The 144179-nt window shown below is 34.9% G+C and overlaps 6 protein-coding genes across 9 annotated transcripts in view; 3 read left to right on the top strand and 3 right to left on the bottom strand.

Annotated features, from left to right (window-relative positions):
- The window catches only part of LOC111390756 (polygalacturonase-like), a 1917-nt gene extending 723 nt beyond the window's left edge, over positions 1-1194 (bottom strand). The window contains exons 1-2 of the mRNA XM_023015861.1: positions 745-1194; positions 1-185 (exon numbers count right to left, since the gene is read on the bottom strand). The exon at positions 1-185 is cut by the window's left edge and continues 105 nt beyond it. Of these exons, the coding sequence (XP_022871629.1) occupies positions 1-185; positions 745-1194 (635 nt within the window). The remainder of the gene's footprint in view (positions 186-744) is intronic.
- A 2805-nt stretch (positions 1195-3999) lies between these two features.
- On the top strand, positions 4000-4719 carry LOC111390762. Its single transcript, XM_023015873.1, has one exon. It carries the CDS (start codon positions 4000-4002, stop codon positions 4717-4719), a length of 720 nt encoding a protein of 239 aa, XP_022871641.1.
- A 137-nt stretch (positions 4720-4856) lies between these two features.
- Positions 4857-6414, top strand: LOC111390761 (zinc finger MYM-type protein 1-like). Its single transcript, XM_023015872.1, has 4 exons — positions 4857-5560; positions 5602-5670; positions 5748-5809; positions 5867-6414. Exons 1-4 carry the CDS (start codon positions 4857-4859, stop codon positions 6412-6414), a joined length of 1383 nt encoding a protein of 460 aa, XP_022871640.1.
- A 50794-nt stretch (positions 6415-57208) lies between these two features.
- LOC111390772 (histone-lysine N-methyltransferase ASHH1-like) lies at positions 57209-75902 on the top strand. 3 transcript variants are annotated; one of them, XM_023015880.1, is made up of 12 exons: positions 57209-57349; positions 58437-58596; positions 60333-60410; positions 62810-62874; positions 64329-64485; positions 66073-66159; positions 66480-66564; positions 66645-66738; positions 66834-67032; positions 72220-72254; positions 74691-75057; positions 75356-75902. In XM_023015880.1, the coding sequence occupies exons 5-12, from the start codon at positions 64372-64374 to the stop codon at positions 75608-75610; spliced, it is 1236 nt and encodes a 411-aa protein (XP_022871648.1). In that variant the 5' UTR covers positions 57209-57349; positions 58437-58596; positions 60333-60410; positions 62810-62874; positions 64329-64371; the 3' UTR covers positions 75611-75902. The 3 variants fall into 3 exon arrangements, with proteins under 3 accessions (XP_022871648.1, XP_022871649.1, XP_022871650.1); XM_023015881.1 differs by lacking the exon at positions 60333-60410; XM_023015882.1 differs by lacking the exons at positions 60333-60410; positions 62810-62874.
- Positions 75903-96541: 20639 nt separating this feature from the next.
- LOC111390757 (60S ribosomal protein L38-like) lies at positions 96542-98622 on the bottom strand. The gene is made up of 3 exons (XM_023015862.1): positions 98523-98622; positions 97125-97308; positions 96542-96865 (listed from the first exon to the last, which is right to left on the bottom strand). Exons 1-3 carry the CDS (start codon positions 98523-98525, stop codon positions 96843-96845), a joined length of 210 nt encoding a protein of 69 aa, XP_022871630.1. The 5' UTR covers positions 98526-98622; the 3' UTR covers positions 96542-96842.
- A 10287-nt stretch (positions 98623-108909) lies between these two features.
- LOC111390760 (protein NLP9-like) lies at positions 108910-118085 on the bottom strand. 2 transcript variants are annotated; one of them, XM_023015871.1, is made up of 6 exons: positions 116312-118085; positions 114594-114635; positions 113731-114486; positions 111269-111392; positions 109249-110401; positions 108910-109014 (listed from the first exon to the last, which is right to left on the bottom strand). In XM_023015871.1, the coding sequence occupies exons 1-5, from the start codon at positions 117275-117277 to the stop codon at positions 109260-109262; spliced, it is 3030 nt and encodes a 1009-aa protein (XP_022871639.1). In that variant the 5' UTR covers positions 117278-118085; the 3' UTR covers positions 108910-109014; positions 109249-109259. The 2 variants fall into 2 exon arrangements, with proteins under 2 accessions (XP_022871639.1, XP_022871638.1); XM_023015870.1 differs by lacking the exon at positions 108910-109014 and having other exon boundaries at positions 109083-110401; positions 116312-118084.
- Between the last annotated feature and the right edge of the window lie 26094 nt (positions 118086-144179).

Genomic DNA, 144179 nt, shown 5'->3' with positions numbered 1-144179 from the left:
ATTGTGACTCCGGTCGACAATTGGACGTGAATGCCATCTGTGTTAGGGCTATTGCCTGGAGCCAAAACTTTTACTCCTTGAAGCTCTACGTTGTCACATCCGTTGATTACTATATGGAACATTTGACTATTTAGCAACGTTAATCCATTGACTGCGACATCTTTTGAGTTTGAAACCCCCAATGTCTGAATGTATACAGATTAAACAAAGAGAATTAAACCTATGATTAATTAGTAGTAGAAAAAAAAAATTAAAATAGAATGAGAAATTATGTCAATAGGACAAGGTAGAAAGCAAATATAACATTAGTAGCTTTGAATATAAATAAACGAAAAAGACACGAAAAATAAAGTTTTGAATAATGAATTTTTAGAGAAAGTGTTGTTAAAAAGGTTAGAAAAGTTTTGAGTTTACATACAAAATTTTTTATTATTGTGTGGATGTATGATTAAAAATAAGTATATAGAATAAAAAGTTTTGAAAAAAATGATTGTCAAACATGGACTAAGAGTAAAACTCATTTTGGGTTGTAACCTACCTATCAAAAAGCATTAAGTTGAAGAAATTAATATTGAACTAACTGTGACCCACCACTTGTTCACTAACGAGGCAGTTATCCCATTTACGATAAAACCGTCTAGCATGAGATATGACTATCAAGTTTCCCAACTTTTTTGTTTTTGTTATTTGAAAAACAAACTGAAGAAAGGAATACAATCGACTAAAGCCAGAGAGAGGATATACTGTTGCGCCACTATGGCAACTCTTGCCGGTACTCTTGCAAGCCCACAAGCCAGTGCCTTGTCCATCAAGAATGCCACCTTCAATTGAAACCCCATCTGCACCTTCAAATAAAAGCCAGTTACCTGCATTTCCGATCACATCATAGTCCGAAGGTGCCACGAGTGTACCGTCGATTTTAATAATTATAGCTTTGTTCTCGCATAGTCCTTTGAAGTGTGCATTCTTAACCAAGTACCTTCCCGGAGGCGCATAGACTGTGGCTGGACCAGGCGAGCCACAAGCTGCGGACCATGCTTTCAAGAAAGCCGTAGTCGAATCAGTTTTGCCATCACCCTTTGCTCCTAAATCTAAAACATTGTATGTAACTCGATTAATGGCTAAGGATCGATTGAACAAGGAGAACATAAGTGATACTATAAGAATTATAGTAATCGGATTTGCCATTGGCATTGTAATTTGAGAATTTGGAGTTAAATTGGATTTAATGAGGAGTTGATGCGGTTAGTGAGGAATTTATAGAGGAGATTGAATGCAAGGAGATGAGAGGCTTAACAAACAGAAAAAGAAAAAAGAATATCAGCCAATAGAATCAGGAGCAAGCAATCCCGCCGAAATTAGGATGGGAAGTTTGAACTTGCAACAGACAACTATCTTACTTTTCACTCCGCGGCAGACCCAGACTTTAGTGTTGTGGGATCAAAATTTTAAATATAATTTTTTTAAAAATAACATAAGATTAATAAAAATAAGTTAATATGTATTTTGATAGTTTGAAAATGTCATATACTTACATCATTATCAATATTATTAAATAAATTTTACTACTTGTATAGTTTTGTATTAAGCTAACAGTGAGTAAATTAAATTGAATATAGAAGGTAAATGAATTGAAATAAAATTCAAGTTTAATTTAGGAAGTAAATGAAATTCAAATGTAAAGCAAATGTAATTTTAAAGTAATTCGAGTTACATTTAATCCGTAACGACCCTAAAAATTTTTGTGTCTATTTCATTTAAGACTTTCGAATGAAAGGATATAAATTATATTGAAAAATTTATCGTGCAAAAACAATAAACGCTAATGAAATAATTAATTTTTTTAAAAGAAAAGACGAGTTAGACGTCTTTTTTAGAGACATACGTTTGATGCATATTTAACTATTTTCGATATCTGTTTTGACCATTCGATATGACAACGTTATAGTTTTTGAAATGAGATATTACATGACATAAATGATTTGTAGATTTGGATAGCACATGATTGCAGACGAATTTTTAAAGTTAGGATATTATCGAAATTCTAAAAATACTAATTTCAAACGGCTTACTTTGACACGTTGTGACTTTTTCTACAGTTGACCACTTTGCACGACATTAATAAGTGAAAAATTAGGTCATGAGCATTTCGAAATAGTATTAAAAATGCAATATTTTGATTTCATTTGACATCTCGTACTGAGTGCATCAACGTAGATTATAAAATGATAAAAAAAAGGTCAAAATTTTGTGGGGTCATTTGAACCCACATGACCCCCCATGTGGGTCCGTCCCTGCTTTTCAGTAGTATTAACAATAGTTCAAGTAAATGATAGGAATTTAAATTTAGAATTTAGATTTTGATCTGAGTCAAAATCAATAATTAATTTTAATTATATATTTTATGAGATTCATAATTTTCAATTATATATTTCATTGACTTTTATTAAAATCTACTAAATATCTGATTTTAATTCCCACAAAACACAAGCTTAATATAACAAGAAGTGTCCCAACCATGGTCGTTGGGTTCGGTCCTTTAGCCCCAACATCAGGGGCGGATGTAGCTTATGGCCAGTTAGGGCAGCCGCCCTAGCTAGCTTCACGGGAACCGCCACGTCGACCGTCGGAAAATCATTTTTTTCCTTCAAAATTTCATACGTTCAGTGGCTTGGGTGTTGCCTGTTGGGCTGTTGGCTGTTGGGCTTCATTTTTTTTTTTTAAATCCGGCCTAATTAAAGATGCCCAAATGACCTGCAGCTTGCTCCACTCCAATATACCCAGATTTTTACAATTACAATTACAATTTACAATCCGAAGCAGAGCCAGAGGCGCAGACGCAGTGACCAGATTGAAGATTCCCAAATTTTTCCCTGAATTGCCAACACCCACCATTACCATTTACTAATCTAGGGCTCTCCCCGTCTTAGCCGTCAACCGGTCCACCCAGGGGCGGATGTAGCTTATGGCCGCCCTAGCTGGCTTCACCGGAACCGCCATGCCGACCGTCGGAAAATTAGTTTTTTTTTCCCTTCAGAATTCCAGACGTTCAGTGGCTTGGGTATTGCCTGTTGGGCTGTTGGCTGTTGGGCTTCATTTTTTTTTAAATTCGGCCCAATTAAAGATGCCCAAATGACCTGTAGCCTGCTCCACTCCAATATACCCAGATTTTTACAATTACAATTTACAACCTGAAGCAGAGCCAGAGGCGCAGACGCAGTGACCAAATTGAAGATTCCCAGATTTTTCCCCAAATTGCCACCACCCACCATTACCATTTACCAATCTAGGGCTCTCCCCGTCTTAGCCGTCATCCAGTCCACCACTACCGCAGGCCACAGCAACCGACAGACGTTGCAGCGCCACTCGACAGAGCGCCACTGAGTCCAGACCGTCCAGTGAAGCAGGCAGCTTGCATAGCGGCACAGGTCGCACTCTTCTTCAAAAAATGCAAGATTCTTTTAGACTTTTAGTTATTTGATGAATTGATGTTCAGTGATTCTAATTCGTGATATTGTCATATTGATCTAATTTTCCAAAAATCTTGGATTTCATTTTGGCTGCAAGTCTGCAACTCTAGGCTCCAGCACTAAAATTTTTCACATTTTTATATATTTTGCAATGCTTGTGGAAATTTATTAAAGTGATTATGTGAACTTCAAAGTGAATCTGTGAATGAGTTGAATTTGCAATACATTTTAATATATTTTGCAATACTGATTATGTGAATTTCGAAGTGAATCTGTGAATGAGTTGAGAATGCTATTGTACTGCACTCTGCACTACTGCATGCATCGGCATCCATTGGTCAATTTGGACCAGATTTTAATTTATTTTCTTCTTTAATGCTATTGTATTGGATCCTATTGTATTGTCTATGGAGCAAATGAAAATGAAAATTGTTGAATTGTTGATCATCAGTGGAGGGGATTTTTTTGTTGAATTGTTGATTTTTTAATCAATTGTAATTGAAAATTAAATTGGGGCATTTTGCAGATTATGGAACGATTTTTTCAACCGAAACAAAAGTCTATACCTAGTTCTCCTAGTTCTAGTTGTGCTTCTAGTCCCGCCATTGCTTCTAGCCGAGCACTCGAGTTGTTAAATATCACAAAGAAGTCTCGGGCTCAATTCAATGTAGATAATCTTATATCTGATCCAAGAAAACGTCCCCCTATCGAGTCATATGATCCTAATATCAGAGATGATGTTAGGATGGCATATTTGCAAAATGGTCCTTGTCAACCACATGGACATGACTTTCCAAAAAGACAGATAGGAAATGATAATAGGTGTTTTCGAAGAGAATGGTTATCTGAATTTTATTGGTTGGAGTATAGTATAGAAAATGATGCGGCTTATTGTTTGCATTGCTACTTATTCAAACCAGATAGAGGGGGTCAAGGGGGTGGACATATATTCACTAAGACTGGCTTTAAGGATTGGAAGCACAAAAGTACATTGAAAGATCATGTCCGGCTCATTGATAGTGCTCATAATCAAGCTTTTGCAAAGTGTACCAATTTGATGAATCAAAAGCAAAGTATCTCCCATGTTATTTCTAGCCAAAGTAGTAGTCAACAAAAAAATTATAGGACAAGGTTGACTGCGGTGCTAGACTGTACTAGATTTCTTTTGATGCAAGGATTGTCATCTCGTGGTCATGATGAATCGAAAGAGTCTCTTAATAAAGAAAATCTGATTGAGCTACTAAATTGATATGCAACTCATTGTAAGAAAATTAATGAAGTACTATTTAGTAATGCTCCTAGAAATGACCAAATGACTTCACCAGCATCCATAAGGATTTGGTTAATTGTTGTGTTGTAGAGACGACAAGGTCTATGATCAATGAGATGGGCGATTCCTTGTTTTCAATTTTGGTTGATGAGTCTCGTGATAATTCTATAAAAGAACAAATAGCAGTAGTTTTGAGGTTTGTTGACAAAAGTGGACAAGTGAAGGAGCGTTTGTTGGGCATTTGCCACATCGCTGATACTTGTGCCCAATCACTCAAGGATGTCATTGATGCAATGTTTTCTACACATGGGTTGAGCATATCTAGTCTGAGAGGTCAAGGTTATGATGGAGCAAGCAATATGTCAGGTGAGTTTAATGGCTTAAAAGCTTTAATTTTAAGAGAGAACCCATATGCTATGTATATTCATTGCTTTGCTCACCAGCTTCAGTTGGCTGTTGTTTCTGTGGCACATAGGAATGTTATGCTTAGTGATTTATTTAACATGCTTGCTATTATTGTGAATTTGGTTGGTGCATCATGTAAATGTGTAGATGCTCTTCGAACAAGTTATCATATTGAAATTCTGGAGAGGCTTAATATTGAGGAACTTTCTGGTGGAACTGGTCAGTTTCAAGAAATGAGTTTGGCATGTCCAGGTGATACTAGATGGGGCTCACATCTAAAGACAATTACTCGCTTTATTAGTATGTTTAATGCAATCATAGATGTTCTTGAGAATATATCAGAAGATGGCATAAGTTTACAACAAAAATCAATGGCCATTAGACAGATGGACACTATGCAAGATTTTCAATTTGTGTTCAGTCTCCATTTTATGTTTGAAATTCTTGCAATTACAGACGATCTTTCACAAGCCTAACAGAAAAAGGAACAGGATATTCAGAATGCTATGAGATTATTGAAGTTGTGTAAGTACGCATTGCAGAACATGAGAGACAATGGTTGGGATACTTTATTGAGTAAGGTAATTCAGTTGTGTTGATAGACATATTTCAATGCCCAATATGAATGATATTGTAGTATCGAAAGGTCGACCTAGGCGTGCAAGTCAGCAGGTGACTTATTATCATTATTTTTATGTTGATTTGTTTTGTTATGTGATAGATTCAATCTTGCAAGAGTTGAATGATCGTTTTCCAGAAACAACTATTGAGCTTTTTACTTGCATTTTGTGTTTAAGTCCAAGAGATTCATTTGCAGCTTTTTATGTATGTAAATTGGTACGACTTGCTCAGTTATATCCTATGGATTTCAATAGTAAAGAGATTTTATTACTTAGACCTCAACTTGACAAGTTTCTTATGCTCGTGAGAATGGATGAAACTTTCTTCAACCTCAAAAGCATATCTTGTGTAGCTCAGAAGTTGGTTGAAACTAGAAGTTCTTGTTATTTTCCATTGGTTTATAGGCTGATCACATTAGTTTTGATATTACCTGTGGCAACTGCAAGTGTTGAAAGGGTGTTATCTGCTATGAATTTAATCAAGAATGATCTGCACAACAAAATGGGAGATGAATTGTTGAATGACAATTTGGTAGTTTACATGGAGAGAGATCTTTTTATGAAACTTGAGAATGAGACAATATTGCAACGTTTTCAAAATATGCGACCTCGTAGAATTCAATTGTCTAAGCTTGTAATTTCAGAGTAAGGTTGTATTGTATATTTTTTTTAGCATTTTGGGTTGTATTAAACTATATTTTCATATGTATCTATTTTCTAGATTTTAGTGCATTTACATATATATTGAATAATTTATAATATTATTTAATCTAATTTTAATAAACGATCGGCCGCCGACCGGACTGGGCTTTTACGATCGTCGATGGTCAATGGTCAAAGTCAACCTCCGCCCTAGCTGAATGTTGATGCTAGATTTGCCACTGCCCAACATGGTCCACGCGAGCTTAGGTCCATAGTGCACTAGTGGTACATATGGTCTATTATGGGCCCCACATGGATTTATTTCACGTCCTAGCTGTTCAAATTCAAGACGCTTAAGTTGACGAATATGCATGAGATAGCAGTGCATGCATGTTGCGTATTGATGAAGACACGGCAGCTTGAATGTTAAAAAAAAAAAAATCAATGAAAATGAAAATAAAGAAAAAAGCAAATCCATTTTTTTCCCCTTCTAATCCTTTGTTAAATGTTGTTTTGCGATGCACATGGGACCTGGCTCCAAGGTTTCCTTAATAACAAATATGAGAAAACAGCTTCACATTCCATCTATGGTTGTCGATTGATTAACTTAACGTGCATTTTCAATAGGGTAAATTTACTTGAGAAAAAAATGTTTCGTTGTCGTTATAGTATATTGCTCTTATACTAAATTTATTTTATTTACACAATTAAGCACCCTTGTTTCTATATATTGCAACCAATACATCCCATGAAAAAATTGACAATGAATTTATACATAAGATGAGGGGTTTAAATTATTTTAGTACATTTGAGTGTAACTGTGCAAGTGAAAAGGAAGAAAGAATTCTTTCCTTTAGACATATTGATGTCTTATCCACTCTATAAAATATATTTGTAGGTGTAAAAATACATGGATTTTTTTCAAAATTTTAAGTGTCATAGATATAGAGTTGGCCTTGATATTTTGGGAGCCTTATGTTAACTTCAAATATGGGGCACATATATTTTGAACCTTCTTTCAAAGAGTTTTAGTATAATTATGAAAAATCTAATATAGACAGTTAAGTCCCAAAGTTTGAATAGGAAAATACGAAATGTCAAATTTCAATATGTAATACAAAATATAAGTAAAATTTCTACAAACAAAATTACAATGCAATGTCATATGGGTTTATTCCTTTTTTTTTTTATCATTTTCTCACTGCAATTAATTTTAAACAAAATTGAATATACATTTGAGTTATTTATGTACAAAATTGGATAATGTTGAATGTGAGAGATAGTGTAACAAAATCTAATTTTATATTAATTCATAAGAAGTTAACATACAAATAAGAAGTATGAATACAGACGAAAAATTATTAAATTCTAAGTACTTTCAACAAAATCTAAAAAGGTTATTACCATGAGACTAAAGCAAAACAATAATAATAACAGCCTATGTACTCTGTGGTATATGTTTTGAAAATAAAGGAGAAAGAAGAAACATGTAAGGCTGTAGCACTGGCGATGAGACCATACCAATCTATCAAATTGAATCTTCAAAATTTTAATTCAAATGAAGATAATTTATTTCTGAATAATGTTATTTGTAATCGCTCACTATCGCATTTGGCCTACGTGACATACATATGGCGGTTAATGATTTGATGCATAAGACAAAAAAAAACTACCATATTAATGGATCAAATCACTGATCGCTACATATATGCAATGTACGGTGATTATGACAGTGAGCGACTGCAAATAATATTACTCTTTATTTCTTGTTGGGTTGCAAAAAATTATGATAGGTGAGTGGAATCTGAATAGACAAAAAGGTCTTTTGTTTGGTTAAGAAAAAAAAAGAAATGTTTGGAAAATAAAGTATCAAATTAGTCAGAAAGAGAGAGAGGGAAAGTAATATTTGTGATATATTTATGTGATAAATAAATGTACGTGATAAGTTTTATGTCATTTATATGTTTTTTTAAAAGATTTTCGTATTTTCAATTTTTATTAGTTTATTGTGTTTGCATGTGATGATTTTATTTTAAAGAATTTTATAAATATAATTTTCGTTTTTCGTCAACCAAACAATTAACCTTATATAATTTTGGGGCCTCACCAAAGCGGGTCCTTATGAGATTGTCTATCCTACCTATAGTCAGGGCCGACACTGTGATAGATATCTAGAAAAATGGACCTACTTTTTTTGTGTTGCAAAAGAAATTAGGACAAAATTTGTTAGAAAATGATAAACATTATTATCCACCCCCTTTTCCCAAGCTTTTTTCCTTCTAGTGGCATTTTCAGCATGTTCGGTGATGTGATTTGTTGTAGTTTAACTTTATAAGTTGACGAAGATTGTAATATGTTATTTGGTAGAGACAAAGTTGTGGTATGTTAAGTATTTTGAGCAACGAGACATAAACATCTAAACATATGCATTTGAAGACCAGTGTATTAACATTGAAAGGAGTTGTCGAGATGGTGTTTTTTATAGATTTTATTTTGAGCAATAAGATTATCTATTTGAATTTTCTTGTGAATTTTTGTGTTAATTTTGGCTTGATACCATTGAATAAGTTTTTAAAAATAGAATACACCATGTTATCGACAACAAAATTGGGAAGTCAGCGGTAGTCCGTAATTTTGACAACACGCTAGCCGTCGATGATTTCTAATGAAATGCATTTTCTGTCCGAAAAGTTTCCAACGGAGGGTTCAGCCTATGGATTTTCATACAGCCCAAATTTGTTGGTGTTTCCTTTTATCGACAGATTCTTCCTTAAACTAAAAGATTCCTCAATTTTTGAGTGATATTCATGTGCCATTTTTATTTAAAAAATGTAATTTAGCCACACTGATAGTATCACCTCAATCTATATGGTGTTAAGTAATAAACTAAGCCCATATTTGTCATCTTTTACTTTACATTCTTTTCCATTATTTTTCTATAGTGTTCATTTTTAACCACACATTATTCATTAAAATAATATTACATGAAATAAAAAATTTTCCTTATTTTTTAATCACACATTCTCCATCAATCATTATTCCATAATATATTTCTTTAAATTAATGGGGCTCAAACAAGGCCAAAATGAATGGTGAAATTAAATAATTCACTTATCATTTAATGCTACATTAGCGTCACATAGACCGTGATTATAATCTCAATCGAGCTAAATAGCATTATTCCATTTCCTAAGAAAATTTTGGTCTCAAAACTTGCTAGTAGCAACAATTTAATTGCTTAATTTTTATTGATTGTTGCTTCTTTAAGGACGAATTCTCGAAACAGACACTCATTAGAGACAATGTTAAACATTCTAGAATTAAATTAGTGTAGTGGATGAAACTGGATTCACACATACTATATATGTAATTTTGATACCGAATTTATGCATACTGTATATGCAACTTACCATATTTACAAGCAGCTCATTGTATTTGCGGCCTACTGTATTTGCAAGTAACTCACCGTATTTGCACCCTACCGTTTTTGTTGCTCACCGTATATGCACTTCACCGTATTTACACATTGGTTTTACCCATTTCATATCAATAGTGAGGTTAGATACTGTACATGTAACTAACAAAAACCGAAATTTCTTTTACCAAACTGAATGTTAGCAAAAAAAAAATTCAGATTTTTTTTTTCAATTTGATTTTATTTAAAGTATAAATAGAACGTCGAAATAATAAAACTGCAAATTATATGAAACACGAATAAATTACAGAAATATACGACAATGAAGATAAAATCGTAAGAAATAAATAAATAACGGATGAACTTTCAACTTAAGGTTTGTGCGAGCACAGTTTCCTTAAAACAGATTCGTCCCTTCACCTTAAGTGCTTGAGATTTAATCCAAACGTCTGTTTTCTAGGATATAACGGTAAATCAGTAGAATCTGTGCACTGTAGAAACTATTTTAGCGAATTGACTTAGTATTCGAACAATATCACAACCCAGACGTTTGACAGAAACTATATATGTGGACAGAACAATTCTGTGCAGTAGACGAAAAATGGTTTATACAGACAGAGAATTTTCGTGTATTTTCCTGTGAATGCAATGGGAAATGATTGCCAGATAAATAGGTTGTAATGGAGACATAAGTGGCCAGGAGTTACTTCATTAACTCGACAATGAATATTGGAGTTTCGGCTGTTTTAAAATTTTAAACAGTCAGTTGAAGAAAGCCAAAAAAAGCAAAACGTGGACACTCTAAATGGGTCAATTTTTGCTCTGTTCAGTCCGACATTCGTGTATGCAAGTCGTGCCCGCTCACAAGTTCAAGGCTCGATGTACTATTTCAGTCCTTGATTTGTACTCTCCTGCATGTGCACGTGGAGAGAGCCTCTATACTACACATGATTACATTCTTCCAAAATGTAACCATATATAAAGTGGTTCATACTTTCTTCATTTTCCTATGTGGAATATTCTATTTTCGCACATAAATCATCTTCCAATAGTCAAATTTGAGCTTCAATTTCTCATTCATCCATTCATTAATTTTGGCAAGTAAATATATGATTTTGATACTTTCACGGAGGAAAACACGAATCAACTTTGGTCTTCCAAATTAGACAAATGGGTCCCACTCAAATTTTATGCCAAAATCGGCCGCTAAACCCATTTTTTCCAATTATCACCCACATGAATGAAAATTGGGAGAGACACAAGATCGTAAAACACCAAACTTGGTGATACAGTTCAACGGTTGAAACCTGCATAGGATAGGTAGGTATTATACTTTGAACCTTTCCTTGTGAAAGTATATTTATTTTACTAGCTGACTAGTAGACACGTTGTCCTTGAACTATTCTGCCGTTTGTATAAAAGATAATATACTCCACACAGGATCCTTCCTAGCACAAATCAGTTCTCATTATTATGTTCGTTTTGGCCATGAATATACGCTTGGTTCTATGAGAGTTTCTATGATTTGAGCCCTACACAATTATCTTAGAAGCGGCTCCACTTCTCTCGACTTACGATGCATAAGAATCTTTAAAAGCATATTTCTTATCCTTCATCCTTACGGGCATCACTATTATATCGTAGGAATGGACAGGGGGTAGCAACCCTACAGTGATTTTATTAAGTCTTTACAATTAGGTTGTCTCTTTGAACTTAAATCTTGGGATCTCCAATCAATTAGGTTGGATTTCTTTTGTAATGACTCATCCATTCAAGGGCTTAAGTCCAATTCCTTTCGATGATTTCCTAACTAACTCTCTATTTAACCTTTGGTTAGCGAATTCCCAATGTTATCTTTTGATCTTACATAGTTAATAGTGATAACTCCAGCTGAAAGTAGTTGTCTTATGGTATTATGTCTACGACGTATATGTCTAGACTTATCATTGCACATGTTACTTTGCGCCCATCCAATTGCTGATTGACTGTCACAATATATGTAAATTACTAGGACAGGTTTCGACCATCTTGGAATATCCTCTAAGAAGTTGCACAACCATTCAGCCTCTTCACCACATTTATCTAGAGCTATAAACTCAGATTTCATCGTAGATCTGGCTATAACTTTTTGCCTAGAGGATTTCCAGGTTATGGCAGCACTTCCCAATGTGAACACAAATCCACTGATGCACTTTGAGTCTTTTATATCAGACATCAAATTAGCATCACTGTATCCTTCAATGATTGTTTGATATATGGTATAGTGTAGTCCATAGTCACGAGTATATCTTAAGTACCTTAGTATTCTTACTATTCCTTTCCAATGATCAACTCCTGGATTACTCATATATTTACTCAGTTTATTGACTGTGTATGCTATGTCTGGTCTTATACAATTCATCAAATACATTATACTTCCAATAACTATCGAGTATTCTACTTGATAGACACTTTCACCCTTATTTTTAGATAGATATTGACTTGTATCTATCGGCGTTCTAACCAAGCCAGTATCATTGTTATTGAACTTTTCTAAAATTTTGTCCATATAATTTGACTGATTTAGAACAAGTCTATCTGATATTCTTGAGATTTTGACCTCAAGTATAACATCAGCTAAACCCATATCTTTCATGTCAAGAATTTAACTTATTTTTATTGGATTTAATCATCTTATTGTCGTTACCAATAATAAACATGTCATTAACGTAAAGATATAAAATAACATAACCATCTTTAGTGTCTTTGACGTAAACACATTTATCACACTTATTGATTTTAAATTCACTCTCTATCATGACATTATCAAATTTTTCATGTCATTATTTTGGTGCTTGTTTCAAGCCATAGAGTGACTTCACCAGTTTACAGACTTTCTTTTTTTTGTCCTGGTGACGAAAACCTCTCGAGTTGTTCCATATAGATTTCTTCTTCTAAATCTCCTATTAATAAGGCAGTTTTAACATTTATTTGATGTACTCCAAGATTTCGCAAAGCAGCAACTGCAAGAATCACCCTAATAGTTGTTATTCTCATCAATGGAGAATATGTATCAAAATAATCAAGGCATTCTCTTTGTTTGTAACCTTTTATTTGTAATCTGGCCTTATACTTTTCGATAGTTCTATTTGCTTTCATTTTCTTTTTGAAAATCTATTGTAACTTAGTGGTTTGCTTCCTAGAGGAAGATCTACTAACTCTCATATATGATTTTGCAGTATCGAATCTATTTCACTTTTAATAGTATCTTTCCATTGAGGTCCTTCCGAGGAATTCACAGTTTTTTGATAACTTTGAGGTTCACTTTCTAGTAAATAAGTTAGAAAATCAGGATCATAAGATTTTTTTGTCCTTTTTCTTTCCTACATCTAACATCAATCTCATCTTCTAGTTCTTCGTCCGGACTATTTTCAGTCATAGTCTTATATGTTCGTTCAGAGGAGTTTCCTTCCTCTTTGGAGCTGTATGAAAATACATGTTCAAAGAACGAAGCATTTTTTTTATTCCAATATCATATCTTTGTGTGTCTGGGATTGTAGAATCATACACAAGAAATCGATAAGCACTACTATTATGTGCATAGTCAATGAAGTTGCAATCTATTATTTTTGGCCATATCCTTACCTTCTTTGGTGTTGGAACGGCCACCTTAGCAAGACACCTACACACTTGTAAGTATTTATAGGAAGACTTTCTTCATTTTTATAGTTCATAAGGGGAATTTTCCATTTTCTTTCAGGCACTTTATTTAAAATGTAACTTGCTGATAACACAGCTTCTCCTCACATGTTCTGAGGTAACCCAAAACTTACTAACATTGCATTCATCATTTCTTTTAAAGTATGATTTTTCAGTTCAGCAACACCTTTTTGTTGCGGTGAACAAGGTGCGGTGATTTCATGTATAATTTCTTGTTGAGCATAGAATTCAACAAATAGTGCTTCATACTCACCACCTCAATTGCTTCTTAACACCTTAGTTTTCTTATTAAGTTGAGTTTCAACTTCATTCTTATAGAGAATAAATTTCTTTATGGCTTCATCCTTACTTTTTAGCAAATACAAATAATAATATTTTGTGCTATCGTTGACAAAAGTAATGAAATACTTGTTGCCACCTCTTGTTTGTATAAATTTTACATCACATATGTCACTGTGAATTAAATCAATTGGTGTTCCGTTCAATTGATTTAAAAGATGATCTAGTCAATTTTGTCTCAACAAAAGTTTCACACTTATGTTTGGAGTCAATGTGAAATTCGGTTATGCAATTCAAGTTAACTAGGCTACGTAAAATATCATAGTTAATATATCGTAGTCTGCCATACCATTAGTTGGAAGCCTCAAGCAAATAAGTAGAAGAATTTGATTTATTCATTTTTGGCTTAACAACCATTACATTCAGTTTAAACATACCATCGGAAACATAACCTTTTTTCGACAAACATTCCACTTTTCGACAAAATAACTTTGACTCAATTACAATGCGAAAATCATGCTTATTCAAAAGTGACCCGGACACTAGGTTCATGCGAGTTTTCGGCATATATAGCACATTGTTAAGAGTTAGTTCCTTTGCCCAGGTCATTTTTAGAACCACCTTTCTTTGACTATTGATTTCAGAAGTTGCTGAATTTTCGATGAACAACTTCTCTCATTCTCAATTGCTTCGAGTGTAGCAAAAAACTATTTATCAAAGTACACTTGCCTCGTAGCACCGGTGTCAATCCACCACTTTTTTCAGTTTGAACCTACAATGTTCACTTCAAAAATTATGACTACAAGGTTTATTTCTAACACATCATCAACTATATTTGCTTCTTTCTTCTTCTTTGGTAATCTGTACTCCGAAGACTTGAGACTTACTTTGGCATAATTGAAGTATTTTCCTTGAAATTTCTTCTTAGAAATTCCACCTTTCGATCCCAGCTTAGTCCCTTTGCCACCGGATGACTAGACTTGTTTTTGTGGGTCTTACTGCTTTGACCATACTGCACAACATTAGCTTAAGTAGCACAGGATTGAACCACTTTTCGAAACTCTTGTTGTTTTCTTCAATTCGAAGTCCAATAATTAGTTCTTCGATATTCATTTCCTTTTATTTGTGTTTAAGATAATTCTTAACATCTTTCTACGCGGGAAGCAATTTTTCAATAATTGCAGCCACTTGAAAGGTTTCACTCAAAAGCATCCATTCGACATGAATCTCGTGAGGAATCAGTAGGAGTTCTTATACTTGACTGACAACTATTTTGGAGTCCACTATCTTATAATCTAAGAATCTGTCGACAATGAACTTTTTAGCTCTGGCATCCTCAATTTTATATTTTCGGTTCAAAGACTCCAACAACTTCTTAGCAGTTTTCATAGTACTATATACATTGTATTTTGGAGCACTCTCAGTCAAGAATCTCGCAAGACTCAAGGTGGTCAGATAAAATAGCATTTTCTACTGCCACCTATTGAAATTCAAGCCATTGAATTTCTCCAATTTTTCTCCATGATTAATTGGAATAGTAACGGTTTGGCCAGTTGTTGAAGCCACAGTTTTACTCACAAAATGACTTGGCAACTTAGCCACGGTCTGAGTCATAACAGAGCTTAGTTCTTGAGTCATAGTAGAGCCCACAACTTGATTTTCAGAGGGAACAATTTGGGTCACATCCATGTTGGTTGCTTCGACAGCCATTTCTAAAATTGAAACAAATATAAGTTTCCAATAAATCAAAATAAAAAACTTGTTTACAACCAATATGTATTAACGGTATGTTTTAAGTTTGTAGGATTAAATTAGTGTAGTTGATGAAATCGGATTCACACATACCGTGTACGTAATTTAGATACCGAATTTACGCATACCGTATATGTAGTTTACCGTATTTACATACAACTTACCGTATTGTAGCCTATCGTATTTGCTGCTCACCATATTTACACATTGGTTTTATCCATTTTATATCAACAGTGAGATTAGATACCGTACATGCAACTAACAAATACCGACATTGCATTTACCAAACTGAATGTTAGCAAAAAAAAAAAATTCATATTTTTATTTTTTTTCAATCTGATTTTATTTAAAACATAAATAGAACGACAAAATAATAAAACTACAAATTATATGAAACATACAAATAAATTGCACTAATATACGAACAATGAAGATAAAATCATAGGAAGTAAATAAATAACAGATGAACTTTCAACCCGAGATCTGAGTGAGTACAATTTTCTTAAAATATATTCGTCCCTCACCGTAAGTACTTGAGATTTAATCCGAGCGTCTGTTTTCCAAGATACAATGGTAAACCAGTAGAATCTAAGAATTGCAGAAACTACTCCGGCAAACTGACTTAGTATTCGAAAATATCACTACCCAAATGTTTGACAGAAATATATATACAGACAGAACAATTCTGTGCAATAGACAAAAAATGATTTATGCAGATAGAAAATTTTCGTGTATTTTCCTGGTGAATGCAATTGAAAGTGATTGACAAATAAATAGGTTGTAATGGGGACTTAAGTGGCCAGGAGTTACGTCATTAACTCGACAATGAATATTGGAGTTTCGAATGTTTTAAAATTTTAAATAGTCAGTTAAAGAAAGCCAAAAAATAGCAAAACGTGGGCACTTCAAAGGGGCCAATTTTTGCTCCGTTCGGTCCGACAGTCGTGTACGCAGGTCGTACCTGCTCACAAGTTCAAGGCTCGATGTACTATTTTAATCCTTAATTTGTACCCGCACGCGTACGTGGAGAGAGCTTCTATGCTACATATGATTACATCCTTCCAAAGTGTAACCATATATTAAGTGGTTCATACTTTCTTCATTTTCCTATGTGGGACATTCTGTTTTTTTACATAAACTATCTTTCAATAGTCAGCGTTGAGCTCCAATTTCTCATTCTTCCATTCATCAATTTTGGCAAATAAATATATGGTTTTGATGTTCTCACGGAAGAAAACACGGATCAACTTTAATCTTCCAAATTGGACTAACGGATCCCATTCAAATTTTATGCCAAAGTCAACTACTAAACCCATTTTTTCCAACAAACATGGACCATACTAACTTGACTTGTTCAAGCTAATAACAAGACAAATTGGTTCGTCAATGTCCCAAAACATTGATGATTGTATTTTTCCCTTTGTTCATACCTACTTGAAGAGTCTTGGTTCTGACTCGTGGCTTCAACTATTATGCCACCCAAATAAACGTGTTCATCATGTTTTCGAATCTTTGAATTTCTCTGTCAATGTGGCAAATAAAGTCAACTTTAGTGAATCATGACTATTCAATTTCCTCATTCTTTGAGTTTTGCTAAATTTCTCTTTGATGTTGTTCATTATGATGCATGGCCCCTCGTCCATAACTTTTAAAAAGACACAGATGAAAATAGAAAGTTCCTATAAATCTATGGTGGGTGGGTAAAAGTCCCAAACTCGAATCGATCGATTTGTTTTGATTCTTCTTAATTTAAATTAAGTAATCCATAAAAAATTTGGGAGACACCCATTAATAGTAATAGAACTCTGGGCAAAGTTTCCTCCCCTAGTATTAGAACTAAAAACTGAGGAATTTGGTTCCATTCTTGCTTCTGAACCCATAATCAAAGAGTTGAACCTATTAATTTATTTTTTTTGATAATTGAACCAATCAGTGAATGAATAAATGGTTGGTAAGTATTAGAAATACCATAAAAATAATTTATATATATTACTTTTAATTTATTTTCCGTATTTCATTTTTTTCACATAAATTTAATAGCTTGAAGCGACGAAACCAATGAGATAGAGGGGAAATTCGTTTATGTTTTACTATTATTATTCACTCTTTGGTCATTTGTGTGCGTTGGTGAATGCATTTTATTTCACAACATGTTGATTGAATTTTATACTTGGACTGTGTTTATCCATTTATAGAAAGATGAACATATCATTTATTAGATAAATAATGTTATTCGCAGTCACTCACTGCGATAATCGTCCTACGTAGCATACACATAACATGTGATTATTTGATACATAAATGTGGTAGTTTTTTATTGACTCATACATCAAATAACTATCTGTCTTACTATGCCACGTAGGGCATCTGTCGTACCAAGCAATTGCGAATAACATTACTCTTATTAAATTGTTGTGTTGTTTCAAATATTATGAGAATGAAGGTAGTTGTTGAAACTTTTAGGTCAATAAATTAACTTAATTGATAATGGATCCAAACTGAACCACAGTTAAAGCTGAAGTCGACGATCTCATTTACAAGATATCATAACTTTTTTGTTCAGTTCAATTTAGTTCTTTTTGAAATTGGAACAAATCGTTTCATGTCCACTTTTACATGAATCATTACAATAAAACTAGAACAAGCAGTTCTCACTATTTTTTATCATTAAAATTTTTTGTTAGGAGACAATTAGGCATAAAACCAAATTCAATTTGAATAGGGTATTTTCTTTGTAGATTTTAGAGAATCTTGCCTTCATACACATCACAGAATGGGAGATCCAAAAAGTCAACTACATATTATTGAGGTTGGCATAAGCGAGTATGTCCCTTAAATTCTAGCGGGATCCTTTACCTCAAATAATTTCCTCATCAACCCCCACTTCAAAAGCTGTTTATTTTGATAGATTGTAACTATGGTTTGACGTATATTGAAAAATAAGAGGGTGTTTGACACCCATTTTTATGAAAAAATAAATTTTAGAATAGTAAATTGATGAAAAATGTGCGGATGAAAAGTTTTTGATTCATATGTAATATTATTTTAATGAATAATGTGTGGTTGAAAAGAAAAGAAAGAAAAATACATTTTGAGAAAAATAGAAATCAAACAGGGCCTAATATTAACCACGCAAGAGATACTTGTGCAACCTCATAAAGATATTTTATGATTCTATTTACCTAAATAGAAGATCAAATCAATTTTAGCCCCTACTTGGTTCCAATTCTTTGAAAAAAAATTCATTCTTAAATAGTGTTTTGATATCATTTTAACCGCACGTTCTTCAATAAAATAATACCATACAAAAATTCAAAATTTTTTCTTATTTTTTAACCAGACATTTCTCATCAATACACTATTCAAAAATTCATTTTTATCAAAAGAATGGAGCTCAAACAAGGGCTTAGTATTCTTCTGCTTATTCTTTTTACCCCACAATCTTTTTTTTTTTTTTTTTTTTTATCAATTTTAGAATATGCTTTCTAGTTTTGCTAATTAATATTTTCCTATCAACACTTCATAAAATTGATGATGGACATGGTTTTTTGCCATTTTGTTCCTTACCATATAGCCTTGTATGTGTTTGGTGTTACCAACAATATTGTAGATTATATAAATTTATCAATAACAGTAAGAGCAGAACAAATAATTTAAAATTGCAAGAAGCAAGAAAAGAGTAAATGAACTTTCAATCGAGGCCTGTGTAAACATAGTTCATTAAAACAGATTCGACCTCTCACCCTACGTGCTTGAGATTTAGTTTGAGTGGCTGTTTCTCAAGATACAATGAAAAGTTAGTAGAGTCCGAGCACTGCAGATACTACTCCGACGAATTAACTTAGTATCCAAACAATATCACCAAAAACTGAAAAGAAAAAAATTATCTTGCCAGATAGAGAGCTGTAAAACTATGCAGCATGCAGATAATATATTGGTCCATAAGTATGCCAATAACTTGTATTAGAATGACCATAACTCTTGAATTTTCAACAGTTTTAGAAGTTAAAGGTCAGTTGGAGAAAAAAATTAGCAAAATGTAGGCCCTCTAAGAGGCCAATTTTGGTCCTTTCCATCGGACATTCGTGTGAGCAGGTCGTACTTGTATACAAGTTCCAGGTCCGAAATGCCTATTTTGGTCCATGATTTGCACCCCATGCAAGCACGTGGAGAGAGCATTTATATTACACATAATTAAACCTTTCCAAAATGCAATTCTATATAAGATGGTATTTGCATTCATTAATTTTTCTATGTGGGAAAACCTTAATTGATTTCCCTTTAACATATAAACTCCTTTCAATTGGTACACTTTGAGCTCCAATTTCTCAATTACCTGAACATCATTTTTGACTCGTAAATATATGATTTTGATGTTCTCATGGAGAAAAACACAAATCAATCTAGATCTTCCAAAATAAACAATTGTGTCCCACTCAAAATTTATGACAAAGTCAATTGTTCAACTTATTTTTTCCAACATTTGGCCCTGGTCAATTCGGAATGAATTAATTCTATTATTTACTTTACTTACAAAACTATCAATGCCAATATCTATAAATGAAAAAATTAGGTAAGAGGCCAACCTAAATCAGTCCCATTGATAAATAGAAAAAGTGACAGCAGGGGACTTGAACATTTAAGGAATGTGTCATTAATTTTTAAAAGCCTATTTGTCTCCCATTATGGGAGAAATTATAGAGTTTTGAATAGTATTTTTTTAAGAATGTGTTGTCAAAATTTAAAGAAATTTTATTGGTTTGTGTGTAGAATATTTTATTGTTTGAATGTGTGATGAAAAATATTAATGTAGCAAACAATTTAATTTATTAAAGGATGACAAATAGGGGTATCTGGTAGCACATCTTTAACCTTTTATAATATTTGTAGCAGTACAAGTCCTTTTGGACGGATTCAACTAAATTAGGCATTAAATCAACATGTGATTACACATTCGTCCTTTTTATGGACAACGTTGTTTGTTCTACGTTACCCAAATAGTTTTAAGGGAAAAATGTAGTAGTGGTCTCTAACTTTTGATATTTTTACAGACTTTACTCTAACTTTCACTTTGTATCACCCACAGTTCCAAACCTTTCAAAAACGTGCATCTGAGGTCCAAATGGTTAGTTGACAAAAAAAAATTAAAATTTAATTAATTTTGACCAAATTAAAAAAGTCAAAATGGTCATTTGTATTTTTCTCATATTAAATATGTTAGAAAAATTAAATCAAAAAATCAAATAAATATATAAACCCACCCCCCCCCCCCCCCAAAAAAAAAAAAAAAAAAACCTTCTTCTCGGGAGTAGTGGAATGCATTTTGAGGCATATGAGATAAAGAAAATTGTTGCCTATCTTAGATCAGAAAGCTCAATTTTCATTATTTACTTCTCTCAGAAAGCTCAATTTTCATTATTTACTTCTCTCTTTTGGCCGTAAGGGATGCTTTCATTTATTTGCAAAAAGAAATTTTATTCAATAAGTGATATTTACCTCCAATCTGCATGCTTGGAATCATTGATGAAGGCTCAGATGGAACAGATGCTGGCAATCTTGGCGGTAGAAAAGGACTCTCTACAACATCAGGATAATTGACCGGGCCCATGGGAAGATCGTTACATAGAGCACTCGACTTCTTTTGCTTGAAGTTCGAAAGAGATTTTCCATCATACTCCACAACTTGGTTCCAGTTATCATATGCTTTATTAACCAAGGTATCCACATATACCTACAGGTAAAGTTTTAAAGATTTCAACAAATAAAAATATAAACCCCCCCCCCCCCCCCCCCCCAAAAAATCAAAACAATATAACAACTCTTCTTCTCTAGCGAAACCTTATTAGAAATTGCCACCACAATACTCCCACTCACTACTACCTACTTACCATTGTCACCTTCCAGCCCACAGCACATTCGAAAATCAAACCAAGAAAACTCACCTCCACACTCGAAAATCATTCCAAGAAAAATCATTGCCCATGCCCACCATCGTCAATCTGAAACCAAAAATCAAATTTATCTCTTTTAAATCCAGAAATCAAATCCTACCCCACCCAAATCAAAACCAGAAATTAAATTAGCTAGCCACCAACAAGTCACCGCATTGATTTTTCACTAGAAATGTCTTTAGCAGATGCAAATAACCCACCACCGTCACCATAACCAACGCCACCAACCACCAGTTAACATAGGCACACAGTCTATTGTGTGTTATCACACCTGGCCAACCTACCTGGGACAATGGCCCACTCATGGCGATCCACATGGCAATCTTGCCGAGGTGGCACACAATGCCGAGGTGGGCTACATCCGAACTGCTTCGAGTTGAAGTCTATCTGCCGAGGCTCCTTTTTGTCCGAGGCCCATTGACCAAGGCCTACGAACCGAAGCCAGGCTTCTAGAACCTGTTGAGAGCAGCTGAGGCCCTTAAGTGGAAGTATCATGACAAATGGCCGAAGCCCCGAAACTGATGCGCGAGCCTCTGAACCACAAGGAAACATCCTCCATGGTCACTTCTCCCAAGAGATCGCCTGCACAGATCTTATTCGAATGATTGATGGAACGTTTGTCATAAGCATAAAGGTCAAGTCTTGTCACTAGCATGGAGGCCATGCACAAGCAATAAATGCGCCGCAAGCTAGCAAGTCAAGCCCCATACCTAGGAAAAGATGTTTGAACTAAAGAGATAAGGCCACGTGCCACTTCATCCAAGGGCTCCCATTTCATATGTACTACTATAAATACTTCCTTTGTGTAATATCAAAAGGCTAATGCAAGAATCAATACAAAGAACTACATTTACTCAACTCTCTCTCTCATTTTACTTGCAATGCACAAATCGAGTTTATACACATTTACATATACATTTATGAACACCGGTTGGTAATTATTGTACAATCGGATTACGAACAACCCGCCGGATTCCGAACGTCACCGTCCCGCGTCGTTGGGCTACTCCCACGTCCTTTGAACCGCTCGTTTGAGACCGTTCACGTGTCTTAGCATGTTGGACATTCGCCCACGCAAGCGCGGGTGGGACATGCATCTGTTGGTGCACTTTTTGGGGTCAACAGATTGGCGCCGTCTGTGGGAAACCATACCATAACTTCAAGCAACCTTGTGGTAAAAGTTTACTGAAAAACATTTGGGCAACCCCCCTTGAAAAAGGATTTGTTCTTGAAAAAGAACAGGAGCAACCCCTATCACTTGGACAAATCTAAGTTTGATAAAAGAAAAATGAGTTCTAACGAAAATACTCCCCCCAGGAGGGTAAGAGAAAGCACGAAGGTGCCTCCCTAGCCTGCTGCCCCAGCAGCTCGGTCGAGGCTCCACTACCACCAAAGGAGAGGTGGAATGCGTGCGATAGCACGACTGTCAAGAGAAATGGCTACCATGGCAACCAACATGAGGGATATTGCCAACCAAAATTTGGCCATGAGGGAGCTCATAGCCCAAATGCAAGGCCAGAGAGGCTTCCCCATTCCTCCATACGCCCCCCATAGGCACTATCAGCAAGAGGACGAGGTTCAGAGTCATAGGGCTGCCTCGCTAGACTATGGCCGAGGTGGAAGCCCGTTCGAGAGGGAAGTGGGAGTCGACATTTCCTCCAACTATGCTTCTGGCCGCCCACCGAGGCCCAAATGAGCCACGATGATTTTCCACCTCCATATGAGCAAGATCCAAGACATAGGAGAGATGACAGTGTTTTTGACAGAATCAGCCCCGCCGAACCAAGGCTCAGTCAACAGCAGGCTCAGCAGCCTCGGACGAGGCCACAGCCTCCACCTCTAATGCCCCAGCAGTCGGAGAGAAGGCATGAAAATGTCCCTCGTGCTACCCCACCTAGAAGTAGGCCACAAAGGAGGGGGGAAGAGGCTAGGAACCGGCCCGGACCCTCTCACCAACAACCAAGGTACGAGGCCGATGACTACGATGAGCAGCAGAGGTCCTGTGACTTGGACGATGATGATGAGAACCTGCCATTCTCAAGAGAACTAAGGAATGCCCAGGTCCCGAGCCACTACGTCATGCCAAAAATACCAAAGTATGACGGGAGAGGCGACCCGGAGAAGCACCTTAACGCTTACAAAACTCACATGAGCCTAGGGGGTGCCACCCCAGCCGTGAAGTGCAGGGATTTCCATTTAACCCTCGGTGGAGCGGCTGAAATCTGGTATAGCAGGTTGCCACCTGGGAGCATCCGAAGTTAGCCCGAGTTCAAGACAACATTCTTGAAGCGATTCGCAGTGAGCAAGGAAGGAGATGCCCCCATCCAGCGTCTCCAAGACATGAGACAGGCACATGGGGAGTCCCTAAAGAGCTTCCTATCACGTTTCACCGACGAGATAACTTACTGCGTACAAGTCACCGACAGAGAAGCACTATCTGCATTAAGGGGAGGCCTGAACATGAACACCCTATTCTGGAGGGATGTGCATTATCAAGACCCCACCACCTATGATGCCCTACTAGAGATGATGAGAAGGGAGATAATCAATGAAGAATTGATTGAGCATAGGAACAGGGCAAGTAGAGACCTCCCACCTCTTCAAAGGCAGCGAGGTAGGGGTCCGACCTCCCACCTCATGGACTACCAGATGAGCCAAACCGGAAATGAAAACTCTGGACAAACACTGGCCACCACAACTCTGAACGCGGTTCCTACCTTGGCATATGAGGATGTCAACCCAATTCCTGACCCAAATCAGATGGAGGCCCAGCAGGGACCCCGCAGAGGGAAAGGCCGAGGCCGAGGCTTTGCACCTAGAAATTAGTCCAATCTGAACCTCCCAGGATACTGTTTGCACCACAGGTCCTACGGGCATGACACCGCGGATTGCAGAGACTATGCACACCGCTCCCGGCAGGAACTCGCCAGAGACAGACATGATTCACCCCAGGCGAACAGGCCCCCGTCCAGGCACGACAATCGACGTGGGCGTGAGGAGGTCAAAGGGATGAATCCCCACAACGAAGGGAGCATGATGCAGAGAGGCCTAGGGAAGGGCGTAGGCACCGAAGAAATCGGCACGCTCAAGATGAGGCCCCTATCCAAGAGGTGGATACCATATTTGGAGGCCCTTATGTTGGTGGTGAAACACGAACGCCAAAAGAAATTATGCTCGGGAGGCTAAACACCCCCTTTTGACGAGTTACATTGTGGACAATAGCTCCCGAAGAAACCAAGTACCACCCATTGTCTTCACCCAGGAAGACGCCGAAGGAGTTTATTACCCCCATTGCGATGCGCTTGTGGTGAGGGCTGTCCTAGCCCGGAATGGGCTCAAACGAATGCTAGTCGACAACGGCAGCTCCGTCAACATCCGGTTTGGGTCCGCCTTTGACAAATGATATTGGACCACCAGTTGACGCCCACCACCACTCCATTGTACAGATTTACCGGAGATAGCATCACTCCGAAGTGAAAGATAACACTGGCAGTGGAGATGGGAGAGTCTCCTCAAACTACGATGAACCTCATGGAATTCCTCATAGTTGACAGCCGGTCGGCCTACCACGGAGTCTTGGGCAGACTAGCCCTAAAGGAATTAGGAGCAGTCACTTCCATCCACCACCTATGCATGAAATTCCTGATAGAAAACGGGGTGGCAACGATGAGAGGCTCGAGAGAGTGCTATCTAAGCTCCATTAAGAAGGTAGAGCCTCGGGACGTCCACATGATCATGGCTGATGTGGTCATGGCGAATGTCCCAGGTGACACTCCCACCGAACAAGAAGATGTTGATATGATTGACGCGCCGCTTAATCCTGAGGTGCTGATCATTGATGAGATTGACCCCCGCACAATAGAACATGAGCCTCAAGCATCCCCTATAGAGGAACTTGAGAGCTTCTCGGTCGACCCCCGAGACCCTTCCAAGGTGCTGAAGGTAGGCAAAGGCCTATCCAACATTTTGAGAGAAAAGATTAAGGACTTCCTAGGCAAGAACCTTGACATCTTTACTTGGAGGCATGAGGACATGGTGGGCATTGACCCCAAGGTCAGCTGCCACCACTTGAAAATTGATCCTAAGGTTGCCCCGCATAGACAAAAAAGGAGAGCCCTCAACCCTGAAAGGTATGAGGCCCTGAAGGAAGAGGTTCAGAAGCTCATCCAAAATGGCTTCATCAGGGAGGCCACCTATCTGAGGTGGGTTTCCAACCCAATCCTTGTTAAGAAACACAATGGCAAAGGATGATATGCATCGACTTTACCAACCTCAATAGAGCTTGCCCGAAAGACAGCTTTTCGCTTCCAAGGATTGACCAATTGGTAGACCCCACGGCCGGGCACGAGTTGTTGAGTGTTTCGCGAAATATTTCTTTCGATTTAAATTACCGCAAGTGTACGGGTCGTGACAAGTTATAAAATGGACTTTAGAAATCCGAGTATCGTCCCACAGAGAAAGAGTAGTTCAATTTTACTTATTTTAGCCTTAACCGAAACTAATTGAGTTAAAATGAATTTTGGAATCAAAAATTCTAATTTTGGAAGAAATCCCCAAATTGAAAAACCCTAATTTCAAATCAAACCCTAAATTAGGGAAATCCGCAAATTGAAAAACCCTAATTTCAAATCAAACCCTAATTACTTAAATTCACTTAACTAATGACTCAATTACGAAATGTTATGAAAAATAAATGAGATGTATTGTCAATTTATGAAAATCTATATAAAACGAATGCACTAGGATCACGAATCCCCAAATAATTACTGATTAAACCCTAATTTCACAATTTTGATAATTCAATAAGAATTTGATAAATCAATGTTCCTAAATCTATTCAATACTCTCTCTCGAGATGTATTGAACCTATTCTCATAAATCATCAGCCTATATCTCTATGACGGATGCAATTTTACAAGAACGCATATAATCTTTTTGTGACCAACTAAAGATTTACATAGGGCATAGGGGTATATTTCTATCCCCTATCGGACCCTATGATGAATTATATATGTCGAGTCTAATCTAATTTTCTCAAATTTAGAATTAAACCACCAAGTTCACACAAATCAAGTGCACATTAATTGTGAAAATAAATAAACCAATATAATCCATTCAAATATCCCATCAAACTAATAATTCAAAATCATGAAATAGCAAGTTTAATAATAATTACATGGTTCATCGATCACCTAGTTGTAAAAATCTAGCCTATCATGATAAAAATAACGAAATCTAACAAAGTATGAATAAAATACATCACCGGGTTATCAGAAATTGAAGAAATCTTGTAAATCTCGCATCAATTCTTTTTCTTGCCTTCAATTCCACTCCAAGATGAATGTTTTTGCCTCCCAAGTCGTTCGTGCGGCTTCTGGACGTCTTGTTGCTATTTAAACCCGTCCAAATTAGGTTACCAAAAGAGTTGCAATCATATAAGGAAATTGCAAAATTCGGGGAAAAATTATACCTATGCGACCGCATAGGTTTAAGAAAAACGCCATTTTTAATCCCTGGAGGTTAACTCGCGACCGCATAGGTTTTATACTATGCGACTGCATAGTAGAGCTAACTTCTAGTTTGAGTCATTTTGGTCCTCAAGTTTCATTCCTTCACTCCTTGACCTCCTCTCTTGTTCCTAGTTGCTCCAATGTTCCCTTATAACTTCCAATTGGTGCTTGGCTTGATCAATTGCTTGATGTGTTCATCGGGTCAACTTTTAGATAATTGCAATTTGGTCCCTGAATTTTCATTTTGCTCCAATTTGGTCCTTTTTCGGCTCTTTTCTCCTGAATTTCACTATTTCCATAGAATTTCCTACATTGCATGAATTTGACAAAGTTAAGTAACAATTCAATCATTTTACTTGTATTTAAGTCATGTTTGTGATATAAATAAGTATGCAAAAGCACACTTATCGTCGAGCTTCATGGATGCATACTCCGGCTACAACCAAATCCCCATGCATCCGGCCGATGAAGAGCACACCTCTTTCATCATGGACCGAGGTCTCTATTGCCATAGAATGATGCCCTTCGGGTTGAAAAATGTCGGAGCAACCTACCAAAGACTCGTGAACAAAATGTTTACGGACCTCATTGGCAACACAATGGAGGTCTATGTGGATGATATGCTGGTGAAGAGTTTAGAAGCAGAGGACCACATAGCGCACCTCAACAATACCTTCCAAATCCTTAGAAAGTACATGATGAGGCTCAACCCGCTTAAATGTGCCTTTGGGGTAGCTTCCGTCAAGTTCTTGGTGTACATGGTCAACCAACGAGGAATCGAGGCCAACTCCGAGAAGATTGAGGCTTTGTGCTAGATGAGGTCCCCCCCCAAAAGCCAAAGGAAGTGCAAAGCTTAACTGGACGAGTGGCAGCACTTAGTCGCTTTGTCTCCAAAGCGACTGACAAATGCCTCCCATTTTTCAAAGTGCTCAAGGCTGGGGAAAAATTCCAATGGACTGAGGAATGTGAAGAGGCCTTCCAAGGCACCTGGGACAGGGCCCCCTCCTCTCCAAGCCGAAGCTCGGTGATGTCTTGCAATTATATCTGGCCGTCTCCAATGAGGCCATCAGTTCGATTCTGATTCGAGAAGAAGGGTCCACCTAACTCCCCGTCCACTATACGAGTAAAGCGCTCCTATCGCCGGAAACTCGTTACCCCGATATGGAGAAGCTCGCTCTGGCCATAATCATGGCCTCCAGGAAATTGAGACCCTACTTCCCAGCTCATACCATCCATGTACTTACAAATTTTCTCCTGAGGTAGGTACTCCAAAAGCCCGATGCCTCAGGAAGACTATTGAAATGGGCAATGGAACTAAGTGAATTCGACCTTGTGTTCAAGGCTAGGGCAGCCATCAAGGGACAAGCCTTAGTTGACTTTGTGGCTGAATTCGCTAACATACCCGAGGTGGATGCAATTATGGAACCCATTGAGCCCCCTACATGGAGCCTCTTCGTCGATGGTTCAGTTGGGGAGCTCGGCTCAAGTGCCGGTGTTGTCATCATCAGCCTCGAGAGTCACAAGCTCACCTCGACGGTGAGGTTCGGATTCAAAGCCACCAATAATGTAGCGGAGTATGAGGCACTCCTTGTGGGCCTCAGACTGGCCAAGGAAATGCAAGTAAAGAGACTACTCATCAGTAGTGACTCCCAGGTAGTTGTTAGCCAGGTCAATGGTAACTTCTCAGCCAAAGACAAAATGATGGCCTCCTATCTGAAAACGGTGATAAACCTCATCCCGTCCTTTGAAAAGTTCGAGTTAATCCAGATTCCCCGCATCAAAAACACACATGCGGATGCACTCTCAAAGCTTGCTAGTAGCAAAGACTCAGAGCTACTCACAGTAGTGCCTATTGAGCACCTCCTCCTGCCTTCTACCGAGGCCCCTAATGTCATGTGGGTCGCGGGAACTACCACCTGGATGCAACCGATCATAGCATATTTGAAGGACCAGGTGCTGCCCACCAACAAGAATGAGGCTTATAAGCTAAGGAGGAGGTCGGCCCACTTCCTCTTCATTGATGACATTCTCTACAAGAGAAGCTTCTCCTCTCCACTTTTTACGATGCATCGGAGGAGAAGAGGCTACCTACATACTAAGAGAAATCCACGAGGGAGTGTGCGGCAACCACTCCGGAGGCCTATCTCTAGCACAAAAAATACTGAGACAAGGGTACTACTGGCCTACCCTAAAACGGGACGCCTTCGAATTCGTACGAAAATGCGATAAATGCCAACGATTCTCTCCCGTGCAAAGACAACCATCACAAGACTTGACTGCAGTCTCCAGCCCTTGGCCTTTCACAAAATTGGGCGTGGACCTCATAGGTCCCCTACCTAAGGGTAGAGGAGGTGCAAGTTTCGCAATAGTGGCCATTGATTACTTCACAAAGTGGGTCGAACCTGAACCACTGGCAAAAATCACAGAAGCTAACACTTCCAAGTTCCTATGGAAAAATATTATTTGCCGGTTCAAAATTTCCTACTCGATCGTCTCAGACAATGGCAGACAATTTGACTACAAAAGGGTCAGAGAACTATGTGAGGAGCTCGGCATAAAGAAGCACTTCTCCACACCTCACCACCCTCAAGCAAATGGCCAAGTTGAAGCTGTAAACAAGACCATCAAGCACGTCCTAAAAAGGAAGCTTGATGTATCCAAATGAGCTTGGGTTGATGAGCTGTCCCAAGTACTTTGGGCGATCCGAACCACCACCAGGACCCCAATCGAGGAGACCCCTTTTTTCATGGCATATGGGACTGAGGTGATGAGCCCCGTGGAGGTCGGACTTCCATCTCCACGACGCCTGCACTTCAGCGAAGTAACTATCGACGAGCTTCGAAGGCTCGACCTCGATTTCATTGAAGAGAGAAGAGAAGACTCCCGGCTGAAGCTCGACACATATCAAAGAAAAATGACAAGGTACTTCGACTCCAAAGTCAAGAAGAAGTCATTCTGAATCAACGACCTTGTACTCAGAAGGGTCTTCCTATCTTCAAAAGAACCTGGTTCCGGTTCCCTAGGCCCGAATTGGGAAGGCCCATACAAAATCAGAGAGGAAGTTTGACCTGACACCTACTGGATTGAAGACATGGACGGCGAGGTACAACCCCATCCATTGAACATTGAGCACCTCAGGATCTATTACCAACATGCTGGATGACATTCCCCAGCCTTTGTAATATTTCTATGGTTCAATAAAATTCATTGGTTAGATCAACGTGTCGTACTGCGTCGTCACCTCGGAGGAGAGGCTCGAGTCCCACATCTGGGCCACCTCGCTTGAACTCCGAGGCGCTAGCACATGCCTCTCTTTGGCCTTGCTGAACGCCGAGGGGAGAAGCCTCAACATGGCATCACCATCCACTATGTCTGGGATGCGTCGTTACCTCGGAGGAGAGGCTCGGGACCCACCTCTGGACCACCTCGCTTGAACTCCGAGGCACTAGCACATGCCTCCCTTCGGCCTTGCTGAACGCCAAGGGGAGAAGCCTCAACATGGCTGTACCATCCACCATGTCTGGAATGCGTCGTCACCTCGGAGGAGAGGCTCGGGACCCACCTCCGGGCTACCTCGCTTGAATTTCGAGGCGCTAGCACATGCCTCCCTTTGGCCTTGTTGAACGCCAAGGGGAGAAGCCTCAACATGGCTACACCATCCACCATGTCTAGGATAAGTCGTCACCTCAGAGGAGAGGCTCGGGACCCACCTCCGGGCCACCTCGCTTGAACTCCGAGGTGCTAGCACATGCCTCCCTTTGGTCTTGCTGAACGCCAAGGGGAGAAGCCTCAACATGGCTGCACCATCCACCATGTATGGGATGTGTCGTCACCTCGGAGGAGAGGCTCGGGACCCACCTCTAGGCCACCTCGCTTGAACTCCGAGGCGCTAGCACATGCCTCCCTTTGGCCTCACTGAACGCCAAGGGGAGAAGCCACCACTGCCACAGTCTGAGGCTCCAACAGTTCATCTCCTTAAGTTGTTCATTTGCTTAAGTCCGAGGCTCACACAATTCCTTAAGTTATGTTCACTTATTTCAGTCCGAGGCTCATACAGTTGACTGATTGAAGTCAAGGTACCAAGTTAAAGTTATTTTGCTCTTATCAACTTCCAGTTCATTTGTTTAACGAGGCACAAAAACTTGGATAAAGAACAACAATGAATGAAGAAAAACATTATATTAATATTCAAAAGGGATTACAAAAGAGGGCCTATGGCCATTACATTCAAAGTACTGAAAAGGAAAACCTAGTCTAAGCCTGGCTAGATGGCGGAGGCACCTCAGCACTTGGGGCTTCGATAACTTGGGCATCAGTAATTGCTTCCTCTGCCTCAGCACTTGGGGCTTCGGCATCAGCTTCCTCATCACCTTGCACCTCCTCAGCGGGGGTCTGAGAAACCTCATCCACACATTCAGACCTAAGTTGAGTCAGATCCAAGTTGGGATACAGCTCCTCCACCCGCTCCATCACCTCAGCATAGGCGAAATTCCTCCAGTATGCACTGAAACTCTTATATTCCTCAGTTGTATGGAAGTTGGTGATGTATTCCTTCACCGCCTCCTACCCTGCAGTTTGGGCCTCTTCCCTTGCATGAGAGGCGTCGTCCACGTACCACTTCATTTGGCCCTCCAGATACTTATAAGCCTCTTGAGCACCTATCACTGAGAGATTTGCCTTCTCCAGGGCCTCAGCAGTCACCTTTTGGTGCTCATTGGAGACCTCCACCTTCTTTGTTAAGGAGGCCACCTCGCACTGTGACTCGTATACTTCCTTTCTTAAGGCCTCGATCTGGGCCAGTGCAGACTCAAGCTTCGCCGATTCTTCAACTTTTTGGGCCTTCGCTTCCTCAGCCTCGGCCTTAGCAGCTTTCAGCTCCTCTGCAAGGGAGGCCATCTTCCCCTCCGAGGCCTGGGTCCTTGTTTGAAATTCACTAAAGGCCTTCCTGCATTCAAGCGCGAGGCCGAAAGTCCTGACGCTCTGGCTCACTAATGCCCTTGTCAGATCAGTGGCATCGCAAGCGGAGGCATGCAGCTGCCACCTCTCTATCCAGAACTTGTAGAAGCTCTCAGTGGCGCTTCGGATCTCTTCAGGGAGAGCCTCCACCAAGGCTGGGGCCAGTGCCTCCTCCCTCCCAGCTAAGAAGCTCGGAGACTTTCCCTTCTCACGGACCGGCTTTTGCTTCGCAGTCTTCTCCTCGATAGCCTCCGAAGCGTGCCTAGCAGCCTCTGCTCTAGCCTCCTCGGCCTCTGCCTCTCTAACCATCTCAATTTTGATGGCTTTCGAGGCGATTGCAAGCAACTTTGACTCACCAGTTTGCTTTGCCTCATGGGACACAGAGGTCCCGAATTTCCCAGTCGGGCTGGAGATATGCACCAGTTTCCTCTTTTTTGTCTCCTCAGGGACCTTCTCCTTCCCCCGAGGCTCCTTCAACTTCTCCTGCCTCTGAGGTGTTGCCTCCTTCGAGGCCCGCGGAGTACAGTCCTTGGACAGGCGTTCAACCCTGTCTCGAACTTCCTTCGCCCCACTGGAGCCCGACTTCAAAGGCCTCGCCTTCACAGTAGAAGTGGCCTTCAGAATGGAAGACATATCTGGAGCTGGGTACTCCCTCTCCTTGAATTTATCTGCACAATAGATTAGGTCAGCATCAGTATCAGAACAAAAGGATAAGAAAATTGTAACTGTGGGAGCTTCGTACCTCTGGATGCCCTCAGCTCAAAGTCCAAAAAATAACGACTCCTATCAATCAAGTGGTCGAAGTGGCGAAGCTTCAGAGGCCTCCTGTAGATGTCCTCTATTACCTCGAACTCCTCGCGGCTGAGCTCGAACCTCGTACTACTATCTGCAAAGGAAGTCCCAACAGTTAGACAAATTCAAACCTTGACTTTAGAAAACAAGTAGGGTCTGGGACACTCACGAGCGTCATAGACTAGGTTAGCACGGTACAAGTAAGGGCTTTGTCCCCTTCCACTGCTTGCCACTTACCTCGCACCCAGAACCAAGACTTCTTCCACCCCTTGATAGAGGAAGGAAGTCCCACCACAAAAGGTGCGTGAGCCCCCCAGGGCGTGAGGTAGTACCACCCCCTAGACTCCTTCTCAATCACCCGAGGCTGAAACAGGGTCATAAATACATGGAGAGGCATGTCCTCCCCAAGTGACACTTCCTTCCACAGGAAGTACGAGCCGACCAGCTGGCTCCACCCATTCGGCAGAACTTGGGTCGGCGACAACATGAAGTTCCAAAGCACCGCCCTAAAGAAGGGGTGCAGAGGTAGACGCATACCTGCCTTGAACAGGTATTCACTGACGGCCACGCAGTCGGGCCTCGGATAGCAGGCCCGCTCGTTCGGCTCGGGGACTAACATTTCTATGGAGTGGGGTACACTATACCTCTCCCTAAGTTCTCCCAACCTCTTCCACGTCATGTTCGAAGGTACCCTAGACGCCCCCCACTCCTGGGTATAATCTACAGGCTCCTTGGTCATGGTATACCTATCCACCTCGGACTCCCCCATCTGACCAACCCCATAGTCTAAAGACGCCACTGTCACTAGCTCCCTACCCGAAGTGGACTCCATTTTTTCAGTAAAAAGACAGTAAGATGGTATTTTCTGCAAAAAATACCTAAGGAAATTCGACACAAATGGAGATTGGCCGGAAATTGAAATTACAGTCAACCTCGACGTCGGAAAAATTTGAAGATTTAAGAGAATATCAGAGTACAAGTGTTCGAAAATCCTGAAAAATGGGATTTCCTCACCTTTTATAGAGGTCCAGGACGAACCCCGACCATTAGATCGAATCTCACTCAATCTGAGCCCTCAATTTCAGATCTAATACGAGGCGTTGAATTCAAAGGGTTTTTCAATCCTACGCCTCAGATTCATGCATGCCTCCTACGCACCTCTTCCAGCGCGTCTGCTTCTAGAAGCGCCAGCTGTACTCATAATTGCGTTTTTAATACGACGACAGCAGGCGCCTTGGAAGTCGTAATGGTTCAGCCATTTTTCCTCGAAAACAAGCACAAGACATCAAATCATTGGCTCAGCTATCAAGGCACAATCATTACCATTGGACCTCGGCTTCATCTCTACATTCAGCCATCAAGCCTCGTAGGTTCGGTTCCTCAACCACCTCGGCTTCCTCCATCATTCTACAACAAGCCTCGCAAGTTCGGTTCCTCAACCACCTCGGCTCCCTCCTCAACATTCAGCAACAAGCCTCACAGGTTCGGTTCCTCAACCACCTCGGCTTCCTCTTCATCATTCAGCAACAAGCCTCGTAGGTTCGGTTCCTCAACCACCTCGGCTTCCTCCTCAACATTCAACAACAAGTCTCGCAGGTTCGGTTCCTCAACCACCTCGGCTCCCTCTTCATCATTCAGCAACAAGCCTCGCAGGTTCGGTTCCTCAACCACTTCGACTTCATCTTCAAAAGTTCAACACCTCGCCTACTTCATCGCTCACCCACAGCAACACGTCTCTAACTCCAACCATGATATAAATATCTATACTTAGACTTGGGGGACTATTATTTGGGGTTCAAAAATTCTTTCAATTTTTACTCCATTAAAGTCCAGGCATTACATAAATGAATATACATGGACTTGGGGGACTATTGTTGCGTGTTGTCACACCTGGCCAACCTACCTGGGACAATGGCCCACTCATGGCGATCTACGTGGCATTCCTGTCGAGGTGGCACACAATGCCGAGGTGGGCTACATCCGAACTGCTTCGAGCCGAAGTCTATCTGCCGAGGCTCCCTTTTGCCCGAGGCATTGACCGAGGCCTACGAACCGAAGTCAGGCTACTGGAACCTATTGAGAGCAGCTGAGGCCTCAAGTGGAACTATCATGACAAATGGCCGAAGCCCCGAAGCTGATGCGCGAGCCTCTGAACCACAAGGAAACATCCTCCATGGTCACTTCTCCCAAGAGATCGCCTGCACAGATCTTATTCGAATGATTGATGGAACGTTTGTCATAAGCATAAAGGTCAAGTCTTGTCACTAGCATGTAGGCCCTGCACAAGTAATAAATGCGCCGCAAGCTAGCAAGTCAAGCCCCATACCTAGGAAAAGATGTTTGAACTAAAGAGATGAGGCCACGTGCCACTTCATCTAAGGGTTCCCATTTCATATGTACTACTATAAATACTTCTCTTGTGTAATATCAAAAGGCTAATGCAAGAATCAATACAAAGAACTACATTTACTCAACTCTCTCTCATTTTACTTGCGATACACAAATCGAGTTTATACACATTTACATATACATTTATGAACACCAGTTGGTAATTATTGTACAATCGGATTACGAACAACCCGTCGGATTCCGAACGTCACCGTCCCACTTCGTTGGGCTACTCCCACGCCCTTTGAACCACTCGTTTTAGACCGTCCACGTGTCTTAGCATGTTGGACATTCGCCCACGCAAGCGCGGGTGGGACCTTCATCTGTTGGCGCACTTTTTGGGGTCAACACAGTCAATGTAGTTGGTACACAAAACATCTACTCCAAATAACAAGAACCTAGATAAAAAAATAATCGCGTGGGTCAACACTGTCTCCATTATCTCCCTATACGAGTCAAACTCAGTTCTTGAACTCTACAGAAACTCAACTCCATTACTGCCTGGTATCAAATTTGAGGATTGAGATTTGGGTTTAGATGAAGATTTGATCCCTACTTCAGAATTACTTCTCAACTCGAGTTGGGTGTTTTGGGATTTTCCTTTTGATGTTGACAGGTGATGGAGCCGGGTGTGGGGATAAAGAGTCATACTGGTATGGAGGTGTCGATGTTGTGCAGGTGGTGGCAATGATATTGCCGACCATGGTGTGGGTGGGCTGGGAAAGAAGAAGGAAGAATGGTGATGGTGGTTTATATTTTGAAATATATTATAATTGTAATTTATTCTTATTTTGTTTTAATTAATTATTATAAGTGCTAAATGGAAACTAATAACAAAAGTACCATTTTACCCTTTTTAATTTGGTCAAAATTAATTAAATTTGGACTTTTTGGTCAACTAACGGTCACATAACCCATCTATTTGGACCTTAGATGCGTATTTTTAAAAGGTTTGAGATTGTGGGTAATATAAAGTGAAGGTTAGGGTTAAGTCTACAAAAAAGTGAAAGATTAAGGATCACTGCTGCAACTTTCTCTAGTTTTAATTACAAAAGAAAAGAAGCTGCCCTAACCACCCTGTTACGGCCAAACCTAACCCCATGGAGCCGTCGTTACCTTCTCCACGCTGCTAGATGCTTTCCTAAAATCACCCCACCAACCGTCATCTAAAAAGGTAAATAGATAGGAATAATGATGCAATTGAATATTGACTTTGAAATTGGATGAAAAATAATACTTCTTCATGTCGTAGTTAACCTTGATAGACTCCATTCGAAAGGACCTATGCTCCTAAAATATAAAAGTTTGAAAATAGTGCTACTAATGTTAGAAGGCTGATGATTTATTTTAACTTTTTTTTTCCCAAAGATTAAGGACCTTTTTCAAAATTTTCCCTCAACGATATGTGCATGAAAAAAAAAATTCACTGTAACGTGGACAAATCAAATTGCAATACTTTTTCTCGCAAAAATGCAACATTAACAGAAGAATTTTAACAAATTGTTTGACAGAAGAGTATGTGGCTTTTTGTGATTGAATGAAAAATGTGACCATGTTTTAAACAGTCCAATGATAGAACATTGCACAACATTGTCAACCGTTATTTCACTTTAACAAGATTGGTAAAACATTTGGCAGCTACAGACAGTCACATAATGTGTGGCCGTAAGGTTTCAGCAGGTTACACATTACGCTCCTCCAGGAGAAACCTAACATTTCCATACTTCCATTTCCCATTTTATAGTTAACTTCACCGTGTCGATCCTAGTCATAAGTCAAGTAAAATTTTGACACAAACACAGATCCAAAAATGGGATTAGAGGAAGTGAGCAACAGGCAAATCATACTGAATGATTACATTAAAGGTTTCCTAAAAGAATTGGCATGTCATTGAAAACCTCCCTTATCAGATTTAAGGTTCTTGTGGATTCTCCCAATGCAATTTTGGTGAAAAATCTCTATTTGTCTTGTGATCCTTACATGCGCAGTAGCATGCAGAAAACTGAAGGAAATTACACTGAGTCCTTTAATCCTGGTACTGTGAATCATTTTCACTACCCATTATCGTCTCCAATTCATTTTTTGCCTCTGTTATAATTCCATATCTTGTGTTGAAATTTTTTTATTAATGTTTATTCTAATTTTGTTGTCTATTGATATAAGTACGATGGATTTAATAGCCAGTTGACTGCTATTTGTACATTGTGGAAAGAATAAAGCTATTTGTACAATGATAATATTAATACAAAATTAATAGAAAATTTAAACCCCATCCCATTCTACTACTGTATAAGTAAGTGTTCTCCTCATTTCACATACCAAAAATTTGAGAGTTATATCCTATCTCTAAATTTCTCTCCTCTCTTTGTTCGAAGAGTATTGTTCTTAGTAGCTTAAATAATTTTTCTTCTAACTTAGTGATTGAATTGTGAGCATTCTCAGTTTCTCAAAAGCAATGACAAAGTGCTAGCCAATTGCTTTTAACCGTTGTATCCTATAAACTGATGCCATCAGTTCTCCTGCACCACAATAAAATGCGAATTTGTATTAAGGAAACTATACTATATCAACAATCAAATTTTCTCTTTTTTTATTATTACTTGTTTATTGCAATGTTTCTTGTCATTATTTTATAATTCCAACATTATTTTTAATTTCTTTTTGAATTTTTCCTAACAAAGTTTGGCATTAGGGTTGGGCAAATATTTTGAACCCAATCGATCGAACCGAACCCGACGATTCTTCTCAAGTTAAATACCCTGACGTTTATCTGAATTGAGAACCTGAGAATCGACGGGTATGGTTCGATTTAGAATCGAGAACCGAAGAATTGAATAAGAACCGAATCTTTCTAATTTTTTTTTATATTGATTAAATCAAATTATTTTAATTTTTTATAAACAAATTAACAAATTAGATGACTGATTGATACTTCATCTCTCAAGCCCTAGCCTAACTAGCTTGACCCAACCCAACCAATTTCTAAATCCAATTTTTTTGCCCAATTATTTTTTTCATTTCTAATTTTTTAATTTTTAGTCCAAGTGCCCTTTTTATTCTTCAATTTCTTAGCCTAACATCCAAGTGATCCAACCCACTAGTGACTAACCCTAAATAAATTAAACATATTATCACCTACACATAACACATTTGACATTCCAAAACCCAAATAGAAGTATAGAGCCGCCCACTCTGAGTCTGAAACTATAACCTCTAGGCTCTAACCGAAGCTGTGACCTTCTGGCTTCGACTGCAACCTCCGATAATTGATAATTTGAACAAGTTAGTGTGTAAGCTTCCCCATATGTGATTGGTAATCTTGTTGGATAACTTGTTATTTACATGTTATTAAATTGGACTACGTTAATTTGTAAAACTACGATTGAATGTGTCATTAGTTGTATTTATGTAATGTTGTTATAGATGTTAAAAATTTTAATGATAGTACCAAACCGAACCAAACCCGCATGGTTCCATAATTATTTTGGACCCGACAGTTTCATTTACTAAATACCTAAAAAATTTTGATTCGTTTCGGTTCTCTTTAAAGCTGAACTGAACTGACCCGACCCGACCTGCACCCAAGCCTATTTGGCGTTGTGCAATCATTGTTCTGAAAAAAAAATCCCTGGGTGACATTTGTACATTGTGATTGAATGAATGTGCCCAAGGGCCAAGATTTTAGGGACAAGATTTAAGTATGTTATTTATGTCTTCAAACAAGATGATAATGCAATAATATTAAAAATGACAATTGATCTCTCTGTTAAATCTATCAAATAAAACTATATAATCTCTGATGCTTGGACTCTCTGAAGTGGTTGAAGTATCTGTGTTGGATACGACACGTCATGGACATGGGCATGGAATATATATTATATTCTCCAATTTTCAATAGGGTTTTTGCTTCTTCTTTTTTTTTTTTTCCATTTTCCTTTTCTTTCTCATTTCCGTTCCCTATAAATTTAGCGCCACCTTCGCAAGGGTGGAAAAAGGCAATGGCACTACGTTTTCCTCCCTTCTTCTTCTTCTTTTTTCTTTCCCTTTTCTTCATTTTTTCCTTCTTTCCCTTTTTGTATCGGTGGTTTAGAGTTTTGTTGGTATAAAATGAAAATAAGTTCCATATAATGTTACTTACTGTTCCACTAAGTCCAAATTATAATCAAGTCCATCTCCAATATGTTAAAATATCCATCAAGTCCAATTTGTACTGCAAATTCCTTTTAGATGCTTATTTTATGATATCTCCAATATGTTAAAATATCAATTTCATTGTAACTTTGATCTCATTGGATCTATGAAAATAATCTTCTAATGCTAAAGATGGAACCTAAAAGACAAAACCCAAAAGATGACAACTAAAGAGAGAGAAGACTTAAATTTCAAAAATTCCAATAGGAAGGCAGTCCCAATATAGAATTCTTGAATGTTACTTTTGTGATATGTTCTCTTCATAACAAGTTTTGTTTTGTTTTGTTTTATGTTTTTTTTGTTTTTTTGGAAATATGAATCTTGGTATTTCCTTCATTTGTTCTTGGGATCCTTAACTTGAACTAGATATGCATTTCAGATATAAAGTTGAAAAAAATTGCTCTATGACTCTGCTGAGGATGACTACAAGCCCATCTGAACATGAACCAGCAGCTGATGAAGAAGATGAATCATATTTGGTATCGAGGGGTCTCAAATTAAATTGGAGGTTGATAGTAGTGTGGGATCAAGTTATATAGTTTCCATGGAAGGTATTAATAAGTACATTTTATACACTTATTTATGCCACATCACTAAATTTCTTTAAAGTAAAAAACAAACTGACCATTTATCCTTTTCCACCATATTTTGTATGATCTTGCTTAGCTTCTCAGAACTCCTCTCATGGGATTAAGTGCCTGACACTTTGAATTTCTGCTGCAAAATTTTACAGAAAATGTGTTATTTTGCTAGGCTTGATGGCTTAATATCTTTATATTTTATAAATGTTAAGCTGGTGGGGTAGTTAGAAGATACAAAACGCAAGATGATCAAGCAGAAGATTAGTTGTGTGGAGTGAAAAAAAAAAAAAAAAAAACTGGTTGAAAAAAAAAAAAAAAAAAAAAAGAGTTGCTTGCAGTGAGAAAATAATATACAAACACACGCATTGAGAAGGTAAAAATTGGACTCCATTTTGGAGTCAAAGATTGCGGCTACAAGTGGTTATCATTATATACACATACACATAGAAACAGGAGTAGCTAGAAAGGAGGAGAGGAGCAAACAATTGAAGAAGAAGAGAAAACGAGCTACCTGCTGGAAATAAAAGTGTGCTCCCTGTTGATATATACACACGCAAGAAGAGGCAAACAGGGGAAACACACGCACAAAAAGGCAGTTTCTGGGAAAGGAAAAAATAAAGGTAGCTTCTTAAAAAAAAAACCAAAGGTAGCAATTGAGACGTTGAATTGGACGGCTGCCTAAGAAAATAAAAAAAGATTTCTAGCTATACAAAATTTGGAAGTATTTATACATACAAACACATGCTTTGAGAGTTGCAAAAAGGAGACTGAATTAGTATATATAAAAACACACAAAATGGTAGTTTGCATGTGAAAAAGTTGAGGAAAAAGATACACGTAGAAGACGGGCAGAACTTGACAAAATGCGAGGAAGAAGATAGCAACTTTAATTGGGTGAATTAATCACGTTCCGTCAATTTTTTGTGATATCTTTTATCCTTTATTTGTTAAATTTTGATAATATGCGTGACTAGATTTTTTTATTGCTAGGATGTGATGAACCCTTACTATAAAGTTTTTTGTTTGTATAATTAAATTGACGTTAATTTGTTTAATTGCTTGGATGTTTATTATGGTTTAATTTGCTTTTAAATTATTTGGCTCATAATTGAATTGTTTGTGGGTTTTATTGTCATTGAGAGAGATAGAGGGTGTTTGAGCCCCATTTTTATGAAAAAATGAATTTTAAAATAGTAGATTGATAGGAAATGTATAGTTGAAAAATAAGGATTTTTTTTTTTTATTTACTTGTAATATATATTAATAAAGAATATGTGTTTGAAAAAAAAGAGAGAGAAAATATATTTTGAGAAAAATGGGAATCAAATGAAGCCATAATAAGATCATTAGCACAAAAGAATAAGTATTGTGAGGTTCGACAGAGGATAGAAATATATCTCTAAACTTCATATGATTTTTATAAGATGTTCTAACTCGTTTAATGCATTTATCATATTCGCATATTTCATCGAGAGATAGAAAGGTCACACTAGGGGAATAGATTTGATAAGTACCGAGAGAGGTTTTCAATTAAAGCAGGAAGATCGACCAATAAGCACGATTTCAAATTGTTAATTTAAATCGCTAAATTAAAAATGGATTAGCAAGGGGGATTCTACATTTTAACAATATTTTCTTGTGAATTTGATAAATTTTCTTTACATTGCTTTTAAGTTAGTCAATAGATTCAATAGTGTTTAGTTACAACTTGACTTTGCTAATCAACCAAGGGTAGTATTAGATTTAATTTGATCAAACACATAGTTCTCGTAGATACGACACTTTACACACCACTTTATTACTTGCTCATGATCCCGTCCACTTACGGGAAATCAAATGAACAGGTGTAATGGCAGCAAAATCAATGAAGACAGAAAAGGGCAAGAAAGCAAAAGCCTTTACAGAAACTACTGCAGTCAATGATATCTCGCATTTTGTGCAATGCTGCAAGTTTGAAATTTAAGACTGGAACGAGTTCAACTTCAATATAAAAAATCACAGCATAATCCTCAGGGAAGGGCAAAAGTCTCTGGTAGAAGACAAGTGCCGAACTATTTGCATCAAAGGAAGTACAGGCCGAATAACTAAAGGAAGATTTTCATAAATGTCACTAAATTGAAAATTCACAAAAAAAAAAATTTCATTTTCACTAAAAAAATTAAAAAATGTCACTTTTTTGGTGTGAAATTCCATATTACCCTTAGTAACATCCTTTTAGGAGCATTTAACGCTTTATTTGAATGTCATTAGTATTGTGATGTGATGATTTAATTTTTATATTATAAACATTAGAAATATGATTATTGTATTGGGTAATATGAATTTTGGTATTAAAAAAATAAAAAATAAAAGAATTTGAAAAGTTAAAATAAATACATATCTTCTTATCATTAACAAAGCCTAACTTCGTATTCATCTTCTTCATTCTTTGATCAAGAAGACATTACTATTGGATTCATCATCAATTTTGAGATCTTAGCTATTAGAAATTGTTTATATTTTCATTTTACAGTTTACTATTTCTAAACGTTAAAAACAATATGGTCATATTTATTTGAAATTTTTGAAAATCTTATTCATTGATTTGTTTGATTTTAAAATATTTTTGAAGGGTAAAGATACAAATATCCTTTATAAAATGTGAACAATTCCATATTTATTGAAATATTGAGTTATTCCTTATTTATTTTTGGGAAGATCTTGTGATGTTGTAGTTAAGAATTGATTATGATCATTAATGTTTTCAATAATTTCTTCCAAGGTACCAAATACAAGTTTTCAAGCTTTTCGACAATTCAACTGTCGAATAGTATTCTTGAAACTACTGGGATAGACATCTAAACTATCGAATTTGATATTTAGAAACTGTCGAGATAGACAATTTAACAGTTGAACTCGAAAATTGTTAAAACCCTTGATTTCGTCTTTTACTATTATATGGATTTAAATATTTGAAAGTTCCACTTTGATGGTGTAGTAGCTGAGAAAAATAAAATGAAATTATGCTAATATTTTGTGATGATCTAGCACCACGAGCTTAACCCATTTTAGAAACGACCTATGGAAGCTCAACCCATGTAAGATTACGAAAGTCCAAGTCATAAGTTAATTAAAAGCCCAGCAATTTAAGAGATTAAGTTTAAGTAAAATTGATTACAAAGATTTAATGAATAACTGAGTTGCCACAATGGTCATTTACATGGTATTTCATATAGGCAACCCAAGTTTGAATCACCATGTAGATGTTTTTTATAAAATTTTCATATGAATTATTTTTATCGCTTAGAGACTCTTCAAATTCTTAGTTAAAAGACAAATTTACTATAGTGATAATACAACTCCCCCACTTAATTTTTCATTAAAAAGAAAGGTTATAGAAGTGGAATGTCACTTTTTCATTACACTCCTCTTCAAATCCGAACTTCATCTCATTTTCTCTCAAAAAAAATATATTTCATACCAAGTTAAGCTTAAAGAATAACAAGGGCGAGAAGAAGGAAAGCTTTCTATACATTTTGTTCTTTTATCCAAGAAAAATCAAGGTAGATAGATGTGCAAGTGTTCATTTGTTTTCAAATCTGATTTTTCGATAAATGTTTAAATGAAATGGTACCTTTGGGTACGGTGCTTCGGCACGACAACAGTTTGAACGATCATTCTTCGGCTCTACGTGTTATGGTAATGTTATACTAATTTGATTTTGCCTGAAATCCATCTACGTGCGACGGTATGAATCTATAATTCGAAATTTCTAATTTGACAATGAATTGCACGGATGATATCTATTGAGTTTCAAACTCATGGGTTAATTCCCTTCCTACATGTCGAATGGATTTTCCTCGGGGCGTAGATGATGGTAAAGGATGATGCAACATGACATGGAGAAGCTGGTGATTTACATCTTTAGTTGATTTTGAAATGTTTACACCTTCTTTAAATTTGATTCCTATGAATATTGTGTGGATCAATTTTATGAACACTCATCATGAGTAATTTATGTTTGAAAATAGATATGTGTTATAGGAATAAATTTACAAATCACCGTATACAAAGAAAAGTTAGCGACTTAAAGTTTTGATATCTCTTCAGAAATTTCAGTTTGTGCCTTATCTTTAAAAAAATCATAACTCTTTCGTTACTTGGATTTTTATATGAAACTAATTGGATTGGATAGCCTAATAAGTTAGATACTGAATAAAATTAGAATCATATCAATCGAATATCGGTAAAAGGTTATATATCATATAAAGTAAACTGTCCTGGGTGCTGTCTCTGTTTTTCAACTTCTACCCTCGTTTTCAAAAATTCATAACTCACTCGTTACTTGAAATTTTTGGATGAAACCAATTGAATTTAATAGTCTCATGGATTAGCTACTGAATAAATTTAAAATCATGTGTTTTTGACGTCGGTGAAATTTCATATGCCATTTTAAGTGAACTGCACTGGTTTACCTTTCAACCGGGTCGCTGCTGAGTTTTGAAAAATATTTTAATACCCCATATGATGTCGACGGAAGCTAGTTTTTGAATATGTCATATTATAAGGAGTTTACTACCTTACATTAAAATTTGATGAAGTTTCAAGGTCGATAGCTATGAAAACAAATTTATTTTGACAATTACTATTTGAGACAAAAATCGGAGCAGCAACATTACTTTTTAAGTTTTGCCAAAATTTCACGTCAATAGTCGTTACATGCATGAAACCCATTCAAAAAAAAAAACATTTTTGAAATTGTTTTCTTTTAGAATTGGATTATTGTTAAAATAAAAAAAATCTTTAACTAAATTCTAAAAATAAATCTTATACCTTCTACTAAAAATATATTGAACTAACTTTACGGCTAAGGTACAATGGTTTGAGTGACGTTTCCCTCCATGCAGGTCGGGGCGTTACAGATGGTATTAAAATTTGTTTTCATGGATGACGAATGGAAGTAAAAAGAAAACAAAACCACTTCCATTTTAGTGCCGACAAGTATTACCGCAGCGGATGCTTACCAAAACACAGCATGATGAGCTCAATCATTAGCATGGTGTCTCAAACAATAATGCATTGAAACTCCAATTTTTAATATTGGGGCTGCACTATTAAATGAGAACTTAGACAACCCGTTATATGGTACAAAGGCTGCTAATATTGCTAATATTGACAAGCAAATGTCATCACATTCCAGTACTTTGGATAAATAACAATAGATTACAGCTTTGAATACATCTGATCTTGCATAAAAATAAATATTCTTTAGTTAGAAAGAGTTGTACTTGAAAATTCATGTACTTAATTTGCAAAATAAGTTCCAATTTCAAGTCAGCAGGTAAAGCATGAAAATGTTAACCATTGTAATAGTGGACGATAATTGTTAACCGTTGTATGTTTTGATTGAAAAGCAGTCCACAATCTTCACAATCCGTAAATTCAACAACGTGTACACATGTTTAGTTGATTTTCATCGTAACACACATCAAATGCTACTAGTTCTATAATTGCCGAGTACATTTTGAGAAAGTTGAATAATCCATATCGATCATATGACCCTACAGCTATTCCACGTGACAAAGAACGTGAGTTCAGCGTCAGAATCAATTACAACAAAGCACGTAGGGAGAAGATGGTTGTTTTACATATGCATACACTGGGGGATAGTTTATAGAAACTATCTTCATACTATCACATCCTAGGAGAGAGTAACTCGAGGACGATAACCCACATTGAAATTGATTTTTGTAATAGGTTTCATGAAAATGTTAACCATTGTAATAGCGGACGACAATTGTTAACCGTTGTATGTTTTGATTGAAAAGCAGTCTGCAATCTTCACAATCCGTAAATTCAACAACGTGTACACATGTTTAGTTGATTTTCATCGTAACATACATCAAATGCTACTAGTTCTGAAATTGTCGAACACATTTTGAGAAAGTTGGATAATCCATACCGATCATATGACCCTATCGCTATTCCACGTGACAAAGAACGTGAGTTCGGTGTCAAAATCAATTACAACAAAGTACGCAGGGAGAAGATGGTTGTTTTACATATGCATACACTGGGGGATAGTTTTTAGAAACTATCTTCATACCGATCATATGACCCACCGCTATTTCACGTGACGAAGAACGTGAGTTCAGTGTCAAAATCAATTACAACAAAGCACGTAGGGAGAAGATGGTTGTTTTACATATGCATACACTGGGGGATAGTTTTTAGAAACTATCTTCATACTATCACATCCTGGGAGAGAGTAACCCGGGGACGATAACCCACATTGAAATTGATTCTTGTAATAGGTTTCATTACTTCTTTCTACCTTTCAGTGCAAGCATTCGTGATTACATGTAGTACTTGAGGCTGGTTATTTGTGTTGACGGTAGTCACATGAAATATCCATACAAAGGTACACTTTTACTAGCAACTGCCCAAAATGCCAACAAACATATTTATCCCTTAGTATGGGGGATCGTGGATGCTGAAATAAATAAATCCTGGATGACATTTCTATCAACTTGAAAGATTTATAGGCAACTCAGACGAACTTGTATTGTTTCGGACAGGAAAAATAGTATTGAGAAAGCAATTACGCACTTATTTTCATTATCTCACCATGGTTGTTGTATCTGACATGTGAAAAAGAACTTAATACAGTTGTACAACAATGCAAGTTCAATATTCCTATTCAAACAAGCTACTAAAACTTATCGGGTCGAAGAGTTTGAAAGACTTATGAGACAGATTGGTAAGGTAAGCAAAAGATTATACGGGTACTTGGAGTGAGCAGATTTTTTATTTTGGTCAAGAGCACTTTTCATTGGCCAACGGTACAACATTATGACAAATAACAATGCAGAATCTTTGAACTCAATGTTAAGATAAGCCCATTCATTACCGTTTACGTGCTTGGCCGAACACATTTGAAGTACTATGCAGAGGTAGTTTTACGAATGTCAAACTAATGTGATCGCATGCAGTACAGTATTGTCATCGAGGATCGAGAATGATTACAAACAACATTCAAAGCTAGTACTAGACTTCAAGCTCATGTCATGATATACAACTTAACCTAATTGAAATATTCAATGACACAGACATGGTAGAATTTTTCGAAAACACGTGCACATGTCGTGAGTTCCAACTAAATTGTATGACATATGTTCATTCAACTTGTGCTATTTACTTGAGAGGGAAGTCATTGTACGATTTATGCTCTTCTTATTACACATCGAAATACTGGAGAGAGACCTATAAAGAAGCAATATATCCTGTTATGTTGAAGTGGACTGGCTTGCTCTGAACGAATTATAGGTACTCCTATTTTGCCATTCTTTATACGTCGTTCTCCAAGTAGATCACCAACACGGCGTAAGCGATCCAGATATGAATGTACCTCACGACTTAGGAAATGCACTCGTGGTATTGTTGGTCATTGTCGGACGACCTATTAGAAGCTCGATGTAATGCCAGCCACGTAAATGGGATTAACGTCCGAAAGTGGTTGAAGTTGTATGTCAAATGTTTCCTATATCGTCGTATATTCTGAAATTATATTATTATTTTACTTCTCTCAATGTTTACAAATGATATTGCTCCTTACGTTCACATAAAATTAGGGTTCCTTCTATCGACATGGTGCACAACATCTCGACAGTTAAACTGCCATCCTCGACAAATGGTTTCTGTCATTAAAAAATTTCAATTCTCTGAACAAATGATGTAAAGTGTCGTAGTATGATGTTCTCCAACACATTCTCTACTTGCACTATTATTTTCAACTGATATTATCATTATCATTCAATTATAATTTGCAGATAGAATAAGACATGTTTCAGTGAACAATCAAAATACGTATTCATAGACAAAATATTGCATAACAACCTGATAGTTCATCTGTCGTTCCTGAAAGATTATTCTTGTCGTTCTCGACAGTGGGTTCGAAGTACAGAAGATAACTACACATACGATGCATAAGGGACATGCTATTTCTGTATGTTTGGTAAATACATTACCAAATTTAGCCTTGAAAAAAAAAGAACTACACAACTTCTTACACGTCCATGGAAATTGCCGCCCACCTTGTTTGTTGTCGACGCTTGAACCTTCTTCTCCACTGTCTTCATCAAAATCATAGCTTATGACAATTATGTCAGCAGGTGGAACGTTCGTCAAAAACTCATCATCGTTGGACTCGTTTGTGTATGAAACATTGAACTTGAACACTTCATTAAGCACCCTACTCAATGACTTTAATGCTTCATTCGAAACTTCATCTGGGTTGGGAAAAGGAACAGCGAAAATGACTTTTCTACTATTTTGAGGGTTGACTTCCTCATCTTTCGACGAAATTACGATAAAAAATAATGGGGACGAACCAGATGTTGGCAGAGGCTTGATTAGGACGAATGGTTTGCTACTTTCCGTAGATAAACCTAATATTTTGATGTAACGCACTGGGTGAAACTCTTTATGTATGAGACTAGAATGAAGTGTCACAAAGCTTATGAAGTCAGAAAGTGTATCTCAAAATGAAGTTATGTCATCCTATTTATAATTATCACCAGGTCTAAGTGTACCTTTATCATCTGAACTTGTCCATAATTTACGGAAATTGTAAATTTTAACTCATGTGTACCATTTACACTTCAAAATTCCTGCATGTAGCTGTTGGTAATCAATTGTAATTAGTACCTTTGTATCTTAATTGCAACTTGGTCCTCAAGTTTTTTGACATTGATATAACTCATTATTAAAAGTTGGCCAATGAAATATGGAACTATTGTCTTCTTTTAATCCAACAATTGAATGAATATGAGAAACAAGAAACTTATAAACCAGTTAACTACAATGAACAGTGAGCCACACTAGTTACATGAAACTTCTAGTATGTGTTCAATCAGGCACCAAGTAAAGATATACAACTCATACACATGTGCAAATTGAAGTACCCAAGTGAAACAACTATGACTTGCAAAAATCATGCTACAACCATGGACTCCAAACATACGTAACAATGTTGATTTACTGTATTGCAACATTTGAACTAAGAAAAGATTGCCCAGCTTGAACAACATGGATAACATTACCAACATTTTTCCACAGACAAGATATAAAATATTTTCCTAGTCCAGTATAAGATGTTCATGATAGTCTTACACATTTCCCAAGTATCACGCCAACAAAAATTCATAGTGAATAATGAAAATATTATACAATAACGTTTTATGACAATAACATTACATGTCTAGCCCCCATTAATATCTGCCATTTAATGCAGTTTCCATTGCATCTTTGTAAATGTTATCTTTCATTGACAAAGGAAATGGAAGGCGTCCACCTACCACCTTTTTTATAAATGTAAGCAGCAACACACCTCATTTCTAGGAGCTCCTGTTTTTCAATCTGTTGAAGCAAATGTAAATGGCATAAATTAACCACCACAAAAAGGAACTAGAAAGCTAAGTGAAGAAACTCGAAACAATTCACCTTTTGTGCAAGGCCAATCTGGTCGATGTTATCATGGTAGTCAATTCATTCATGCAATTTGTCCTGATCGTTCTCATCTACATAGATCACAATAAGAGTTTCATTCGTAGTAGAAACATTGCTCTTATCAAGACGTGGTTGACCAGCCTAAATGGAATTTTCGAATCAAATTCATGACTCAATCATGACCAATTTCTATTTTACAAGGGAAATAAACCACCCAACACAATAATAGAAACCATTATCATCACCATAGCACACACAAAAACGGTCGATATAAAGGGCAACAATGTTCATAACATCATTAACGAGATTAGGGTACTATGCACTCATTGACATATAGCTCCACAATATCAACTTTAACAATAACATATTTGAATTGCATGTGATCCAAAGCTCATCACTAATGATTCATGATAGTGGCGGTAGTTTTATCAAGCAATTGACGAACACTATGGTCGTGATTCAACTTTATAACATATAACTACTCCAAACAAGAGCAGGCACTAAAAAATGAAGATGATTGACTAAACAACGTTCAAGAACAAACCAACAGGAAAACAACAGCAAGAATCAGGCATTTAGATGAGAATTCATTTTTCATATATATATATATATATAACCTAAATGATGTTCTAAATGTATAAATAGAAAGATTCAAGTGTCTTCACAAAATTACATCCCGAATTTTCAAGTGCAAAGAAATACTCCACAAGTTAGTATTAGTCGCATAATAATCTACATTTAGTAAATATATATCCATACACATGTTATAGAGACCTACAATGTGATACGAAATCATATATATGTGCGTACCCTAAAATAAACCATTCAAACAGTATTTATAGTAATCGTTTCACTCGACTGCAAAAAACTGTTTACACAATAGCACTGTCAGAAATTCACGTCCTCATACTAACTTAACAAACAATGACTCACTTATTTTTTTGTTTTGTTTATCCTTTCTTCGATGTATGTAGTCCTCGTAGATGCTACAGAAAATCGAAGGAGTGTCGATCATCGTCTCTTCATGTTAACGTCGTTGCCTTGTTCGGGTATGGTAGCTTCAACCGGTAATTTAATCATACCGCCTATACAAAGGTAGGGTAGGATGAAACACTTAGCTAAACCATGAAAATAACATAACGTAACATACAAAGTTATCGAATCATACACTTTTGTACGTAAAATGAATATGTTGAGTTTGGTTTCAGGAACTTACCTTTGGGGGGAACCATGTAATTAGACGTGAGAAGCGCACTCGTGTCTGTGACATTATCTGACATTGTTTTACCATCTGCATAATATCAGGAGAAGACTATTAACGGTAGCTTTGCACTTAATACACTTCTCATATACGGTTGTAATTTGGACATAGAATAACTTTTCCATTACAAAACTTATTGTCGACCTCCGTCGTGCCACAAGCGGATGGAATTTTATCATTTAGGCACAGTAGTTGGGGCTCAATGTCTCCTCCAGCTACTAAAAAACAAAATATTTAATATTTCTACTTTGTATAATGGAGAATGAAAGGCGACTACAATATGAAACGATATATTTGCTCATAATTAATGCATATACCATTCACATTCTGCAATTTGATACCTAATGGACCATCATGGTCATCCAGGAATGAGTTGATGCTTCCTCTATCTAGTTGAGAACAACAATTGCAATGATGTGTATTTAACATTTGCGTGGCACGGAATGAGATGACATGAATAGAAATTTGGAATTCCTCGTAATTAATGCATATAACGTCCTGGTTTCCATTAGAAAATACATCGTCATGATCATCTGGGCACAGGACGATGTCTCCTCTATGCTCGTCTACATCACAGTTGCAATATTACTAGAAATGTTAGGAATGGTAGCATGGGAATTACTCAAATGACATTACATTTATTAATCTGAACTTTGATACAAGTAATATACATACCTTGTGGTAAAATACTTGAATCTATGGGCTCGTGGCACAACTATAGATATGAACTTTCTCAATCTTGGAAGTCACATGTTGAATGATTTCAAGTTTTGTGGTCTAGAGTTGTATTTCAATGAGGATTCATTGATCCTACAACATTTACTCAACATCCGCTCTCGTCAAGCTTGCTCTAGAAGATTCATTTTGGAGTCCAGATGTGGACGGTGCATACACATCAAAAGTATGTGTCGGGGAACAAAGGGTGGAAAATGTACCCCTATGCTTTCCCCGGGTTTGCTCACCATCGGTCTCACCACTGTTATGGGAATGTATAGTACACAGTCTACAAATGAAAACAAGAGTTCAGTGTCAGTGGAAATGTATAGTACACAGTCCACAAATGAAAAGATTGACTACATTCAACTTGACAACATAATTGTATGTTTTTTAAGAATGCCTTGTACATACGATGCTGCAGTTATTTTATAGATGACCAGCTAAGAAGTCATGACATTCGTTGACCAAGTCTCTGAGCAAAATATTCAGCAATTTTCAAAATCGCCTAAAATGCCCATATTTGCCGCAACAAAAAATCATTGTCAGTTGACTTTTCATAGGTATGACAATATATTTGTATTGAAATAATGAAAATTTTGTCAAAATTAATTATTTGTAGCTGCATGGCAATGGGAAAGCAGTGAACTGTATAAGTTATATCCTTCTTTCACTTGGCCTCGCAAAATTTTCTTGCCCAACTATCTCGAAATCCCCTCAACATACATTTGTATCTCACTCTACCCTAAGGATAGGCAAAAAAATATGTCGAGGTCATTGACGATTGACAGTATGTTTGCATCGATGCCTACATAATTGTTCGGAGCATTGAATACTCATTCGACAATTAGTACAAGGCTAAGCTTGTATCGATTAGCTTGGGAAATCGACGACCGTAGAATCATATCTTGGAGTTGCGCACATGAAACCTTGTCGATCGATTTGAAGTACTTTTCCTTGAGTCTCTTTTTTCCAGAACTCCAGTAAACTGATTGCCTCCGGATACAGACCACATCTTAATCCCGTGACAATTCAAACCTAATCAAGTGCTCTTGCACGTCAAACCATCAGTGCATACGGATCTGAACAATAGTTGTTAGATTAGTTGGGTAGAGAATTATATTTCTAGAATGCCAACACGAACCCGAGGCATGAGTTGCAAAAATCTTCGCACTGTTGATCGTTGCTCCATCATCATTTTTATGTACTTCAAATTACTTCTTTGTAAAATGTAGGCTCATAACCTTACATTTTTTGGGACGAGGAATTTGAAATCCATCTGATCTGCAAGGTACAGTGAGAAAATAGAAAGGTTAGATCATAATACATCCATGTTAATGCCAAACACGTGTGACATTCAGATAAACCCAATATGGACATGTGAGCCAAAGTACAAAAGCAAATCAAAAAATCGTCAAATCATAATATTTCATACATGTTAATGCCAAACACACGTGTAATGTTTGGATGAACCCAAGCTCATTGTCTGGACAGATGATTACCAAACCAATCTCTCGCGCAATGGTAAATTGTCGAGAAAAACTGACATCAACTATCGGTATGGACAGTTTATATGTCGATGCGGACGGTCAATCTCGATAGATGACTGAATTCATCTGTTCATATTTAGCCATCTGTCAAGAATGACAAAGGTGAACTATCGAGAACGACAGTTCAACATGATGCCATCTGTCTACTGAAGTGAATTGTCGAGAAATCTATTTTCAACCTCCAAACCAGCAAAATGAAAAAGGGGTGCAAGATATGAGTTTGTAATTCTTGTTTCATGCCATTTGTAACTAGATTCGTTGCATGATTCAGTCACACCGCCTTTACATTCATATTGATTTTCAAAGACATGAAGGGTAAGTTATGACAAATATGATGAGTATTATACTTAATGATTCAAATATTATCGCTTAGTTAAATGACTCAGCGATAACTGTACACACAAATGCAAAGACATTTTAAAGAATGAAAATAGAATTATCCGACACTCAGACGTATCCGAACAACCCGTAATTATGTAGACGCACACATGCATACTACAAAATGTAGAATGGCCAAGCTTATTTGTGCGTAGTTGATCATAACAAGTAGATGTTCAGACCAGTTTAAACGTAAATTGGCCTAATGAAACAAACCCATTTAAAAATTGAAGAAAGTGTCATCCTCATCTGGTAGATCCAAATGGAAGGTTTGAAATAGAATGATTATCAATGTCTTCGGATGATGACTACAACCCTAAAATTCAAAGCACCGAGTCAATAATCGATCACATGAACATTATTCACGTCAAATAATGGTGAGAAATGCGAATAATAGATCCATCATCATTACTTATATGCAACTTGTACTAAACATGTAAACAATATTTGCACAAAGATGGAAGCAAATGACCCGTATCAGTAAATGTTGAATACATAAATAGGTACTATTCAAAAGCTAGTTACTTCTTATAAAATCATCTTTGCCCTCAGCTGCTCTATATTATCTGATTTTTTAGGGCTTTTCATTATGGGATAATGACACTGGGCACTGAACTTGACACTAAATTTTATTTTAACTAGAAAACTTTAAATTGTATGAACATTTTAAAGTGATTTCACTAGAGCAAATTTAAACCATTGGGTTAATTTCCCAAATTTTTTATGTATAGCTTCAACACTTAATTAAAAAGTATTAGTTAATTATTCTGACATCTGTCGAAAGAAAGCAAATAGAAGAATTATAACCATACATATGTCAAATACTTATGAACATTTTTGTCCAAATGCATAAGAGATGCAATGTAAAATATACGGGTATGATGATTGAATAATTGAAGGTTAAGTTGCAAGAGAAAGCGAGATTATTTCCAATTACAACTAATAAACATCATATTGTTTCAAAGTTTACAAAATATTATAAGATAATAGAGGCAACAAGAAGAAAAATATAAAAGCAAAGGCAACGTAAAGTTGTATATTTTAGGTCTGTTACAACTGTTCATCTACTGCGGAAGAAGTGCAACTTTACTTGGCCAGGGGCTTCTTGCATTTTACTGTGAGAGATTAGGGTAATCTGACTTCACTTGTTCTCTTCTCTAATTTTCAATTCTTTAAGGCTTGGAGAATTTTTCAAATACTGACAGTAAGTAACAAGAAAAAAAAGGGAAGAGTGTGTCATATTCAATTTAGATTTGTATGTCTTCGTGGACCTACAAATAAAGATTTCCCTTTATATTTTTAACATGATCAATACTTTTACTCACATTATTAACCTTCTTATGCCTTTTCGACAACGAGAAACCAACTTACAGATTATGCAATAGCAACAAACAATATATAAATAGTGGACAATTTTAGAATTCTGCCCTTCTAAAATCAGCAACAAACTGGCATTCTTTAGGAAAAGCTCACTCAAAGTAAAGCTAAAAAATGCTCATAAACTTTATACTCGATTACATCCTAAATTATGCCTACGAAAACTATTTACATTTAAATATACATATCCTTTACTAGGTCTCCCCACTTCGTTGGAAGTAGGTATGAAGTCTCCGTTCATCGTGCTATTGTCGTTATCCTAAGCCTAACCTCTGCTATCCATGTTACCTTTCTATTATTTTCGAAATTATCATTTGTCTTAACATTGTCTCCTATGTTTTTCTTTTGGATAGAAACTAGGTCAAAACAGTATTTAGAAAATTTTCATCTTTTTAAGAAAATGCAAAAAGAAAAGAAAACACCAAACCTTAAGATATTAATGATGGTCTTCGTCGACGATGGACTAATTGAAGATGGGCGTTGGACGATTCGAATGACAGAGAGAAGTGAGTGCTCGACTTTGGCAGATTCCAATGACATAAGGGAGTGAATTTAGGGCTAGTGAGTGTTTGGATGATAGATTGAGTTCGTAATTTGTCGTGGTCATTGTTGACGGTGAACGCTTTCACTGTGGTTGTCGATGACTAGGCGGTAGGCGATTCTAATGAGAGATGGGAGTGAAAGGTTACCGACCGTTTTCAATGGTAGATTATTCGATTTCTTTTTTTCTTCTTTTTATTTTCTTTCCAACTTCTTTTTTTTTTTTAATTCCAAAATTAAGTCATTTCATTCTTGACATTTACACAGTTTTTGTACAATTTTTCATCGAGTCATATCTCATTTAATGAAGAACATATAAAGTATTTAAATTATTTAGAGGGGTAAAAATGTCCGAAATTGACAATTGTGTAAAAACTTTTAAAAAGTGACGTTTTTGTATATACAAATCCAAAAACTTACTTCTAGTGTAATTTCCTCATAACCAAATATGAGGTACAAGCAATTAAGTTTGTTGTGTAACTTTATAGTGAAATGACGTCGCTTACTTAGTTTATTCTTTGTGTCTGTACCTTGGATATAGGATTCAATGAGGATAACAACCTGCCCTTTCTTCAGAATTTGTGTGAATTATGGTTCTCTCGTATATTTCAACATAACTAGTTGATTGTCTGCGCGGAGAGCATAGTAGCATTTTCGAGATTTGGTCTGTTCCTAATTATATTTAAGTTGTAGTTTTGCAAATCCCGATTAAGTCATTTTGTCACGAGCGTCTTCTCTCTGGTAGATATGTTTCAAGTAGATTCTCGACAGTCAACATAAAAATACAAATGAACCATGTCTTGTCTCTTACACTTTATATTTTCGACTTTGTATATTTTCTTCAATTAGCCCTATTCCTTCTAACACTTGTTGGTCATTGCTTGTACAATTTTGCAGGAGCTAAAAGTTAAAGTCAGTGCTGAACTCAGCTCTATGTACAATGAAATACATCCTCTAATTGAAAAACACGAGAGTAACACTCAGGATAATGTATCTATCACTGTCGCAGCTAATTGGATATAAACAACGTACACTGCTCCGTCATCTTCCCTCCAAAATTTGCTAAAAATGAAGTAAAACTTTGTTCAGGAAGAGGAGAAGATTGCTAGAATGAAACGAAATAATTGGCAAAATACAATTATCATTTCCTAGATATTATACATTAGGCCCATGTTTGGTCCTCATTCTTATCTCATTCTTTTTCTATATCTTATTTTTAACCACACAATCTTTCATAAAATAATATTACACACAAATCAAAAAAAATTTCATTTTTTTTTCAACTACACATTTTTTAAAAAACACTATTTCATCCTTTAAAATTAGCCAAGAATGGGAGCCAAACACCCGTTAGATTTTACAGACAAATTTTATCATATGACGTAGTGAATTCAAACATCAACTTTCAAGATTGATGAGACTTTATAAAAGAAAATTTGTTTTTAGATAAAGTGTAAATGTCGTATTCAACTGATTATAACTATTTTCTTGTAGATTTGATCGTGAGAAGTACAAATTCGACCTAATTTCGAAATGACATATTACTTCACCGATTAATTACATTCTACCATAAAAGTAATAACCTCAATTACAAAAAAAAATAATAATAATAATAAAAAATAAAAAAAATAAAAATGAAACCATGGAATGCAATGGAAGAATTACAACTTCATTTATTTCCAAGAAAATAGATTAAAAAAGAGAGAAATGAGATTTGGGATGGCATGGGCCCGGTTCCGTCCTGACGTAATATTCATACTGTAAGATTAAAATGCTTTTATTTTTTCATTCTTTTATTTATTTAATTTTTTATATTATGAAGATTAAGTTTCGTTTGATAGTAATTTTTATCCTAAAAATTAATTTTTCTATCGTTATTTTACTATTACAATCAATCACAAATAAAGTTCACTTCTTTCTCTAATTATTAAAAAATTAATTTTCAAAATCACGGTAAGAATCAAAATAAAATATAAAAAATGGAAACAATATATTGAAGAAAACTGACTCCATACCTGCTATCACAACCGTCTTCCTTGGCCACCCCACTACAGACCACCGTCTGCAAAATTCCCAGCACTGCCGCAAGCCCGCGAAAGTGATCTTCTTCAAATTCGAGAAGGTATAAATGTGTCCCTTGTTTATTTAAATTTGTTTATGCTCAATTTCAATTTCAATTTCCATTTTGCTCATGCATTAATATTGCTTTGATATTTCAAGTTTGGAGTACCGGATCAATTTCATCTTTCTTTTTTCTGAAATATATATATTTATTTATTTATTTATGTTGAAAAGTGCCTATTTGGAGCCAAATACACTGGTGGTCACTAAATCTAAATATGTAGAATTATTTCCATATTGATCATTATATTTGGTTTGTTTCAAGTTGATCATTGAAATTGAACTTTATTACAATTGATCAATTGGTTTAACGTAAAAGGTTTCTGAATAGATTGCACGTTAGCTTTTCTGTTACTCAAACTAACAAATATATACGAAATGACCAAATTGTAAAAATATTTAAGTTACACAAAAATGATGGAAATAAGGTGCAAGGATAAGGTACAAGAGATGGAAGAATACCCAACAGGAATTGTGTAGGCTTAGACATCCAAGCCCTAAAATTTGTATCATTTTGCATATATATCAATCCATAAAGCCCCTGTTTAAGTCTCATTTTTTTGAAAAAAATACATTTTTAAACAGTATTTTGACATCATTTTAACTACACATACTTCAATAAAATAATATTACACGCAAATCCCAAACTTTTCCTTATTTTTTAACCACACATTTTCTATCAATACACTATATAAAAATTCATTCTTATGAAAAGAATGGGGCTCAAACAAGGCAAAAAGGGAACAGAAGGCTCTGGAATTAGGCTTGAGTTTTTGAAACACAGGGAGCTGAGAGGCTTCTTGAAGATAGTTTTTGTTTGTTCAAAAAAGGAACAAATTGAATGAGCAGCTCTCATTTGATGACCCTATGACGAACAAATTGTACATTTATCTCAATGTGTTTAGCGCGATCGTGAAAGACTGGGAGAGTTTGTAATTGGTCCATGTGAGCTTAGATGTGCTGTTGGCTAAAACACTTTTTATGGGAGTGAGCAATGAAAGTGTGCTTTTAAGAACTCCAAGATGTTAAGTTGGAGTCTAGGAAAATATGATGACCACTAATTAATTGATTATCAACAAACATGACAGGTCAACATCCAAGAATCCAACCAAGTTTTGAAGGAGGAGAGAAGCAAAGGCCTTCCTTAGTTGTGCCTTCGAGATATCAAAGAGCACATTTCAAGCTCTCCAGTAGGTTTCTGATGTATTATGAAGGGTTTATCTCCGCTTCTTGACATGACAATATACGGTGAGATACTATAGTTTCACTGTTACTTCAATATAATGTAAAGTTGGACATTTGATCAATTATAAGAATTCTACGGAAGATTAAAGTAAGGAGCAGCAAGCCCCAAGACCTCCCACTCCCACCAATGTGACCTGTGTGCATTAGAAATCAGATGTCTTTGTTGGTACAAAGAGCCAAACATATCCTAGATTTTTCATGATTTATTTAAAGTGGGTAAGTTGCATGGAAAACAAGTCTTCGTTGTTGCTGACAAAGACAAAATACTACAGATTTATTATAAGAAATAAATGACTTGGTTGTGACAAACTTATATGCCTATCATTGTGCTTGTAATATGGACAAGTCTTTCATGTTCCAGGTATCCTTTGATTTTATCAATAATAATTACAACAAAAAAGAAGCTGCATTTTGAATATTTAATTTTGAAAACATTGGTTTCACCATCAAGTTGCTCAGAATCCTGGTTAATGGTGCCGATGACAGTGTAAATCTGGGTATAAGAAGGGTTTGAATATGAAGATATATAATTAGTTCCTTTTTTGATGAAAAAAATAAGGATTTGTTTGTAACAAGCGTTTTAAGTGGCAGAGAGAAGCTATTTCTGGTGTTTTCATTTCATTTATCACACGGAAATTGTTGAACAGTCTTTTGTGAGCTGAGCAGAAGAAGAGGATCTATTTGGCTGAACAAATAAGTAAAGCTAAGGCTTTGATGAGTTGGAGAGTGGGCTGAAAGAACAGGATGTCTCTCTTCTTTGCAGTAGATTATTAGTTTTACTTTGCTTGCCCCATCCTTACATTGAAATTTCATAGAAGGAATTTGATACTTCTACAGTAGAATCAGTTCCAGTTCTTAATTTTTTTGGTATCATACTCATACACAGGAGGAATTCGAAATTGGACAAATTGAACCTCAACTTCTTTGTTCATTCAGGCTTCATGCAGTTCTTATGCTTAATATCTCATCTGATAGCACTTGGAGCATACACACTGGACATTGTCCTGAGTAAATGTCAATGACTATGATTACTTCATCTTTGGTTTTTTACACTAATATATGCTTTACTAATTTTTTGATATAAGCATATTTGTTATTTTTTAGTAGTGCTTTTAAGCTGTGGTTCATATGGAATGTATGGATAAGTGAGTAATAAGTTTTGGATTTTACAAGTATGTGAATAAAATTGTAGGATGACGGTGTTTAGGATGCCCCAAACGTAAGATATAAGGAACTCGGAAGAATACATAACAGGGAGACATAGAATTGACCTCCAAAAAAGCGGTAAATGAGGAGGGACCACCTCCAATACAAAAGAGAAGTAGCAAAAGTAGAGTAGAGACCTCTAACACTAGACATATCATGTCTGTAAGCGTGTAATCATCGAGGAAGGTGAAGGGGTCAACTGCTTGATTTCCCTTATGAATCAAGTCTTGATCAAATGAAAGATGGTATCTGATGTGTCTGAGACTGCATTGGATAGACCATGGCCTACATCCGTGAGTGATGGAGTCTCTTTATCTGTGTTTCATGACTACCTTGTTTATAATGTGTGAATTATTTGTGTGAAAATATTGACACCATAATTAAGTTTTTATTTGTTGAAGTTAATCATTTATTTATTGGGTTATGTCCAAATTCTATCTATTTGTTCTTTTCATCTTGATGAATTTTTCAGTAGTTTCCTTTGCCAGTTTAAAAATGAAATTTTGTTTTGAGTGTTTTCTGTCTTTGGCAAGTACATGGAGACTTGTGTTATAGAATGGTAGATTCAACTTGCTGGATTCTCCCTTGCAAGTGCACCGTCCAATTAAAAGGTAAAATAACCAGTAAGATCTGGAAATTACTAAGCAGATGCTTTCTTCTGAGTTGGTTTTTTTTTTTACTATGGCATGCTTAGCTAGTCCTTTGTGAGATGTTAAATGTAGTCATTTCCTGCCACCTGGACCTCCTCTTTCATGTACCTTATCTAGCAAAATGGGGGATTGAACATCTGGAATTAATCCAGGTGTTTACTTGATGCGAGATCCAACATGTTCAAATGGTCTTTTGGCTTCTCTAAATGCAGCAAGATGCTTGATTTAATTTCATGTGGTCTTCTGAAAGTGTTCTTGCTAATGTTAGAGCATTATTTATTGATATAGTTGGAATATCTTGTTGGGAAAAGTGACTTTTCTAGATAAACTTGTCCCTACCTGAAAAAGAGAAAATTCTAATCTCTCTATTTCCTCGGCACATATAAATGGTATTCCTTTTTTCGTTGTGCATTTTTGTCCAGGATATGGGGTGCCTATTTTCTAACTTAAAGATTCCAAAAATATCAAGATGGATATCAACTGTTAGGGAATTTACAGCCCCGAACTCTATTAAATAAAGTAAATTCCTTTGAAGGAATGCCTTCTCCATTTTGAAGTTTTATTAGTTATTTTTCTTACCTCGATGATCTTTTTGATGAATAGATTTATTTCTCATGTGTATTATGGGGTGCAACCTAATTTTATGTGACATTGAATCTACCTGATATTAAAGAAGTATAAATTCCATAGCATACTAGCATAGTTACCCTAAAAGAACATATTTGACACTAAAACTTGACACATAATGTTCACTTATGACAAGCCGCTTCCTTTCCTTTTGTCTTCTTTCATTCTACCTTACAAATTTACCTGAACTTGTTTCAATGTTAAGAAGAGCTTCTTATCCCCATGTTTCCCTTCGGAGTTTGGTTCAGGATATATGGTGGAGATGTGTAATAATATATTATTAAAGATTACCAAGTTTAGATACCTATTTTAGGAAAAACAATTGAGGTTTATTTTCAAAGAATTTTTAATATTTATTTTATTTATTTAGTTATTTCTTACTTAAATTGGAGTACATAAAATCCAGGATAAAGGGGTTTATGGATTATAATAGAGATTTTTTTTTCATTGAGTACAATTACAAACTTTTCCCGATCTCAATCTTCCCTGATTCTCATCTCTCATCTCTCACTCCTCTCTTCCTTTCTCCCGTGTCTTCTTTCTCTCTATAATTGTGGTAGTTAATTTAATTGTCTCCGTCATCAATATATACATTGAATTATTAAGTAGAGGGGTAAATTAGTTACTATTTTCTTTAGGCTTTGCACACTAGAGGGAGAGAGATGGATAAGGAAAATTCAAAGAAGAAAGGGAAAGTAATCCATAAGTCTCCATCTTTCAAAATGTCACATCGAAGCCAGATCCGTCTCCAAAAGGCTCGTTCAGTTTCCATTTTGATGTTCATGATTTATAATTTTTATACTCGCTCGTCCACCTATTCGATGCATCTTAATTATGCAATTGGGGATTATTTTGGCAGTGTTACGATTTTAGTATTTTATCATAATTTTAGATTTGTCCATTTGATTAAGGTTTTGCTTATCTTAGTTTTTACATTTGAATTAGGTTTTGCTTATAGTATTTTCTCTTTGATTAAGGTTTTTCATATCATAGTTTTTAAATTAATATTTTTGATTAAAATTTTTACTATAGTATTTTGAGACTTCCTTTTATTGTATGATTTTGTTGCATTGTATAAGTAAGACCGTTCGGGACTTCTGAAAGAAGCGTGGTGCATATAGCATTAAAAAGTCTATTCAAGACGTGAAGAAAATAGAAGTAAACCACAATTGTTTTGATTCCTTTTACACCTATAATAGAATTTTAATGTTGTGTCAATGAGACTTATAAAGTGAATGTTCTCAATTATATGTCCAATTCTTGAAATTCTATGTGAATCAACAAGTCCAAATTCTTAGTATTTAAATTGAATAAAGTAAGCATTAGAAACCTAAATTTCTAGTATTCATGAGTGAATTAAGAGTGATTAGAAGGTTGTTGGTGAATTCCATGTTTTCACGCTTCATTACGTGAGGTATCTTGCATCACTATCTCATCGAGGACTAGGGAAATTTTGTATTTTCAAGATTTCATATTGTATTGTATGTTTTTTATTTTGTCAATAGGCATTGTCTATGTTTTAGTTAGTCCAGTATGTTCAGCATTAGCTATAATTCTAGGAGCTTTAAATATTGCCTCTGCTCACTAACTTGGTAGTCACCGTTTGCAGGATGAATGTTTTATCTAATTATTTTATAGCTTGTGGAGAGTATGTTTTATTTATGCTTTTGCTATTCTTACGATGCCTTGTAAGTTTATACTTCTCCAATGACATTATGTTTATCATTTTGAAGGTTCACCTACCAAAAGGAGTAGCGCCATTTATACAAATTTCTGAAAATGATTTTTTAGGCCTAAAGTAAGCAATCATCCTTTATTTTCCTTATTGAGGATCTCTTGTTGGTGAATAGGTTTTTATGATTAATTGGTAAGGAATGTTGTGTAGGTTTTCATGTGGAAAAAGAAGGTTGATATGGATATAATGTTGAATGGCATGTGATATTGTTTTCAAAGGAGTGAAGTCCATTTTTAAGACATCGTTTGGACTCCGAGAACTTTGAGAGTTTGATCACAATGGCAAGGAAAAATATGCAAATATAATTACACTTGAGAGGAAAAGGACCTGTGAAGAACATTTTAGAGTTCATATTTTATGATTTTATTCTGCAAAACAGCAGTTAGTAAACTAATGGGCATATTTCTCATAAAATGCAATACTTTTAGGTTTATACCTATTTTATTTTTGGAACTTGTGCTTATTGGATACCTAATTTGTAAAAAGCTTCAGGTGGATAAAATATTGTAGTACAAGAAGTAGAGAAGTTTTATTTGTTGGTACATGCAGGATAGAATCATTATAGTTATTCCTTATTTGTGTAAAAGTGGTGCAAACATGCACCATTTCGTCTGTTTTTGATGCTCACCCTGCTGCATGGTCCATCTTCCAACGGTGAAAAGTCAGACATCCATCTTGGTCTGCATTTGTATATTTAGTTCTTTACATGAATTAATCTACCAATATTCTCATGCTGTATGTCCTGTCGCTGTTGATTTCTTTTCAGATAATTATATACTGGAAACCATCTTACTCTTCTTAATTCAATACTCATTTCCTTCTTTGTGAACAATTGGTTTTGTTCCATTCAAAATGACATCTTGTGTTAGTAAAAGACTCTCATTTGCTTGCTTTTTCCCCTTGTTACTTCTCTCATTTTGCTCCTTTGTCATCAACAAACCAATTTATCCCTACTCTCTCTCTTTACTTGGGTATATTTTCATCTTTTCCTGACATGAAGCAGAAATTAATAATTTTCTGTTTTAAATTACTTGAAAGAATTCAAGAAATATGCTTTTCAACAAAAGAGTGAGATCATTATTCATTTACGTGATTATATGGACGTGCAGTTAGTTATTATTGTAATTATAAGAACAGGATTCCATTCAAAGTCATAGCTAAAAACTTCTCTTGAGTTCTGTTATTATAAGTATAGTTTGGAATAAATAAATTCAATATCATTTGAAGAAAAACATATGGAATGAACGTATCATTCTTTTACTCATAATTCTTGCTAGTATTATGATGTTGAGGTGTATAGAAAGGTGAGTGTATTCTCAAAAGAACGATCTGTGCGATCTGATTTTTCCTCTTGAGTTGATTTTTTTGAGCAATACCCTCTTAGATGTCTGCTCCTATTCTTTTTAGCTCTTACTAGAAAGTTGTGTTGTTGAAGAAATTTCTATAACTATAATGATTATTCATGGACTAGCTTTTGTAAGCTCTAGATGATGGATGATTTTTTCATTGTATTCTAGACGACATAAACTGAAAGAAGATGATATTGCCATTTGCGAGTGCATGTATGATGGAATCAATCCTGAAAGTGCATGTGGAGAAACGTGTTTAAATGTACTAACCAGCATAGAGTGCACAGCTGGGTACTGCCCTTGCGGGGAACATTGCAGGAATCAGGTGAACATAAACTATACAGATACTGTGTTTGTTTGTGGTATTCAATAATTGGTTCGGAATATTGTTGAAAGTTTAGAGCTAAACTTAACACCATAAGGATTAGAGAATATCATTAATGTAACACAATGGAAATTTGGTTATTTGTACAGCCTAAGCCCCTGTTCAATGCCCATTAAAAAGAGTTTTTTTTTGGGGAAAATGAGTTTTGGAGTAGTGAGTTTTTTGGAGAATGTGTAGTTAAAAGGTAGGAAAAAACTTTGGGTTTACGTGCAAAATATTTTATTGTGAGAATGTGTGGTTGAAAATGAGTTTAAACAAAATAAATAAATAAATAAATAAGGGAAGAAGAGTTTGTGGAGAATGGTAGACAAACAAGGGCTAAGTTTTAAACTAAACTACAGATTCAACATCTAAGAATTCTGCATCTTATTGATGAGAATAATACTACTCTACAATTCGGTGTCTCAGAGCAGGCATAATGTTTGGCTGAAGTAATTAGCTCTACTTTATAAGATGTGTTTCTTCATTATCTTATGTACATTTTGAAAAGGTTGAGATGGGTAGAAGATGAGGAGACCAAGGAGAGGAGTATCAGTTGTATTTTTGTCATGTTTTGTGGCTCTTAGGGCTAGGTAATCAAAATGGGCTATTACCTTTTTAAAGCACGTGATCACTTGATGTCCATACTGAAGTCACATTCAACATAGGTGATTTAAGCCATGTGATCATTAGTCCATATAACATTGATGTTTTATGTTATTTGGTCATTTAACCTGGATCTGAAACCTCAAGCACACATTAAAACACGCCGAGGGTCAATTAACATAGATATCTATGCTACCCGGTCATTTTGCATTACAGAAGTTTCCATGGACTCTTCATCTACAGGAGTTATTATGGTTTTTCTCTCTCTAGTTTTTATGCTTTCCATCTGTACTCTTGAGTTATAATGGCTTTCTCTCTACGTTTGACATTTTCAATTGTCATTATGATGTGGATAGTTTGCAGATATTTTGATCTTTTTAAATGTTGCTTTTTTCATTGCCTCATCTACTTTCCGTTCTCCGATGTCTTGCTGTTTTTCTCTTCTTTCCTTTATCATCATCGATAGAGCTCTTCAATTGCTTCAGTATCTTTACAGCTTACTCTAGTATATGTTTTGCCACATGTCTATACTCCATCCTCTTCCTTTTGTGCGGTAGAGCAGCTACCTTATACCCCAGATGCCAGTAATAGTTTGGATCTGTCTTCTTATGGTTTGATTTTGCGATCCCAGGCTCTGTCACAGCATGTACATTGTATAAAAGAACCTTGGTTTTGATTATATTCTTATTTCTTCCTCCTCTACTTGGTAATTTTCATGCACAATCGTTTACTTGAACATTAACTTCTAAGTGTGTAAAACTGTTCGTTGAATTTTTTGGATGACCTTTCAATGACACCCTATTGTTTGTTGCTTCTTTGGGCTAAATATATAATTTGGGGATCATAACATATAGAAATTACACATATACGTTAAATCATTTTTTCAATCTTTATGCAATAATCTGGAGGATTTCATTTTGATTTGTCATATTCTATTCACAGAAATTTCAGAAATGTGAATATGCAAGAACTAAGTTGTTTAAAACTGAAGGGCATGGTTGGGGGCTTCTAGCTGATGAGATTATAAAGGTAACCCATTTGAATCCCTCTCATTTTTATGCTTGTTTTGTTTGATATTTTCTGGTTTAAGGATGGAATAAACATTTTTTTTGCTTCTAGCAATTTCTTTGTCGTATTTATCTATGTATAGTGGAAAACCATGTGTGTTTCTATTGAATATTATCTATGGTATACAATAACATGAGCCAATATAGTTGGTTGTACTATAGTTTAGAAAAAACTCCATAATTTATCTAATCTTTGAAGTTCTCAATTTTGTTAGACATCTAATAAAGCTTCATAGACAAATTAACTTCATGTTAACTGAGCAGTTGTTTCTGTATGTTAAGGCTGGACAGTTCATCATTGAGTATTGTGGAGAAATAATCTCATTAGAAGAAGCTAAGCAAAGGTCCCAAAATTATGAAGCTCAAGGTTGAGTATCACTTTTTAATATTTGTTTCAATTTATCATTGCTGAGAATCACTTATACCTCCATGGATTATGTAATGCAGGTATTAAAGATGCATACATAATTTCTCAAAGTGCAAGTTGTTTAATTGACGCTACGAAGAAAGGAAGCCTAGCAAGATTTATAAATCATTCATGGTAAATCGAGCAGCACATAAGATGATTGAAATTGAAATGAACTAAAGCTGTTCAGCACATAAACAAATGGCTCATCATTTTTCTGGAATTTGCAGTCAACCAAATTGTGAGACCAGAAAGTGGGTTGTGCTGGGGGAAACAAGGGTTGGGATATTCGCAAAAAAAGATATTTCTGTGGGAACTGAACTTTCATATGACTATAATTATGAATGGTATGGTGGAGCCACTGTTCGCTGTCTGTGTGGGGCTGCTAACTGTTCTTTATTTCTCGGTGCAAAGTCCCGTCATTTCCAGGTGATTGTTTGCTTTTCAAAGTAGTGAAATCAGGTCTTGCATATGATATGCCTTACTATTATGAAAAAGAATCATGATAGAACCTATAGATTAATTTATGTTTAACTGCCAGATCCAGTTGTTCTGCTAAGACAAGAGCTAGACCCAACCTTGCTTCAATTGATGTTTATATATCCTTACTGAATGTTTATGAAAACGTCTTCTCTAATTGTCCTTCCCACCTGAAGACATCTTTATTTTTCCTCCAAATGAAGGATCTTCCTAGTTGTTTCTCTCTTGGACAGCTATTGGGCTTCACCTTTAGCACGAGTTTCATTTGGGGGATGTCAATTTTTTTAGTTTTGGAACAGAACATCATATGTTATTCTTTTTCTTGTCAAGATAAGAGCCTACAAGTGAGAAATATTTGCTAAGTGGGAGCATGAGACTGGATAATCTCTTACCTTTGGTCGAATAATCTATTTGCAGAGGTAGGGTTGTTCAAGTGTCTTGAATATCTTATACATAACTAGGAACATTAAGTGGCTTCACACATAACTGATGCTTCTATCAAAATAAATCCACTTATCAATTTTTATACCTCCCTGGGTTGAAGCTTGTGCAATTGAACTAGTAATATGCTTCTATCAATAATCTAAGTTGTACTGGTGAACTGCAGTTTGGTTAGTATTGGATACTTCTAAATTTCATTTGTATATCCCAAACATTACAAAGGGACTGGTATATATATACACACATTCGTCTCCTACAATTAACTATCTTGACGTGCTTTGTGAAGTAATCTGCATACAGACATGAAAGTCTAAAATTAAGCCTAGTCAACTGTATCATTCCTAGCTAACACATGAAAGAAACATAGGATGACACATCATTTTAGTAAGAACATCTGCTAGTAGCACTAATAGTGACAAATGGAGTACAAATCTGATGACTTTCAATCTTCTCATCAGTAAAAAGTATGTCAATTTCAACATATTTAATTCTATCAGGTTAACAAGATTGTGAGCAATGTTTATGGCAGTTTTTTACTATAGAATATAGCTTCATCGCTTGTGTCTCAGTAACTCTTAGTTCCTTGAATGATGTCTTGAACCATATCAACTCACATATTCCTGCACCATTGCTCTAAACTGAGCTTCAGCAATGGATATTGTTACCACGGATTGTTTCTTAATCCTCCAAGTAATTTGATTTCCTCCTATAAATGTTCAATGTCCGGATAATATTTGTCTTCTATAGAGTCTGGCGAGTCAGCATCCTCATAAACTTCTACTTGAAGATGATAGTTCTTCAGGAGAAGTAAGTCATTTCTAGGTGTTCCTTTTAATACCTTAAGATCTTTAAAACTACTCCCATATGGGATTCACAAGGATGCCTAAGGTGACTGTGAGACAAATATGAGCTTACCAACCAATCTTTAGTATTGCCCCTTGTCAATTATAGCACTGTCGACAATAGTTCCCAAGTTATGTTTCGGGTCAATTGGACTATCTCCTGGTTTGCAACCTAGCATACCTGTTTTTTAAGAGATCCAATGCATACCTTCTCTATGACAAAACTATCCCCCTTTTAGATCTTGCAATCTCAGTAATATAAAGTATATCTTTTTAGGTTCCAATCTCAACTCACACACTTCAATAAATTTGCTGCTTCAGATTTTTCCCTGAGCAAATACTCTCAAGTATGATCATTTAGAATGTAATAAACCACCTAGCAGCAGAAATGTTGTTGATACATAAGACCCCACATATCACTATGTACCAAGGAAATAGATTATTGACTAGTATTTTTGGGAAGGAAATTGAGTTCGATGGTGTTTAGATAACTCACACGCTTCACAATGAAAATCATGGATATAATTATTTTGAAGCAAAGAAGGAAACCTTTTCAAATAAGTAAAGTTTGCGTGACCCATTTTATGCCAGAGATAAAATTCTTGATTTAATGTAGAGTAAGAAGAACTTAAGTGTGCATAAGATGGATTACCTGATCCATTAGATTTAACCTTGAAGTAGTAAAGTCTATCGATCTCCTTTCCTGTACTAATCACCTCAGGGAAAAACTTAAAGTGATTTGCTAATTGAAAGAAGATTGCAAGACAATTTCAGAACGTGTAGAGTGAAGTCCAGTGAAAGATATTTTGAAGTAGGAATGCACTATATTTCACCAATAGATGAGAGTGATGCAACTGCAACTTCAACTGTTTTGTCTACCTTAACAAGAGGTATAAGAAACAAACAAGTTTTTTTTTTTTTGATAGGTAATCAAATAATTTTATTACTTAAAAGAGAGTACACGGGGGGTGTACAATCACTTTAAGCTATTAAGGAAAAACATGAAATTAGGCAACCCATCTACAGGATTTGTAGCCACAGCATTAAACCAAGAATACAAGGTAAAGTAAAATGTTTCTCTTATCTGCTCTCTTGCCTTTGTTTGGTCTTCGAAGCAACGGTTGTTCCTTTCTCTCCACACGCACCAAACAATGCAGCCCGGGATAAGGTGCCATACTAATTTGCTATCCTTATCCCGAAGTTTTCTACGCCATGCCCGTATCACGTCCTCTATACGACGAGGCATCACCCAATCCATAGATTGTGAACTGATTATACTGTTCCAAATCCAACGTACACCATCACAATGAATGAACAAATGATCAATCGTCTCCCCATCCTTCTTGCACATATAACACCACTCGGTTGCATAAAAACCTTTACGACGAAGATTATCTACCGTTGAGACCTGTCCCCTCACAACTGTCCACAATAGGAATGCCACCCGAGGAGGCAATTTACACTGCCAAACCAGCTTCCATGGGAATGAATTATTCACACATCCCATGAGAGAACCAAAGCACGAGCAAACTGAAAAAAATGCCATCATATGCTGTCCTCCACTGATGCAATCCATCTCTCCAACCCGATTTGGGTCTCATGTAAAATGGTCATAAATAGCGAATAATCTTCCAATTCCCAATCCTGAAGATCCCTCCCAAAAGTTATATTCCAGCTATAACTCCCATTATGAATGTCTAAGGAATCACTCACCATGGCAGTGGACACTGAGGCAATACGATACAAGGAAGGGAATCTCTCCTTCAGCGGTTGATCTCCGCACCAACAATCATCCCAAAATTTAATCTCATTACCATTTCCAACCACAAACTTCAGTTTGTCCAAAAATGCACTCCATCCCCGTCGGATATACCTCCACAAGCTCACCCCATAAGAACCACGATCCTCAAATGTACACCATCTACCATCGGTCACACCATACTTCACTCCAATTATTTCTCTCCAGAAGCTGTCCCTCTCCACTCTAAATCGCCACAACCACTTGCCTAATAAGGCTTTATTGAACAACACAAAGCTCCTCACCCCAAGACCTCCCATCCTCATCGGCAAACAAACAACTCCCCAATTGACCAAATGGAGTCTCCTCTCCTCTCCCAACCCTGCCCACAGAAATTCTTTTTGAAGCCTCTCTAGTCTCTTTGCCACTGCTATCGGAACGGGGAACAATGACAAAAAGTAAGTAGGGAGATTGGAGAGAGTGGATTTAATGAGAGTAAGTCTACCACCCTTAGAAAGGTACATACGCTTCCACCCTGCTAACCTTCTCTCCATCCTTTCTACAATACCATTCCAGATATGGGTACTTTTAAATCGTGCCCCTAATGGGAGTCCTAGATATGACATCGGCAACTGCGCAACCTTACAACCCAATATATCAGCCAGCTCCTCGACATTATTAACCTCCCCAACTGGGATAGCCTCAGACTTTCCCAAATTAATTTTCAAACCAGACACCGCTTCAAAACATAAGAGCAGACGGCGCAAGTTCCTGAATTGTTCTACATCTGCATCACATAAGATCAGCGTGTCATCTGCAAATAACAGATGAGACACCTGCAATTGATCAACCATAAAACCCTTTATCAAACCCGCTCTCACTGCTCTTTCAATCATCCTACTGAGAGCCTCCATCACAATGACAAATAACAAAGGGGATAATGGATCCCCTTGTCTCAAGCCTCTACTGCTACGGAAATAACCCTCTGGTGTTCCGCTGACCAAAACTGAGAATGAAACAGTAGAAATACAGAATTGAATCCATTTACACCATTTATCCCCAAAGCCACAGCGCCTGAGCATATATAATAAGAAACCCCAATTCACATGGTCGTAAGCCTTCTGAATATCTAGCTTACAAAGCATCCCTGGGGCCCTTAGGCGCATTCTTGAATCTATGCATTCATTCGCTATAAGCACAGAGTCCAAAATCTGACGCCCTTTTACAAATGCATTCTGAAACTTTTGAATGTGGCTTAGGATCAATGACCCACAAATTAATTGAAAATCTAGTAACATTTAAACAAGTCAAGTGAGAAAATGCACAAAAGGATAAGATATTGAAGTGTCGAAACTGACTGAAAAGAAAGCACAATTGGGGTTAGAAAGTGATTGATTAAAAAGACGACAATTGAGAGTCCAACAACATTAAAACTATCCAAGATCAGCTTGAAAGGGTAGAAGGAACCGTCTTTGAACTGGTACAAACCTGCCAAAAAAAACAAACCAGCCTTGTAAACATGTAAAGTGGAATGGAAATGGACTGGACTCTCCTGAAATTTGCTGGACTTGCTTGGAGATAGGCTGAAACAGACTGAAGCAAAGGCTGAATTGGCCGGAAATGTGCTGAACTGGTCTAAAATAGAGAAAAACAACTCTGTTTGCTGAAGAAAGACTTCTGGCATAAAGTGGCTGGTAAGAAGACTAAAAATTCCGGAAATTTAGGCTGGAAAACAAATTAGCACTATGTAGAAAATCTGAATTTCGTTTCTATGCATATATACACATTTCTCTCCTACAAGTAAACATACAGACACATGATTAAGCCTAGTCCATTACATCATAGCAACTGACAACCATAATTACACTAATAAAATACATGTTTTCCACAACATAGATGAACAGATTTCATCATCTATTTTTTTTGTATAACGCAAATAAGGAACCTTTTTTTATTCCCCTACTTGGACATCCCCATCTAAAAACTGGCATCTATTTCAATTAATCTCTTTCTTTTCAGTTCATTTCATACTCTCTCTTTGATGGCCAAACTTTGGCCTATCTGAGTTTGATTGAGTTGCTTAACATCTGTTTGTTGCCATATGTTGTGCCACAGGAGTATAGCCATGTATGGGAAGATGGTGATGACAGGTAAATTTTACTTCTATGTTGCTGTTAAGAAGGGAGAAAGTTAATTTGCTGGACATTTTAGCTCAAACCATGGCTATGCTTATGATAGAAAATTCCGGTTAAAATTAATTCGTTTTTGTATATTTGAAAGTCTTACCGATTTGTTAAACATTTGATACATCAACATTAGGGGTACCAATTGAGGTTCCAATGGAATTATAGGCTCAATTTTCGGATAGATAAGGTTAGAAGGATAAGAAGTTAAAGATTACTTTTAGTTTATTATTGGGGGGGAGGGGGGGAGGGTACTGTCACAGCTGTGATAGTGTTGTGCGAACTAGAATTCAAGGAGTTTAAGAATTTAGTGAGCGTAAGATATGTATGGACGAAATCAATGGACGGTAAACACGGGCATTAGTTGATACCGGAGCCACACACACCTTCATCACGAAGCGCAGTGGTGAGGATTGAACGTTCACCATGGAGGTGGATTGTTGAAGACGGTGAATGCAACTGCAAGGTCATTAGCTGGTGTAGTTTGAGAGGCTGAACTATGGTTGGGTTCGTGGCATGGACCCGTTGATATTTTCGTTGCATCGATGGATGATTTCAAGTTAGTGTTGGGCTTGGATTTCTTGAGGAAGGTTAATGCAATTCCTATACCTTCCTTTGGTTCTATGTGCATTTTGGAGAAGGGATCGTCATGCATGATTCCTACCATTTTCATGGGAACGCAAGCGGGACAACTTTTGGCTATGCAATGAGCGAAAAGATGGAAGAAGGGTGAGCCGACATTTATTGCTCAATTGTCTGTTGTGGCCAAAGCCTCTAGTAATGATGATGTCTTGCTGGCAGCTATTGCAAAAGTCCTCGAGGAAAATAAGGACATTATGCCTGCGGAGTTATCAAAGAAACTTTCACCTAGGAGGGAAGTAGACCACCGCATTGTAGGGTGAACGCGGTTTGATTTGGGCGATTTGTGTTATATTTTCAACTCAAACCATTTTACGCTTTTTGAAATTTTTTCAAACCAAACCAAACTGTTTTATTTTTCGAACTAAACAAAACCAAACCATAATTTGCGGTTTGGTTCGATTTTAATCCGCGGTTTACCTTTCGACATTATAGTAATATATTTAACATAAGTTAAATATAAATTTAAATGAGAACTAATAATATTAAATGTTAAATTATATTCATATTTACCATGAAATCCATAAATAAATTATTTTCAAAGTTTGTTGCTAAAGAAGTTAATAGAACAAATACATGTTTCTTCATTTTTATTTTTATTTTTTTGTTTAACATTCATATTGTCATATAATGATTGGTAAAAGTAGAGTTACATTTTGTTATTATAGTTTGGTTATAACTCCTTTCGTCTTGCTGGTGAGATGTTAAATAAGGATTGAGCATGATATGTTTAGATATACAAAGATTGATAGAATTTCGGCTTATTGGGAATTAATGAATTTAATCCTCTAACTACTTTATGAAAGTAGAAGGCAGTAGCACTAGTTAGAGAACTTTAACATTTCCCACAATCAATACACTCCGTCCTTCGTTTTTTTCAAATCATGAACAAGTTCATTAATCATCTAGGCACACAAACAATTATTTTTCTATTCAAACCACAACTAAAAAGTGTATAATAAGTTCAAAAAAAACAAATAAAAGAAAAAATAATGAAAAAATGACTTGAATAAGAATCTAAGACTTACCGAAAGAGAAGAGAGAAAGAGACTATTCATGTAGAGATTAGTAGATTAACATGTAAAGGCGATTGGCGATTCGTTCAGCAATGGCAGACAAGCGTCAAATGTTAAGAAAATGAGAGTTTATATTAGGGCTTCTGAAACTTTGGACGTGATTTGCTGACGTAGTTTTGTTGAATTGTGATTTGGATTGTTGAAAATATATATTTTTTTCATTTCATATGATTCTGAAATAATTTTAGTCTAGTTTAGATATTGGGTGAGAACGTGTTGCGAACCTGTTAAATCATAGGTCAATAATGATGAACCTAATTTACTTTCTATGATTATTTCAACAAGCTGGTTGTAATTTGTATTGCTAAATTATTATTTTTTTGAAAAGTGAAAACTGTAAAAATTTTAAGTTAATAAAATTAATGTTTTAATTAAAAAAATTTAAAACGGTTCAGTTCGATTCGATTTTGTGCGATTTTTGAAAATCAAAACTTAAATCAAACAATTTTAAAACAGTTTGGTTCAGTTTGAGGGAAAAGAAATCACAGGTCCACGTAAACCCGAACCAACGATTTCAACTCAACGATTTCGATTCGACTTGCGATTTTGCGATTTTTTTATGCAACACTACCGCGTCGGGTTGGAGCCCGATGCCAAACCTCCGGGCATGGCACCCTATATGCATTTCAGTTACAGAGTTTATAGATTGTCCGTGTTTGTTGAGCATAAATTGGTTTCTGCATAGCAGATATATGGCTGAAAATATTCCACTCTATGGCTCTGATGAGGATGATCATTCAATGATGATGGGTGGTACGGAGGGATCTGAAAACAAATTGGAGATTGGTAGTAGTAAGAGATCGAGTTCTGTACTTCCTGTGGCAGCAAATTCAGTGGATGCTAAAAGCTTCGAGGCAGCAAAACAAGTTTTAGAAGACACAGCAAAAGCTTTTTCACTGAATTTTAACATTGGCACGGGTTCAACTTCAACGAAAAAATCACAGCATACTTCCAAGGGAAAGGCAAAAGTTTCTGGTAGGAAGCAAGTCAGAGACAAATCTGTTACTAAACTATTAGTATCAAAGGAAGCACAGGCCGAAGTAGCCGAATATGAGGTGCGAACTGTTTTTTCTACGTATTCCTTCTGGTGAAAAACCACTTGCATAATTATCTCTTTATTCTTCTCCTTAGTTTGTATTTCCATGCATCCAATTTTCCACAGCAGTGATGAGTATCATGTTTGGGAGTGTTTAAAATTGATGATAAATTACGGATCCTAAGAAATGTGTTGATAAAAAAATTGTTTGATCAGCTTATATTATAATTTAAGCTTTGTCAAACATGCATTGCCACCTGATGTAGAATAATATTTTCCATTTTTTTTTAATGCTCATTGCACGTATAATTGTGCAGGAAATAAAAAATAAAGCCACAGCCGATCTAAATTCCTTGTATGATGAAATACGTCCTGCCATTGAAGAAGGCAAGTGGGACAGTCAGGAAGGTGGAACTACCAGTGTATCAGAAAAATGGATAGATGCAACCTGCGCAAAGTATGAAGCAGATTTTGACTTCCATTTCTCCATTATCAAGAATTTCTTGTGCCCCAAAAAGCCAGCTGGAGACGAAGCCAGGTCTTCAGCAGGGGGGATTGCCAGAAGAAATTGAAATAATGCACAAATTACAGTTTTCATTTCTGCACTCCAAGAATGTAGCTTGAATTTTTATTTTCTAGTAAGGACGTGGAAAATTCTATCTTTGAGACTTGAGACGGTTAAATGCAATTGTTGAACTCATCCTGTATTGGTTTATTGCCTGTTTAATGGTGTTGGGATTAACCTTTTCCTTCCCTTCGCTTTTCTGTTTTACTTTTCGTTTCTTTTTATTTGAATCAAGGAGTGTAATGATATTTTTCTTATAATATTTGACTGTGTAATGGTCAAAAAAGAGTTTCCGCTTATTAAGGACTCAAGGAAGGGATGAATAGATAGAAATTTTGATTGAGGATCCGTCGCTTTGCACTGATTCGATGCGAGATAGTTGTGTGAATGATGGGACTAACCTAACTTAAAAAGGGTTCTTTCTTCTCTTGATCTTAACGGTGAATCTTGATTGATTGATACAAGAAACCGATCAGAAAGAAGAGTAGCATGAGATAGGCAGCAGTAAAATTTCATATAGCAAATCACGCGACTTGATGGATGTTTTCTACTATAATGAATCCAACGCATGCTCGAGCTGACTATAGATGGAATTCTTAAAGTTTTAAGCAAGAATTACACGTTTTACCCTGCTCGTCCTTGTATGTATTGAGCGTAATTTTAACTTGATGTGCATAGCTTGACACACATTAAACTTGGAATGTGCCAGCCCAATACGGAAGAAAGACATGGAATACACAGCAGAGTTGACTAACATTCAGATTTCCAAGTTCACACAATTGAAGAATCATGTTGCTCCAAACAATTTTTCAGGCGAATTTTAGATTTTTGATTTTTCATGGAGAATGTTAACGAACCCGAGGTGGAGAAAAACAAATCTTCCAACTTTACTGAATGCCAGCCTTCCGTCAATTGTTTCTGCTCAATGCCTGCCTCAACGCCCCTGTAGGTTTATATGTACATCAACTATAATTCACGAGCTCTTTGACCCTTGGAGGTTTAGCGAGCTACATGTTTCTGCTGGACATTTGCCTAGTGATATATAAGATATCACGGAACCAAGCTTTGCAAGTAGTTGGTATATCATCTTCTTTTTCGTTCAATTGAGTTTTCAAGGACTAATAGGGGGTTATGAACAGGGTTTGTCTTCGGGTTTGGAGCCAGAGTTGATGTTGCGACTGAATTTGAGGATCCTCGTTTGCTGTATACTGTGAGGGATGACAAATTGGTAGCCAATGCAGCATTGACCCAAGAAGCTTGATGAGTGCTCTACACTCATGATTTTTATGCCACCTAATTTGTTATTTTGCTAATCTTGAGAGTGTTTTAGCACTTTTTAATGTGTGTTTTGATGTTGTGATGTAGGTTGATGAAATTGAAAGAAATAAGCAAAAGTTGGCGAAATTTGAGAAAATGGCCAAATGGTAAGAGATCCAAAGTTCGGGGACTAAAGTGAAAATATTGAAAAATTGTGTTGAACCTCGCAATAAAGATTCGAAAGTACTAGGAGTCAATTGGATGAAAAAAGATGTCAAAGGGATCAAATATGGTCAAAATATGATCACAAATCAATTTCCAACCGACAAGTTATGCTCCGAAGTTTTAGCCTTACATTGAGACCCGTTTTTGACATACCAAACGATCAAGTTGACGAATGATGCCTGAAGCAAAGTTGTAGCCTTTTGAGTTACCTTTCCAATGAATCTTGAATCATCTCAATTGATATCTGATGCAAAAGTTATGCTAAAAATACTCAAAGATGCGCAGTCTGCATTTTCGGCCAATCCGAGTGCCGCGGCGCCCATATGACTGAAATTAACAGAACAGGTGGCGCCACAGTGCCCATATTTGCCGTCGAGGCGCCGAATATGCGGGAAGACGCGTTTTTATGTTTTTCGACTCTTTTCTTAGCCCAATTCAACCCTATTTCGCCTAAGACCCCCCAACATACTATAAATACCATTCAAAAACCCTATTTTCAAGAGGATGGAAGGGGGTAAGATTGAAGAATTCAATCACACAATTTGAATGAGGCAAAAATTGAAGACATCAAAAGGAAGGAGGAACAATATCAAGGAAAAAGATTGAAGATCTACCCAAAAGACTAGTTTTTTCTATCATTTTCCTTATGTTATTTATTGTAATTTGTATGATTTTTCATTTATTACACCATGAATTAAACAATTTATCTAGGGGATTGATGTAGCCGAATCAAGATTATGGATTGATGATTTTATAATTATTTCTTTGATTTTTCCGCATATATTTAATTGTATCATGATTTTAATGCTTTTAATTGCCTGATTAACAATTGGATGATTTCATGCTAGTCAATTCCGACGCTCGAGAGAGTGGGAATTTAGGCGTGATCATAAGAGTGATACAACATAGAATTTATAGGTTTCGAGAGAAAGTATAAATCTGTGAAGCTTACTCCATAAAAGAATCGAATCTTTATTAAATTCTTGATTTTCAATTTTGAACAGAGATGTTAGAATTGGGATCTAAGGTTAATTCCTAATCGGTGCTCGAGAGAGGGGGTTAGAAATACATTAGGATTCTTGCTTTTAAATATGGGAAAATTAATCGGAATAATTTGAATTCGTTGAATCATAATTGAAAGTTAGGTGAAATCAATCCCTAACCCTTCTCATCTAATAATTTGTATTCCCCAAATTTGTCACATCCAATCACGTTAGTTTAGTTTAAATCGTTCATTCATAAAATATCAATTCAATCATACATTCATCTAAATAAAGTAGAAATTGCATAATTATAGTACTTAGTGAAAATTAAATAGAATCCCTGTGGGTTCGACACTCTTACTTCAATACTTTATTACAAAACTTGACACCGTACACTTGTGGTTAAACCACGTTGCATAAAACGCGTGGCAAAGCTGCCTTTTTACGGTGCTCTGATGTGACATTGAGTACAACTTATGATGGATTTTCTCCATTAACTGCAGAATCAAAATGTGATAGCTTTCGAAAAAGAATCGGCTACTAGATAAGCATTATTCAAGTTTGAATGCATAGCCAAAAACTCTGTTAGTCCCAGAGATATAATGAACTCATATTTTCTTAAGGATTTACGAATCAAAATCGCAGAAAATTGAAAAAACTGTAAAAATAGAACACCAGATATTTTGTTGCTCCAAAAGGAGCCCGGATGTTCAATCCAGAAAAACTTAATCGCCCGTTGAGCCTCAATCAAGAGTATGCTCAAGATTCACTAAGTTTCACAAAGAAATCGTACAAATGTTCGAAGAAATCAGAGATTTCTTCGATTATCTAGCCTCTTTTCTATTACAAAATTCATCTCAAACGATCAAACAAATCACTAATTCTTCCCTTTCAAATAGAAGAAAAGATTACATCACAAAGATTTTTTTTTCATTTTTCAGAGAGAAAAGATTACGAAGAAAACCCTTGCACACAGAGAGAGAGAGAGAGAGAAAAGAGTATTCTAGAAAATCAGTGTAAAACCTAGAAAGACGAAAAACCAAGGGTCAAGTGAAGTATATGAAAACACGATTACTGAACTGACTTCATCTAATGGTTGAGAGTGTGCCACGTGTACGGCACACTCTTCCATAAGAGGTGCGAGAAAAGCGTTCTTCTAAAACGCGACATTGTTAAAGAACTGGGCCTCCGACAATTTTAAGTAATAAGGCCCAATAAAGAAATAGTGAGGCAGCCCATTTCTTTAACAATCTCTACCTTGCTGAACTATTTCTTTGTTTCAACTAGTGGATTCAAGTTTTACTTTAGCTCTAAGAACCTGTAAACAGAAAAATTTAAAGTTAGTTTGGTTTTCAACAAATGAACTTCTGAATATCACCTGATCAGTCTTTTAGGTAATGTTCAGAATTTTCAAACAATTTGTAAATTTACTAAGTGTCAGAATTTTAGTTCTTAAATCAGAAGGATTAAATTCTGTAGGGATTTTAACAAGTCTGATCACACCCTATTCAACCATATTTCTTACAAAATGAAATTTTATGTCAACATACTTTGTTCTGTCATGATAAACTGGATTTTTACTTAAATGAATGACACTTTAGTTATCAGTATGAATACTAACAAATTCATTAACAAAACCAATTTCATTTAACAATCCTCTTAACCAATTGCTTTCTTTCACAGCATCACATGCAGCAATGTACTTGGTCTCTGTAGAGGACAATGCAACCAATTTTTGCAGTTGAGATTTCCAACTAATGCAACTATTAAACAAAGTAAAAATGTAAGAGGATCTTCTCCTATCAAGATCACCAGCAAAGTCTGAATCAGTATAATCCTTTAAGATTATACCTTCATTAGTTCTTTTAAACTTTAATCCTGGGTCAATTGAACCTTTCAAGTACCTAAACATCCACTTTATTGATAACCATTGTGTTTCCCTAGGATTTGCCATAAACCTACTTAAAATACTAATTTCATGAGCTAAGTCAGGTCTGGTACAAATCATGAGATACATGATGGATCCTACAGCACTAGCATAAGGCACCTTCTCCATTCTTTTTAATTTATCATCTGATTTAGGTGATTGATCACTAGAGAGTTTAAAATGATTAGTAATAGGCAATGATACAGGCTTGCATTCAGTCATAGAAAATTTTTCAAGTATTTTCTTTATATAAGCAGACTGTTTTAAAGTAAGAGTGCAACTGGACCTATCTCTTACAATTTCCATGCCAAGAATTCTACTAACTGGACCTAGGTCTTTCATTTCAAATTCAAACTTTAATTTCATCTTAACAGGTTCAATTTCAGATTTATCATGACAAGCAAGTAACATATCATCCACATACAATAACAAATAAATGGATTCGAGTCCACCTCACCATTTGAAAAACAGACAGGAGTCATAATTGCTTTTTTCAAAGCCCAAAGTCTGAACATAAGAGTTGAATTTTATATACCACTGTCTAGGGGCCTGTTTTAGCCCATAAAGAGAATTCTTCAGCAAACAAATATTTCCTATCTTAGATTCAACTTCATAGCCCTCAGGTTGATTCATGTATATAATTTCATCAAGGTCACTATAAAGAAGGCTATTTTGACATCAAGTTGTTCCGGTTCCCAATCAAAGTGGGTAGTTAAAGCCAATAAAATTCTGATTGAAGTGTATTTGGCAACTGGTGAAAAAATCTCATTAAAGTCTACTATTTCCTTTTGTGTGAAACATTTTGCCACTAATCTCGCCTTATATCTTCTATTTTCTGTTTTAGAGTCTCCTTCTTTAATTTTGAAAATCAATTTGCAATCAACTACCTTTTTATCTTTGGGTCTATTGATTAGAACCCATGTTTTATTTTTTATTAGAGAATCAATTTCCTCATTCATGGCTTTCTTCCAAAACTTAGAATCGGGACAATTTATTGCTTCTTCAAAAATGTTGGGTTCAGAGTTTAAGGAGTCTAAAACAGAAAATAAAGTAACAAAGTCATCATTTCTGAATCTAGTTGAAGGTATTATGTTCCTTTTTTCTCTGTCTCTTGTGAGTTGATATTCAGCAAGTGGTGGATTTATAGATTCAGACTCAGATCCAGAATCATTTTGATTTGAGTCATTATTTGATTGAGTAGACTCCACCTCAATCAAATCATTTTGATCTTCAATGGTTTCAGATTGATTTTCCTCAACAGTTTCCTTCATTAATACAGGTTCTTCAGATTTTGAGGTTGTGAAACTATTACAGGGAAATATGTCTTCATTGAAGATAACATTTCTGCTAACTATAACCTTGTAGCCATTTTGTTATTTAACCCATAGCCTATAACCTTTAGTCTCCTCCCCATATCCTAAAAAGACACATTTTAATGATCTAGACTCTAATTTTCCTTCATTCTGATGAGAGTATGCTGCACAACCAAAAACTTTAAGTTTGCTATAGTTTGGCATTCTTCCTGATCACAGTTTTTCAGAAATACTGAAATCAATAGCACCAAATGGACTTCTATTTATCAAATAAGTTGCAATTTTTAGAGCTTTACCCCAAAATAGTTTTGGAAGACCAGAACTATGAAGCACACACCTGATTCTTTCCAATAAAGTCATATTCATCCTCTCAGCCACACCATTTTGCCGAGAAGTGTAAGTCACAGTTCTGTGTCTTAAAATTTCAAATTCTTTACAAAAAGAATTAAATTCAGAACTACAAAACTCAAGTCCATTATATGTTCTTAGTGCTTTGATTTTCTTATTTGTCTAATTTTCAATCATTAATTTCCACTGTTTGAAATTTTGAAAGGTGTCAGATTTTTGTTTTAAAAGAAATGTCCATATCTTTCTTTAAAAATCATCTACTATTAGTAGATAAAAACTAAATCCACTTAGAGTATTTACAGTAGTTGTGTAATACTCCGAAATTTTATGCTCGTTTAAATTTTCATAGGATAGTGATTTAATTTTCAATATTCTTTTTGGCCATAAGGAAAAGGGGACACCACCTTTGTAGTGGTTAATACTAGAGGTAGCTAATGAATGCAAGCATGAAGTGCTAAATGTTGTGTATACATGAAGTGATTATTAGTTAGTCGAAACTTAAGTCAAGTTTGAATTTGAATGAAGTGGATTATTTTGTTAGGACTTCAATTGACCAAACGATTAAATTATTTTACAATCTACAATTTTTGAATATGTAAGTTGGATACAAGTTTAAATTTGGGATATGCTTTACTAATAATGAAAGTTAGAGGGGTTAGATTATATTAGCTGAAAAGATGAGAGACTTCCTTTGTAAATCTAGGATTTATGGCTACTTATTACCCTATAATCAACCCACTTGTCATCCATCATCACCATACACTTAGACAATAGACTAAACATGTGTAGAAACAAGGAAAAAAATGGAGCTTATCCAAGGTGAGGCGGTGGGAGTGAGAAAAAAAAAAAAAAAAAAGACCATTATCCTTTTATATATATATATATATATATATCCATTGTCATAGAGAAAATTCCTTCACTTTGCAAAATATTTATACACTCAAATAGAGAGGAAAAAATCGAAAATAAGAAAGGAAAGGAGAAGGAAGTAAGTCTAGCACTTCTAATTTATATCTCAATCGAAGATCTTCAAGTTTTACGGTAAGATACTTTCTATGCTTAAGGGGTATGATCTGCATGGTAATATTTATGCTTAAACTATGCATGAAAAACCATAATATGATTATGGTGGACAAGTCCACAAAGTTAGATATCTATTTATGCCTTAGGACAAGTCCGAAGGGCACCGGCAATCCGGAATGTGCAAGTATGGGTTTGATTGCATTCTTTTGTGTAGTATTATCATGATAAAAATCCAAGCATGGTATCTTATTGAGTATTCCTTATACTCATAGTATGTTATGCTAAATTTTCAGATCCATGATCATTGGATTGATGGAAGTTAGTTGGCAAAATCGATGATGGATTAAGGACAAAGATGTTTTGTACCGAAAGTTTCCTCTTGTATGTTTTGTTCGATGACTGTTTTTCCATCTGTTTTTCTTATGGTATTATGTAAAAATATGTACATGACATGATGTAATATGGTATTAATAGTAAATTTTGTAATTATATCTTTCATGTTATGTTAAGAGACATTTTTGTAGTTTATTTTCCTTACAAGAGACAAAAGGCAGAAACGGGACAGTTTCTGGAGTCAATTTCAAAATGATGTTTCTAACTCTATAAACGTCCATTTGAGACTCTAAAAATATTTCTGTTTTCCTTTTTGAGTTTTCTAAATAAGGCCGCAAGAATTACTCAATTTGGATATTTGTGGCCTGAGATATAAATTTTTAAACGTCAAGGGGTCAATCTGAATTTTCTGTGCAATATTTCACTGTTTTCAGTAAAACGTCCATATCTTATGATCTGGAAAAATTCTCATATTTTAACCTAGAAAACTACTTGAAATTATATTTCTAATTCCGCAAATTTCATAGAAAACGGAGTTGGGATGAATTTTATAAAAAATGTCAAACTTGCTGCCCAAACTAATCTTGACAGTGCCGAGGTCGTGTATGTAAAGCATAATTCCTTGTTGACATGTACTTTTACCGGCCATCAAATTTTATAAGAATTGTTTTACCAAATTGAGAACAAGTTTCTAACATGTAATACTTCTATTTAAGAGTATTTACATGCACCAAAGACTGAAGTTATGATGTTTAGTACGTGACTCTCGAAGCTTAAGTTCGGGCTGTCACAAGTTGGTTCCCAAAGGTCAGCATGTAAGTAGTCTAAGATGGAGGTAGATTTGTGAAGACCAATTTTAAAAGGTATTTTAGTTCGTTTTTCAATTATGCAGTCTTCACAAAAATCCAACTTATTGATGTTAACATTTCCAAAACATCCAAATTTATTCAAAGAAATTAACCCTTTTTCAGAAATGTGGCCAAGCCTTCTATGCCAAATTAAGGATTTTTTTAAAATAGAGTTTAAGGTTGTAACACTGTGATCTACTAAAGGTTCAACACAAATGGTATAAATCTCATTTATCTTAAAAGATGAGATTATATTTTTGTTATTAAGATTCAGGCTGAGAATACCCTTATATATCACAATGTTATAATTGTTATCTAGTTCTCCTAAGGAGATTAAGTTTCTTTTGAGTTCAGGGACATATCTGGTATTGATTAACTCAAGAATATAGTTATTGCTGAGCATTAATTTCAATTTTCCAATACCCTTTATTTGACAACTCATGTCATTCCCCATTTGGATCTTTCTCCCATCAAGTTCAACAAATTCACAGAACCAATCTTTAATAGGGCACATGTGGAAGGTACAGCCAGAATCAAGGACCCATTCTTTTGGATCCCTTCTGGTTGTAGTGACAAGGACAACCCTCTGAATATCAGGATCATGGTTGCAAGCAATTGCTACAGAGCCATCCGTATTATTATTTCCCTTTAAATCAGAGATTTTCTTAAAGCAATTTTTATTAGGTGTCCTATCTTTCCACAATAATAGCACTGCCTGGCTTGATTCTTATTCTTCAGTTGATTCTTATTTTTGTCTTTAAATTTCTGATTCACATATTTTCCTTTCTTAGAAGAGATAAAACTACACTGATTTGACTTTTTACCACGAATGGGTTTTTCTTTAATATGCAGACCCTCACCTCCCTTGGAATGATTTGAATCAATTTGAAACTTTAGGTCTTTATTTCTTAGAGCAGTGATTATGATGTCAACAGTAAGGTCTTATCTCCCATACTCTAAGGCATTCCTAACATCCCTATATTTCTCACTTAGAGAATTTAACTAAACCAACAACTTGTTGTTGATCAGAAAGCTCTTCATCACAATTGGCTAGATTTTGAGTTAATTTTGTATATTTGTCAATATTATCTTTTAGAGTGCTAGAGGGGTCAAACCTAAAGTCGTAAAACTATCTTAGGAGGTAGCACTTATTAGGCATAGTTTTGGTTAAGTATAGACTTTCCAATTTTGTCCATAATGCCTCGGCAGTAACAGTTTCACCTACCTTTCTAATTACATTATCAAATAAGTGCAGAAAAATGGTGCTCCAGGCAATCTGAGTTAATTCTTGTCTCCTATAGGCACATGCACATCTCTGTTGAACCAACAGAGCTCTCATTTTCTGGCGCCAGAGACTAAAGTCTCCAATACCATTCCAGGTTTCAATATCAAATTATTGAGAAGTTGACATATTGACAAAATATTTTCAAAATTATAACAGTGCAGCACACAGAGTATTGCAGTCTCAAATTTCAAGATTTTAACAAGAAGAATTCGATTATCAGGAATGCGATCAAATATATATGTGTATGAGAGTTTAGTATGCAAGATTTATGCAGAGACCAGTAACTGATTACAAATATAATATGCACTATTTAATAGCCTAAGGGGTAGTAATCCTTAATTTCACTACTCCCTCAGATTCCTGGATCCTCTTAAGGGATCTGGACAAAGGAAAGTAATGGTAGATTACTTACCTTAATGACTTGTTCCAATTTATTTAGGGTTACAGTAACAGAACGTGAGTGAGATTTTAAAGAAAATACCAGATTTTGAAATGTTGATTTCTGATTAAAACATCAACTAGAAGGTACCAAGAATTGAATCAGAAAATCAAACCACGCATAGGAACCCTCCGAATTATTGTGACTCAGTATGAACTCAGCAATGTATCAGAAACTCGGTGTGTACTCAGGTTGAGTCAACTCAACTCGTCAAACTCAATACAAGTTGAACCGATTTAACAGAACATATATGCAAAAAACAGCAGATCAAACGAGTCAGTACCAAAATAGGGGATATTGAAACAGAAATTTCAAGGAGTAATAGTTCACTGCCGGATCTTACAAGATCTACAAGTTTACTTAAAAGATTTCTAAAAATATAGAAAACCTTCAGATCTTGCAGATCAACGACAAACTTTTCAAATGAAAATAGAAAGTTAAAAGTAGCTCTGATACCATTTGTTGGTCCCGGAGATATAATGAACTCGTATTTTCTTAAGGATTTACGAATCAAAATCGCAGAAAATTGAAAAAACAGTAAAAATAGAACACCAGATATGTTTTCGCTCCAAAAGGAACCCGGGTGTTCAGTCCAGAAGAACCTAATCACCCGTTGAGCCTCAATCAAGAGTATGCTCAAGATTCACTAAGTTTCATAAAGAAATCGTACAAATGTTCGATGAAATCAGAGATTTCTTCGATTTATCTAGCCTCTTTTCTATTACAAAATTTCTCTCAAACGATCACACAAAGATTACATCACAAAGATTTTTATTTCATTTTTCAGAGAGAAAAGATCATGAAGAAAACCCTCGCACAAAGAGAGAGAGAAAAGAGCATTCTAGAAAACCAGTGTAAAACCCAAAAAGACGAAAAACCAAGGGTCAAGTGAAGTACCTGAAAACACGGTTACTGAACCGACTTCATCTAATGGTTGAGAGTGTGCCATGGGTACAGCACACACTCTTCCATAAGAGACGCGAGAAAAGCGTTCTTCTAAAATGCAACATTGTTAAAGAACTAGGCCTCCGACAAAAGAAATAGTGAGGCAGCCCATTTCTTTAACAAACTCCTCCACAGTGAGTTGTAGGTTATCAATCTTTTGCAGAGGAAATCTGCTTAGAAAGTGCTGTAACATAAAAGATAACGCATTAGCTAAGGTCAGCATAAAATAAGAAATATCTGTACATCTCTTTTTTATTTCTATTATCTCATTGTGTCAATAGGGAATGAACTCCACAGATGTTAACTCACAAACAAATGATAAAATTTGAAATCCGCATGGCTCTCGCATATTATCTCTCAGATGAAAAAGATTTATAAAGAGGAAGAAATAAGTAGCATGGAGATCCTAAATTTAAATACATTAAATTCTGGACAGATAGTGCTTGAGTAATGCAAGATCCTACCATTGAACCTGATTTTTAGCAGCTAAAATTGTAAATCCAGGTGAAAAAATCAGAAGTCTTGCAATAACAGATCTTTCTAATCCAAGAGAAAACAAGGCAATAAGGGAGGTTGGGTTCTAGGAATAATGATGGCCTCGAGACGTTTTCTCTAACGAGTTTGTATCCTTTGTTTTATTATTCAAAGAATATAGGTCCAAGGTAAGTACATCTCACATAAACGTAGTTGATATGTTTAACAAATCGAGAACTTATGACTCGGTGAAAAGCAACACATGTTTCTAACAAGACGGCGTTTGCTAGGTTGCTAAGGTCTCAAACAACAAATTTATCCTCTCAATTTAACCAAAGCAACAGCATCTATTTTAAATTTTATTCTTGAACATTAAATTTCTTACGCCAAAGAATCCAGAAATTCTAGAACTGTCAATAAGAAACAAGTTCAAGAATCCAGAGGCGTCGCCAAGAAATTCAGGTAAGAACCAAACATCAAGCTCTTCAATGACTTCAACTGAAGTACATAAAAGACCTGTTCAGAGATCTACTTCAGGGACATACCTTAAACCCCACAGAATGCTTTGTGTAGAAGCAACCTCTTGCATAACGTCTATGGCAGCCGTTTGAGCCGCATCCCTATGCTTTAAGACTTCCTGCATATATAGGGTAGAGCATTTTTTTTATTCAGAAACTAGGCTTACGCAAATCCTAAGAATCATACGGGGGTGTCCCCATTTCAGAATTTAATAGATTTCTTAATATTTATAAATTCTCATGAATTGTGTGAAATTTGATAGAATTTAATAGATTTCATAAGATTTGAATGGATTTCTATTTTGTAGATTTTAAAAGATTTTCATGGATTTTATAGATTCTGGGTAAAATTTATAAATATGCTTAACATAAGCCACAAATTTTTACTTCTTCTTTAACGACTTATTCTTACACATATGCACGTTAATAAATCACAGAAAATGATCGAATCCTTGTTCAATTGTTTGTTAAACATTGAATATTATAACAGAGCTTCAATAAAAAATACACCCAATATTCAACAAAATGCGAGAGTGGAAGAGGACAAAAATATGTAGTGTTAAATAATCAAAGTCGTAATCAATATGAATTAGTTCAAAAGGCCACAACCTTGTGAGATACAAACACACAAATGTACACATACATGACCACAAGGCAATTAATTTCATACCCCCAGAATTCTCATTGACCATGCAAACACAAAAGAAAAAGTTGTGGGATACCATCCTCACATGTCTTGGCTAGGATTTGCAGGTATATATAGAAAACACACAGCTCTTCCCAAAAAAAATGAATAGGGTACAGAACTTGAAAGACGAAGTTGTTCCAGTATGCATACTAGAAATCGTAAATTACCATGATAATTTCCAGCACATCTATAAAATAGTAAACAATATATAGCTTCAATAAGAAAAAATAAGTTTAATAAAAAATCACACTCAATATTCAACAAAAAATAGTAATCTTTCATAAATTATCATCAATTGAAAAGTTCTCATACACGATCTTTTCACAGTAGAGAAATGTGAGATAGAAAGAAGAAGAAAATTTTTTTCAAAAGAGAGAGAGAGGGCAGCAAATATGGAGAGAGGTGAGAAATGTTGTGAAATTTTTAGGTTTGGGTTAAAATTGTTACTGATTCTTTGTACTTATATTTTTACCTTGAAATCCTTCGAAATCCTTCAAAATCTATCTACTTAATGAAATCTTTTAACATCAATTAGTTATTGAGGACATCTAAATTTCAAAACTACCTATTAAAATCTATATTGAGGACACTTAAATTTATAAGTATTTTTAAAAATCTAAATTGGGGACATTTATATTTCAATGAATCTAGATTGGGGACACCTATATTTTAATGAATTATATTTAAATCTGAATTGAGGATACTTCAATTTATATGGAGTTTTAAAACTCATCAAACTCTAGATTGAGGACACCCCCCGCCCCCCCCTTAATGTATCAATTGATCCATCATGTATATTTTAAAAAAAGGTAAAAAAAAAGAAAAGGTTCGTAAGCCTAAACACACTTCACTTCTAAGATGTCTCTAACTTAACATGTTGTCCATCTCTCTTTCTTTTGATATATGGTAAGCCAATTACTGATTAATGCCAATTCACATCCAGTAACTATTGATTAAGAAATGGCCGAGTTTAGAATCGACATAAGGTCCGTTAAAAATAGAAAAGCATTTTTACAACTGTCAATGGGTTGTCATACGTGTTTATTTCTCCAAATAGGAGATTTGATTATTCGATTACATTTCCATAATTAAGGGATTTGATTGTACATTATTTTATCATTTCTAGTATAGGAGATTCTTGGTAAATTACCATAATTTAGAAGCTGTAAAATTCTATTTAAAGGAACGAAAGAACCTCAATTGAGGCATTCAAACCAAATCACGTTATTGTCATGGTATCAGAGCCATCAAATTAAAAGAAACTTCCTTGATTTTTTTTATTTTTTTTATTTATTTATTATTTTTTTTTTTTGCACTTGGAGTTATTGAGGCTCAATTTTTTGGTCCGACGACAATTATTCTTGGTTCAAGTACTCACCTTGTTTGGTTCTTGTTGTCGGTAGCATCTGGTTTACCACCAGTTAAGTGTCTTCATCTTGGGGTTGTCGATTTTCTTGTGAATTCCAATTCTATTTCTGTCCGACATCTCCGATCGAAATCTGGTGGGAGTTCTGTCTGACAATTCGGTTGTGGGCTACCAACGATTTTGGTGCATGAGAAATTGTGGGCTTGTTGACATTTTCAGTTCTTGCTACCAATGTTCTGTGTTCTTGGTGGCCAATGATTTCACTTCGTGAGTTCAGTGTTGTCGCGAAGATTGGACGTTGTGAATTTGTTTTGGGCTTTTCCATTTAAGAAGTGGATAATTCTGTTGGGCTGTGAGTTGGGGCTTTAAATTCTCAGTTTTTTTGTTTTTTTTTTTTAATTTGATTGTTGTTAATCTTGAAGTTATCATGTCTAGAGAAAACTCAATTGTTCGTTTTAATGGCAAAAATTACTCGACTAGGAAATTTCAATTCAGGATGTTTGTTAAGGGTAAGGAATTATGGGACCATGTGGATGGGTCGTTTCCAGTTCCTATAGATCCCAAGGAGCGTAATTCATGGGAAAGCAAGGATGCTCGAATTATTTCTTGGCTATTGATTTCTATTGAATCACATATGGTTAATAATCTCCGTTCGTTCACAATTGCTAAAGAGATGTGAGATTACCTTCGTCGGATTTATTATCAAGATAATTCTGATAGAAAATTTCAATTGGAGATGGATATTGGAAATTAAGGAAATTTATCGATTAAACAATTTTATTCGGACTTTCTTAATTTATGGTGTGATTATTCTGAACTGGTGCAATCTAAGGTTCCTAAGGATGCTTTAGCGACTTTGCAAAAGGTTCATTCTGAAAGCCAATGTGATCAATTTTTTATGAAGCTACAACCTGAGTTTGAGAGTGCACGAGCTGGATTAATCAATTGCAACATTGTACAATATTTAGATGTCTGCTTGGGGGAACTCTTACGTGAGGAACAGTGTCTCGCTTCACAATCTGGGGTCACTGAAGACACTGTTCATACCGAGATGGTCAATGTCGCCTATGCAGCTCAACGAAAAGGAAAATCCAAATATTCGCCACAATGTTATAGTTGCAAAAAACTGTTGTAAAGACAGCACCATCAGGTAAATCGATGGTAAACGAGGAGAGACTAAGATATTAGGTAAATCGATGATACATCACCCACGACCAAGATACGTAGGGTGTCACCATCAGCAATGTTTATATGGAGGGGTCCAATGTATAGTTTAAGATTACTAAGCAACAGAGGATCATGAGTCATATCGTTGGAAGCACCTAAATCTAATAACCAAGAGAAATGAGCAGTTGATGTATTACTTGAAATGCCTAAGACAGACAAAGCAAAAATAACCATTTCGACGTTGGGAAACCAACACCCCAGCGCTATCGCGCCTGATTTTACCAAGGCACAACACCCAAAAAGGGTGCTGCGACGATCCTGATTTTTCGAAAAAATTTCGAAATTTAGGGCTTGAAATTCACATCCCAAAATTTTGAAAAACCGAAGTGCAAATTTCAACCCTAAAATCTTCCTTTAATCTTAATGGTTTAACATGGAGTTGGCTCTGATACCACTTGTTAGAATTTTGACAGAACTCTAAATCTCGAAAACTTGAAAATCCAATTACTTTATTGCTAAGATTCTATATGTCAAATCACCAAAAAAATTATAAAGTGTGGAACATATAGAGATGGCAAAATATCCATCGAACCAAATACCCCCAGGGCTTTTCCCGAAGGGGATGGGAATTAGCCTCTTAACAAGGTATTCGGGGTGGGGGCGATGCGAGGGATTTCACCCTGTGTGGGTATGGGTGACAAGGGTCCTACCCTATTTAACTTCTTTTTTTAAGAATTCAATATTTTAAACGAAAAACTCCATGAAATTTCGCTAATCTAATAGAAGATGACAATTAAAATTATCTTAGGAATATGATAAATAATAAAAACCTCAGTTTACCGAATATATTTAAATAATTTAGCTCTTAAAAATAAATTAATTAATTAAAAATTTTAATAATTATATTATTGTCTTTCTTAATGAATGGGGGTAATAAAATGAATTATCAAAAACTAAAAAAAATAAACTGGTACTAAGCAAGGCAAGGATCCTGCCCCATCCTATCCAGCACCGCCTTAAACGGATAACGGGGTAGAGGCGAAGAAAGTTTCCCTTACTCGAACCCGCGCCATTGCTATCCTTAGCAAAATACCTTAATTCATTGGAAATGATTATTTTAATATTGGATATTGATTCCAGATCTTGAATCTTGATTATTGGCTCTTTTGGTTCTTGAGCTCTTGATCTTGATTTAAGGTTTTGATCATCTTCTTTAATATATTTTCTCTTGTATTCTTGTATTGATGTGATAACATAAAGAATGAGAAGTTACATATGAATTAGGGATTATAACTCTATATATAATTTACATATGTATCTCGATCAACATGAAGTACAATTCTAAAGGATTTTGTCTCTACAAATAATTCTATCCACATTTTATTTAGGTGTTCTAAGCTCAATTACTTAATTCTTTATTAAATCATTTTAATATTGAGTTTAACTTTAAGATAGCCTTTATACACAATTAATTACATGCGTAAACCCACATAACAAATTAATAATTGTGAAAATTACATAGATGCCTACCGTTAAATATTGCATTTCAAAAATCAGAAATATAATTTATATATGCAAAAATCAGGTGATAATATAATTTTTAATATTAAATAATAATATTTTACAATTCAATTAATTATATACCCATACCCTAAACCCTAATATCCATTTCCTTCCCCATTTTCAACCCATTCTCTCTCTACTCTCCTTCTTTCTAACTCGATATCGCCACCGAATGTTGGAGCAAAGCTATGCGAGGCTGACCACCATCGTTGACAGCGATCTGCGAGCCTATCTTCTACACTGCAGATCGAACGGTGTGTCGCTACTACAACAACTTCATCTCTGCAAATCTGTATTGTTCACAGTTGTTGCGACACACCGTATGGTGGTACGCTGTAACGGTGTTAATAGTGGGGGATAAATCTGTGGGGTGGTAGAAATGGGAGACTGTTGGTGGTGTGGTGGTAGAGGTGGTAGTGGCGGGGGCTAAATCAATGATTTTTTGTTCAAGTTATGGTAGTGGTGGTGGCAGATGTGATGGAGATGGTGGTGGCAATGAGAGTGGTTGAAGTTGTAGTCTTGTAGATTAGTGGCAATGGCGGTGTTGGTGTTGGTGGTGATCGTGATGGTGGCGACTGCGACGATGATAGTAGGTTTGAGAATTTTTTGGTTGGTCATGGTGGTGTGGTGTGGTAGAGATGGGGGACTGTTGGTGATGTAGTGGAAAAAGTGGTAGTGGCAGGGTGAAACCACCAATTTTTTGTTCAGGTGATGGTGGTGCTAGAGGCAATGGTGAGATGGTCATCACAAGTGTTGGTGATAGTTACAAATTATTTGGTTGATTGTGATCATTAAATTGATTAATTCGTGATCAATAAACAATATATGACCAATGAAAAAGATAAATTATGACTAAGAAATAGTGTGTGACCTAAAAAATTGTTAATTTATGATCGATAGTTTAATAATATATGACTGTATAATAAGTTATAACTTATAATATTTATGATTTGTAATCGATAAATAAATTATAACTCGTAATTTTTTTATTTGTGACCAATGAACATATTCTAACCTATAAAATTTTTGAATTGTGATTATAAAATAATATGTGATATATAAAAATTTTGATTTGTGATAGAAAAATAATATGTGACTAATTAAATCGTTAATTTATGATCAAATTATATATATATATATATATATTTGTGACCTTAAAATATTTAATTAATTAAATTCATTAAATCATAAATAAATTTTAATAAAAATCTGATTTTTGAAATTTGAAACATTTTGTTCTTAGTTTTATAATGAATTTTTCCCTCAATGGGGAAGAGGAAATGGTCGACGGTTGGGCAATGGGCAAGTTCAGTTCATTGTATTTAAAGATTTACATGTTTGAAGAACTTTGTGGTTGAAAATCCTTGGTGACAGCTCGTTTTCTACCAACCGGAGTTATAGATTTCAAGTCACATATCTTCATTTGTTCTTATGATTGGTTCGAATTTTGCATTCCATGCTTGGCAAAACTCGAATTCAGGCAACTGCGTATATGTTTCATGCAGATTTCAGTGTGTTCTTGGTGCTTGGATTTTCCATTTTGGGCAAAGAATTCAAATTGTCTCCCCTCTGCTCCCCATTTTTTTAAAATTTCACTAACCTAAACCGTTTTGGAATAATCAGGCTGTCACAGAAAATTCAATTTTCGGCGAAGTTCTGGAAATATTCAAATTCATCCTTACTTGAATTTTGAATTTTTCAACAAATTTTTCCAGCTATATCCAGCCTGAGCCACTGCAACTTGTATTTTGCATTCTACCTGTAAGGATTTCCGCAAGTTTTGATTTGCCATTCAAGTTTCACTATTATATTACCCGATTTGGCAAAAGAATCAACCGAGAAGAAGGATAAAAAGAGGGTGGCTCTCCTTTTTATATCATCATAAAGATTGCTTGCTTAGATCTTTCTATCTTTTGTAATTGTTGATTTGCATGAGTTTTTGTTTTTTTTTTCTTTTTTTTCTTGCTTTGGGTCATTAGTCCAATTTTAATGTTTATTTTGTGATCCCGAAAATGCCCATGATAGTTATACTCAATTCTTTATCAATATAATTTATTTATCCGAATAAAAAAATAACATATAAAAAAACAATAAAACTATTTGCACATTCAAGATTGACACCTCGGATGACACTCCCCTGACAAGAGAGGAGGGCCCACGCACAATAAAATAATTGCGGATCCCCCTCTTGTGAGGGGAGTGTCATCCGGAGTGTCAACCCCGGATGTACAAATAGCGAAGTCCATGAAAAAAGGGGGCTACGGTTGAAATTGTTTCGGAATGATGGACACTTTCAAGAATTGCATATGTCATTCATGCACAGGCGCTATACCCCGGATGTACAAATAGCGAAGTTCATGAAAAAAGGGGGCTACGGTTGAAATTGTTTCGGAATGATGGACACTTTCTAGAATTGCATGTGTCATTCATGCGCAGGCGCTATTTTGATCTTGCATTATTGTTTGTATGGATTGCACAAGTCAGAAGATTATGCCCCATTTGGATCTCAGTTAATTTCTCGATGACGCACGAGAGAGTAGTAATAATTAGGAATGACAAGTAGCAAGTAGGATTGACAGAATTTGTTTATAATATGGCTTACTGAAGAATCCGAACCAGCCTCAAATTTGAAAAGAATAACAAGAAATGTTTGTAAAAAAGCAAGCAAGGCGCGTCACTTCTAAATGAGAGTGAAACATTGTAACAAAACGTGGGAAAAAATTAAGAGTTTTATTACTTGCACATCAAAATTGTAACATAATATGATGTGGTGGAAAAAAATTGAATTAAAACATTAATTGTGTTTTAAATCGACAAATTGTAAAATGTCATATGACACTATGTAACTCTTAGGGTCCATTTAATTGCAAAGGTGGAATTTGAGTGGAAAGAAAATGAATTTTAAAGATTTGAATTGATGGAAAATTGTTTTCTTGAGAATTGTAAATTATTGTGTTTGATTGGTATAATTTTCCACGTGAAAAATGTTTAAATTAAAGTGTTTTTTGATGTCCGTTTGACATTATTTTACATGAAAATTGTCAATTAAAGGGATAGAATTTACTAGTATTGGGGATGAAATTCGTTTCCATTGCCAAAACAAAAAAAAAACAAAAATTTCAAAAAAATCATCTATCTTTTTATGTTCGTTTGGCTTTGTTTTATATGAAAATTGTCAATTAAAGAAAAATATTTTTTTACAATAATTCTTAGAATTTGTCTTCACTGCCAAAGAAAAAAAAACGCTACAGTAGTCTAGAATTGCAATTCTCACCAGGGTGAGAATTGCAATTCCGTCATTTGGTGGAATTATTTTGAGAATTGCAATTTCTTCATTTGGTGGAATTGGGCTGATGTGGCACAAAACATGGAAATGCAATTCTAGACCATTAAAATGCTATCACACACCATTAAATTAGAAAGTGAAATTCCAATTACATTTTCCATGAAATTCCACATCCAATCAAACCTACCTTAATATACATGTAAATGCTACCTTTACATATTCTTTTACATCATCATTTACCCTTTACCACGTAATAAACCATTGAACAATTAAAAAATAAACAATTTTCCTTTCAATCCTTTTTTTCACAGCACATCAAATGTCAAACTAAGTGTACACTTTTAGCAATTCTGAAAATTAAATTGACGGCAAAACAAAAGGAAATGGACCTCGAAAGTGGGATTTGCAGGTCGTTGTCTTAGTCCCACAAAATACTAAGCCTCGTTTTGCTTCCATTAATTTCTATTACATTTCATTACATTTTTCTCTCTTCTATTTTTAACCACGGAATCTTACATAAAATAATATTACATGTAAATAAATAAATAAAAAAAATTTCTCAACCACTTTTTTTCAAAAAAATACAATTCCACCCATTTTTAATTCTACAAAATGAGGGCCAAACGTGGGCTAAAGGACATTTCAAATGCGCTGGTACGATATTAATAAAAAGTTGCAGACATAAATTAAAATCAAGTTAACATCCCATTATTTAACAGACGATATATCGTGATACATCATTTACAAGCGTCAAATTTCACCTTACAAGAGGAAAATCAATGAAGAATCAAATTAGTCAGATTAAAGATTTATTTAGGCCCTGTTTAACACCCATTATTTGAAAAATTAAAAAGTTTTGAATAGTATTTTTGGTGAATGTCTTTAAAAAATAAGGAAACTTCATTGATTTGCATGTAAAATATTTTATTGTGTAAATGTACAGTTGAGAATGATAATATAGCCAACAACTTAAATTATTAAAGGTTGTCAAACAGGGGCATAAAAAGAAATTAGCCCTCACTATAGCTGCACAAACAGAGTATCATCTAGAAAGGCAGATTCTAAAGTTCATGACTTCATTCCCAACTAATAATCAATCCACAAAATCAAACCATCTCCTCATACCCGGGGGAGAATGAGGTGGTAAACTAAACAACCATATTTAAAAAAAAAAAAAAAAAAAAAAAAAAAAAAAAAAAAGGACTTCGAAAATATTACTCCAATACCGCTCTTCAAATGGCACATTCCAGTTCACAAGTCTTGCACACTCAAACCTAAAAAAAAGTGTCAAAATTACAGGGGTTAAAAAAAACACTTCACGATAATCAAATACATTAAAAATACAGAAAGGAGAATGTGTGGTTAAAAAGAAAAAAAATTAGGTTCACGTGCAAATTCTTTTATTGGTAAAATTTGTGGTTGAAAAATAAGTTCAGAAAAAAATAAAAATAAATTCAGTTTTTGGATAATGGGGCTCAATCAAGAGCTAAGCATCAAACTTCCAAGAGAGGTTAAGTTCATAAATCAAATAACCTGGGGGAAGGGATTGCTTCAACTTGTCAGCCTTCTCAGGATCAAAGACGCAAAGGGTGTAGAGGTACTTTGAGCACCGAACCTTGAACTTCACCACATCCTTGCTCTTCTTGATCTTTACAGAGCGTGCGTCCTTCCTTCTGGCAGTGAGAAGGAAATCCTTAATCTCATGAATTTGCTTCGGCTGAGCATCATAAAAATAAATAAATAAACAAAGGGGTAAGTAAAATAAGAGGCAAAATCCCCGAAAAGTTTCCATTAATTTAGAACAACTAAGCGATCGGATGGAAACCAGAACAAATGCAATTACAGGACAACAAGCACAAGAACCAATAAAAGACATGGTCTTTTCCACACGTGAAACAAAATAAAACTTTACTAGCTTGTTCAGATAACTGATTTGTTTCAAATAGTGAGAAAAGGTGGCAATGGACAGGACAACTTTGTAGGTGAACTTGCATAAAATATTTTAAAAGTTGCAACGTGCAAAAACACAGATACACATTATGTGACAGGGACGTGTATTAATGGCAAGAAAAAGATTTTAAATTGAAACTAGCAATCTGAGAAAATTTCCACTAACCCAGTTTGGTTCCTAACTCAATCAGAATCAGAAAGAAATGAAGTACAAAAGTTAAAATTTCCAAATGTTCAATGACCAAAACAAGAAAATGTGCAGGGAGTAAATATACGAGCAAGAGCAAACGACTACATAACCTTGTGGTATTGGTAATTCAGTTTCCAAATTTAAGCTATAGATGAGACATCTTAGTCTCATTAAAAATCCAAACCCCATAAATGGGGCTCCATTTATTTTTCAATCTTGATTTGTTTCTCTTTTGCTAAGTTCAAACTAAAAGCTGTACATTAGTGGTGAACTGGTGATAGAAAATGAGGTAAATTATTCTCCCTCTCTCTCTAAATATACCATTAAAGACCAGGGGCTTAATAAGTCACTCGTATAAGCTTAAAATTTTATTTTTTTTTTCCAATTTTTCAAAAAAAAAAAATGAAAATAATATAAAAGTTATGCCCATTCCGAAGTAGCTGTTTCCCTCAAACTAAATACAGTCATTTTGAACAAGTTTCCTTATAAGTGCACCAGTGCCTGAATCAAGAAACTCATAAAGTACAATTCAGTTACATGAGGAAAAAAGGGGATACAAACTATTATACCCAAACGCGAAACCAAAAAAATAAAAAATAAAAAGATCCCAAACTTTGTTATCCACAACCCAGAAATTAATGAGGTTCAAACACGAGAATGAGCAAAACAACACACTTAAAAATGGCAAGCGTTGACTCTTCATCCAATATAATCTAATCCAGAGATCGTCAAATCAAATTAAACACACTACTAGCATAATCTGTGTTTAGCGAGAGAAGGAGAGACAATACCATTATGGAGATAGACGCCAGGGAAGAAGAGGAGGCAGATTCGAAAACCCTGGTTCCGTGGCAATGAAAGGTTATGACACAGTATTATATAGTGGGTTTTGTTGTGGGCTGTGCATTGGGTCTGAATTGATTAAAGATCTGGTTAAAAGTCTCGTACTCGGCCCACTAATATAATTCGTACTTCAAAATTTAAAGGGAAAATTCCAAAATTCCAAGTGTTTAAAGATTAGATTTCGGGATGAAGTTTCATTGTGTATAAATCAGGTCTCAAAAAGATAAAACCTATTTCATTAATTTGCCCAACTCTCTCTCTCCCCCCCCACCCAACATCTCTCTCCTCGTCTATCTCTCTTCCCCGGTAGTTCGAAACCACACTAAATTTGGCGACGCAGAGGTGCAATCAGTGCTTAGCGCAACCAGCGTCGATGCATTAGAGGAGCAATCGGCGCTTCCAAGGCACGGCATCAGAGGCGCAACTGGCCCTTCGCTCAACCCCAGTGTCGACGCCTCTGCCTGTAGACCCATGGTTTCGCCCATCACAGATCGTGATAATTCGTGGTCTCGTCGGCGCCATTGCATTTGCTTGTCTTTTGCGTGGATATGGTGACAGTGATGGCGTGGATGGAGGTAGATTTAACATGGAAGGTGTGGGGTTTTTTGTTGAGTCATGGGTGGTGGATTATGGAGTGGTGATGTCTCTGTTGTTGGCGGCGACGTAGATGGTAGAGGTGGCGGTGTTTTTGCTGGTTACGGTAGTCGCGGCTTTGAGGATTTTTTGGGTGGGGATTGTGGTTGTGGTGTGTTAGAGATGAAGGGCTGGTGGTAGTGTCGATGCCGTGGTTGAATTGTTGGTGGTGCAGGTGCTAGTGGCGATGTTGCTACAATAATGATAAGCTGGTGCGTGGTTTCAAAAGTGTCGATAGTGGTTGTGACCAATTACATACGTTGTTTAGTTGGTGCCGTCGAGGTGGCGATTTTGGTAGTGTGTTGGTTTGTTTTTGTCAAGATGTGGTGGCGACTATAGTGTTGGCTGATGTGCAACTGTTGGAAGCAGTGGAGAGGGGTGGTCGCGAAGTGTTGACAGTGACCACCAAAGTCGGGTATTTGGTGCATGTGACCAACTATTTGGTTCCCTGTGACTGACCATCAATTTGTGACCTTGAAATTCAATCATTTTGTAACTAAACAAATAATCTGTAACAATCAAATTTGAAAACATGTGACCTATGACCTGTAATTTTTTGGATTTGTGATCATTTGTGACGTAATTTTTTGATTCTTGATTTTGAAATAATCTATGACCTATCAAAATTTTGATTCATGACCTCGAAAAAATTCGTGATCAATTAATTTGATGATATGTGACCTATAATTGTAAATCTGTAACCATTAATCGTATAACTGTGAGTTTATTATCATTATTTAATAAATATTTTTAATTAATTAGCTAAAACCTGATTTTTACATTAATGAAACTTGTAACCTGAATTGTGATTTCTTCCCAAATTTAAATGTTTATTTAGTCCACATTTGGCTCGCGTTTATAAAGGGAAATTTGGCTCAATAGCCTAACTTAACAATGTATTTGGTTAAATGCATTTGACCAATAATAAAAACAAATAGAAAAATGCAAAATATTTTAGTTAGCAAAATGATAAAATTCTCTTTTAGTTTTTCTCATTTCATCCTATCATTTCTCCTATAAATTTACCTTAAAACCTTAATTTTTTTATAATAACGTCTTCTTCTTCCCATTTTCATCTTCTTCAATTTTTTGTCCTCAAAATTACAATCATCTATTTTTTTTCTCTTCAATCACCATTCTTGCTATCCTAATATTATGTTATTTGTTATATTCTTTACTTATTTTGGGTATCTTTTGAGAGAAGAAAGATGCTCTTAGAAATCGCATCTATGTTTTATTTTTTATAATTAAACAATATTTAGTTGATATTATTTTCGTATTTAGTGTGCTTTTTGTATTATATGCAACCATTAGATGTAATAGCACTCCAACTGCTATTCGAAACACAGAACACTACTCCAGCCATTATCTATAAAGTAAAACTACACTACAATCATTGTCTGCTGTAATTTGATTTTTTCAATAAAATGACATCTAATAATGGATTCGCTAACATATATAATACAAAAAGATTGACTAGTCACAAAAAACGATTGAAATGATATATTTTATATTATTAAGATAGTAAAAGCACAAATCATCACACTCATATGTGTCGATTAAGTTAATGAACATATCTATCAACTTTTGTACGTGTCATGTACATATTATAATATAAATAAGTTTCATTTATTATTTTTAGGGAACAAACGGACCATAAGTACTTATACTCGTATTTATGCACGTAATAGCACAAGTGCTGTTTTCATGTCCAGTAACGACACTTGTGTCGTTCCAAAAGTTTCACTTATATCCGATTTTTTCAACAAAACAATATTTAATAATGAACTCCCTAACTTATGTTACTGACATTAAAATGTTTATACTTCATTAGGGAGTCCAACGTTTGAAATCGTTGTGCTAGAATAAAACCAAAATATAGGAGAAATCAATAGAACGACACAATAGTCATTACTGAAATGAAAACGACAATTTCATATTCTATCTATAAATATGAGTTGAGAAATCATTGTGCTAGAATAAAATCAAATGGCACAACTGCCGTTATGATTGTAAATTTACTTGTCCATGAGAACGACACTTGTGCGCTACTAAGATGATAAAGTCTATAAGAACATAACAGCTATCATTATGCTTGTAAATATATTTGTCTATGAAAATGGCACTTGTGTTATTGTTGAGAAGAAAAGTCTCTGAAAATGTTATTAGCGTCGTTACTGGAATTAAAAGTTCTAAGAGAACGATACAAGTGACGTTATCAAAATATAAACTTCTATTATTACTGTGAAAACAACACAACTTAAGGTGTTCAATTCTAAAAGTAGTAGCTTTGAAAACAAACGAAAATAAAAGAGAAAACAATAGAACAGCTTGAGTGCTATTATTGATAATAAAACGGCACTTTTGCCATTCTATCTATAATTACGAGTTTAAGTAGCCACGATCGTCCTTGACTCAAGAAATAATAAGTTGAATTCAATTAAGTTGCAAGGTGGACATGACATTTAAAAATTTTAAGAGATATGCTCATTACTTTTATTTTGTTGAAAATAATAGAATCACTTGTAATTTCAACAAATTTATATCAAATAAATTACATCATTTCAATTGTTCTTTGTCACGTGATTTATTTTTCTCTCGTACTTTACAGATCCAATGCTTGAGGATGAAAGGTCATTGAGAACGACACTTGTGCTGTTATTGAAATGAAACATTCTTAGAGAATGAAACAAGTGCCACTTAGAGGATGAAAAGGTCATTAAAAACGACACTTCTGTTGTTACTGAGATGAAAAGTTCTAAAAGAACGACACAAGTGCCGCTATCGAAATTAATTTCTCTAAGAAAACGGCACTTGTGCTGTTAGTGTAGAGAAAACAACACTTGTGTCATTCTATCTATAAACATGAGTATAGATAATCCCAAAACTCATTTCAGCTGCAAGATGGATTTGCCGTTTACAAAAATGGAGAGATGTGCTCATTAATTATATTTTTTACGAATCAATACAATGACTTATGATTTCACCAACTCGATATTGTATAACTTATGTCAATTCAACCGTTCTTTATTACGTGATCAATCTTTCTAATATTCTTAAGTTAGTGGATCCATGTTTGAGGTCGCTGCATTGGAAAAGAAGAAAAATATTTGAGAAATCAACAGAATAACACAAGGGCTATTAAATGACATTTGTGTCGTTCTGTCTATAAACACGAGTATACGTAGCCACGATCCATCCTTTTCTCGAAAATCAATAAGTTGAACTCATTTCAATTGTAATATGAACATTTCGTTTACAATAGTTGAGATATGTGCTCATTGATTATATTTTTTAACAAATCAATACAATAACTTGTAATTTTACCAACTCAATGTCGTATAATCTATGTCAATTCAACCGTTCTTTGTCTCATGATTAACTTTTCTAACTTTCTTAACTTAAGAGATCTAATGTTTGAGGTTGCTACATTGGAAAAGAAACAAAACATTTGAAAAATCAACATAACGGCACAATAGCTATTAAATGACACTTCTGTCATTCTGTCTATAAATACAAGTATACGTAGCCACGGAGCATCCATACCCCGAGAATCAATAAGTTGAACTCATTTCAATTGAAATATGAACATTCTATTTACAAAAAGTTGAAAGATGTGCTCATTGATTATATTTTCTAACGAATCATACAATAACTTGTGATTTCACCGACTCAATGTCGTATAATTTATGTCAATTCAATCGTTCTTTGTTACTTGATCAATCTTTCTAACTTTCTTAAGTTAGGGGATCCATGTTTGAGGTCGCTGTGTTGAAAAAGAAGCAAAATATTTGATAAATCAACCGAACGACACAAAAGTTGTTAAACGACACTTGTGTCGTTCTGTCTATAAATACGAGTATACGTAGCCACAACCTGTTCACAACTCCGAGAACCAATAAGTTGAACTCATTTAGGTTGTAAGATGAACATGAAATTTATAAAAGTCGAGAGATATACTTATTATTTATATTTTAATTAACCAGTAGAATAACTTATGCTTTCACCAACTCGATATCACATTATCTATGTCATTTTAATCGTTCTTTATCATGTGAATAACCTTTTCATTTTATTTACGTTAGAGGGTCCAATGCTTGATGTCTTTGCCTTGAAAATAAATCAAAATATTGGAGAATTCAACTGAATAACATAAGTGCCTTTATTGAGAAGAAAACAATCTTTTTATCGTTCTATTTGTAAACACAAACACAACCAATCATGCCCCATTCGTGTCTCAATAAATAATAAGTGAAACTTATTTACATTGCAATATGCGAATGAAATGTACAAAGGTTAAGTAATATGTTTATTAATTTAATCGACGCATATATGTAGAATGACTTGTGCTTTCACCTTTTCGATAATATAAAAGCTATGTCTTTTCAACTGTTCTTTATGATATTGTCAACATTTTTATATTACATACATTGTGGAGTAAGTTATTAGAGATTATTTAATCAAAAAAGATTAAATATAGGTAAAAATTTCTGAACGGTATAAGTATCGTTACTGGACATGAAAACGACATATGTACTGTTACATGTATAAACACAACTGTAAGCAGTCATGATCCATACGTGTCCTTAAAAAATAATAAGTTGTACTTGTTTATGTTGTTATATATGCATAAGATGTACAAAAGTTGATTGCTTATTAATATAATCGACACACATGAGTAAGACAACTTGTGATTTCACAATCTCGATAATATAAAAGTTATATCATTTCAATATTTTTTTGTGACATGGTCAATTTTTCTGTGTTACTTACGTCAGTAGTCCATTATTAGAGATTGTTTCGTTGAAAAAAATCAAATCACAGTAAATAACGACTGTAGTGCCGTTTTATGCAGTGAAAAATGACTGGAGTGACGTTTTACATTTCGGATAATAGTTGGAGTGTCATTACCATCCAAAAAAAAAAAACATATTAAGTATAAAAACACACCAACTTAAATATTATTCAATGCTATATTCAATAATAAATGTACAATTTATATAGGATTTCTAAAATTATCTTTCTTCAAATCTAAATGAGATTTTCCAATATAGATGATAAATGTTCATAAGATATTCAAATAGGTGAAGAATATAATGAAGAATAGGATTTTAGAATAGCAAGAATAATTAAAGAGAAGAAACCAGGTTATTGTGATTTTAAGGACCAAAAATTGAATTGGAAAATTTAATTGGATTGATAAAGGTGTTAGGATCTTTTCCAATAATAAGGATATTTATGATATTTGACATTATTTGTTTATTGTACTTAATAGTTGAAGGCTTTTGTTCAAAAAACATTGAAATGAGATTATTTAACCAGTAAAAATGTTTGACTGGGTTCTTTAACAAATTCTCCCATTTATAAATGTTTTATTTACAAATTTGAGAAATACAAAATACTATTTATTTTTAAGTCATTGAATTTATTGGGAAATTTTATCTGATCGTCTGAACTTTTCTATGCTAATTTGGTTATTTAATTTTCACTTTCATTAATTACATTTGCCTACTTTAAGATAATACACTAATGAAACAATTTACTTGGACCTCAGAAAAATTGGTGTGAACTAAATTGGTGTAAACTAGGGGTGCAAGCGGTTCGATTTTATAGGTTTTTGATAGATTTTCAAACCAAATCATTTAAACCGGTTTGAGAAAAATTCAAACCTAAACCAAATTATTTTGAACGGTTTGAAAAAAAACTCAAACCTAAACTTAACGGTTGCCGGTTTCGTCATAAATTTTTTTCTGCCGACTTTTATGTCATTAAATCACTAAATTCAATAAATATTTATATCTTACTATCAATAAATCTAAAACAAACTAAGCCCCTATTTGAACCAAATTTTTGGAACAAAAAAATGAAAATTTGGACCATTATCCCACAAGTTCAACTGCCTTTGTTGACTTGCTGTTTCATGTGTGGGACTCAGCCTCCTCTCCAACGATCAATTTCCTCATTATGATGATATGAAAAATATGGTTCAAACAGAGGCTAAATATATCTACTATACATATAAATATCAACTAAATCAAAGAAAAATTAAAATAAATTAAAACATAGTTTTTTTTTTCATTTTTGTTCACATTTTTTAGGCTAATGATTATATAATAACGTGACAATACAAGTCTACTAAATTATATATAAGGCCCAAAAAATATAAAGGATATCCAATAAGATCTTGTGATCATCATATCTGAAAAAAATAATACTGATTAAATAAAGAGAATAACCAACACAATAATAAAGCAATTGTTAATAATATCTAAATATAACAATTACACAAATTTACGTTTGTATGATGTTACGAAACGCATTTAATTTCAGATTCTTACCTTAGTTTGTTCCAAAAAAATTATTGATTTGAAACTTTATTCGTAGCAAATATTATCACCGAATGTCTAGGATCTTTTTGCCTCCGGTTTGGTATAATAGACTACTATTCAACTTTGAAAAGGTGTGAAAAATCTGAAAAAGAAGTGTGTGGTGCCGGTGACTCAAGACTGTGTTGGATGTCGGCTGGAGTTCATCTAAATTCTGAAGAGAAAAATGACTTTTGAAAAATTATGTTAGTTTTGAGATTATTAGATATATATTAGAATTATTGGATAATAATAATAATAATAATAATAATAATAATAATATTCTGTATTAGAAAATTAGAAATTGATAAAAATGCCCACAAATGACAAAACTATTGAATTTTACATATTTTGATGAATGTTCAAAAAAATTCATTTTTTCATTTTTTTATTTTTATAATTTTTTTTGACGGTCCGGTTTGATTTTAAATTGCAATTAAAATTCTCAAACCTAAACCAAACCATTTTCACCGGTTTGGTTTGAGTCAAAACCATTTCGTTGACCGAATCCACGTGGCACCAAACTGATGGTTTCTAAAATGCGATTTCAATTCGATTTTCCGATTTGGCCATTTTTGCTTACAGCCCTAGTGTGAACATAGAAAACCTCCAGCGAAATTTAGCGACTAAATGAAATAATGCTTAAAGTTCCATTAGAATATATTTGGGAAGTGTTTATAAATGGTTTAAATTGTAATTCAATCGTGCTACACATGGACAATTTTGAGAAAAGCACAATTTCCAATTCTACTCTTTTTGAATTCCAATGAAGTATACACAAAGATATCAAGTAAAGGATGTAAACTCAGCATTATTCATTGTAAATAAATAGAAATTAATGACTCATAAAATGAGTAATATTTATATATCCTTCAAAGTGTGTGGATAAATAAGAACTTAGAATGTTTATAAACTTTTACTTGATATTCATCTTAAAACATCAGCATTATTAAGATAAGCAACCCAATTTCTTATATGTTGTATCTTTATTCAGTGTAGCATAGATGGCTCTTTCAAGAGCACCATTCTTGAGATCCGATTGTTCATTGATGTTTATGAACTCCAATACTGCATTAAAAACTTGAACTTCCATCTCAAAGTCATTGATGTTTTTTCTTCAAAAGAACAAACAATGAGAGGAACTTATTGCAACTACATAAAGGTATAATGTTGGACTAAATATTAGTGAATGAATACTGGATTAACAAATACGTATATGCAACTTAATGGATTGACACATATCGTATATGCAACTTACCGTATATATAGGGATGACAATCGGGCTCACCTGCTCGGGCCACCTGTGGCTCGACCCCAAAAAAGTCCGAGTCGACCCGCCTAGAGGCTAAGAGGCACCGAGCCCCATTTTCGGGGGTCGACTCGAGCCAGGCCGGCTCGTAAAAAAAAAAAGGAAAAAATCTGTCGCTTGTTTGACAACTAATCTATTGCCAACAAGCAGCAGATTTACCATTAGTTGACAACTTGATGCAAATCTGCTGCCTATTGAGGCAGCTAAGAGGAGGGAAAAAACTTCAAAAAATTGAGCCGGCTCGATAAGGCCCGAGCTAAAAGCTTGGGTCGAGCCTTTGTTCAGCTCGGGCGAAAAAATATTCGCCTTAAAAAAGATCCAGTTGAACTCGACTCAACTCATTGACACCCCTACATATATGCAGTAAACTTTGATACTGGATTTGCATATACCGTATATACAGTGAACTTGGATACTACCTAAAATATAGTAGATTAAATTCCAATAAAACAGAATGAGTAATTAGCCAAAAAAGGAAAAAAAAAAAAATTAACCGAAGCCTGTGTGAATACGGTTTTCTTAAAACAGATTCCACCTCTTACCGTATGTGCTTGAGGTTTGATTCGAACGTCTGTCTCATAGGATACAACCGAAAAACAGTAGAGTTTGAGTACATCAAATACTACTCTACTGAACAGAACTTGTGTCAGAACAATATCACCGAACAAAATTTCAAACAGACACGGGATTGTATGCTGTGTACAAACCAGAAAATTATGCAAAAACTGTATTCTGTAAAATTATGCAGAAACTATATGCTATATTGATTATCTCGTGTAGAATTGTTAGGAATCGAGTTGCTTATATAGGCTTAACCCCATGAATGTCATTAACTCGTATTATAATGACAATTACTATTGGAGTTTCGACAGTTTTGAAATTTAAAAAGTTAGTTGGAGGAAAATTTGGCAAAACGTAGACTCTCCTAAGGAGCCAATCTTCATATCCGAAGCCTATTTTGGTTCGATTTGCCCCCTATGCGCGCACGTATACATTTTTTGTTCTAGCATGTCCCAAACATTATAATTAATAACTTAATCATCACGAATCTTTTTGTAGTCAAGTCTAGTTGAGCCCCGTTTTTGAATTTTTACCATCAGATTTAAACATGAAAAATGTAAATCATAACTAGAAAAATGAGTCAAAGGGACAATTTTTCTCGAGGTAAAAAAAATGAAAATGAAAACTTATTTAAACGTAACTTTTGATTATAATAAACATTGTATATTCTAAATGTTTTAATTTTTTACGTGATTATATAAAACTATTCATTTCACAAAAAAGTTTAGGGTACTGTATGAATGTATTTAACAAACATTGTACATTTTAAATGTATTTATTTTTTACGTGATTATATAAAACTATTCGTTTCACAAAAAAAAACCTTATCTAAACGTAACTTTTGATTATAATAAACGTAATGATTTGTACATTCTAAATGTATTTATTTTTTATGCGATTATATAAAACTACTCAGTTCACAAAAACTATTCTTTTGAATTTTTTCCATCGGAAGTAAACATGAGTAAAATGTCAATCAAAACTAGAAAATAAGTCGAAAGGGCACTTTTCTCGAGGGGGAAAAAAAAACACTCCTCTAAATGTAACTTTTGATTATAATAACAAACATTGTACATTCTAAATGTATTTATTTTTTTGTGATTATATAAAACTATTCGTTTCACAAAAAAGTTTAGCATACTGTACAAAGAATCTAAGTGGTTTGTTTGCGTTTTCGACCCATTTTCCGTTTTTCATTTTCGAAAACGCGAAAAACACATTTGGTCCGTCGTTTTCAAAAACACATTTTTGAAAACAAGTTAAAATTTATAACTAAAAACGCAAAACGACTTTTTATCGTTTTCAGTTATAAATGTCGAAAACGTTCAAAACGAGCCGTTTTCGAAAAAAACTAAAAATCATTTTGAAAATGAAAATGCAAACCAACCACGGCCTAAGTTTCTTCCAACAACTACAACATCGACAATTATTCCAACGTGTATGGAACCTACAATTTGAATATAAAGATTTTTGGGTGTTCTTGCTGGAACCGTGACAAATTATCAATGCAGTCTGAAGCAGGATTTGTAACAGCCAGTTGAAGAAAATCTCCATTAGGATCAATAAGAAAACCAGTTCATTTATCAAGAGTCTCCTGCCATGAAGTAATTGACAAATTATCAATGCAGTCTGAAGCAGGATTTGTAACAGCCAGTTGAAGAAAATCTCCATTAGGATCAATAAGAAAACCAGTTGATTTATCAAGAGTCTCCTACCATGAAGTAATTGCTGCCACAAGAGGTCAGTCTTCAGCAGGATTTGTAACAGCCAGTTGAAGAAAATCTCCATTAGGATCAATAAGAAAACCAGTTGATTTATCAAGAGTCTCCTGCCATGAAGTAATTGCTGCCGCACGAGCTCCCTACGGCACAAGGTATATCACGGACAAGAAACTTTACACTGCGAGTGCCTACAAAGTCCAATACTTCGAGGCACTCTTGCAAATCAGAATCACTTACCAACAACACCCATTCCTCCTCATCATCAAGATACTTGATCTGGAACTGCCCTGTATTTAGTTTGAACCTCTTTGCTGTTTCTTCATACAGTCGAAAACATCCACCAGAAGGCTTGAACTTGAACCGGATTGTGTCTTCTTTATAAGTAGCTTTGACAGTAATTTTTGACCCACTTTCTCCACAGCTTGCCTCAGTCTGAGAATTCTTCTTTTCATCACAACTTCTTGAGCTTGACGAACTGCCTTTCCTTGTTGAGCCAGGCCCACTGGACGAGTCTGTCATTCCCGAGGAGGTGGGCTGGCTATGTTCAAAAACTGCATCATCATCCACTCCAATATCACCTTTAAATGTACTGTATATATCATTGCCAGCAGCAATGGACATTGAGCTTTGAGAAGAGAAGGGATACTCGGAAGCCACTAGGTTCATGCTATTGTTTAGCTCCCACTGATTGCATCCTTCTCCCATAAGGAAAGGATTTGATGCAAGCTTCCAAGAAGACGCCCAAGGCATGGTGTTAAGACTAGCAGGCTGGAACGGCCCAGTATCTAGTGCAGCCAATTTGGATTCATCGGAGCTTTCTGGCATAAGTGTATTTATTTTACGCTCTCCATTGAAAGAGTTAGGACTCGGCACATTTGACCTCGCCACTTTATTTCTGTCCAAAAAACACCCTTCTTCCATTTTCACAATGCCACCCTCAACATCAGTGCAAGATGGAGAAGCCAGGATCGCACCCTGGATAAATGAATCTGGATTTCCAATGGATTGACTTCTACTGTGGATGAGAACACTTTTTTGCTGATCAAAATCTTGGATAGAGCTAGCAGCCACAAGCTCCCCGGTGTATGGATCATACTTCAATCCACCTTCCACCCCCTGAACAGAGTCAAGGACGCTCTGTATTTTCCTCAAAGAACGATTCACTTTGTTTATCTTGCGGGATGGCCATCTTGAGATGCCGTGTTGTCTACATATCCTTTTGAGCGTAGTTGGACATACTACAGAAACAAGAAACACAATCAAAACTTAGGCTATCCTTTCAGAGTTTTTCAAACAGCCCTTCCATCCCGAATAGTCTAAAAATCATATAAAACTGTTGACACAAGCTTTTCCCATTTTAACCCATGAATCTTTCACAATGCGTTCAAATAAAAAGTATTAGTTCACTATCATTTGGACTTTGATTTTTTTTTTCTCTCCCCTGATTTCAGACTAGGCAGTTCATCAAATTCCTATTCTAGAATGAATTAATATTTCATTGCACAATACTCTAGCTATACAATAATTTAGACAGCAGCAACCCAAAAGAAGTTGAACAATCACCAGAAGTACCCCATGCATAGCATTGCAAATTCTGTCAGTGAATACTACATGATCTGGCACATGCTCTTTCATAAGAATAATCACGGTGGTTACCAAAGGATAGTCCTTGAGAAGCTTACTTGGTCATGCTTAAAAGTTACTTTTTTCAAAAAGTAGATAAAGCAGGAGCCACAATTATTGCATTGGAGTTGGAACCATAATTTATTTAGTTTGAGTCCCAAAATGTAGTTGGTCTGGTACTTATAAGCACTTATAAGCACACCCAAACATGTGCTTAATTGCTCATAGGACACAACAAACACAATTTGTGATCTATGTTACTAAAATTTTGCAGTATGCGTTAAGTACTTGAATGTGACCCCACATTTGGTTCCTTGAATATCTATATTAAACAGAATTCTCGAAAGTGGATGCAGCTATCATGATAAAGGTTACTATTTTTTGAGGAGGAAATGCAGAAGATACGGTCATGGCTAATAAACAGCATAAGCAATGATTGAGAAAGTCTGCATTTTGGGAAACAAGTTAACACTAAGACTTACCACCAATGCTTTGCGCTGCATCCTTCAGGCTACCAGAAAAGTATTGCTGAAGAACACTTAAACTAACATGCTTCTCAGCTGTGCTTCTCTTCTTCTCCATCCGTCTCCTTGACCCAGCAATTGTCTGCAGTAATTTTAACAAGCTATAAGAGCTCTCTTTCTCCTATTTATTGAAGACACTATACCAGATGCTCCAATACATATATTTATCGGGAAAAGTGAATAGAAGAAAACATCAAAGGAAAATAAACACTATTTTTTCCAATAAAGAAGTTCACCATCCTGAGTTACTTGACCACAAGAGCATGTATGCTTTTTTCACTCGTCATTCTTGTCGTATTTAACCTAAAGTGACACTGGCATCGCATTTCAAGCAGACATAACTTGTCTTATCGTTACCATTTTATTTTTTCCATTCACAAAGAATGTTGCTTTCTTCACCAAAGGATATCATCAGAAAAGAACAAAGGGTACACATTTTTTAATTTCTTGACTTCATTCCAGGATTTATAGTAACAGGTTTCCAAAGGTAATAACAGAGAAACGAAACTAGCAAACAAGTTGATCCAGGAATCAATAGCACTAACCAAAAGAATAGGCTTAAAGTTTCACAGCAACAGGCTGCCAGCTTTTGCAAGTTCCTGCTTAAGAAATTTTTTTATTTTTTATTTTTTATTTTTTTCAGAAGATTAGTATTAAGATATTTTGTTTCACATTGTGTGAATCTATTACTTTCCATCAAAATCCATTTTATCTTGCTAGTAAGAAATTCAAAATGACAAATACTATATGTATTCGCTTATTGGAATTGAAGAGTAACAATAATAAGAATAAAGCTGATCACCAATAGCACTAACCAAAAGAATAGGCTTAAAGTTTCACAGCAACAGGCTGCCAGCTTTTGCAAGTTCCTGCTTAAGAAATTTTTATTTTTTTTATTTTTTATTTTTTATTTTTTTCAGAAGATTAGTATTAAGATATTTTGTTTCACATTGTGTGAATCTATTACTTTCCATCAAAATCCATTTTATCTTGCTAGTAAGAAATTCAAAATGACAAATAATATATGTATTCGCTTATTGGAATTGATCAAGGCAAAGAGTAACAATAATAAGAATAAAGCTGATCAGACAGGGTCAAAGACAGGAGCTTTTTCAGTGATGAAGTGGCAGATTTTGATTGGCAGTTTTTTCTTTAAATTCTTTTTTAACTGCCAATGAGAAAATGCCAACAATATCTGTGTATAAATCCCTTTCATTGGATCTGTTCCTGTGGCAGAACTCTAATAATAATGCTCAATTTATGTTTAAATTGACTGGACTACACTCTGGATGATTCTGATGTATCTTATCCCCTCAATACTGATGATGCAAAGTTAATTAGCTCAGCAAACCCCTCAACTAGAAGGATGATAATATTAGTCAACAATGCAAGAACCTTCATTTTCAAAAACAACCATAATATAAACAACAAATTTAACTGCCAATGAGAAAATGCCAACAATATCTGTGTATAAATCCCTTTCATTGGATCTGTTCCTGTGGCAGAACTCTAATAATAATGCTCAATTTATGTTTAAATTGACTGGACTACACTCTGGATGATTCTGATGTATCTTATCCCCTCAATACTGATGATGCAAAGTTAATTAGCTCAGCTAGAAGGATGATAATATTAGTCAACAATGCAAGAACCTCCATTTTCAAAAACAACCATAATATAAACAACAAACTATTTTTTGGGGTGGGTGGGGGAAGGGGGGGGGGGGGTATTTTGGAGCTAAACTTTGTGCAATTACGTCACAAATTAAGTGGAGCAGTATACTCATATTTGGACAGAAAATCCTTGGAATTATATGGGCAAATATCTCATATAGGCTATTGCTAATTTATTAAAAAAAAAAACTAAGAGTTGACTGAAATGCTACTCAAAAACCAGGCCCAAAAGATCAGATAACAAAAAAGAAACAAGCAGCAGCAGTTCCTACAAGCACGATAAAATTTTACACTATAAATTTAATATTTGAAACAGTCACTATAAGCCTATCACCATTATCTATGATAATTATCAGTGCTCTTGGAAGCAAAAATGCTTCAAACAAACGTTATGAAGCAGAAAAAGGGAAGTATTTCATATCTGAAAAATAGTGGTGTTGAAAATGCGAGATTCAACATTAGCAATTTAACAAACGTGAATTCAAAAGATCAGATAACAAAAAAGAAACAAGCAGCAGCAGTTCCTACAAGCACGATAAAATTTTACACTATAAATTTAATATTTGAAACAGTCACTGTAAGCCTATCACCATTATCTATGATATTTATCAGTGCTCTTGGAAGCAAAAATGCTTCAAACAAACGTTATGAAGCAGAAAAAGGGAAGTATTTCATATCTGAAAAATAGTGGTGTTGAAAATGCGAGATTCAACATTAGCAATTTAACAAACGTGAATTTAGAAGTACCTGGTCAAGAGGAACGTCGGCATCCATTTCAGTAGTCTTTGAATCTGATACATTCAGGGGTAATTGATCGCCAGAGTTTAAATTGCCATCTATCAGTGACTGTTCAGAGCTCCTCCTGGACAATGTACTAGGTGGAATGCTTTGAACTTCCCCATTCTGTAGTCCAACTTCAGATTCTAGTCCAACTAATGTTGCATCTGACGCTGTCCTCAAACTCCTGCAGATCCTCTGCATTGTACCGGATAGGTTATTTAGCAAGAGCTGCTGTTCTGTACTCCCTTTCATATTGACAGGGAGAAAGAATTCTAGTATATAGTCATCATCACCAGTATATGTACTTCTTAACCTAATTGCAACAGCAGCATTTAGGCCGAATTTCCGGGCATGATGAACAAGAGGATACTCACTTATGTGGTATTCCTTTACATCAGAGTAGAAAAAGGGGTGATTTGATTGGAGAGCTTTCCCAGCAATACCTTGTCCCTCCTCAAGATGATGTTCCCTACATGCATGCATAAATCCCTGCATAGCTCTATCATTTACGTAACAGGCTGTACTCTCAATGCACAGTATACATTTTTCGTCAGAACTTGTGTTGCATCCTCTAACTTGTACTGTTGTAGTTTCATCATCAGCCCCCTCTTTGTAACAGCAAGGAATCCATGTCAAAGCAAGAGGCAGTCTATGTGCATGGCAAACAGCTCGCAAAACATCAGTTATTTCAGCTAAAGCTGATCTTTGATTCTTTGAAAGACACTGCAAATTAACAGAGAATTTTAGATAGATGTAAACATAAGAAACGGGAAAATAACTCATACATGTGATCATTCAATTGTCTACTTTCCCTTTGATATCAAAGTTACCTGGGGATAGAATCGAGGTACAGTGCTCCTTAAATTCACTGCCTGCGTATGTTTGTAAAATGTTAATAGTACCTCACGCTGATAAGATAAATATTATTTTTCAAAGGGAAGGAAAAGAAATACACCCAAGCAACTCTTATGTACGTAAACCCTTTTCATGCCAAAATCGGAGTGGGGGAAGGAATTTGTGATGAGAAAGAAATTATCAAATCAATGTCACGTGAATGAACTGGATAGAGCCTAGTTAATTGTTCCCTTCATTTCACACAGAAGGTTGACAATCACATAAGCGGGTACCAAAAAAAAAGCATGCTCCTCCAAAGATGTAGCGGAATATTACATGAAGAAGCCATAATGCCTAAATGTTGGTCCAATAATGGTGCATGATTACAGATTCACTTCCATCAGAAGTCCTAGTTATTAGTTACTAATAACTATCTGACTATCTGAGCAAACTGAATTGTGTGCCTCAGAAAAAAAAAAAAGAAACCAAAGAAATAGTTGGCAAGAAAGGGACAACATTGGTTAATGTCACGTGAATGAACTGGATAGAGCCTAGTTAATTGTTCCCTTCATTTCACACAGAAGGTTGACAATCACATAAGCGGGTATAAAAAAAAAAGCATGCTCCTCCAAAGATGTAGCGGAATATTACATGAAGAAGCCAAAATGCCTAAATGTTGGTCCAATAATGGTGCATGATTAGAGATTCACTTCCATCAGAAGTCCTACTTATTAGTTACTAATAACTATCTGACTATCTGAGCAAACTGAATTGTGTGCCTCAGAAAAAAAAAAAAGAAACCAAAGAAATAGTTGGCAAGAAAGGGACAACATTGGTTCATCTTGGAGATCTTTTTAACGGATTGTGGAAGTTATTTTAAGTGAATACTTTTCTTTCGTTGGGATAGGGTGTGGGGTGGGACTGAGTGGTTAATAAATGAGAGATGGTAAAACTTAAAAGCCTACGAAAAGAGAAACACCAAAACAACCACTCTAAAGTATTTTGTATTAACATAATAATACTGATGTAAATAGCCATGTTTCTCATGCTTCGCACTCTGAAAGCTATCATAACATCCCAAATTGCTGTATATTGGGAGAATTCATACCAACGTATAAGTTTTGGGTTGTCGGCTTTAAAATAACTTGGAAGTCCTTCACAGGTTACTTAAGCCCAAGTAGACGCTTGTAACCCCTCCATTATTTATTATAACCAAATTTCTCATTCTTTCCATTTTAAAAGAGACTCCCAACCCACCCTAACTGAAGAAAGAAAGAAATATTTCTTATAATTGAAGGTAGAAGATGCACGTATATAGAGAATCAATAATCACTTCACATCACTTCTAAATTGTTTAGTGAAAGAATGTTGGCAAGGAAGAGCGGTTGCTAATTAAATTCAATCACATAGAACCAATTAATTTGATTGTGTACAAAAATAATTCACAAAGAGATACATCCATGATTTTTGGCTCTTAACATTGAGAACCCCTTAATGCCCAAATCAGCAGCTCCACTTGATATTTAGATAAACAATCTATTATAATGGTTTTGCTTTCTCGTGTTTATCTTTCTTTAACATCATGGAACATGACAATATTCAAGGTTCAGGTCTCCTACCAGCAGAACTATCTGGTTGGGGGAAAATGGATTATTGTAAGCAAGAAATGGTAAAAAGGATGCTGAAAAAGAATAATACAAATTGACAAACTAACCTGGAGGGCATGACACACATTTTCCATCTCCGAGTCAAAATTGGGTTTTTCCTTCATGGTGACCAATTCTAGCACTGCACAACATGATCTTTCAGGCGAATCATCCTCAAACACAGGTAAGGCAACAGATCCACGGACTTCATGCTCAATCGCATACTGAACCCTCAAGTACTCTTCTTTATTGTAGTACACCACATTTGATGTCCACTCTGGTATCTTAGAGGTAAAGACACGGCCCGGAAGGCCTGGGAAAGAACCCGGTCTTGATTCTGCAGCAAAGGTAAAAAACCTAGACACTTCACGATAACCAGAAAGTGTCTGGTCAAGTAAATAAGGTTGTTCACAGGTGCTTAAGATGTACCCATCCCTATTCTTTATTGGAACCCAAACTTGGGCCAAAATACCCCCTCCAGACCATTCTTTAAATAGATGTAATGCTCTGAGCATTTTCTCAGCCAAGGATTGTGAAGGAAGTCTAGGGATTGTGGTATGTCTTTCAGAAACCGCATTCTGCTGGGCTGAGCTATTACCTCTCCTCTGGCTCACATCAACCCCATTATTAGCAGAATCCACCGGGAACTTTAATTGGCTGTGCATCTGCTGAAGCAGCATTTTGCCTCCCATGCTAGACAAACTTCCCACAGTTTCACCTTCTACCATGGGCACCTGGAGAGAATACTGCTCTGTGAAGTTTATCCCATCAAAAGGCACAAAATTTGTGACTGTCGAACTATGAGGCGATATTGGAAAAGAGGGAAACAAGAAATCTGAAACATTATTGGGGTTATTGCACCATCCACCATTCGAATCAACATTCATAAATTCTCCAATGTTACTAAATGAACCATCCAAATTCGAGCCCCGTATGCCATTCTCCATATAAGTCTTATCCATACACTCCATCTGACCCCTCGGTGAAGGCCAATATCCAGTATCCTTCTCCTTACTCGAAAAAGGGTACTCCATCTCAATTCAAAGACCAGAAAACAAGTAGTATACCAAACAAGTTAAATCTCCAAATACAAAGAACTTTCAAGCCACTTAATTTGATATCTATTGCACGAAATTCCTCCCATATTGAGTTCCATTTACCATATATCTCACAATCATGTTCAGACGTTCACATAAACTACCCCTTTTCCCCCAATTATTCAACTCAAACCCCCAATCAAGTCAAATTCACGTCAATCAAACGAAACCCATCAATACCCATGATATGAAGTTACTCACTCCCTTACACTCACAGATACAAAGATGTATATATGATTATATACAGTCAATTATACAGGAGAAATACAGACAAGAACTCTGAGGAATGACCTCAGAGATTCAGAAACTTTCGGGGAGGTAAGCAGCAGAACTTAATTGCATAGAAAAAGCCGAAAAAAGCTAATCAATCAACAAAGGCAGCGCCCCCACAAAAATCCTAGAATTCACCAACCATACAGCGAATCAAATCACCAGAAGAACCACAAATCAAAACCCAGCTCAGATTCATATCCTCATAACCAATTAACATAAAGCGTATACTTATACTAAGTGAAAATGATTGAGAAGAAAAACCCGTATCGCAGAACAAAAGGGATAAGAAAAATCTCGAGCTAAATCATACTTTACTGTGTGCTTTCGAAATATGTTTGTTCCTGTCGAAAGGACTATAGAACTGATTCCAAGGGGTAGATAAAAAGCTACCTTTTTAAGGGAATTTTTCTATAAACGGAAACCGAAGAACGGGAGAGGAACGAGGTAACCTTGTCCGTGGGAGATTTGTTCTATAAATAGAATTTACTCTTTTCATTTTATATTTTCTCGTTAGCAGTTTTGATATTACTATAGTTATCGATTCAAATATTTTTTTTATATAATCAATAGGCATACTTCTATAGCACTTGTGTGATCCCCATTTTGGAAAAATAATGTATTTTGAATAGTATATTAATGGAGAATATATAATAAAAAATTAAAGAAAAGTTTTGAATTTGCTTTTAATATTATTTTATTAAAAAATGTGTGATTGAAAATGAATTTTGAAAAAATAAATATTTGAAGAATGAGAGTCAAACAAGGGCATAATTTTCAATGAAAATTAATACAATTCAAGAAATAACTAATAAGAATCACACTATTTGATACTCATCTCTAACTTCTATCGCAAAACCAAATCGGCCACCCTCGTGAGATGTGGGGATGCTGTGGGGGAGAGGAGGTTTACTTTTAGTTTGCTTTGAGATCTGAGATGGGGTTTTGAGGGATAACAATGATGATTAACTTAATCTCCATGGTAAACTTTGTTTAAGATGTTATGAACTACTATAATTTTAGGGTGATGCTAGACAGACGGGACCACATTGACCCTATCCGTCCATGAGGAGACTCCCCTTTTACCAATAAGGGTCTATCCGTCTAGGATAATTCATATTTTTATTGTTATTTGAGAGGGATAATTGTACTACTTCTTATCCAACTTTTATTTTAATTACAAACAGAATATTGAACTTCAATTTGCAGCATTCGAAACGTTTAAAATCAACTTAGATGTAATCCAAGTTACTTTACTTCAATTCAATTACTTTAACTTCATAGTGATATTAGAGTGGCTTGAGAGAATTCTTCATCCATTCCCTAACTCTCTTTCTATGACGTAAATGATGACAAATAAACATTTTTCCCCCTTTTATAAGCCCTTTTATGGGTTGCATTGATTTATTTCCCCAGTAGATGGCCATGTTATATTAGTTTTAATGGTTAATTAAGCATGTTTTGATACGTATATTGACGTAATTTAAACGGTTAAATAATTGTATTTCTGTAAACTAAAGTTTAATAACTAAATTGAGGTAAACGTTGAGTGACCATAAACACATTTAATGAAAAGGAGAAGGACATATCACTTAATAATTAAGATGAGAATCAATTAAAATATAGTTGACTATTCTTAAACTTTATAATAACAGCTCAATTAAATATTGTTATAATCTTGTAACCAATCTGTTTTTATTTTTTTTCTTCTTTCTAACAACCAAAAAAATAAAGTGGACCATAAAGAAACCAGTTTGTCTACCCTTAATTTGTTTAAACAATAATAATTTTGTTATCATCTCAATTTGTTTTCAACTAGGAGTTTTAAGTGTGTCTACATCAATTATTTGTAATAATGTGAAATGACTAACGTATTATTAAAGTCTGATCAAATATAAATCGAATCACTAAAATTACGAGATTATAAAGGCTGAATTATATTGAAAAAAATCAATCACCTTTCACTATCAAGAAAATTTAGCATTAGCCCTCTTTTATCTTTGAATCTAACCGATATGTGATTAATAAAGCAAGTAAAACTAAAAATAAGAGTGGGGTAATTTAGTGATTTGAATGAGAAGCAAGGTCAGAATAATGATTTTTTATTTTTATTTTTATTTTTTTGGTACTCATGGCATTATTATATAGGATACGGTCTCTCACACCAACCAAATCAAAGCTGTCACCTTTTTACAGTTTTTCAAATTTTTTTGGAATAAATTATAATCCCCCTGTACAGGGGATTTTGTCATGATTGAGATAATAGTTTGTGCTTGAATGTGTTAAAATTATTTTTGTCCAACCGCCAATGAAATTTTACCAAGTGTAATTCTTGCAAAATTCCCCGACAATGTAGCACAATTGTATTTTATTTAGTACCTTGCTGATTCAACTACTTGATATACAACACTAGGCATCCCCAGTCCCTTGATGACATCCATGTGGGCTCCTAGTAAAATTCATTTATTTATAGTTTATATATATATATATATAGCGGTAGTTAGTTATCTCCGGATTATTTTAATCATAATAAAGGAAGAATTTTGTGTGACGAAAGATCATTGTCAACTAAATCGATATTAAATATTTGGAATCTAATTATTTATTGGGCATAAAAGTGAGAATTGGATGTGCAAAGATTGATTATAAGAATTGTGTCAAAACATCATTGTGGAATATTCACTAAATCAAGATCACTAACTATTCTAATTATTTGAGCCTCAATTGGAACATAGGATCTCGGCTGTCGTCGTGCTTGTTTCATTTTACTACTGGTACACATTACTTATTTTAAATTTAGCCCATAAATATTATATTTGATATTCTTCATATTAAAGTGAGAATATGATATTTATGGGTAGGTAAATAAAACATGCGTTGATAACAACATATTATTGTACATCAAAAAAATGTGATTTTGGAGAAAAAAAAATTATTTCAACATTAATTAACCCTGCATTACTTCAATTTATTTTAGCAAGCAAATTGTGAAAGAAAGCTAAATGGTCTTTAGACTTTTGTCTATGAGTAAAACATTAATTCATGTATGGTGGTCGGTATATACAATGAATAGTATCTTAAGGCTTTCTTTGAAAGTTGGAGGTGCAATCAACTATTCTGATTTCAACAAGGGACATTTGTAAATCAATATTAGGGGGGTAATTTTGTTACTCTTTTACTAAATTAATTTAAAATACCTGAGAATGTAGAGTGAATCGTGCTAAATTTATTTTCCTAATAAAAGTTATAAACAAATATTAGTCACCATTTTATTCAAAAAATAAAAATGGCCCATGTTCGCCGCTAGCTATTTATGCGTTGTCTACCTACTTTATTTTAATTACGAGGAAAAATGTTTGCTTTTGATATTCTCTTCATTTTGAATTTTTCGTGTATTACTTACTTCTATTCACTTTAAAAGCAAATTGAGGAAGATAGTTTAATAGTAAAACTTTTTTATCTATGACTAATGATAATTAACCGAATTTAGTTAGGATACAAATTACTTAATTCAAGTTTGGCGGCAGATATATAATAACTCTTGTTAACCCTAACTTTAATCTCTTTGAAGTTACAGACCAATATAAGTCACCATTTATATATATATATATATATATAAAAAAGGGGGGGGGTCACGTTCTTAAAAGGAAAAACACTATTTCAACCATTAAAATTTCAAATAATGGGGACCAAACTGGGGCTAAAATTCTTGTTACACGTTTTGTTTGCTTCTCTCTCTCTCTTTCTTAGCACTCTTCACAAATTCTATACGATAATTCATCCATTTTATATTTATAACTGTAACTAAATATGTTTTCTTTTGATGTTCATGTCAACGTTTATTTCTGGAGTGCTTGGTATTGTCTTTCTCTATTTCTAACCCATTCATGATTTTATTTGTTTTGAATTGTCTATTTTTCTTCTTTCTACTTTAACAAGCAAATCGAGGAAGATGGCTGAAGGTAAAATAGTCATGGAATTTTACATCTCGACTCATCATTGCACTTTCATCTATGACTAACAATAATTAATAGAGTAAAGTAACTATAAGTACATGTATACAACTTATTATTTAATTCATATATGGTGGTTGGCACATATAATGAATCTTGTTAAGCGTAGTTTTAATCTCTTTAAAGTTACAAACAGATATAAGACACCATTTTATACCCAAAAAATAAGGGGGAAAAAAGAAAAAAGGGCAAAAAAGACCAATATTTGCCGCTAGCTATTTATATGTTGTCCACTCACTTTATTCAAATCGCGAATAAACATGTTTGCTTTTGATATACTTATCTACATGTATTTGTTTGCTTCTCTCTCTTTCTCAGCACTATTCACAAATTTTATAGAGCAATTCATCCACTTTATACTTCCGTAATAAAGTGCATGCTTGGTAATAATTTTTTACCCAAAAAAATCAATTTTTGGACCATTATTTCAGCCGTCATTTTTGATTTCTTCACTCATAGGTGAGATCCACTTTTCTCTCTAACAATAAATAAATCAATTTTCATAATCACTATCAAACAAATCCAAAATATGTTTTGTTTTTTATATTCTTATTTACGTTCATCTCTGGAGTGCTTGAAATTGTTTCACTCTCTTTCTAATGTGATTCAACATTTATTTGTTTTGAATTGTCTACCCATTTTATTCATCTAACCACCATTGAACATGTTTGCTTTTGATATTTATGTCGGATGTCTTCGAATCTTGTGTGCTTGTCACTCTATAATTATCTAGGTTACAAGTGCATGATGAATTTTTGTAGAACGGTGCTGGTCTGTTTTGGAAATTATATTAGTTTTAACTTTCAAAATTATTATATTTAATTTTCAGTTTTGGTTTAATTAAAATCTTAATTTATGATATAACATACACTTAAATATTTGAATGGATGTTATGAATTGATTTAATTCTAATTAATATGGGGGTTTAAATTGTACACTATAAAGAGGGAAGACACCACATGAAAATCACAATATTGAGATACAATTAAAAACACAACTTGAGATGATTGAATCTAAAAATATTCTCTACAAATTGATACTATACTATTTTAACAACTCAACGAGAAATTTATTCACTTATCTCCCTATGATCCTGCCTATAAATTGAGAACTGGCTCTAAGCCACATATTTTTTATCTTGAAGCCATGTAATATCAAAAGAACTCGCATGAAGGGGAGGCAACATGACTTTAAGACAGCGTATTCAACGTGACTCCCAAGGCTTGTTTTCTAAATCTCTTCTCTATTTTATGTTTATAATATTATTGAATTATATTTATTATGTTATATAAAATTGATTATGCTAATTGATATATTTATCTACACACAAATCACTAATTTTTCCAACAATCTAAAGTCTTGTTGAGGTGATTTGCTTGTAGATTAAATATGGTGTGATCATCAAATCATGATTTAAATCTTTGTCTTGGGCGACTTCTACGTGTATGCTTTATTTTCATTCTTTACCATGTTTAATGTTTTACTTTTCTGATTTCTTTCAAATATGTTTTAACTACATTTTATTGGTTCGCATTAGTGTAATTGACATTTTCTGCAATTGTAACGTTTGTGTATTCTGTTTTATGGAAAAATTAATTTATATTTGAGGGTAGTCAGAGCCGACAATTTTGTTTATTCAAAAAATAAAAAATAAAAAAATTATGTTCAAAGTAATAACTTTGCGCGTATTGTGCAAGTTTTGCTATGTATCCTGATCATTGAGTGTAACACCCCGAACATTATTATTGTTATTTTTAAATAAAAATGAGCTCGAGATGCTACCAAATTTTATTTATTTTTATCTAATTTAAGTGGAAATATAACTTTTTATTTTAGTGATCAAAATGTGGTCGACAATTCAATAACGACAAAATAATGATTTAAAATAAAATCTTGAAATATTCTATCTCAAACTGTAAATTAAAATTCAACATAAAATGTCGAATGCTCATACCCTAAGAAAAACATTAAATACCATGCATAAAAATTAAAATTATGATATTCTTTTAAATAGAATTTGACGATTATTTTTCTAGAAACTTTACTTGATGACCCCATAAGTATCGTCGGTTAATCTTCCACTCGTCCACTAAAAGTGAGCATTTTGAAAACATTCAGTAAAAATACGTATATATTCTTATAACATGATATAAACATAATATGACATAACATATCGACATGTCTTAAATTTAGAACAAACTGGTCGCAATTCCAACAACTCAAGGAATTTCTAAAGAATTCCCATATCCCTTAGGATTTAATCATATTGACCCAAAGGTCCATCCCGTAGAATTTAACTTCTTTTTTTTGACCCAACGGTCTATCCCAAAGAATTTAACATATAACTCGACCCGAAGGCCTTATAGTATTTCATGCCAAATTTACATAAATATCAAAGATAAGAATTTACCACTTGCACCATGTATTCTTACCTCGATATGATACAAAATAAATCTGAAAATATGTTTGTAGAATAATAGTATATATATCAACTTAGAAAATGAGGTTTATGTTCTAAAAGAAAATTCTAACTTCTATATACATATATATAATTCACAAAAACGTGACTACAATAACTACTTTCAATTTCTTTCTTCTTCTTTTTCTGATAATCAAACGACTTCTAAGATTCACCATTTAATTCCAAACGTATTTGTTTAAGAGCTTATGGGTTAGTTATATCAATTAATACCAAAATTAAGGGACTTAATTATGTTTAAGTTATAATATCCTTTCCAAATCCAAGTAACCGTACTAAAATCTGTTTCATTCTATTATTTTATTATTATTATTTACATTTTATTTATTAATAAAATATAAAATCTAGAATGCTTTCTTTTTATTAACATAACTTGGGTATAACTAGCCTAAAAATATTCTCCTTGAGCCAATTTATGTTATTCAACACGAGCTACATAACAAGTATAATATTGATATATTTTATAAATTTTCTGTAATCTTTAAATAATCGACCATAGATAAAAGTTACGATAAATTTATATAACTAAGACAATAAATCTTTTTTTTTTTCCAACTAGATGGGTTAACTTATTATATTAATCTTTAGACCTTAATATGACAACAATGCTAGACATGGGCTATCTCATTCGTAAAACGATCAATATTGATTTTTCTCCATGTGAAAATATAATTAAAAGTTGGAGCGTCACATTCTTTCCCCCTAAAAATAATTTCGTCCTCGAAATTACCTTATTTAGCCGAAAAGCCCAGGTTAGTTGGCTTTTATTTCTTCTTCTTTCTCCCAGGTGGCCTCCTCGACTCTAAGATTTTTTCATCGAACCTTAACCAATGTGATTTCTTTATTTTTTAATGCATGTACTTTCCTTTCGATAATCTCCAAAGGGGCCTCTTCGTAAGTTAAATCCTTTTGTACTTCCAAAGATTCATAATTTATCACATGCTCGGGATCGTGCACATATTTCCTAAAAATTGATACATGTAATACATTATGCACTCCCTATAGTCTAGGCGTAACGCTAGGCGGTATGCTACATTTCCAATTCTGTCTAGAATTTCAAAAGAACATATAAATCGAGGTCTCAACTTTCCCTTATTGTCTAATTTAAGAACTCCTTTTATTGGTGCTACTTCTAGAAAGACTTTCTCACCGACTTCGAATTCTAATTACGTCCTTCGTTGGTTTGCATAACTTTTCTGTCTATCTTGAGCAAACTTTATTCTATCTCTAATTTTGTCAATTGCTTGCACTGTCTTTGAAATAATTTCTGGGCCCAAGATTTGTTTTTCTCCAACTTCATCCTAATGAACTAGTGATCTACATCTTCTGTCATAGAGGGCTTCATAAGGAGCCATATCGATAGTAGTTTGGAAGCTGTTATTATATGCAAACTCTACTAATGATAGATGATACTCCCAACTACCTCCCAAATCTAAGACACATGCTCGGAGCATATCTTCTAAAATTTGAATTGTTCTTTCCAACTGTCCATCAGATTGAGGGTGATATACAGTGCTGAAATTTAACTTTGTCTCCATAGCTCTTTGCATGCTTTTCCAAAATTTAGAAGTAAAACTTGGATCTCATCTGAGACGATGGAGGCTGGAATTCCATGCAACCTAACAATTTCATTAACATATAACTGAGCAAATTGATCCATACTGTATTTCATTCTTACTGGAAGAAAATGAGCTGATTTTGTCAACCGATCCACAATTACCCAGATGGCATCGTGTCCTTTCGTTGACTTTGGAAGACTAACGACAAAATCCATGGCTATCTGCTCCCATTTCCACTCTGGAATTTCTAATGGGTTCAATGATCCTGATGGTCTTTGATGTTCTGCTTTAACTCGCGGACATAAAATACACTTCTCAACAAAGAGACCAATCCCCCTTTTCATATTCCTCCACCAGAATATGTCGCGAAGGTCCTGACACATTTTGGTACCGTCGGGATGTGCAGCATACGGGGCATAATGTGCTTCCTCTAATATTTCTTTTCTTATCCCTTCATCTTTTAGTACACATAACCTTCCTTCAAACATCAAAGCATTGTCTTCTGCTATTGCAAAGCCTTTTCTTTTACTAGTACCAACTTCCGATTTGATTTTTCTCAAAAATGGATCGTTGTCTTGAGCATCTTTGATTCGATCCCTAAGAGTGGGTTGAATCTTCAATGCTGCAATCTTAGTAGTAATCTGAGCTGGCAGAATGATAACCTCCAACTTCAATTTATCAAACTCCTTTATCAACTGCAGCTGAGCTGTGGGTAAAACTGTTAATTGTCCCACTGTCTTCCTACTAAGAGCATCCGCGACTACATTAGCTTTACCCGGATGGTAATAGATAGTGCAATCATAATCCTTAACTAACTCCAACTACCTTCGCTGCCTCCTATTCAAATCCTTTTGAGTGAAGAAGTATTTCAAACTTTTATGATCCGTATAAATATCGCACCTTCCCCCGTAAAGATAGTGACGCCATATTTTTAGGGCATGTACTACCGCCGTCAATTCTAGATCATGTGTAGGGTAATTTTGCTCATGTTGTTTCAGTTGTCTTGAGGCATATGCGATCACCTTTCCATGCTGCATCAGTATATATCCCAATCCATGTTTGGATGCATCGCTGTATATAACGAACCCATCTGAACCCTCTGGTATAGTTAAAACTGGAGTTGTAACCAATTTCTGTTTCAGTTCTTGGAAGCTCTCCTCACACTTCTTAGTCCGTTGGAATTTTACACCTTTGCTAGTTAGTTGGGTCATTGGACCAGCTATTTTAGAAAATCTTTCGATGAATCTTCGATAATAACCGGCTAGTCCCAAGAAACTATGAACTTCACCTACATTTGTTGGTCTAGGCCAGTTGGCGACTGTTTCAATTTTAGTAGGATCTACTTCTATCCCTTGTGCTGTAACCACATGATCAAGGAAAATTATCACATTTCTTGAATTTGGCATACAATTTCTCCCTTTGTAATATCTTCAACACTATCTTGAGTTATTCTTCATGTTGTTCCTTATTCCTTGAATACACCAAAATGTCATCGATAAATACAATGACAAATTAATCTAAATACTGATGGAATACTCTATTCATCAAATCCATAAATACTACAGGAGCAATTGTTAATCCAAATGGCATTACGGTGAACTCGTAATGACCATAGCGAGTTCTAAATGTCATCTGCCTTCACCTTCAACTGATGATAACCTGATCTTAAATCAATCTTGGAAAATACTGTTGAGCCTTTTAACTGATTAAAGAGGTCTTCAATCCGAGGAAGGGGATAATTGTTCTTGATCGTCAATCGGTTCAATTCCTTATAATCAATGCACAATCTCATCGATCCATCTTTTTTCTTTACAAACAAAACTGGTGCTCCCCAAGGAGATGTACTTGGTCGAATGTAACATTTATCCAACAATTCCTGTAACTGTATCTTTAATTCTTGAAGTTCTTTTGGCGTCATCCTGTATGGAGCTTTAGATACAGGAAATTCTCTAGGTACGAGGTCAATTGTAAACTCCAATTGCCTATCAGGTGGTACGCCAGGTATGTCATTAGGGAATACATCAATGAAATCTCGTACAATCGGCACATTACCAAGAGTAAGTTCCGAATGCTGAGTTCCATGTATACTCACCGAAAATCCCTGACAAGATCTTTTCTTTAACATCTTTTCTACTTTCATGACTGATACGAGTCGAGGTAAAGATTTAACTCGTACAGCACAAAATCAAAACTCTTCCTCCTCAGGCTTTTGAAAAATTACTTCTTTTTCAAAACATCGAATGGTTGCATGGTTGCTTCCCAACCAATCTATTCCTAGAATGATTTCGAAGTCTTTCATGTCTAGGAGGTATAGATCAGCCTTTAATTCTTTTCTATTCATCTCTAACTTCACTGCCCTAGCGATCTAATTAGTGTTCATAATTCTACCCGATGGGATGGAAATTTTTAGAACACTATCAGTTTTCTCATATGCAGCACATGATTTAGCAACAAAAGTGGCAGAAACAAATGAATGAGTAGCTCCTGAGTCTATTAGAACATATGTAGGTAGTTCAGATATTAATAGAATACCTGCCATTACGTTCAAATCCTCCTTTGCTTCTTCCTGAGTTAAAGCAAAACTTTGGCTCTCACTTTCTTCCCTTGCTTAAGATTTTTTTTAGGTGGGTATGCCTTGCAATCTGGGGCAAAATGTCCTTCTTGGCCACATCGATAGCACACATTTTTCCCAAATAGGCACTCTCCTCTATGTGCCTTGTTGCATTTAAGGCATTGAGGAATAATTTTATTTGGTTTTCTGGATCCTGATCCTGTATTGGCTTTCTTAAATTGTCCAAATCCTTTTCGTTTATTTGGTTCATTCCACTTTCGTTTACCATAAAATTCATTACTTTTCTCAGTCATCTGATCCATTTCTAGACGATCAAAAATTGATTGAGCTCGCTGAAGCACTTCACTATAGGTAGTTGTACGGTGAGATGCCATAATTCCTTCAATTTTTGGACGTAGCCCTAGTTCGAACCTCCTAGATTTCTTTGGTTCGGTATCCACAAGATGTGTGGCATACCTAGAAAGTTGTTCAAACTTTCTTTCATATTCATCAAACGACATATTTTCTTATTTCAGCTGTAGGAACTCCCTCTCTCTCCGATTCCTCAGTGATTGAAGAAAGTATTTTGTCATTACTTCTTCTTTGAACTGTGCCCAAGTCATAGCACGTTGTTGTTCTTTTGTTCTAGTGCGTGAAGCAGACTCCCACCAATGGCTTGCTGCTCCAACCAGCATAAATTCGGCACATGATACCTTTTTTGCATCAGTGTATGCCATGTGTTTGTAGATTCGTTCCAACCCTCTTAACCACTCTTCGGCTGCCAAATGATCTGCCTTGTCATCAAAAGAAGGAGGTTTGAATCGACGTAACTGCTCCACAATTGATCATGTGTTGTTGGCGTTGATCGGTCCATTATGAGGTGGTGCTGGTGCTTGATTCCTACTAAGGTCGTGCACGGCCCTCATTAAGTCCCTAAACATAGCTGCTTGGTCTTGTTGTCCTTCCATTTCCTTTAAATTAACAAAATAAATGTTGTCTTAGAAAGGTTGGTCAACTAAGTAGCTCAATACATTTGCATGAAACTAAATTTTTTTTATTAATAATACTCCTTGAAAATAGGATATATAATAGTTCGACAATTTTTTTCCCCAGTAGTGTAAAGAAAGAAATATCACAGTACAAGGAAATAGAATCTAAGTTTTCTTATCCCTATGAATCCTGCGAATCTTTATTGGTGGAGCTTCATCTTCAGAGGAGTCTTCTACCTTGGGACTGGACTCTATGTCCATCTCAACCAATGGCTCATGTTCATGATCATTCTCCAACTCCAACTCAAACTCAATGTCATCTCATGCTCCCATTCGGGATATTCCTCTGGGTCCGATTCAAACTGAGGTTCTGGCACTGGCTCGAGCTCAAACTTAGGCTAAACCTCATCATTAAACTCATTGGTCACCTCAGGTTGGGGTTCTAAGCTCTTACTCCACCTATCTAGAAGTGTCTGACAATATATGTTGAAGTCAATCATGTTTTGATGCTCTAGAGGGTTAGCTTCTAGCATCTCATCTCTAACCATAATTCTCATATTTCCCCATTGAGGTGAAAGTGAACGTATGAGGTTATTTACAGCCTCGATATGTGTGATCTCCAGTCCTACATCCACAGTTGCCATACATCTTTCATAGACTTCGTGGACGTGTTTGACAAGGGAATGAGTTGGGTTGGTCACGAAATTCTCATAGGAATGAATGACGGACCTACGGTTCAATGCTGCTCTACAAGTCGTGACCTTTCTAGCGGTTTGATAAGTTTTAGCCATGTCTGTTACATAAATGTCCAATGGTGCTTCATCTCTTTTGCTTTGAATGAAATGACTAATCATCATACTTCATATACGCTAAGCAAAATAACAATTTACATAGCATATTTCATTCTAAACTTCATGAGCATTTCTTGAAATCAAGCTTAAATAATTCATAAATCATGCTTGACAGTAGGATTAAACATAATATTTCGTTCATACCTTGGGTTCGTCAGACGGTAGCTGATTAATGAGCGCTAAATGCCATAGGTCTTATTTTAAATACTCGTTTTACTTGCATCTGTAATCTGTTTTAACTTTTAACTACCCTAGAATTAAGAATTTGCTGAAGTGAAGTGAGCGTAAGTTTGTTATTGCAATTGTGCAAAAAGAGAGGAAAATTGTGTTTTTGCAATTTGTTGTATTTCTAAGTTGGACTTTTTCGTTTGGATTGCCTTGTGTTTTAAGTGGAATTGGGGAAACTGGTTATTTAATGGTTGAATTACAATGTCTATCACCTTTCAAATAAAGTGCTTAAAAATTACCCCGGTGATCTTGGTTCTCTATGTTGCTAAAAATTTTAGATTTATTCTTTAATATTGCTTATAATTCTTGAATTAGATAGACACTAAATTTTGATTCTTCTTCCACTTCAAATTTAGGAAGTGGATAAAATATGTGCTCATTGTTTAATTATTATAGTTTTCTGGTAAAAAAAAGGGTAATTAATTTCTGAAGTAGATGAAATAATTTTACTCTAGTGGTTTCAATATAACTTGTTAAGAAAATTATTTCTACTTTTGGTGAGTACATGTCTACCTATTTACATATTTTTACTTTTGTATGAGATTTCCACTAAACGAGTATTTAAAATAAGAGCCATGGTATTTAGCGCTCGTCAATCAGCTACCGTCCAACGAACCCAAGGTATGAACGAAATATTACGTTTAATCCTACTGTCAAGCATGATTTATGAATTATTTAAGCTTGATTTCAAGAAATGCTCATGAAGTTTAGAATGAAATATGCAATGTAAGTTGTTATTTTGCTTCGCTATATGAAGTATGATGATTAGTCATTTCATTCAAAGCAGAAGAGCATAATGTATAATTTGACTAACAAAGATGAAGCACAATTGGACATTTATGTAACAGTCATGGCTAGAACTTATCAAACCACTAGAAAGGTCACGACTTGTAGAGCAGCATTGAACCGTAGGTCCGTCATTCATTCCTAAGAAAATTTCATGACCGACCCAACTCATTCTCTTGTCAAACACGTCCACGAAGTCTATGAAAGATGTATGGCAGCTGTGGATGTAGGACTGGAGATCACACATATCGAGGCTGTAAATAACCTCATACATTCACTTTCACCTCAATGGGGAAACATGAGAATTATGGTTAGAGATGAGATGCTAGAAGCTAACCCTCCAGAGCATCAAAACATGATTGACTTCAACATATATTGTCAGACACTTCTAGATAAGTGGAGTGAGAGCTTAGAACCCCAACCTGAGCTGACCAATGAGTTTGATGATGAGGTTGTGCCTAAGTTTGAGCTCGAGCCAGTGCTAGAACCTCAGTTTGAATCGGACCCAGAGGAAGATCTTGAATGGGAGCATGAGGAAGACATTGAGTTAGAGTTGGAGAATGATCATGAACCTGAGCCATTGGTTGAGATGGACATAGAGTCCGGTCCTGAGGCAGAAGACTCCTCCGAAGATGAAGCTCCACCAATGAAGATTCACAGGATTCATAGGGATTAGAAAACTTAGATTCTATTTCCTTGTACTGTGATATTTCTTCCTTTATGTTAATGGGAAAAAAATTGTCGAACTATTATATATCCTATTTTCAAGGAGTATTATTAATAAAAAAATAGTTAGTTTCATGTGAACGTATTGAGCTTACTTAGTTGTCCAACCTTTCTAAGACAACATTTATTTTGTTAATTTAAAGGAAATGGAAGAACAACAACATGCTATGACTTGGGCACAGTTCAAAGAAGAAGTAATGACAAAATATTTTCCCCAATCACTAAGGGATTGGAGAGAGGCGGAGTTCCTACGGCTGAAACAAGAAAATATGTCGCTTGATGAATATGAAAGAAAGTTTGAACAACTTTTTAGGTATACCACACACCTTGTGGATACTAAACCAAAGAAAGCTAGGAGGTTCGAACTAGGGCTACGTCCAGAAATTGGAGGAATCATGGCATCTCACCGTACAACTACCTATAGTGAAGTGCTTTAGCGAGCTCAATCAATTTTTGATTGTCTAGAAATGGATCGAATGACTGAGAAAAGTAATGAATTTTATGGTAAACGAAAGTGGAATGGACCAAATAAACGGAAAGGATTTGGACAATTTAAGAAAGCCAATACATGATCAGGATCCAGAAAACCAAATAAAGTTATTCCTCAGTGTCCTAAATGCAACAAGGAGCATAGACGAGAGTGCCTAGTTGGGAAAAATGTGTGTTATCGATGTGGCCAAGAAGGACATTTTGCCCCAGATTGCAAGGCATATCCACCTAAAAAAGATTTTGAGCAAGGAAAGAAAGTGAGAGCCAAAGTTTTTACTTTAACTCAGGAAGATGCAAAGGAGGATTTGAACGTAATGGCAGGTATTCTATTAATATCTGAACTACCTGCATATGTTCTTATAGATTCAGGAGCTACTCATTCATTTGTTTCTACCACTTTTATTGCTAAATCATGTGTTGCATATGAGAAAACTGATAGTGTTCTAGAAATTTCCATCCCATCAGGTAGAATTATGAACACTAATCAGATCGCTAGGGTAATGAAGTTAGAAATGAATGGAAATGAATTAAAGGCTGATCTATACCCCCTAGACATGAAAGACTTCGAAGTCATTCTAGGAATGGATTGGCTGGGAAGCAACCATGCAACCATTCGATGTTTTGAAAAAGAAGTAATTTTTCAAAAGCCTGAGGAGGAAGAGTTTCGATTTTGTGCTGTACGAGTTAAATCTTTACCTCAACTCGTATCAGTCATGAAGGCAGAAAAGATGTTAAAGAAAAGATCTTGTCAGGGATTGGTCTCTTTGTTGAGAAGTGTATTGTATGTCAGCAAGTTAAAATAGAACATCAAAGACCATTAGGACCATTGAACCCATTAGAAATTCTAGAGTGGAAATGGGAGCAGATAGTCATGAATTTTGTCGTTGGTCTTCCAAAGTCAACGAAAGGACACGATGCCATTTGGGTAATTGTGGATCGGTTAACAAAATCAGCTCATTTTCTTCCAGTAAGAATGAAATACAGTATGGATCAATTTGCTCAGTTATATGTTAAGGAAATTGTTAGGTTGCATGGAATTCCAGCCTTCATCGTCTCAGATGGAGATCCAATGTTTACTTCTAAATTTTGGAAAAGCATGCAAAGAGCTATGGGGACAAAGTTAAATTTCAGCACTGCATATCACCCCCAATCTGACGGATAGTCAGAAAAAATAATTCAAATTTTAGAAAATATGCTTCAAACATGTGTCTTAGATTTGGGAGGTAGTTGGGAGTCTCATCCATCATTAGTAGAGTTTGCATTTAATAACAGTTTCCAAGCTACTATCGACATGGCTCCTTATGAAGCCTTCCATGGCAGAAGATGTAGATCACCAGTTCATTGGGATGAAGTTGGAGAAAAACGAATCTCGGGCCCAGAAGTTATTTCAAAGACAGTACAAGCAATTGACAAAATTAGAGATAGAATAAAGTATGCTTGAGATAGATAGAAAAGTTCTAGATAGAATTGGGAATGTAGCATACCGCCTAGCTTTGCCCCCAGACTATCGGCAGTGCATAATGTATTCCACGTATCAATGTTTAGGAAATATATGCACGATCCCGAGCATGTGATCAGTTATGAATCTTTAGAAGTATAGAAGGATTTAACTTACAAAGAGGCCCCTTTGGAGATTATCGAAAGGAAAGTATATGCATTAAGAAATAAAGAAGTCGCATTGGTTAAGGTTTGATGGAAAAATCATTGAGTCAAGGAGGCCACCTGGGAGAAAGAAGAAGAAATAAAAGCTAACTATCCTGGGCTTTTCGGCTAAATAAGGTAATTTCGAGGACGAAATTATTTTTAGGGGGAAAGGCTGTGACGCCCCGATTTTTAATTATATTTTCATATGGAGAAAAATCAATATTGATCGTTTTACGAATGAGATAACCCATGTCTAGCATTGTTGTCACATTAGGGTCTAAAGGTTAATATGATAAGTTAACCCATCTAGTTGCTAAAAAAAAAAAATGATTTTTTGTCTTAGTTATATAAATTTATCGTAACTTTTATCTAGAGTCAATTATTTAAAGATTATAGAAAATTTATAAAATATATCAATATTATACTTGTTATGTAGCTCGTGTTGAATAACATAAATTGGCTCAAGAAAAAATATTTTTTAGCTAGTTATACCCAAGTTATGTTGATAAAAAGAAAGTATTCTAGATTTTATATTTTATTAATAAATAAAATGTAAATAATAATAATAAAATAATAGAATGTAACAGATTTTAGTACGGTTACTTGGATTTGGAAAGGATATTATAACTTAAACATAATTAAGTCCCTTAATTTTGGTATTAATTGATATAATTAACCCATAAACTCTTAAACAAATACGTTTGGAATTAAATGGTGAGTTTTAGAAGTCGTTTGATTTTCAAAAAAAGAAGAAGAATGAAACTGAAAGTAGTTATTGTAGTCACGTTTTTGTGAATTATATATATGTATATACAAGTTAGAATTTTTCTTTTTAGAACATAAACCTCATTTTCTAAGTTGATATATATACTATTATTCTACAAACATTTTTTCAGATTTATTTTGTATAAAATCGAGATAAGAATACATGGTGTAAGTGGTAAATTCTTATCTTTGATATTTGTGTAAATTTGGCATGAAATACTATAAGGCTTTCGGGTCGAATTATATGTTAAATCTTTCGGGATGGACCGTCGGGTCAAAGAAAAGAAGTTAAATCTTATGTGATGGACCTTTGGGTCATTATGATTAAATCCTACGGAATATGAGAATTCTTAAGAAATTCCTTGAGCTGTCGAAATCGTGATCAGTTTGCTCTAAATTTAAGACATGTCGGTATGTTATGCCATATTATATTTATATCATGTTATAAGAATATGCACGTATTTTTACTGAGTGTTTTCAAAATGCTCACCCTTACACTACTTTTCAGATTAGAACGAGTCATGTGGACGAGTGAAAGATTGACCGGCGATGCTTATGGGGTCATCAAGTAAAGTTTCTAAAACAATAATCGTCAAATTCTATTTAAAAAAATATCACTATTTTAATTTTTATGCATGGTATTTAATGTTTTTCTTAGAGTACGAACATTCGACACTTTATATTGAATTTTAATTTACAGTTTGAGATAGGATATTTCAAGATTTTATTTTAAATCATTATTTTTTTGTTATTGAATTGTCGACCACATTTTGATCACTAAAATAAAAAGTTATATTTCCGCTTAAATTGGATAAAAAACAAAATAATTTTGGTAGCACCTCGAGCCCATTTTTATTTAAAAATAACAATAATAATGAAAAAGAGTTCGGTGAGTCACAGAATGGTATCAGAGCATGAGTTTAGTCGATTCTGTAGACTCGTCATTTTTTAAAAAAAAATTATATATATTTCTTCATCATGTGCAAATGTGATTTATGTGTGTAAATTTCCCTTAAAATGATAATTTATTTTATTTAGTGATTTGCATGTTAAAAGAAAATGTAATTTTGGGTAAAAAAACAAAAAATATAATAATTGATTCAATGGATTAGCTGCTTCAAGTTCCGAAATTTTTAATGCTCAAAACTGTTGGTGGGCTCATTTTACTTGCATCTTTAATCTGTTTTAACTTTTAACTACTCAAGAATTAAGAATTTGCTGAAGTGAAGTGAGCGTAAGTTTGTTATTGCAATTATGCAAAAAGAGATGAAGATTGTGTTTCTGTAACGCCCCGAACTCTTTTTCATTATTATTGTTATTTTTAAATAAAAATGAGCTTGAAGTGCTACAATTTTTTTTAATCTAATTTAAGCGGAAATATAACTTTTTATTTTAGTGATCAAAATGTGGTCGACAATTCAATAACGACAAAATAATGATTTGAAATAAAATCTTGAAATATCCTATCTCAAACTGTAAATTAAAATTCAACATAAAGTATCGAATGCTCGTACTCTAAGAAAAACAATAAATACCATGCATAAAAATTAAAATAATGATATTCTTTTAAATAGAATTTGACGATTATTTTTCTAGAAAATTTACTGGATGACCACATAAGCATCGTCGGTCAATCTTCCACTCGTTCACACGACCCGTTCTAATCTGAAAAGTATTGTAAGAATGGGCATTTTGAAAACACTCAATAAAAATACGTGAATATTCTTATAACATGATATAAATATAATATGGCATAACATATCGACATGTCTTAAATTTAGAGCAAAATGATCGCGATTCCAACAGCTCAAGGAATTTTTTAAGAATCCTCATATCCCGTAGGATTTAATTATATTGACCCAAAGGTCCATCACGTAGGATTTAACTTTTTTTTTTTTTTTACCTGACGGTCCATCCCGAAGGATTTAACATATAATTCGACCCGAAAGCCTTATAGTATTTCATGCCAAATTTACATAAATATCAAAGATAAGAATTTACCACTTGTACCATGTATTCTTACCTCGATTTGATACAAAATAAATTTGAAAATATGTTTGTAGAATAATAGTATATATATCAACTTCGAAAATGAGGTTTATGTTCTAAAAGAAAATTCTAACTTCTATATACATGTATATAATTCACAAAAACGTGACTACAATAACAACTTTCAGTTTCTTTCTTCTTCTTTTTTTGACAATCAAACGACTTCTAAGATTCGCCATTTAATTCCAGACGTATTTGTTTAAGAGATTATGGGTTAATTATATCAATTAATACCAAAATTAAGGGACTTAATTATGTTATAATATCCTTTCCAAATCCAAGTAACCGTACTAAAATCTGTTTCATTCTATTATTTTATTATTATTATTTACATTTTATTTATTAATAAAATATAAAATCTAGAATGCTTTCTTTTTATCAACATAACTTGGGTATAACTGGCCTAAAAATATTTTTTCTTGAGCCAATTTATGTTATTCAACACGAGCTACATAACAAGTATAATATTGATATATTTTATAAATTTTCTATAATCTTTAAATAATCGACCCTAGATAAAAGTTACGATAAATTTATATAACTAAGACAATAAATCAAAATTTTTTTTTGTTTTTTTTTGTAACTAGATGAGTTAACATATCATATTAACCTTTAGACCTTAATGTGACAACAACGCTAGACATGGGCTATCTCATTTGTAAAACGATCCATATTGATTTTTCTCCATATGAAAATATATTAAAAGTCGCGGCGTCAGGATGATGCCTACTAGCGATGAATCTATTTAAATTTGTTAATTCAAGATGTAAACTTTAAAGATTTGAGTACATTGGATTAAAAAAAAAAAAAAGAAAAAAACAATTTCGTTTCAGGTTCACTGTAATTTGAAACCAGATTGTCAGTTCTTAAGTTCGGGGAAGTCAAATTTATGTTTCTGTGGACCTGGACTGATCAGGCAATACCGATTCATTTGATTCGAGTAGCATTAATTCTAACATGCTGAATGGCATTTATGTCAAATGCTTATTTGCTGTGGTATTTTGCCATTCTAAATATGAAAAGGTGTGAAATAGTTGATATTATACATCTGAAAATGGACCAAAATTGGTCGAGGTTATGTATTATTTGCTTACACGTTTGATTACTGATGCAAAATCATGAAAGAAACACCTCTCTTCACTCTATACTATATTCTTTGTTTGGATGTGTATTTAAGCAATGAATATGTTGTACATTTTCTTTATTAAGTTTTATCAAATTATGAATTTGATGGAAATTGTTCTCAGATTGGATGATGGGTCATACAATACCATTTAAATGTTATTGCGACTATCCTTGGATTTTGGCGGTCATCGACTCTGCAATTTGTTCCTTTTTTAACATTTTTCAGTTACTTCATAAGATTTATTTGTTGGGTTGCCTCCTGGTTTGCGACTAAAACTACTCCTACCACTTTCCTAACTATTTCATCCTGCAATGTTCTTTTTATGTTCCCAAGCCAAAATCATTTATATTGCTCTCATTGCTTATTATCCTATACTATTGTAAAACCAAATAACTAAAATATGAAACTAAATTTCATTGGTAATTCCAGTGACAGACTTGCAACATTCAGAACTTGGAATGAATGATTGTAAGGGCGTTTTCTATCCGTATGATTAAGTTGCAACCCTTTACTATCTAGAACTCCTGCAAGCATTCAAGCAGAACAAAAACAAGAGCCCCAAGTGTGATTTATGATTTATTCAAATTTTAGAAGGTTTATAGTCGACATCAAGACATAAATCGGTGTAAACTTGTGAACATTTATCCAGTGATAGAAGTGTAATAAAACCAGTGCAACAAAAATCAATATACTTGTTATTTAGGTTCTCTATGGTGCAATGTTGTATGTTTGCTGTTTAGGTTATGTGTGTATGCCAAGGTTATCTTCCTCAATCCTGTCAAGAATTTAGCTAAGCCTTCTTGATTACGTGTTGTGATTTTCTTGTGTTTGAGCATCTGAAACTTAAATAGGGCTGATTATAAAGTGTAATTGTCTTTAGAATTTTACTAAATTTTGATTTTCTTAGCAATGTGTGACTACTTAAACATGGATTTGAGTCAATTAGTATGTTCTTGAACTTGAAATTCTTGTGACTTAAATGTCATCTGGTTTTACAAATTTTGAGATTATGGCTCAATTATTATTTTGGTCAATTTACTAAAATTTTAATTTTGTTGATATATTTACGTGATTATGAGTTGGAGTTGTTAGATTGACTCTATATTGGAGAACTAGAAAATCCACGAAGCTAATGAAGAAAAAAGAAAGAAAGCCATAGATGCTAGATTCCAGCATTGATGGTAGAAATTGTACATTAAAGGTATAGAGAAAATTATTATTCTTTTAAAAGTCTTGAAATTTTATCTCTAACTAGCATTAATACAAATATCTTTAATTCTTATCAATCAGTCATTTAAGGTGTAATATATGAAATAGGGAGTTTTCTGAGCATTTAAATTTTGTTGAGTTAGTTCCAATTAAGAGACTCTAAAAGTCTTCTCGATTATAGGACAAAATATGGTACATAAAGAAAAATGGTACTTATTAGTTCCTATTTTCTTTACACCTTCCTTACTACCAATTTTACCTCAATATATGTTTGAGAATTTAATTTTCCAAGGTTATAATTTTAATCAGTAAATTGAGAATTGGTTCTACCTTGCAGTCTGTTCGAAAGAAGTAAATTGTAATATCATATACTTACTCGATTCAAGTTGGATATCCTTAAAATGTGGGGGTGTTAAATTATTTAATAGAGTTTTTTTTTTTTATATGTTCGAAAAGAAGTTGGATGAATATCGAAATGTCAAACTTTTATCTAAATCTATCTAAGTTATTATTATTTGTTGTGACATTAACATTTTATGAAAGCGTTTAGAAGTATTTGTAGACATGAAAAATTTCAAAGAAACTCTACAATGATGGATATTTTGGGAATGTGAAGTTGTTTAATATAGATACACCTTATATTTTTTTTTCTAGTTGTAAACTAACTATTGAATAGTGCCAAAAAAATGAATTTGAAGATTACAGGTGAAATGCAAGAGCTCTATGGATGCATTTTTCCAAACGTGTTATTAGAAGCCAGTATAAGTTGTTTTATTATAATTATAAATGTGATATTGACATTTTGAAAAAATCTTAGGTGACTCTGCAGATGGGCAGATGAAGAAGAAAAGTTTGCAAATTAATGGTATCAATTTATTATCCAAGAGGGACATGAATATATGTAGTCCGAGATGGACATACATAAATCATCGAGGGGGACGAGTTTAAGCCCATAAAGGAGTCACCTTGGGAGTAACCCAACCTTTGTGATTGGGGATCCCATGAATAAGGTTCAATGTGTTAAAAACAACCGGTACTGTGCGACTTTAATAACACTATATTATTTGTGCTCATTCCTATAGTGATAGTGCTAATAATAATGTGATGTTAAGAAGGGTTTACCCTTGAATAAGTATCGAGGCGAAAATTTTCGCAAGGTGTGTGTCACATATACCCTTGGAGGACTCACCTATGTAAGAGTTGCCACGAGGGCGTGGTTATGGGATTGTGCTATTCCCTAGAGACTTTTACTAGAATCAAGATTGGAGGGCATGGTCATTAAAAGCGGTACCCACTATGAACTGAGCCTAAATCGATATTCTGTGTGGAACAATTGAAGTTTGGCCAAAGGGGCCTAATTCAAGGTTTAGTCCATTATGGCTCCTTCAAATGGAAATTGTTATCACTAAGTGAGATTCAAGTCCAAAAGACACATACACCTACTGCACAGTATTAAATTACCACTATATAATATATATTTCTTTATTTTGAAATATTAAAACTTGTGTGGAATTGTTGAAAATTATATTAAGTTTTGACTTTAAAATAATTATATTTTAATTTTTAGTTTTGGTTTAATTAAAATCGTAATTCATAATATAACATACACTTAAAGGGTAATTAGCATAAAACGTCCCTACCTTTCATTGTTTTTGTGGAAAACGTACCTACCTTTCATTTTTTTTGCGGCTTACACCCTCACCTTTACGTTTTTTTTTGCACAAAACGTCCTTCTGTTAACTCTCCGTTAAAATGCTCCATTAAATTAAAAGGTAATTAGCACAAAATGTCCCTACCTTTCAATATTATTGTGCAAAACGTCCATACCTTTCATTTTTAGCATAATTAGCACAAAAGATCCCTACCTTTTAATGTTATTGTGCAAAACGTCCCTACTTTTCATTTTTAGCATTTTCACCCCCTACCTTTCACCTTTCATTGAGTAAAAGGTCATTTTCATCCATTTTTTCAATAAAATGATGATTTTACCCCCCTATTCAAATAAAACAAAAAGAAAAAATAATTAATTAATTAATTACAATCATAGTCATAAATCTTTCAAAATATTACAGATAAATCCTAAATTTTTCACTACCGCCACTTTTACAACTCCACCAAGCCACTACCTATAGATCCATATAGCACCACCTTTCGGTCACAACACCTATCATAAAATGATGATTTTACCCCCCTATTCAAATAAAACAAAAAGAAAAAATAATTAATTAATTAATTACAATCATAGTCATAAATCTTTCAAAATATTACAGATAAATCCTAAATTTTTCACTACCGCCACTTTTACAACTCCACCAAGCCACTACCTATAGATCCATATAGCACCACCTTTCGGTCACAACACCTATCGGACTCCACCACCACCAACCTCCCCTCACTCTCACCAATATCTTCCTCCATAGTATTGGTCACCAATCTGTCCGAAACAACCATATTTACGGTGGTAGAGTCTGGTGGTCATGGTGGCCGAAAGGTTGTGTTATGTTGATTTATAGTTGGTAGCTTGATAGGTTGTGAAATTGGTGGTGGTTGATAATTTATAATTTCTTTGTAATTTTTTGAAAATTTAAGGACTATGGTTGTAGTTGGTAATTCATCTTTTCTTTTTATTTTATTTGAATAGGAATATAAAATCATCATTTTTATTGAAAAAGGATGAGAAAAGCCTTTTTCGCAATGAAAGGTGAAAAGTATGGGTAAAAATGTTAAAAATGAAAGATAGGGACGTTTTGTACAATAACATTGAAAGGTAGGGATCTTTTTGTGCTAATTATGCCAAAAATGAAAGGTAGGGACATTTTGCATAATAATATTGAAATGTAGGGGCCTTTTGTGCTAATTACCTTTTGATTTAATGGAGCATTTTAACAAGGAGTTGATAGAAGGACGTTTTGCGCAAAAAAAAGGTAAAGGTGAGGGTGTAATCCGCCAAAAAAAGAAAGGTAGGGACGTTTTCCACAAAAACATTGTAAGGTAAGGACGTTTTGTGCTAATTATCCTACACTTAAATATTTGAATGGAAGTTATGAATTGATTTAATTTTCATTAGTGTGGGTATTGTACACTATAAAGAAGGGGGACACAATATGAAAATCACAATTTTGAGATACAATTAGAAACACAAATTCAGATGATTGAATTCAAAAATATTCTCTACAAATTTATACTATACTATTTTGACAACTTAATGAGAAGCTTATTCACTTATCTCCATATGGTTGTGCTCATAGAAGGAGAATCGGTTCTGAGCCATATAGATTTTATCTTGAAGCCGTCTAGTGTTGAAAGAATCCGTACGAAAGGGAGGCAACGTGACTTTAGGACAGCGTATTCGACGTGACTCTCAATGCTTATTTTCTAAACCTCTTCTCTATTTTATATTTATAATATTATTGAATTGTATTTGTTATGTTATATAAATTGATTATGCTAATTGATATATTTATCTACAACAAATCACTAATTTTCTCAACAGTTTGATAGTATAAATTATCAACCTTGCGACACTAACCGAAATAGACTAATTGAAGCCCTGATTGAATACTCACAATAGGGGGTGTGAGCCACATTAGTTCACCCAGGTCCCACGTGCATGTTAGAAGATGTCAAAGCATTCGTCAAGAATTTTCAATCAATTCAACTTTTTCAATCACAATTTGTTCATTTTTTAGAAGTAACTATCCCAGTATTTTCTGTCATATACATAATGATGACGCTACTTCAACAAACATTTTTTTTCCTGAAGATGTAACTATCATTGGTTTAATAGTTTCACGTGCTTGAAGTTGAAGCAAATTAGTTAAATTTGAAGTAACAATGTGTCCGAACTGGATAAAATTGATCTTCTCCTGAAAGCAAGGTGACATTATGATCCATTATCAGCAATTGCTCAATGCACAAAGGGAAGCCTGCCAGGTTTGGTTCCTTTGAAGACTACAATAATTCGTTCTCAATTTCTTCCAATTTTTATCTTTATTTTTGTGAAATGGTTTGACCAGAATTTTTATTTTTATTTTTGTGTCAGGTTGTGATTTAATACGTTTGCCAAAACTTATTTATTTTTCCCTAAAATAATGCACAAAGGTTTGCACGTATGTAATTTTGTAATTGACAACAATTGCTATGAATTTTTATTCCGAGGCCCAACATATGGCTCTTACTTAGCCCATATTTTTGTACAACACCAGTTTTTTTCTCTTCAATCGAGCTCAGATACAGTGTGGGCTTACCCTATGGCAAAAGGGACAACTGACAAAAATACCCTAAATTTATGAGTATTTTGAAAAATCATACGAAGAGTATTTTGAAAGTAAAAATTACAGTGTAAATTAAGTGCCAGTTTTTAATTAAAAAGTGACACGACCCGATATCACTTTTTAACATATAATGCCATTTTTAAAAAAAAGTAAAAATTGTCATTCAAAAAAGTAACAAAAATTTCAAGAAGGTGATAAAAAAAAAGGGAAATAAAAAACACTGTGTGAAATTAAATGACATTATGTCACTTTTTTACATCACTTTTTTTAAGTTTAGTGTCACTATTTTATTAACAATGTCATTTTTATTAAAAAAGGTGACTTTTGTTACTTTAAAAAGTGGAAAAAATTTATATAAATTGATAGAAATTATTTTTTTTAAAATTTGACAAACATTAAAAAAGTGAAAATTTCAAAAGAAGTGAAAAATACTAAAAAAGTGATAGAAATTCAAAAAACTAAAATAAAAATGAAATACATTCAAAAAGTAAGAGACACCCATTACATAAGTGACTTTTGTTACTTAAAAAGGTGACTTAAATTTAAAGTAAGTGACAAAAATAAAAAAACAACAAATGACAAACACTAAAAAAAAGTGACAGAAATTCAAAAAATAAAAATAAAAAATGAAATACAATCAAAAGGTGAGAAGCGCCAATTAAAACTAAATATTCATTTAAATACAGAAAACGACAAGAACATGAAAATAATAACAAATCCTAAGCAAATTAGAATTTGAAAAAATATAACAAAAGAACTTATAAGAAATCAATTTTGGGATCTTTGAATAACTGCACGCCACAGAAATTAACTCTTAATGGTGACCGCAGG

The sequence above is a fragment of the Olea europaea genome, unplaced genomic scaffold (assembly GCF_002742605.1).
Source record: "Olea europaea var. sylvestris unplaced genomic scaffold, O_europaea_v1 scaffold713, whole genome shotgun sequence".
Lineage (NCBI taxonomy): Eukaryota > Viridiplantae > Streptophyta > Magnoliopsida > Lamiales > Oleaceae > Olea > Olea europaea.
The sequence above is the reverse complement of the archived record's forward strand: the minus strand, read 5'-3'. Positions and strand labels throughout refer to the sequence as shown.

What these genes read in the sequence shown, in the direction of transcription:
- LOC111390762 (XM_023015873.1), top strand. Translation starts at nt 4,000, where the DNA reads ATGGAACGATTTTTTCAACCGAAACAAAAGTCTATACCTAGTTCTCCT.
- LOC111390761 (XM_023015872.1), top strand. Translation starts at nt 4,857, where the DNA reads ATGGGCGATTCCTTGTTTTCAATTTTGGTTGATGAGTCTCGTGATAAT. An exon ending in ATGCAAGATTTTCAATTTGT is followed by an intron (nt 5,561 to 5,601) that starts GTTCAGTCTCCA and finishes TTGCAATTACAG; the next exon opens with ACGATCTTTCACAAGCCTAA. An exon ending in AGGTCGACCTAGGCGTGCAA is followed by an intron (nt 5,810 to 5,866) that starts GTCAGCAGGTGA and finishes GTTATGTGATAG; the next exon opens with ATTCAATCTTGCAAGAGTTG.
- LOC111390772 (XM_023015882.1), top strand. Translation starts at nt 64,372, where the DNA reads ATGTATGATGGAATCAATCCTGAAAGTGCATGTGGAGAAACGTGTTTA. An exon ending in AGATTTATAAATCATTCATG is followed by an intron (nt 66,739 to 66,833) that starts GTAAATCGAGCA and finishes TGGAATTTGCAG; the next exon opens with TCAACCAAATTGTGAGACCA. An exon ending in TGGGAAGATGGTGATGACAG is followed by an intron (nt 72,255 to 74,690) that starts GTAAATTTTACT and finishes TCTGCATAGCAG; the next exon opens with ATATATGGCTGAAAATATTC.
- LOC111390757 (XM_023015862.1), bottom strand. An exon ending in GAAGCAATCCCTTCCCCCAG is followed by an intron (nt 96,866 to 97,124) that starts GTTATTTGATTT and finishes ACTTTTTTTTAG; the next exon opens with GTTTGAGTGTGCAAGACTTG.
- LOC111390760 (XM_023015871.1), bottom strand. Translation starts at nt 117,277, where the DNA reads ATGGAGTACCCTTTTTCGAGTAAGGAGAAGGATACTGGATATTGGCCT. An exon ending in TACCTCGATTCTATCCCCAG is followed by an intron (nt 114,487 to 114,593) that starts GTAACTTTGATA and finishes GTTAATTTGCAG; the next exon opens with TGTCTTTCAAAGAATCAAAG. An exon ending in TGCAGCGCAAAGCATTGGTG is followed by an intron (nt 110,402 to 111,268) that starts GTAAGTCTTAGT and finishes TTGTTTCTGTAG; the next exon opens with TATGTCCAACTACGCTCAAA.